This window comes from Lepisosteus oculatus, chromosome 4 (assembly GCF_040954835.1).
Source record: "Lepisosteus oculatus isolate fLepOcu1 chromosome 4, fLepOcu1.hap2, whole genome shotgun sequence".
Lineage (NCBI taxonomy): Eukaryota > Metazoa > Chordata > Actinopteri > Semionotiformes > Lepisosteidae > Lepisosteus > Lepisosteus oculatus.
Genome location: NC_090699.1, coordinates 19,152,397 through 19,287,535, shown reverse-complemented (window position 1 = coordinate 19,287,535; position 135,139 = coordinate 19,152,397). Strand labels below are relative to the sequence as shown.

At 38.5% G+C, this 135,139-nt stretch overlaps 5 protein-coding genes and 2 long non-coding RNA genes across 11 annotated transcripts in view; 2 read left to right on the top strand and 5 right to left on the bottom strand.

Annotated features, from left to right (window-relative positions):
- Positions 1–908, bottom strand: part of LOC138238165 (uncharacterized) — a 1,375-nt gene extending 467 nt beyond the window's left edge. The window contains exons 1-2 of the long non-coding RNA XR_011189305.1: positions 797–908; positions 1–144 (exon numbers count right to left, since the gene is read on the bottom strand). The exon at positions 1–144 is cut by the window's left edge and continues 27 nt beyond it. This is a non-coding gene — a long non-coding RNA (uncharacterized lncRNA). The remainder of the gene's footprint in view (positions 145–796) is intronic.
- A 3,063-nt stretch (positions 909–3,971) lies between these two features.
- LOC107077292 (uncharacterized) lies at positions 3,972–5,856 on the bottom strand. Its single transcript, XR_011189304.1, has 3 exons — positions 5,755–5,856; positions 4,406–4,615; positions 3,972–4,120 (listed from the first exon to the last, which is right to left on the bottom strand). It is a non-coding gene; the product is annotated as an uncharacterized lncRNA (long non-coding RNA).
- A 17,932-nt stretch (positions 5,857–23,788) lies between these two features.
- tbata (thymus, brain and testes associated) lies at positions 23,789–36,888 on the bottom strand. Of its 3 annotated transcripts, none has more exons than XM_015346246.2 (10): positions 36,790–36,888; positions 36,364–36,443; positions 35,301–35,545; positions 29,984–30,172; positions 29,485–29,576; positions 27,986–28,156; positions 26,868–26,949; positions 24,724–24,862; positions 24,221–24,270; positions 23,789–24,094 (listed from the first exon to the last, which is right to left on the bottom strand). In XM_015346246.2, exons 2-10 carry the CDS (start codon positions 36,408–36,410, stop codon positions 24,036–24,038), a joined length of 1,074 nt encoding a protein of 357 aa, XP_015201732.1. In that variant the 5' UTR covers positions 36,411–36,443; positions 36,790–36,888; the 3' UTR covers positions 23,789–24,035. The 3 variants fall into 3 exon arrangements, with proteins under 3 accessions (XP_015201732.1, XP_015201734.1, XP_015201733.1); XM_015346248.2 differs by having other exon boundaries at positions 24,742–24,862; XM_015346247.2 differs by having other exon boundaries at positions 27,986–28,153.
- A 4,849-nt stretch (positions 36,889–41,737) lies between these two features.
- Positions 41,738–44,640, bottom strand: LOC107077295 (protransforming growth factor alpha-like). Its single transcript, XM_015346270.2, has 6 exons — positions 44,483–44,640; positions 44,189–44,248; positions 43,325–43,445; positions 42,861–43,007; positions 42,318–42,388; positions 41,738–42,049 (listed from the first exon to the last, which is right to left on the bottom strand). The coding sequence occupies exons 1-6, from the start codon at positions 44,517–44,519 to the stop codon at positions 42,045–42,047; spliced, it is 441 nt and encodes a 146-aa protein (XP_015201756.1). The 5' UTR covers positions 44,520–44,640; the 3' UTR covers positions 41,738–42,044.
- Positions 44,641–45,166: 526 nt separating this feature from the next.
- On the top strand, positions 45,167–64,459 carry LOC102693946 (pyroglutamylated RF-amide peptide receptor). Its single transcript, XM_006630338.3, has 6 exons — positions 45,167–46,022; positions 54,367–54,525; positions 56,123–56,184; positions 58,070–58,305; positions 59,156–59,253; positions 60,585–64,459. The coding sequence occupies exons 1-6, from the start codon at positions 45,671–45,673 to the stop codon at positions 60,989–60,991; spliced, it is 1,314 nt and encodes a 437-aa protein (XP_006630401.1). The 5' UTR covers positions 45,167–45,670; the 3' UTR covers positions 60,992–64,459.
- A 1,091-nt stretch (positions 64,460–65,550) lies between these two features.
- On the bottom strand, positions 65,551–91,477 carry polr3a (polymerase (RNA) III (DNA directed) polypeptide A). 2 transcript variants are annotated; one of them, XM_069188902.1, is made up of 32 exons: positions 91,290–91,477; positions 90,023–90,158; positions 89,726–89,863; positions 87,786–87,957; positions 87,182–87,336; positions 86,279–86,518; positions 84,966–85,128; positions 83,933–84,069; positions 83,726–83,829; positions 83,075–83,216; positions 82,662–82,802; positions 82,453–82,522; positions 81,688–81,815; positions 81,431–81,569; positions 80,453–80,617; positions 79,971–80,143; positions 79,535–79,646; positions 79,022–79,140; positions 78,179–78,316; positions 77,913–78,083; positions 76,094–76,207; positions 74,222–74,257; positions 73,582–73,668; positions 73,419–73,501; positions 72,951–73,121; positions 72,511–72,604; positions 71,802–71,894; positions 70,899–71,063; positions 70,009–70,173; positions 69,036–69,167; positions 67,443–67,575; positions 65,551–66,829 (listed from the first exon to the last, which is right to left on the bottom strand). In XM_069188902.1, the coding sequence occupies exons 1-32, from the start codon at positions 91,331–91,333 to the stop codon at positions 66,681–66,683; spliced, it is 4,209 nt and encodes a 1,402-aa protein (XP_069045003.1). In that variant the 5' UTR covers positions 91,334–91,477; the 3' UTR covers positions 65,551–66,680. The 2 variants fall into 2 exon arrangements, with proteins under 2 accessions (XP_069045003.1, XP_006630330.1); XM_006630267.3 differs by lacking the exon at positions 74,222–74,257.
- Positions 91,478–92,080: 603 nt separating this feature from the next.
- Positions 92,081–96,614, top strand: rps24 (ribosomal protein S24). Of its 2 annotated transcripts, XM_015346210.2 has the most exons (6): positions 92,081–92,161; positions 93,037–93,102; positions 93,498–93,707; positions 94,446–94,559; positions 95,350–95,369; positions 96,532–96,614. In XM_015346210.2, the coding sequence occupies exons 1-5, from the start codon at positions 92,159–92,161 to the stop codon at positions 95,353–95,355; spliced, it is 399 nt and encodes a 132-aa protein (XP_015201696.1). In that variant the 5' UTR covers positions 92,081–92,158; the 3' UTR covers positions 95,356–95,369; positions 96,532–96,614. The 2 variants fall into 2 exon arrangements, with proteins under 2 accessions (XP_015201696.1, XP_015201697.1); XM_015346211.2 differs by lacking the exon at positions 95,350–95,369.
- The last annotated feature ends 38,525 nt before the right edge of the window (positions 96,615–135,139 follow it).

Genomic DNA, 135,139 nt, shown 5'->3' with positions numbered 1-135,139 from the left:
TGCAGGCAGTGAGAGATTGGAAGCTGCGAGAGGCTCACAGTGTTGACAACGGTGATCGGGGCATGGCTTTCTGAGTTGGTTTGGATCCCAGCTTGCCTGAAAGAGGTATCGATTTCTGTCCAGGCATAGACAGCCAAGACTCCTCTGTATGAAACAGTCAAACAAATTGAATTCAGAAAGGTAATTCAGTTGAACATATGAAGGTGTCATGCTTTTTGTTTTAACTTACGTACCTTTTATTTTTATCTTTTATTAAAGGTGCACACCCCAGTGCACCCAAAATGAAAAGTTTCCAGATACCCAGAGAGGACATGAGGCAGAGAGTTTTTCATTAACAAGGTTTTATAAATATATCAGGACCCAAAAGTCTGTTTTTTAAATCCATTTACAGAGGAATCAGAAAAATTTCAGTCCACTTTTCAATGTCTGCATAATTTTCACATACCATGCTGCACCACTGTAACGTTTTGTGTTTGGGTTTGAACAGATGAAATGAGACATGACAATTTCTATGAAATGGATTCCTATTTTTACTCATTCTCTGACCAGTAAAGATATACAGTATCTGTGCTGTATGCTGTACAGTAACACACTGGCCTTTTTCTTTGGGCTGTGTAATTGCACAGTGCACAATAGTAATAAAAGACTGCTGTTGATCTCTCAATAGCTCTCTTCTCTTGTCATTAAAATCAAAAGAATTTTAAGGTCAAATTCAAAACACACAGTAATTTTTTGTGTTATTATTAATGGAATCTGTCTTGTAATAAAGAGCAGATTTAGTGGTTCTTGATCTTACCTGCTTCTGATAGTGCTCTTTGACTGCTGACTCAACAAGCTGATCTCAATGCTACCTGTGACATCGAGATTGAGTCCTCCTTGAATGTGGATGAGGGCTTGTAAACCAGACTGAAGTGACAGAGCCTGAAAAAGCCTTGAGTTAATACATTTAAGGGAAATTTGCTTTTTTGTGTTAAGTAAAATGTGATGAGGCAAAATGAGTAATTAATAAAAATTCCTTGCACGCCTGTAGTGCCTTTCGTACAGCAAGATCCCAAAGCACTAAAATAATTGTAAATTGCATTTGTATTATAATTTACATTCAGGAGTGGACCCACTTCATGCACCATTGTAAAGTGCAGCCCCTACCTGGATGACCTATACTGTACTGGAGCAGCCATTCTGCACCAGCAGCTCCACCGCTCAGCTGAGCAAGTAGAGGATTGACAAACTGATTCAGCAGACCAGGGTAGAGTTCATCTAGAACACCAGAGTTAAAACCTCTACTCTTACAAACAGAAGATCGGAGGTTTTAGAAACCAACGAGAGAACATCTCAGTTTGAAGTCTTGTGTAAAGAATATCAGCTCCTACAACACAGTACACAGTACCCCCAGGGTACTGTGGGGGGTTTGTGTGGAAGTTCTGATCTGAAGGGAAGGGAGTCTCCTACTGGTCCACAATGAACACTATGTTGTGTTTGTTTCTGATGCATGTTTTCCTGGACAAATACTTTATATAAAGACAAATCACCAGGTCATTTGTTTAATCCAAATCCCCTTTCCACCTTTGCTTTGAAATATTACCTAATATTCTGACTCTGATAAAACATTTCTACTGTATATTGACTGACTTTTATACCTTTATGAACAATTTTTTATTGTTTTTATTGTTTTTATACTTTTATACATTATTTTTGAAGAAAAAAAAACAGTTCAGGGTGTAAACGTTTATTTTACCTGCAGATGGTCAATTATCAGAATATTTCCTCTCAGTATATTTTCAGGCTCCCCTGTGGCGGACCAATATTTCTCCATTAAATCGGAATATCCCTTGAAAATCATCACCGGGCGGAGCTGCACGTCGAGGACTATGGCCGACATTTCAGCTTCAATTTCTTCCTCCTCCTCTGCGCCTTCGTTTCCAAACAAAGAATCCAGACCTTTCGCCTCCATGGATACCTGCAAGCAAACTGGAGAGCTCTATTGCTGTTGTGATTAACCTTCACACTTACTGTCACCAGAAAGGTTCGCTCCTTTCAAAATATGAATTGCCCTTTAGAGAGAAGATGGTGAGGGAATCTCAGGCCTCCAAGAGGTTATTTTTAAATAGTTCCGCATCTTGAGATGAGCCAGGAAAAATGACTGATAGCTGTCATATGTCAAGGAAAGAGCTTTGTCATGATCGATTTGAAACCAGCAGTTGCACTGTGTGTGTCTGGCAGGATCAATAGGTTGCAATTGTGCTAACACTTAAACAGAGTTGAGCTGCAGCACGAACAGACATTAAAGAATTAATATACAATAGCACCACAATTTGAAGGTTAAAAATAGTGATTCATTATGACTTTAGTCCAGGGGCTTACTAAATTGTAAGTCATAGATAAATGTTAAGGGCACCTGCCCTTCATAACAATAATGTCAAAATGTTATGATTTACTCTTCTACACAGCTTCTATGTGAATTGCTAAGCTTCTTTGTTAATTAGGCTGATTGGTGTCTTGACATGAGAAATTACCTGTACAGAATGCATTGTACTTCCATTAATGTGGGTATAGAAATTAGTGTTACTTTGTCTTAAAAATCCATAGTCAGAAAAGAGGAAGTCAAAAGTGTAAGAGGACATCACATCCTTGTTTGCTAAACAAAGAAACAGAGAAAACAAATCATTGTTAGGGAGGTTTGAATTATATATGTCTTATAATATATGAAGTGCTTCTATACACATTTGATTTAAAATTTACTGATGAAAATAATGACAAAAAACCTGGCGCAGGTCAGCGATATATATTTGCTATGACTCATTTTTACAGGATGTTTAAGACGTCCCAGCTGAAAGGCACTGACCACACATTGTACCAGCACTCCCTTTTGAGGAAGGTTCTGGTGTAGTTAGTGAACACTACTGATCTGTGGATGTGCCACGGGAGTTTTTCAAAACAGGGAAAGGGTAATGGCACAGGACATTTTCCACAGGAAGGCAAGCCTGAGGTGAAGGAGCACTCCTGCACACACGGGTGTGTATGTGCAACCCAGAAAACTGTGACTGTTTACAGTCAGTGGCTCGAGCTTTTATGTCTCTCACTCAGATGTTATGCTTGGAAAAGCGCTGAAGGAAATGTTGCATAAACTCAGCTGCATTTAAGATTTCTGATGGTGCATTAAAAAATGATTTTTGGAAGTATGTGTCTTTTTGCGAAGGAAAAGGAAACAAAAAAGGCTGTAAGTACTTAGCATAATTCATCATCGCAGTTCATCCTATTTTATTATTATTCTTACCGGCCATGTAACCAGAATACACTGTGGAACTCCCACTTCTGGAAAGATGATTGTAGTTATTTAGCTTTAGATCCTTCAAGATGTCATGAATAATTTTCCTTGGAAGAAGTCAAAAACTGCATTAAATTAAACTGGTTAAAGAATCCATCTGCTACACTAGCTTTAAGGGCACAGAAAACAAGGTTTTATAATGCCTTTCTCAATTAGCATTCAAATGTGCCTTAGAATGCATTTGCTTTCACAGAGGTAAATACCAATACTTTTCCATAGACCTTCACTTGCTTAATACAGTTTATCATCAGAATGACGGACAGCAAAGCAAGTTTGCACAGTAAAATAAACATGACATTTGTAAATGTTTCAGACATTTGTGTCTGACAAAAAACATGAAATAAAAAGTGTTGCTTTGATATGATTTGGATCAAGAAAGGTACCAAGAGCTTAAACTTTGTAAAGAAATGTGCCATGCAAAGGACTAACTAGATAGCCCAGCACACGCTCTGCCCAGCTTCATTTGGCTGCAGAAGCTTGTGTGGCCATCTTTATTTATGTGGCTGATGCTTTGTATTGTCTGGTTTGACATTTAGCCTAGGGGAGCGACTGAGGCCAAGACAGAGGGCAGAAATTGGCTCACCTTGCTGCATGATCAGAATATCGAATGCTTTCAATTTTTGATGCCAAATATCTGGATACTTCTGGCCCTTCCTTTCCAATAGCCTCTATGATATTTCTTATGTCCATATGCAAAGGCTCATTGTTTAGCAGGACTTCCGCAGCAGCTAGTCGAACAGTTTCAGTGAAGTGCCGATTCCTGTGATTAAAAATTTGTCTCATGCGATCCTTAACCTGAGAAAGACATACAGTTCTTACAGTTATTCATGACATACAGAGAGAGAAAGGACTGTAAACAAATGCTCTTTGGAAATGTAACGCATTCAGGCGTTAAAACTCTTTTGCACCATCTGTATTTTCCAGTGAGTTACGGAAAACAAACTGCAGAAAACCCTAAATACAGTTCTCCCTGCTTGCACCACAATCTATTGGTACTGAAAAGTTATGCTTATTATTTTTCCTTTTCATTTCCTACAGCATGACTCTTGCATTCTATATTCCTACAGATCTGCTCATTACCTTGCTGTCAATATGCTCCATTGGAAGCCTCTGCAATGCTGACAGAGCAATAGAGGAGACAGCGCCTGACATCTCTGTGTACTGAAGTAGGATGGGAATTGTTTCTGGAAGCCGTGCACTTTTCAGGGCTAAAAGATATGGCATCATCTCAGAATCTTCAGTAGAGGATTTCAGTCCGTCCAGAATCAAGTTCTTTGCAAACAGTACTTCCTAGTGAAATGTGGTTAATAAAACAGAATAACAATAATCAAAATGTTAAAACCTGGATCTTAGTCCTCTGCTTACTAACACATTTCTATGTCAGCCTTAGTTCTATGATATATTTATGGTGAGGGACAGGAGGCAAGGAGAGAAATAAAAACCAAATGGAATTCAAACGTGGAACATCATGGACAGCCTAGGTAAAGTCTAATCAACTTCTGGGGTCCAATCTGCTTTGTTCCACATCAAACCAACTCCTTAATTGCAATATTAATCATGCTGGTTCTCTGTTACGTGATTATGGAGCTGGTTGCAAAATTCTGGAATGGAGCAGACTAGAAGGGCTGCAAGTTGAATAGTCTGTATTAATATAGTTCTATTTGCATAACATAAAATATTTAAGAGCATCCATAGATGTATTTATAACAATAACAATGAAAATGTCAACCTAAATCAAAGAACTACTCCTCACCTTTGAAACAAAAAAGAACAGTATTTGATATAGTTTTTTATAATTATCCCCGGATTTGGTCATTTTTGAAATCACACAATATGTCAAATATTTAAACATACATTTATATATATAAGTAATTCTGATCTATCCAAAACACTTAAAAGTTACAAATATCCATAAAGTAATTAAAATCGTTTTATCTTTATACTGGTATAATGGCCTTACATCAGGCTACAAAAACAGCAACCCTGAAGCTTAATACATTCCAGGCATATCACAGCAAATAGAAGGATTCCTATGGTCATCAAATGCTGAAACAGTGACTTTGCTGGCAAGGTCTGTCCCTCTTGTGGGTTGCAAGTGTGGCACTAAAGCAAAGCAATTTAAAAAATAAAGATAAGAAGGGGTCACTTATCATCAGAAAGATAAGGCTTACCTCAGAATACTTCTGTTATTTGTTCACAGCATTGCGACGTACAGTGTGCCTAGAAAGGGCTTTATTGGGCTCAAGTGTGCTATGACAGAGGTTCTGTATAGTTTTAAAGTTGATGTGTTAATGCCAACATGTGCTGATAATTTACAGCATCCCTGCTATTCCTCATCTCCTGCCTGACTGATTTATCCTTGTAATGTTGCCAAAAGAAGGGCGATATTCTAGTCTAAATGTGTAAATGGTTTAATGTCCTCGCCTTACCTGTGATTCACACATCTTGGCAGAGCACATCTTCCCAATCACAGACCCCAGGGTAATAATGGCAGTCTCTTGGACGTCTTTTTGAGGAATTTTGCTAGAAAGAATTCGCTGTGGCATCCAGGGGAAAAAAAGAAGCATTAAAAACATAATTGTACTTTATTTACAGAAATCCTAAATGAAATATTTTCACTATACAAATGTTTTAAGCAAAAATACAGCAGATGAGCCCTTTAGAATCTGGGTCATTCAAACTAAATGAACAGTTATTTTGAAGTGTTAGTTGATAATATAAATATAATAACCATGTGTCTATAAATACTCATTTTTGCATTTAAACATAACCATAATGATAACCTTTGCCCCATTTTAGTGGTAAATTAGAAGTGGTAATTGCAATCCTAACCTTAACTCAACACAAAATTTTGAAAACCTTTTCAGCTGCATGTTACAAAAAAAGAAAATTGGGTAAAATTCAAACAGCAGATAATGGAGTTCTAACAAACATTCAGCCAAGCAGGTTAAGTTAAGTTTCACAATAAACAATTCAACTTTCACACAAACTTCTGCTGCACTCATTCCATAAATAATTCTGGATTATTTACAGTACATTTCCGACTCAGAACTCAAGATTTTGGATCATTGTATTCCTATTTTATATTGAATTTTGAATGAAAGAAGAGATCAAGACAATGGGTGTGCATTCAATAATCTGACAATGAACTCAGGCAATGCAAAATATTAAAAAGTGCACTGAAAGTTTTCTGGAATATAGTGTATACTGTATATACTGTATACTGTATTATCTATAAAGTGGTTTGGAGTCTATAGAGTGACACAGAGTCATGTATAGACTGGAAACAAATTGGAAAATCTTTAACAAAAAGATTTTAGTTAAAGCTCAAGTAGCAATATGGCACCTCTCATACGTGATGTGCTGGCACTCACAGTGAGCATGTTTAGCAACCCCTTTGATGGCCGAGGAGAAAAAGCACAAGCGTGCAAAAATCTCTGCAGCAGAACCCCCTGGTATCTGTTGGTGAAATCCAAGAATGAGGAAAGGGCCTCCAAGGATTCTGGGGTCAAGGCTGCTGTAGCTGCATCTATGAGAAAAGAACTGGAGCACAAGAAAAAATACATTCAGCAGGGCTTCAAAAATACTGAGCACAAGAAAGTTAGCAAATGAGAGGTGGCCAATTAGCCCATCTAGCTAGTGTGGTTACTGGTAGCTAATTGAGCCATGATCTCATCCATCCACTTCTTGAAAGAAACCAGGGTATTGGATGTGACCACTTGTTACAAGAGCTGGTTCCAGACGTCAGTTGCAAAGAGATTCTTGCAGCATAAAGAGAACAGGTAGCTTAGTTGATTATCAACACAAGTGCTAAGCCTGATGATAGTTCTTTCATACTGGTTTACATCAACACCAAGTGAGATTCTGGTTACCAAACATACTTCTCACAGCACACTGCATTTCTTTTCACTGCCACAGGAATGTGATGTCTCAGTTGATTAATTGTCTTGTTTCGGAATGGAAATCATAGCTACTTATATGATCAGATGATTAAAAGCCACCATGAATCTGATAATGAAAAATGACAATTCGAAGGATCTTTATGGGGTTTAGTCATGAAAAACAGATGAGTAGCATTCTCATGTAAGATGTTTGGATTGGAAATAAAAAATCATCATTCTTTGCATAACTATCAAGATGACAGGCAAGCTGATGGAGTCCATGCCAGCAGATGTGAGTCCAATTCTGGTCCTTGAGAGTTGGTGCATCTGCAGGTTTTCATTCCATCACAGTTCTTAACAAGTTAAATGTAACTAGACTGATTTGCCAGTCCAATTTCACCCAGCCAGGCTGTTTCAAAGAGACTGAGAAAACCTGCAGACACAGAAGACTAGGGTTGTACAACCCCGATGTAAAATAAAAACATTTGGTCTCAAAGCCAAATTCAGCTTGTTCAAACTCCTACAAGGCCGATTAACTAGGTTTTTTCCATTTTTTCCCCCTTGCACATTAGTCACACGTAACGTTCAGAAACACGACTTCAGAAATGAACCCGATATATTTATTAACCCTGATGGAAAAACTTCATGGCTGGTGGCTATCACAGATGATTGCCTTGCCAAAGCATACATATTTTATGACACCCTAGGAATAAATAAAAAGCTAATTTTGTGTCACATCCTGAGTGATTTATCTCATCACACCACAGCCTTTCTTATGAATATGACATGTATTGTGAAACTGGACAACACTGGTGCTGTTTTAAACTTACATTACAGTATGGTCAGCGGTTCTGAGCAATTGGAAAAGGTTTTCTTTCTTCATTTGTCGTAGCAATCTAACCACTTTGAGAAATGTTTTGGTTGTTAATATTTTAGATACATCCACCTCTTTTGTTTTTAAAGTTGCCAGCTGTTCAGTAACCTGTGTGAAATCAGAATTATGTTAATCAGAGCATTACAGCAATTACAGTAATTTTTAAGAAATCAAACTTGCTGACTTGGAACCAATAAACAGCACATAAAAGCATCAATGTTAGAATAAATTAATTCTGGTTAGAACATATTACCACAAACATGGACATTTGCAAAAACAGTTTTGTGTTTTGTGATTTTTCACATTACTGTAGTCAACTTCAACAGCTCATTTTATGATGACATTTAAATGCAATAAACATGAATTTACAGATTTAACATTTTCAGAACTAAACATTGCGTGGGTAGCACGACAGGAGTCAGGGATCAATCGAAGAAAACATGCGAGGGAGTGATATTGAACACTTAAATGCTCTGCCACACACAATAAGGCTGACCACACATTTTCAGTTCAGAAATGTTAAATATGTACAGTTTCTTCATTGAATGGGCAGTGAAACATCAAATTTTCAAAGAATCGAGTCAGGGTTAGGAAGAAAAATAGTACAGATGTATCCTTTCTTCTCAGCAAATTACTCTTTATCTTAATTAAACAATCACTATTATGTCCACATTCTGAATAAATCTCACTCAGCCATCAAACCTTTCTTATCGGAGAATAATTTATTATCTAGTACAATATAGTTATACTTGGATGTAGGTATAATTTGAAAGAAATAATTGCTCTCTCTTATTTCTCTTAGTCATGCTGTATGCATGAATACTGTACCTTGAATGAAGTGTAAAGAATGCAACACTTTAGCCTTCGATTAACTGTTTTTTTTTCAGAAAATGTCCTTCATAAAGGACAGCGCTTAAAATAAATAATTTAGTTTGTATGGATTACGTATGAGCTAACATTTGCCTTATGTCTTTCAACGTCTAGAATGTAGCATCTTATTTGTCAATTGCTTTTTTTTAAATTGGTACATTTTTTATTTAAAACATTTAATCAACTTAAGACTTCCCCAGCACTGTGTGATTCTTGTGTTTAGACTATTTCATGCGATGGATTTCCAAAATACAGTGGGCTGCTTCATATATCTCATGAGGAGGCCATAGATATGCCAAACACAGAGCCCAGCAGGGCAATTGAAAGTCTGCTGCAAATCAGAGGACAGCAGACAGGGCCTGAATGGGAAATACATGTGCACTCAAAGATAATGAGAATAGGTTATGATATCTGGAGCTTTCAAAAAGGTTAAAATTCAGAATAATCTCATTCACTCTGTTACTTACATATAAAAATAGGTGAGAAAGAAAACTATACTGATGCAAAGAGGTGTCTATGTAATAAAAAGGTCTAATGACTAATGAGTAAAGTCCTAATGACTCCACACAATCATCAGGTCTTGTCATTGACACCTAGCCAAGAGGAGAGGATGGGCAAACAAAACCACTAAAGACAAAGATGCTGAAGTCCATTAAGGTGTCTCTAGGGAATGTTCCCGGAAGATGACTAGAGAGGTGTGATCAAATTGAAGCTGTTTTCCAGCTGGTCTGGTGTTCTAACAAAAGATAAAAAGCTCTCAAACACAAAAACATTTCCCCCTACAGTTAATATTGCAGACTCAAGGCCTCTTTTGTAACGATACAGACACTATCTAAAAAACCTCATTGTGGGATATTTTCTTTTTTTTTGTCTTACCAAATGGCAGCTGGTGCAAGTTTTTTTTTCAACGGGATCAGCGTGAATAGTTATTGGGATATAAAGTTCTTCGAAAGCTTTCAATACCTCCTGAAGGCCTGGCTGCGTAAACTCGGATTCTCCTGGATTTGTTGATAAGAGCAGCAGCCGCTGCCTTAGGGTGACAATACAGAAAATTCCAGTGTTACGAAATGAAAACCATTTTTGCTAAATGTAGTATCACTATAAGAATTGTTTTATCACAGTTAGGTACAATAATAGGAAAAAATAAGAATTCCTTTAATCCCAAATCACCTTGCGTAGAGGAGAAGACTAATGAAGAGCAACTGTTGTTGTCACAGTGCTGTGGGTTCTGTTTTATTATGAATGAAGAAATATACTGTACATGAAAGCAACAGTGTAGAACAAGAAGGACCTGTAACTTTTAATAAAATGTTCTATTGCAAATTTTGCATGTTCTGTTGTCAGTGAAATGCAAGCTTCACGGAACACAGTAGGACGATCTAGAATGGGCAGTCACATAGCAGAAAGCCAATCAAACTGGAGTTTCATTCTAGGGGCACACAGGACATGCTTAATAAAAATGTAAGTCTTTGGGAGGACAGTGTTTGTCCTAGCTGGAGTTTATTAGTAATTTGATTAGATGTTTTCAGGAAACTCAAAGCATAATACAATAGTACAGTGTAATGTTTCTACTTTTCATGTATATACTGTACAGTAATACAAATAAGTTGTTTTGCATTACTAATATTCCGGTTCAGAGAAGTTAATGGTGCACAGCTTCCTCTAGAAGTTCCATAATTCCACACAGATCCTCTGGGTCTAAAAACAAACACCCTGGTTATTAGAAGGACAGGAAGTCACATTCCCTTTGAGAGAGTCGTCCTTATCTTGTGAATATTTGAATCTACAGCGTTGTTGCTGAACCTCAGTAACTCAGCCAACTAAAGAGCAGTTTGACTTAAAAACTCCATGTAGAATTTTTTTCACAAGAATATTCATGTCCATTACAAAAATTTCATAAACTCCCATTTTCCCATGAATGCAAAAGCAAGCTTCACAACATAAGGAATCATTGTTTGAAATATACACATCTTTCTTGTATCTCTAGAAGTGTAGCAACTTTTGAAAGCAAGTCAAGATGTACGCCAGGAGGTACATGTCTTTTGGGGAACAAAATGACAAGGAGTGATACTCTTACCTAGAGTTAATTTTTGTACCAACTGTAGACTGCAAATTCAGTCTAATCTCATGGCTTTCCTCACATTCCATTGCTTGGATCAGGTGGCTTTCCAACGAATAGACACACTTACTAGAACCTCTCATGCTCGTGCCGAACACCTTAAAAGACAAGAAACAGATCATGCTTTCCATGGTGATATACAGCTCTGTAAATTAAACACAACGTGTTACTTGCTCTTCATGTAATCTTAAAGCAGATGAATAATGAATTTTGTAGAGTGGTTCTTCTGCTGCATGAGGAGAGTCACCTCCTTCACCGACAGCACAAAAAGCCTGCAAGTGCTTGGAAGGCCACAGGGGGCTCTGTGTCACTGACACCTGAGAAAGCCCTGTCTGACTAATGGAGCTCAACTTCTACTCCAAAAAGTACCTTTACTGGACCAGCCACTCAGGAGGACCAGTAATTAGCTAAAACAATTGGAGATGAGAAGGGATGATAGTTTTAATTTCATCAGGTTGACACTTAAACCAGGGTGAGGTGCTGAGGACTGTGGGTATCCTAAGGGATTCATCACATCCTCATGATCTACATAGGAAAACAAAGCACAGAGAACAATAGAGTTGCAAAAACGTGTTTCTATGGTCATACTGTATGTCCCTGTATGATCACGGTATTGCATTTGTTGTGCTGATCGACCAGCTGCGTTTCTACAGTAGGTACAGTATAGCCTTGCCCACACACCCTACAGAAATTTAATCTTGAGAAAATGTGAATTAGTTACATACTGTAGGCTACAAATGTGTGAAAAAATGAAAGTTTTTTTAAAAAACAACTACAGACAGGAACATCTCACTTTAAATCAAACCAATATCAATTTTCAGTGATCTATTTTTAATACCCCAAAAAAGCCCTAATGTTTAATGGTTGTTCCGTTGTTTATCTTCTCGTTGCCCAGCTGTTGCTATGGTAATATGAGGTTGGATTAATGACAGGAGTTAACTCTTTAGGGGAATTCTGAATTACTAACTTCAGCCCTAGAAAACCTTGGCAAAATTAAAAGCTCAAGAATTGTCATTTCTCACTTTAGTACGATGATTTGGGGGTGATTCACTGCAGAATTTTGGAGATATTATAAGCAGCCTACAGTATAATCTACCTGTTTACCGTTAAAACATTTTCTTTCTCCAAAAGCCTTTTTCAAGTTTCAACTTCAAATGAAAGTCCTAATAGTAAATCTTTTTGATTGACAATCATACAGTATATATGTAAATAGATAATCAGAAAAGATTTTAGCTTTGCAGTTGGAAACTGTTAAAAGCTTCTTAGTGCATCGATTGAAGGGCTGTTTTAGTCCTTCAGAATACTGTAGTGACCCTGCAACAACTGTTGTTTGTCACACTCTTTGTGTGCATGTGAGTATGGGTGTGCGCATACACATGTGACTTTTTGGTGTGTGTGTAGTAGTGTGTGCTGTAGTTTCTTGTGAGCCATTAAAAAGAGAGAAACTGTTAAACTTCACCTCTGTGCTATGCCTCCTTGTTTATGCTGCAAAGAAAAAGGCTGGCATGAAAGCAAAAAAGACTGTGTTCTTATTTCTTATACAGCTCTTTTATGAAAGAAGTTGTACACAGAAGGACATCGTGCAGCATGCCTTACTTGAACCACATTATTCAGTAGCATTTCTAATTCATAGAAGCTCCCCCAGACTCCGGGGAATGTTGGAATACATGCTTTTTGCCATCACATGGATCCCTACAAGCTTTTTCAGTGTTCTTTTGAAATTGCACTATAGATGGATGGCTGTGGAAAGCCTTTGTTGAATTGACCTCTGGTGAGGTCTTTCAGAAACTTTCATATTCAATATTCACTTACCTGTTATCTTTGTCATCCCAAATCAAGGGACCATATGTCTGGATTTTTATTTGGTTACTGTAAATAAGTATTCTTAATCAATGTATTGGTTATTTGTATTGTTTTATTACCAGTTATCGATCCACACTATTTTTCTTTGTGTGTTTGTTTGACCATTTAGTGTCAGGTTACTAACTTACCTCTGGTTTAAATGGAGGCTCACCTGCCTATCAAGAGGAGCCATGGGGCAGTTTACAATATTTAACCAGGCAATCATGGGGTGGCAGTGTAGAGTAGACTGTCTTAGTGATGAGCATTTCCTTGCCTGTGAGCAGTTATTGGACATAGTTTGGTTTATCTTAAGCCAGTACCTTTGAAAATCGTCAGTGGGGAATTTCTTTGGAGAAACCGCACTTTATCCTCTTTGTTGAGTGTGTTTTGTTTTTTTTCTTTGTAATTATTTGACTTGCTCAAGAGCACCAAGTAAACCCACACTTGTTGGACTATATTGTTTATGACTTCTGTGACCACTTGGAATGAACATGCTGCCAGGTGTTTAGTTGTATTACTGTGCAACTGTGAATTTTGCAGTTTCTGACAAAAATTCATATTTAGCAGCAAATGATTATGCGGGTTGAAATGAGGTGTAGCTGGCAGCATAGCTACAGTGTCTCTCAAAACAGATGGTTACCAGCCTTAAGAAAAATGGAATGAGTGCCAGCAATCTTTTTCCTTCATATCGCAAAGAGCCTACAGGTGTCCTTGAGCAAAAGCTGATGACGTTAATGTTGAACTTCACCTTCTAACCCCATTTCTTTCTAGCTTCACAAAAATACCAGTTTCAATAATTCCCCAGTGAATACATTTAACTTGCTAATTAGTACTAAACTAATGTATCACAGAAAAAAATGTGTAATATAAAATCCCTGTATTTGTATTTAATCAGTACAAAATGTCACCAAATTACTTGTTAAACATTAGCAAAAGCTAGCAATATTAATTAAAACCTACTGTATGTAAAAAACAGGCATAAATGTCAGGGAGAAACGTCATTTACATTTACATTTTTTAAGTGTGAGACAAATATCTGTGCAGAAAATAATATTCCTTTAAACCAGAAAATTTCAATCTTCATTCTCATAAGGAACTGCATTGCAAAACAAAAAAAACAAATGCACACCACATTTATAGTGTGTATCATAGGAGAAGCTACTCTTAACTGCAACTCATACATAATGTTACTGTCAGGAAAACTTGATAACTTATTCCTTTTTCATGGACTTAACGTCTACTTGCTCCTCTGCTGTGATGTAGTTCCTTGCTCTAACCTCTGTATACATATACTGTAAGTTGGCAACTGGTCCTTAAACAATCATAACATCGCTGACACAACCTCGAGCCTACAGAAACAGGCCTCATCTTCCATATTATAAAAACATATGGTTGGCTGAAGTTGTAAAACACATTTTAAAAACAGGCTCATAGAAGAGTGTGGTAACTTATTAAAAACCTGAATTTATTGTACTTTCACTAGGCTGAACAGTTGGCACTTGACACCATTCCAAAATTAATGAAGAAAATGCTTGATATAATAGTAATTCTTTTATTGTAATTAGTAATTGTGAACATCACTTTTTTATTCAAAACCTTTACAAATATTTATGTGAATTATGGTAGTACGATAATGCTATTAACTGCATCTTCCCAGACACGAAGCAGTATTCATGGACTCAAGCTCCATATAATCAAGACAATACTCACTCATTTCAGTGATTTAGCATACCTGATTTGTGGATGTATATCCAAAATCTTCCTTTTTGCAGCTTTGAAAGTCTTTTAGTTTAGTTATTTCCTTCCCCGAAACCTCATACAAAACATCACATCTACCGGTTACATCATTCTGCAGGAGCAAAACATCAAAAGTCATCGGTGTCTTCAACTTCATGTCTTGCCAGTTCTACACTTGCAATTCCAATAAACAGAAACAGAAAAACACCAGCTCCAGAGCTTAGTGAAGTCATTAAATTTAAATGATAGGCATGATACCTTAGTGCTCAATGAAGATCAAGACAGAACTTAAAATAAAAGCTGTCTATGTTTTAGAGATGTCTTTCAGAACCTCTTGGATTGTACCAATCAATACAATTTATCTAAAAGGAGAATTTTTTTAAAACTGTATTGAGTGGTTACTGTAGATAATGTATCCCTGGAATGATTGAAAACGACACACTTCTGTTTTTTCTATTGCACTTTCACTCCAGCTACATGAGGTTAAAAAAATGAGGTGGCCTTTTTTTCAGGGCTTCTAAATCTGCACATTGATGTTTTCCTGCACTGTAGGGGTCCTATTCAGAGAAGACTCTCTGTTTTCAAAGAATCTGTCAGAATACTGACATAATGTGAACTTATACATTAGGCATGCAACAAGAAAAAGATATTTCAAGAGCATTTTCAATTTCTGAGATGATTACTGACTTCAAAAATCTGAATCGTTGGAGAAAGTTAATAACTGCCATTTCATTTTCCTCACTCAGTCTTTTCAGCAGACTGCATCTAAGATTTATTCCAAATAAGGCTATTTGTTACAAATGATAACAGGTGCATGTCAGATTCCGAAATGCCTTTTTTAAATAAAACTGCATTTCTCTTTTATTCTTTAAATCAACAAACGTGTCAAAGTGATTGAATAGCTGGTTCCAGATTTTAAGGTATTAAAGCATTTCCTTTCTCTCTAACTTGTGTTCATCTCTCTTCTATTGTTCTGGTAATGTAAAACAGCTTAATGTGATGCAGTAATCTGTCATTCTCAAATTACATACTGGTAAACAAATTTAATTTCATTAGGTGGTCATAATGAATTCCCAATGCTCAAATGTTATGTGTGTATAGATCTGTGATGTTTTATTACTTTATTTGTGTCTATTTATTTATAGGGTACAAAAACTAAATTTCTCTTCCAAAATAGTGTATTAATTTAATAATATCTAACAGCAGGCTGTGAAATCTTTCTTGCTTTGTTCAGAGGCCAACATAAAAACCTCTTCTTTTCTTGTATGAAAGATATGAATACACCACTATTTAATAATATGATTTTAACAGACATATTAATATTGGTATTAAACTAAATGCACCAAAATCATTATCAACAATTTAATGCATACCAAAAACATTCCTCAAAAAATGGCCCTGATACAAAGTGGAGATGTTTTATGGGCTTACTCCTTAAATTCATGCATTCATGACACTTTAAACACATAAAGGAAAAATTCAATTACACGCCAGCTGCACCACTAATGAAAATAAATTCTGGAAACAAATACTGTTCGAAGTGCTTTGTCTGACTTCTTGGATTATTATGCCCTTCACAATTTTAATGAAACATTCTTAAGCAAAAAGCCAAGATAAGAAAAGGACCATTAATAACTACAACGAATTCACAAAGGCATTTTGCAAATCACATAAATATATCCTAATGAAAATGTATTGTGGACTGCAAAATGCATAGTGATTCAAAAGCATTGTAATATAATGAGAACATACTGTTTTTAACATTTTTTTCAGAAGTATTGAAGCGATATTTTCTAGCACTTGCCAAGATCCTACAATGCAAAGATCCTACAAAATGATGTGTCCTGAGCAACAACAGATTTGCATGTATTTTACTTAATGCAAATTACAACCGATTCACAAAATCATAATCAGGACAACAATCTTTTTGTAGCAGGAGAACTGACATTTAATTGAACAGACTTGACACAGGTAAATGCATTATGCTAATCAACATTTGTCATCAACAGCGCTGATCAACAGGAGCTCTACTGTGAAAGTCTCAGGCTAGCAGTGAGTATGGCCACTTCTAGAAGCAACACAGATATCAGATGCTGATTTGCAGGATTCTGCCCCACTCCTCCTATAATGCCTAGACAAGAATGTGCCTGGTCACTAGTCTCTAAGCTCTAGGTGCTCATCCACAGCATTGCTCATCTAGAGGAAACCTGTTGTTACATGAGCAGCAAGATGACAAGAGGTGTCCTGCTGGAAATGTTGTCACATCACTACAAACATGCAGGAAGGGCAGCGAGTGAAGGTGCCAGGGCTTGATCACTGAAGCGCTGTCAACCATTACAGGCAGAGTTCTGTAATGACTAGACACTGAGCAAAACCTGACACTTGGAGTTCCCTGTGACCTGTCAATCTCGTGGCTGGAGCTCGGGGTCTGCCAGATAGTATTGTCTATCATCAACAGACTGGATCTGGCTGTAATGTCTTGACAAGTTAGAAATTGCTGGCTGTAAGCACCCCAGAGGGAAAGTGGCAGCGTGCCAACTTGGCCCAGCCTCCAACTTAATGATGGCATAAAGGAGCCTCACAGAGGCATAATAGTTCCTTCTGGCTCTCTTCTTTCTTGACTTTCACCAAGATTGGCATTCAGCCTCACTCTCCCCATTACCTGTGTACACTCAACTCTCTCACCAATGAACTGAATTATTGATTATGCAACAGCCACTGGAGTGCACCACGGTCTGACGTAAATGATCAATTAATCAACATCGTGCTAAATACATTTAATCAATATCCCAAATCTATATAATTTATTTTTCAAAAACAGTCAGTATGAATAGACTGAAGAAAGCTTTTTTGATGCTCAGTACATAAACTTTGAGAAAAAGATAACATTAAGATTGCCCTTTATTGTAGAGTTGAGTCCATTCAATTTCTTTTGACAAATGTTAATGTTGTTTATGGCTAAAATTATACTCTACAGACTTACTCCTGAACAAGATGCTTCTTACACATTATAATTCCAGGATTTGAAGATGGTGAAAGGCTTTTATCAAATACCAGATAAAATTTTTAGTACAAATGTTTGACAGCCTGTTGCACAAAATATTTTCTTCATTTTTTTTTTGTGAATAGATCTCAGGGAACGATAAACTCACCTCTACTCGTGTTCCGGAATGAGGCCACATCTGGAACAAGCTGGCGAGACCTCTTTTCAGATTCATAATGGCCACATTGCCTTCTTCGGCAGCAAATAGTTTTTCTAGCTGGAGAAGGGGCAGCAGGGTCATGAAACCATTGTTTTAATAAAAATTACCCAATGGAAATATGCCTGATTATGTCATTTAAAAGTAATGTCTATATAGTAGTATGACATTCTAATACAAATATATGTGAATGTGTGTAAGTATACAGGCTTACAGTTCAGCAGGTTTGAATAAAATCTAAAACTCATACTTTATCAACAACGTATGCAAGGAAAAAGATGAAAAGATCAAACACCCGTATCTCACCATTGAATATAAACAGAGGACAACTGACCGTGTCCAGAATTAAACCTTGTGCAATTCAAAGTAGACATACAATTCATGATACAGTAGAAAAACTTTGATCATAATCTTCACAGAATTTGATTCTCTGTTATTTATGAATTAGAAGATGCAATCTTGGTTTTATGTGTGGGTGTTGAAATGAAGATCCCTTCTAAATTACAAATGTGTTTCTTTTAGATATTACTGAAATGTGCATATCTAGTACACAACTGGTTTTGTGAACAAAAGACAGAAAACTGGACATAATGGATATTAAAGTCATCCTCAGAATAGCATTTAGAAAATACATTTCTCTTCCTTTTTCTGTGCAGTCTAGTATATTAGTTCTGCAAATATACTAGAATGTACAATAACAGGTTTATGTCAAGTTCCTTTCATATTTCATTATTACACAAAAGAGTTAAGAAAATAATTTGTACATTACATTTCCTGATACATAGTGAAGCAGCAGAGGTTTTCTCAAATCAGTAAGGTGGGGATGTCCAAGTAAATCTTCTGCTAAAGAATCTTTGAAGAAGCTTTGACTCTCATTCCTTGTTACGTTGTTTATGACTTTGAGGTCTTGAAACTAAAAAAAACAATAACATAAGTCATATTTTTACAGGTGTGATCATTGAATTTACTTGCATTATTGAGCTTAAATTAATGTTATTCACAGTAGTGACCATATACCACTGAATAATGCATAGAATTCTCATACTGTATGCTCACCAAATCCACTTCTTCAAAACAAATAACCCTTTAAACCTTCGTACAATATACAGTATATCATATCCCTTGTACTATATGTGCATATCTCCACAAGCAATGCATTTTAAAAAGTGTTTTTTATGCAAGTTGGATGTTTATGAATCCGTCCATTCTCTGCTTTATCCAGTACAGGGTCACAAGGGAGCTGGAGCCTATCTCAGCATGTAACAGGCACAAGGGTACTGTATATCCCACTTTTCGCCCATTGCTTGCTGGGACAGGGTCCTGCTCCCACATGACCCTGTGCTGGATTTTTGGTAAGCCTGACTTAAAAATATGATGATAAACTTAACAGTGTGAAAAGTGCATTGCTGTAAAAGAATGTCGATATTTTCAAGATTCAAGATTCAATACTTTATTTCCAAGTCAACAAAATTGATTGGAATTTGCCTCAGTGTGGCCCAAATAAAAACAACACATTTCACACTTATACATCCACAGTACACATGAGTCAATCAGTCAATCTTAGTCTCAAAGTTTAAAATTGTCCCACTTATATTTATATCTACTCCCATATGACGTTTGCAACAACCAAGATCTCATATTGAGGTTCCTATTAGCCTCTAGAAAGGTGCTATTTCAGAGCCAAGCTGTACTACATTTAATATCTTGAAACATTCCACCTGGAAGGAAAATTTAAACAATTCTGAATGAGAATGAAGGATACTGACTTTGATTTCCACAAGCTGTTCCTGCTCGTTGTTGGGATTAGTCCATAGGGAACGAAGCTGGACGACTGCTTCCATTCCAAATCCAGCAGTTGTCCGATGGTTAGCTTCAGCTGGCTCCAGCCCGACACTCACAGTGTAGAGGTATGTGTACAGAACTCCAGAGTCAAACTTTGCTGCAGTAGAGAATATTACAAGTAAAAGCTTGCATTTCCTTTCCATATATTACTACTACTAATTCTTCACACTTATATAGCACTTTTCTGGACACTCTTCTCAGAGTGCTTTACAGCCCCTGCCTGGATGATGTGACAGCAGCCGTAGGGCTCCAGTATGCTCCCCACACATCAGCTCTCAGTGGGGAGGGGAACAGAGTGATGAAGCCCGTTCAGAAGCCCTAATAATGGGGATTATTAGGAGGCCATGATTGGTACAGGCCAAGAGTATATTTGTCCAGGTCACCTTCTTACTGTATTTACAATACAGCCTTTCAAATATACAGTAACATTTCCACAGACTATGTTCCTATCACATTTTGTGGGCTTCTAATACGACAAAAACAGATTTAAAAGATCACAACTTATCTGAATTTTAATTAATATGGAAAATCAGATTCTCAGGCCTCATGCAATTCACATTTACAGCTGTGTAACAAAGTTACAGAGTCTTCATTTAGTCAAAAAAATAAATTGAAATGGAACATTTACAATGACAAAGTACGTAACATATGCATCAAGAGTAATAGTAAGTGACACTGTTTGCAATATGGAAAAAACACTGGCTGTATAATGTCATCCAATGAGTTCAAGGAAGTCCAGCCCTGGTTCTGCAGTCCAGCAAGTCTTCTCTCTCTTTTTTACACTGTCTTCTTCTAAATGTTGAAAAAAAGAAGAAAAAAGAAGGCTCCACGGCTGAAACGTTGTTTTCTTTTTTCTTTTTTTCAGCATGGAATAAACCTATTACTTGTTCCTTTGCAGCCTACACATGCTGACGCAGCTACCCACCTGAACTACTACAGCCTTCTTCTAAATGCTTCTATAATCTAAATTTTTTAAGTTTAAACATTATTTAATTCAATTAAGTAATAGATTATCTGAATAAGAAAGCATTAGTACCCTGCAGATGGACTTCCTGAATGTAGCAGAACAAATTATCTAAACTTGTCCAACTTGTCCAATTTATCTAAAATGTTCCAATTCTTTATGAGCACATGATTAAAGGATGAGCCATTAGACATCATAATAGTAATATTATTTAATAATAACAGTTTTATTCATAAAGTGCCTTTCCAAAACCCAAGGACGTGCCCATAGTGATAAAGTAGAAAAAGAGATCTCTGGGGTCAGGGTTGGCCATCCTATATAACTGGATATGCATCTCTGGCTCAAAAAAGTAGCAGTTTTAAATCTCAAACTTCAGTGTAGACCAAATTGAAGAAATCAAATCATTTGCATTTAGAATATGAATATATAGATATACATTACCATTTGCAGCAACCCACACAAAAGAGAGAAGAGGAAGTTGAAAACATCTGAACGAGCAAGGTATCTTCATGACGAAGAGCACAGAGCAGTGGGAAAGGTAGGAGAAATTAAATACAGCAGCCTCTATCTGTTCTTTTGGCTTTCAGATAAGAAACCCGGAGTCAACAGAGCCCTGAAAGATCTGGAGAGAGAAATTAGGCAAACATTCAGAAGTGGGAGGACTTCCAAAATGCAGCATAAAGCTCAGTTTTGGAAAAGCAAATAATTTAGTTTTAGATACTTAGAAAACCTTTGCTGGAAAATTTCAAACCAAAATTGAAACCAATATTTTGTTAACATACCACTTCAATAGGTTCAATACAAAGAGAAAATGCTGTAATACTCCCTAGCAAAGTTGTGAGCTAGGCTGTAGCTTTTATGGTCTCGTGCAAACCCATTTTTTCTAGGCATTTATTAATACAGTGTGCTCACTACGAATTAATAGAAACACCATTTTTATCTCTGTATTGCTACAGTACATACTACGGGATTGATTTAATGAAATTGTGTTTTTCAAATAAAATGATTTGAACTTGACCTTAAATTAGAGTGCACCTGGTAAACTCCAAGACCTACCCAGAAAGTCTCACTCTTAATGACTCATACTGTAATTAATATGTTTGCGGCTCATTAATATTCACAGAAGGTGAAGTTTCTACTGAAATTCATTTAGTTCAAAAAGAATTTGAGGCTTTATTAAAACTTTAGGAAGTATAGGCACATTCGATCCGTAACGGCAGTTTATGACTCTTACAACTTAATTATGATCATAGTGTGCATATAATTTTAATAATGAACTGAGGCCTAGGGAACAATATATTTTCCCTCATGGGAGGGCACAGACATTTCAGAGGCAGATGGAAATGGTTAGCATCACACAGTACAACATGTGGTGAAATAACTGAGGGAGTGTACTGCATTCTCCATGATCAGCAAGCTGCATACCGATATCTAGAGCCTGCCCAGGAAAAGTAAAGGTGCAAAAACACACGTGAGAGCACACTTTAGCTCCTTACAGGGTAGGGCACCAGTCCATTGAGGGGCTAAAGTAAAGGGGACAATTTAGATTGTTCAAAGTTAACTGGCAAATCTGTGGGACATAGGAGGAAAATGACCCAAAGAGGGAGAACCTGCAAACTCCAGACAAACTGACACCAGAAAATTGACTTAAGCCATGTACTAGATCCTGGAGGGAGATAGTAGATACATCCTCAGTGCTACACTGCACTACCGTGGAGCCCAGAGCATGCAGTGTTTGTATAAACTATAACAAATAAATATTAAATATCCCGTCAAAGGAAGAGCTTTGAAGTCCGTCTTGACTTCAATAATGTACGAAGGTCTTAAATTTATGTCAAGTGCTGTGTATACTTTAAATGAAAAGACACCTGCTACATGAGCAAAATGCTATGTTGTCAAGTGACTTCATAGACAGTCTGGTGTACATAGTGATTAATCATTGTGTGATCCTGAGGTCATTAGCATTCAGCTACTGGTTTGCAATTACTGTCAATCACATTTTGTTACACGCAGTATAAAATAAGCTCTCCCTGGGATGTAAGCTCTCTACGTATCCTCTCAAAGCAGCCATTGACCTTGCGACACTTTTTCCAAGACTTTAGACATGTGTATGTCTAACTTATGTAGTATAGTAATGTAATAACTAATAATCAGTATAATTGTCACATCTTTTAATTAGGAGAGTTGCTTTGTCAATGGTGGAATTAACAAAATACTTTGTTAGGGTTTAAACATTTCTGAAGGCAGAAATAAAAACTGCCAAATTGCCAAGTAATTGATTAGTTATGCAAGCATAATTAATGCATAGGTGGAACATTTTGACAAACTGAAAAGTTTAGGATTTGAAGTGAATCTAACGGTTTAGAGATTAAAATTGAAATGAATCATATCATCAGTTTAACTGGGTGGTGGGCTACTGTATGTAACAGAAGTGTTATTATGGTTTCTGTGCCAAGAACAGGGACCCCCATTCTCCTCTGATTCTGGTCTTTTTCTGGTTTCGGGTCTGAAACAGTTGAATATTTCGAGTATATTTATCTAGTAAGTAGTCACTTTATAATGAAGAAATACAAATTAAGTTTTAACAAAGCTCGTTTGCAGCAAAACCTGGCAGCATGGAAATGCAGTGGTTAGCATTGCTACCTCGCAGCTCTGGAGCCCTGCATTCAATTCTGGACCTGGGGAGCCCTCCATGTGGAGTTTGTACTGTATGTTCTACCTGCATTTGTGGGGGTTTCCTCCAGGTGCTGTTTTCCTCCCACAGTCCAAACACATACTGTACTGATGGGTTAACTGGCTCCTGGGAACATTGGCCCTGGTGTGAGTGAATGTCTGTCTGTCTGCCCCGCAATGGACTGGTGTCCCGTCTAGAGTGTATGCTGCCTTGCTCCCTTTGCTTGCCGAAACAGGCTTGGGGTCCCCCTGAATTGGATAAAGCGCTTAGAAAATGGAAGACCGAACAAAACCTAGAAGAGACAGGTGTCTTTGAGGTTCACATTGGGACACCAGCTTCATCTAATCAATGCAATTCAAATGCACAGCTATCTAAATTTCCAGTTAAAACCAAGAATCACGAACACTCATCACTTTCTTAAGCAATGAAGCATAAATTAGCACACAGATGTACATCAGGCTCAGTTAAGGACAGTTTATTGCTTCTTTTTACACATTTTATATCATTGTCTTTGATATTCAGTATTACAACATGGGTATATGAATTTTTCTTGCGTCTTACAAATTTTCTTTGTCTTACAAATCACAATCAGGAACTAAAATGACAGTTTCTAATACTGTTAACACAACAGGCAATCTGAAGGAGCAACATTTTGCGTATCTAAATAAAACCAAAGTTTTGTTATGATCTGCAGTAATTTCACTTTTTTACGAAACGTCAGCCTTGTCTGTGTGAATTTGAAGGACCTCCGCAGTTCCAATACGGTCTACAAAACATTAAAAAAAAAACTAGATTACTTTTAGAGCTAAGTGATTTTCAAAAACATTCACTGTGCGAGAAAACTGAAATACATTTTTAGATTTGTCAGCATACATATAGATTATTGTATTACCTGGCCTCTCGTCTTCTTTGATTGATTCTTGATTCTGCCCTTGGTTGGATCTAAGCAGAAACACAATGACTGAATCAATTTGCTGATAATGGCTTCATGCCACATTACTAGCCATATGCAGTGCAGTATTACCGGTAAGGACACTACAGTATGTAATTAAAACTCATGCATCTGAGGCTAAAACCTGAGAGATAGAATCACAGCTAATCTAGGTTTGTGGGTAAGATACAACATTTCCCGTCAACATGAATAAAATCCTTAAACCTACATGCTGAATACATGCTAGCCCAACACTGCAAGCCATGTGCTGAATTGGTCAAGGGCTGCTCGTCAAGGATGTGTCATTTTGCACGACTTTGATGTGGTCTAGAGTTGGTCACAAACGCACACTGACAAAAGGACCGGCACTGCCAGAGCCATGCTTTGTGTGCCAGCGCGCTGGCGTCCTGTGAGCCGACTCCTCGTGCTCTGAGACTCAACGAGTGGGGCCACGTTTGTTTAACCTGCGTCCGGTGAAAGACCTTCTCATCAGCGGAGACCCCTGAGTGTGGAACCGCTCTCCCCGGCTTCCACTTGTGTGTCGGCTGTCAAGGCTGCTGACGTCTACTGCCTGCTGGATCATCTGCATCACCAGGTCTTTCTCTTCCGAGACGACCCAGGAAGGAAAGTTCAGTTACTCTTAAACTCAGCCTTCGTGCTAATTGTATAAACGGTGCCAAACATGCCTTTTGAAAACTGTGATATTTAACAGCAGTTCACATTATGTGGTTATGCGTTTTATAACCCTAAACATGCCAAAAACATTTCAGTGGCTTTAGATATAAAATATCAATTGCACAAGAGTAGCCTTTGGTTTAACGATATAGTATTTTTTAGCTTTCAATGACTACATTAATGAAACTTAAGTCTAAGATGCCTTAATGTTTTTCACAAAATGCCTGTACCGTGTCTGTACAGCACATCCTTTCAGTACTGCACATTTCATGTAGTTTAATGGCAAAAACCTTCAATTAACAGCAATTTGTTCTAATAAGAATAATAATATCAAAACTGTTATATACCTCTTGCTGTAACAGTCAAATAAAGGCTAAGGTTTTTTTTATAAGAAAAGAAAAACAGAGCCATTTAATATAAATAGATATGGCAATGGCTTGGCCTGGCAATATGAAAATATAGAGGAACATATCTTTCTTGACAGATTATTTAAACTGAAGAGACTGGTGTGAGTCTAGGTGTGAGAGAGTAAGTGATGTACGAAGGAATATGTACTGTAGCTTCTTCACCATTTCTCTTAAGCATCCACACCCTGGTTTGCTAAATAAGAAGGGGCTGAAAACATGAGCTACAGAAGCCATGAATCTCAATAGTGTCAGAGATTGTAAGCAAAAGGTGGAGGCTGAACCTGAGGTTCAGGGTGTAAGAGGTGTGGCCGTCTGTGAAATCACAATACTTCTTCAGCAGCTTCCGCTCCTGGTCTTGGGGAAACCTGCGTCCCCGTGTTTTTTCTTTCCAACCAAGTTCTTAACAGCAGAAAATTTAAAACAAATTGCCTATTTCAGAGCTATTTTAAAACATGTTTTCAGCTCTTACAGTATTGAATGGAATTTGTCATCAGTACTCAGGTGTGGCAGCTGAATTGTGACCAATTTGACAAAAGCTGAAGTACTGTGGGTATGTCTGATACTGTGACATTCCCACCTTTGCCTGTTGATTACTGGCCACCTGTTAAGAGCTTTTAGTCAGAAATAAGGAAAGAAAGTCTCAATTAGCAAGATGAAGAAAGAGTGTACAAAGGTCTGTACAGTGAAGCTGATGGAAATGCAATTTAGCGGGGCTATTTTAAAATCAGTACAGAAGCAAAGAAAAAAAGTCTTAACAAGCAAACAGATCCAACACCAAATAGCTCTGGTGACTGATGGCCCAGCTGGAATGGAAACCAGCAGACAGAGGTCCCTTTGGACCAGTACTGAGAACCTCTGCTCTTTATGGAGTTTTGGTTCATTTATGCCAGTTGTCTCCAACCATGGTCCTGGAAAGATACCATCCAGAAAATCTCCAATATCACCACAGATCATTGGATTCTGAAGGTTAGGAGCACTTATAATTAACTCAAATAAAATAACTTGTCCCTCAAGGCTGTCAGTTTCTGTTCCAAATGATTTCTGAATTACTTAAATCAACTAAATGACCTGCAATCTTTCACAACTGTTCCAAGTCTTCAGAGTTGACACTTTAATGGTTACTTATAAAACCTGCTGGGTTGTGGCTCTCCAGGAGCAGAGCAGGAACTGCTTAATTTTATAGACTAATTGAAGTTCACTAAATATATGTTGCTGATCCGATCTCTCAAATTCAAAAGAGGCTGTTTTAGGTATGAAATAAATGATTGATGATTTTCCTAGTGGTGTAGTGAATGGAATTAATGTATAAAAACACTATCTATAATTTATTTTCAGGATAGCAGAAGGGTTAAGGATTGGAAAGTACTATGATGAATGTAAGAAAGCTTGTAGTTCCAAAAAACAGATAACTGTAATTGTAGAATTGCATTTTTTAAAATGCACACCTGTGACAGAAAGGAATCTCTTCCAAAATTAACAAAACCATTCTTGAAGCATCAGCTCTATCAGGGGATTATGCCTCTTACCTCTCTGGCCCGCTAACAGTAGCCACTGCTGGACCTGTGACAGGGAGTCTGTTTGCAGAATCTGACACAGAAGCTCCAGAACCTGGTCAGGGACAAAGGGATTGAGGACGGGTCAGAGTGACACATATCAGAATCAGAGTTAGTCAATCCGTATCTGACCTGCCAATACTTACAACCTCCAGCAGCGAGAATGGATTTTGGCAGCTGTATAGCATTGCACACCGCTGTTGCAAAACAAAATGTTCGACTGAGGATAATTTCAGTGACTAAAGCATGTGCAAGCCATCAGTGCAATTTTAGAACCTAACACTGAAATAAAAATCAAGTTGCACCTTGACCAGATGTGATTGAACAGTCACTTGGGATAAAATCTGTAAAATGAATAAATGTTAATGTACTTTTACTAAAAACCCAGCAATGGTGTTTGGGTTTGCAACATATCTGATCTATATAAAACCTTATCCCTGGATTCTAGTTTTTTTAATGTAAGTGCAATGAGAGGGGAACATTCAGCTCCTCTAGACTGTTTGGATACTAGTAGCTAATCCAAGGACCTCATCCAGGCTCTTCTTGAACGAAGCCAGGGTATGGTCTTCAACATCATGGCTGGACAAGCTTGTTCCAGTCTCACACATTACCCATTGGGGTAAAGAAATGTCTCCTGTTCTCCGTAATAAATGTGCTTCCTGTCAAAGTCATCAGTCTGCATTTGTACAGACTACGGTCTTTGTGCTGGTGTATAATGGCCATATGTCACCCAGGTGGGGGCAGCACTTAAGTGGTGGATGATGGACTATTATTTTGTTCTAAACTGCAATAACAAAAAAAAAAGAAGAATCCAGATATTTAAGACATGACAGATTCTGAGTGCTGAGGTTCTGGAGATAAGTGCAGTGTGGGTGGATCCACCTGGCATTGCTGTCACTGAGATCAAGGTCGCTACTGCAGCACCAACACACCCAGGCCATCAGGCAATGTGGCAATCATCTCTTACTGCACTGTAGGCGTATCACTGGAACTGCGTCAGAGGGCAGGCACGTCTGAATATATCACGAGTCTGTGAGCACCAGAAGGAACAAACAGTTGCCATTACTACAGTCAGAGCTGTGTGGTGTTACCATGAGTTCCTGGTCATGGAACGCTGGTGAGGGCACTTGACCTCTGGCCCTGGAGTGTCTCCTGGAGGCTGGGGTTGAACGCCGGCTGGGGGGCAGCGAGGAGGCAGGGATTATGCGACCAGTCTGTGCAGAATATTGTGTAGCTCTGCGAACTGGGCCTTCCTCTACCTGCTGACACAAAACACAACACTTAGAGTCTGCTATAACTACAACTACAATTACAGTGTCCACAAACAACCTGAAATGAACTTTACATTGAGCTTATGTTTTTTTTTTCTTTTGGTAATGCCTTTTTAGACCTCCTATATAAACACAGAAAAATAATTCAAACATATCAGATAATTAGATTAATAAGTATAATGTGTTTTATTTGCACAGCTTACTGTGTCATTTCATTAGCTGCATATCATATGATAGGAGCAGAAGTCTAATTAGTTTAATCTATAGCAGACTGAGTAAGGAGCTGTATCACCATATTAGTTGGAACACATTGAGATTAATTCCACACTCAAATGTGGAAAGAAAGATAGGGTTGACTGTGTGCAAAGTGCACAAAAAAGATTTTATAGCCAAAACTAATTAATCTCTTATTGTTCCACAGAAATAGTAGCTAAACTTTGCATTTGAAGTAAAAACTGTAGTTAAATTCAATTCCTACATTAGGTTCGTTTAAGAGTTATTTTATTGTTATTGTAAGTGAAAGATTTTATCTTTTGAATGGCAGAACTGACACATCTCTGGACATAGCTTCAGCCCTCAAATTTCAAATTTGAGAAGAAGCAAAATTCTCAGGTTATTATACTGTACAGTACATGCCACTGACAGCACAGCAAAACAGAATTTTACTGGGTTAACTAGAAAGAACTATTACTGTTTCAATGGTTAACTCTTTGATGTGCAGGCATTAAAGAGTCTGTCCTTGAAGAATCATTTTTTAAAGAACAGGCTTTTGATGTATTTAAATATTGTTGCTCTCTGTAAATCCTTAGGGCCATTACCCCAAAGACAAGGCTTGACATCTCAATTAAGCATGACAAATGAATTGTTTCGATACAATATGACAGTGTTACTCGCTGCTGTTTCACACATTAATTGTCAGCTATAAAAATGAAGTCAACATACTGTATGAGTAAATTAGCTCTTGGTAAGAGAAAACTCTACATAAATTCTTCACTGTGCTGACCTACAGAGTGTCCAGACTTTTGTTCAGCACTCACTTAGAAATGATAAATTGTTTTTTCCAGTAAGCAAAGACTTTTATTGCTATTCTTGGCTTGCTTGTCATACAGATAAAGATTTATACAGTATCGTCCAAATCTCTTGGTAAAACACATACATAACCTCCAATACAGAACCTCAACAGCCTTGAGGCCTTACACCTGAGAAGTTAAACTATGACTCTTCTTCTTGTCATATGTTCATACAATGATATACATTACCTAACGGGTGAGAATGCGATTTGGCACAAACAGGAGACGTGTGCGCGTGCGTGTGCTTACGGCTTTTTTGCCATCCGTCCCAGGTGAAGCTGCGAGAGAGAGTTGGGCTGCGAGATCTTTAAGTTCCTCCCTCCAGGCTTCGGAGATCAGACCTGTGGTCAGAAGCACATTTCATTTGCAGTTCAGTGTTTCTCACCATTGCTCACCTGGCACACACGCCGATTCTGCTTTGGATGCTACTGTTTACCGGTATTTCAGAACGAGACAAATTATCTTACACGTTCTTTCCTCCTATATACCATAACCTACTATATGAATACAGGAAGGTGAACTTGACCACTAGATGGCTTCCCTGTCTGTAGATAACTGAGGGGCTATGGTTAATGAGCCTTAACTATATGTTACTGCAAATGACAACATCATGCAGACGGAAATAAATAATTTGTGTTATTTCAGCCCTGCGCCACTCTACTTTCCCAGTGTATCCCATTCATAAACCTGCAACAGGTATTAGCTGCTCAAAAGGCAGAGGTGTTGAACCACTGAAGACGCACCATACCTGTTCCTTGCTTCTGGGTGTTATTTCCATACAGATCGTTATTTCCATAAAGATCCCCAAAGGGTATTTTGATTCCAGGGGCCCCCAACACGGTCATAGGAAGCTGGCTTCTAATGAGGGGGTGAGGAGATAATGGTGTTGAAGCATACCAGTCGTCGTTTACTGTGCACACGGGTCTCCCATTTAGACCTTCGGAAAAAAAAAAACAGGTGCATTAAAGGTATTTGGTAGGAGAAGTGAAAAAAGCCAAAATTCACATAGCTCACAATACTGAGCAAAGGAAACTTCCTTAAAAAGTTTGGTTACATGTATTTAGTAGTTTCAATGTATTCCCTATTCACAGTTCCCTCTAGGTTTACTTTGTCATGGTCTTTCTACTGTACATCTCTCTGTGCTTTGCAATGACTACACTTTCCTTATGCTTTTCTTATGGCATACAGCAGTAAACAATAAGAGTTGTTAATGAAAATTCTTTCCTTTACACTGTACAAACCTTGAGAATGTTTAAACTCCCTAATATCAATTGTTTTGGCCACTAAAGAACAAAGAAATGACCAATAGCTCATCTTGGGATTTGATTCAAAGTATTTAGCAGAATGTGTTATATATTTATGACCCTCCCCCTGAGCAAATCATTCTCTTTCTACTTCAGAGCTAGCAGAGCACATTCGAGTTTAACTGTGTCTGGAGGAAGATCTTCAGCATAGAAGATAGCAAAGAGCGCATATTCATGAGAACGCCTGCTGGGATCTGAGGGGGACTTCAATAATTGGAAATGGGGGCGCATGAAGGAGGGGGACAAGGCATGGGGGATGTGGGGGGCGGAGCACTGTATGTGCCCAAAGTTGTGAATGTGTTATTTACCGAGATAAAATTAGAAAATATCACAGCTAACCTCATTAAAAGGTGTGAGGTGATATTTCTGTAAACCAAAGAGTAAGGAGAGTTTTCAGGACTGTATGCTCAGTTATTGTGGCTAATAAAAAAGGACCCATTTCTATGTCCAACACGACTAGGCTAAGTGATAATTGCTGGCACTTAAAATTACAGGTAATATTCTTCTCAAATCATACACAATATTCGCATCCATCCTCCCACCCATCAGCTCTGTTAGTTCCTATCTACAGACATTACTTTTAACACCACCAATACACTGCATCCAAACAGGTTTATAAGACATTAATCTTGTGAGTGATATTTCAGAAGAGAACAATATTAGAAAGAAGGTCAATAAAACCAGGATTTATAGGCAAACAGGAAGTGGTATGTGTTCCAAAAGCAGTCCAACCTCAAGACTTGCATTCCAGTCCCGTCTCATTTTAATCAGGATTACCTCCACTGCAGGTTGTGGTAAGGGAAGTGATGTGTGGTATTATATCCAATAAATTATATTCTGTGTTAATCCGTATTCTGTGATGGGACATAAATGTACTGTTTCAATTATTTATTCATGCCAGGTCAAAAATCAACTGAAAATCCTTTCTTGCATATAAAGGAAATCAAGCCGATACCATGTTAGAAAATACTGAGGGTATTGTGGGAACCTGTAGGGCTTCTATTTAGGACAGATCATTTGTTGAAAGAAAAAAAGCAGAACCGTAACCAGACTGCTGAAACTAAATTTCCAACGTTGCAGTAGTTGAAGAATCCCAGTACACTGCCAAATTTTCCCTAAACCAGATTGTTCCAATATATCCATCCATCCTGTTTTCTAACTGTCTGATCAACTTCAGAGTCGCAGGGGAGCCAGAGCCTATCCCAGCAAGCAATGGCTGCGAAGCAGGATACACCCTGGGTTGGATATTCCAAAATTAATCTGTCAGAAAAATCTGGAATTTCCATTTTTTCTAATGTAGCACTCAATTTTGATTTTTTATTTGTGTTAAAACTTGGGTTCCTTCCCACAGAGGATAAAAGACTGTTGGCATCCCTTCAAGGAGAAATAGAAAATAATTAAAAAGCAGTGATATCACTTTAAGTCTGAAGGCACCCTGCAAGTTGTAGCTTTTTTAACAGCATATTTTAAATTTAGTGCTATAGGAGAAGAAACAAGCAATTACAGAGCAAAACAAACCACATACACACAATTACAGTTGCTTAGCCAAAAATCAACCTCACATCTGAGCTCCTTTATCAACGGCAGCATCCCAAACAACCAACAAAGCGATAGAGGCTGAGTGCAGCTGATTCACAAACCTTACTGGAGACAAAACACCACATAAATAACCTATCCACACATAAGAAAAAAGCAGGAGTCTATCAAACTACTCAGAATAGTCTTCTTCACTCCAGTCTGCTGAGAAACTCTCAAGCATAGCTAGTGTTAACAGATACAGAATGTAACAGGACCTCTGGGAACAGGGCGAGAACAGCACCAAATGTATAACCCAGCACAGACTCAATGTATTTCCAAAACCCATTAATTTGGGAACACTCCCAAAACATAGAAACGTCCATTACACTGGAGATACAAAGTTGACAACAGGTAGTATTTGCTGATAACCTCATCTGAACTCTAAGTCGAGTAGCACAGAACCTGGTAAGAAGCTTGAACTGGATAAGACACAGCTTTGATGAAAGCTGGAATAACCTTGGACAATGAACTCCTAACCTACCCTGACCAAGCACTTGGTCACTTACTGTACTGTATGTACCATTTGTCTGGGAAATCCCGGTTAGCTAGTGATACAGCCCAGGCTTGAACCTGTAAACTCAGGAGCCCACATTGGACTTTACTTCAGACTCTATATCATTTTCATTTTGTCAGGAATAGCAAGCAAACCACTAAAACTGTGATGAGATACTAAATCACCTCTGGGCACCGACTCCTGAATGAAGACAGTATTGGCTATTTATTTTAAACAAGTGTGAATATAAAATAGCAAATAGATCATTTCCAGATTATGTGACCAGTCCTGCTGTCAATCAATAGATCAATTAGTGTCACTTTCATAAAACCTCAAGGCCATCTGAAAACTGTGGAAAATAATAACGGACAGGAAGACACTACGCTGGAATCATTCTACTTTATTTGTGGACTTTGTTAACTCCACTCTGCAAAGTTCACACAAGCAGTAATGGAGTGCTGTCCTAAAGAAGGTTCCCGTTTGTCACCTCAGCTGAATGACACCACTTCATTACTGGTTAATACCTTCCGCACATTGCAGGAACCACATTGTCAAACAGATTTCAGAAGCAAGCACATTCTTTTTAAAAATAAAAATGTGTAGAACTCTTAACATTTCAGCACCGACTGGAATATTGTTTTGTGATTTTAATTGCACAGATTAACTGTATTATTCTGGTGACTCATTTGGAACACTTGAAGCATAAAAGACAGCCACTCCTTTGTAGCAGCTTTTGCAAGTCAGTCAGGCTGAATTCACATTATGTTTGGCTCCCAAGAAATAAGAAATCTTTATGTGCACTTGGAGAGCCCTTTATATTTACTGGATAAGATAAAACCAAAACACTTTAGACGGGTACTCATTTTAAAACTAGAACAAAATCTAAAACTGTAACAAGAATGAGAAACTTATTTTACCTGTTCGAATACTTGCTCAGAATAAAAGAGGTGTTATTCATTTATCACCCAAAGACAAAGAGTCTTAGGCTACTGTGCACCACTAAACATCTGAAAATCAAAACACTAGGAATCACATCCAAGTTTTACTGACTGGGTAGCATCAGAGCTGGTGGCTATAAACCAAATTATTATACTCATTTCTGGCAGAATTATCTACAATTAATGACTCATGCAGATGACTTGGCTTTGCACAATTTTGGCTTTGTTTTTAGACTGAAGCACTGAGTCCAATTTCAAAGGTATAAAATGGCAGCAGGAGTCTGAAATAACTAGAGCCATGCAGAACAAAAGAAAAGTTTTTTCCAAACCAGGTTACTTGGCCCTTCTAGCCAGGCTCAGATTTTGATGTTTCTAGGCCCTAGGCACTTACAGTACACTCTGAAATGTGCAAAAAGAGGGGTAAATGCCAATTGAATTACATTGCTTGACATGATGCACTTTAAACTATTCCAATGCTAAACCACGTGATTGATGGAGCAAGTTGAGCGACCATCACTTCATTTCTTCTACTTTCTAGAAGAGCCGCTAGATAGCGTTTGATTATTGATTTGGAACACCTACAGTCGATCGCAAGCATGTTGTTTCAGCTCGTTTTTCGTTAGTCACTAGTCACTAGTGTTTCCCTCCTTCGTAGGCCCTAGGTACTGTGCCTATAGTGCATAATGGGAAATGCGGCACTGCTTCGAGCCCATTTGGAGATACTAGCTAACTGATCCCATGATTGCATCCAGCTGTTTCTTGAAAGATAGCTTGCTCCGGACTCCCACAACTCCTTGGGTAAAAAAAAAGTGCCTTCTGTTCTTGGTTTTAAATGCTCTTTCATATACAGCAGTTGATTTGTATAATCCTCTGGTTTCACTGTTCATGACAAGTAAATCCACTTGACTGACTTGGAGGATTTGAAATACTTGGGTCAGTAAAGCTATTCACCATCTTCCTTGTATGGAACAGGATGTCGAGTGGTCAGAGCAGTGAAGCTGTCTTAACCAATGAATGTGCTAGATGAACACAAAAACACAGAGGTTCTGTAGATTTAAGCGTTATGGGAGTATGGAACAAGCTACCAAACCATGAGGTTGAAGCCATTACTCTGGTTTCTTTCACTGGATGAGATCCTGGGATCAACTAACTACTAACCACCAAACAGGCTAGATGGGCCAAATGGAGGAGGCAAATAAAGGTTATTTAAATACTTTGTGAAATGACCTGCAGAGGTAATCGTATCAAAAGCAATACAGTATCTCATTCTATTAACACTTACAGTTATGTGCTCAGCAAGAGCAAAGCCCTTTGAAGCTCCAGTGGTAACAAGTCTGGACAAGAGATTAAGCCTTGAGAGAGGAAGAAGCTTATTTAAACTGATAAGGCTCTTTTCCCCCCTTGTAACTTTCAAACAACGCTCAAATCAATGTCAGTTTTGTATAAGGCCAAAGGAAAGATGAGCTGAAGATATTTATACTTTTCTCACACACAAGCTGGTGAGTGTATAAATATTTTAAGCAGTCATTAAAAGATTTGCACCAAGAGGAATTCTGTACATCTGTGGTGGATTTCTTCTTCTTTTATCTGCACATAAAGACAAGAATGACTCTTAAGTTAATATTCATTTAATTATTTGATTCCGATTTTAAGCTATAGCTATCCTGAAAGGAAAGAGACAACCCCGAAATCCCTTAAAAAAGGGCCATGGAAGAGGTGTCATTCTCACCGTGCTGTATTTCTTTGGCTCACCTTGAATGTGTGTTACTCTGTTGGGATGTGGGTTGTGTCTGGAAAAGAAGGAATGGTGACTCAGCATCCCAAAGCGTGGACTGCCTTTGGCTGGTCCTTTCGAAGCCCCAGTCAGTCTCAGAGGATTGTTAAAAGACACTTCTTCTGCTTTTTTCATGTTCCCAAGAGCAACCTTACGGTTAAAAGTGCCAGACACAGGATCCCCCAGTGTCCCCATTCGTTGCCTTACTGACAGCTCCATGGCCCTGGAAGACAATATTTAGCAGCATGAATGAGGCTGAACCAGTCATTTCTTCTCACTGGATTGTGGGTAATGATGATTCCTTTGCTCTGTTACCATGGCACTGAATAAAGAAACAACTGGTCTCTCAATCAGCACATGGAAATAATGACAGATACAGTTGCATTCAATTAATAGTTGTATTCACTTTCTTTTAAAAATATGGACTGAAAAAAAACCAAAGTTTTTTGATGAGGTAGCCTGATTCAGTCTTTTACTTTTCTTTTTGCTGGTGTTGTCAAAATAGGTAAAGGAAGACCGGGGAAAATAAATCATTTTGATTAACTTTCTATATTAAATACAAAACTTTATTTTTATCTCCTATCAGTGCTGTGGAATTTGACAGAATGGCCTTTTCTTTAAGACTTTAAATTGACAATGGTAATTTTACACGTTTCCTTTTACCACAGACCATAATAGTAAAGCTGCTTAAAATACTGTTGTGCCAAGACTACATACACTCCTTTTATGTTTTAAAAAAGAGAATTTTGTGATGTGAAATAATTTTAGGAATTAGTTCTATTGTCTACATATCTTGTCTATTTTTTCTTGTAATAATCAGTATCTGTATGGAAAAGATTATTTTGAATCACTTGTTGCCTTCAGTTGTCAGGTCTATAGTGGTACTTTTATTCCAGTAATGGGGACACCTGGGAGAATAACTTCTTAATCCAGATAATACTGCTCAATTTTACAGACTGTACATTAGATCCATCTTAACCTTTTATGAACTGCACATTGTATGTGTGACGACTACTACTACTACTGTCAATCTGTACTTACTCAGTTTTTTTATCCATTTTGGAGTCATTACTTTCTTCTGCTGCCATTTTTTCCCCCCAAATCACAGCAAAGCACAGGCCCTAAAGAAATGCAAATGTTTGTTCAATTCCCAAAAGGAGTATGAAACAAAGTTCTAAAAAATTCCCCAAAAAGAATTTGTCTCCAATATCAGATAGAAATAAATACTTAAAACATTTTAGATCACGGAATGCAAAATAAGTAAAATTCTTCCTTAAAACTGGGCATATTTATTTGCTTTTTTGTAATGTTATGCCAACAACTCATGCAGAAAGAATTAATGTAAACACTTGTAACAAATGTACCAATGTATGGAAAACTTTAAAACTAAACTCTGCTTCTTGAAATCATTCCAATTTGTACAGTTAAAGGTACCAACTTACAACTGGTATATTAAAAGGACCTTACCGTTGATCTTTTCAGTAACGCAGGCCTCTCTCAACTCTACCGAGGTCCACACAGCACTCAGTAATCCTCAGTCCTCTGCTGGCACTGTTTGCAGAGTTGCTAGGAAACTAACTCTCAACACATACAGAAAATCTGGATACAATGGACTGGTTGGGCACCATACACTTAAAACATTAATTAAATTTACTCACAATGCGAGTAGAATTGCAGTTTGACATTTGAATTATATTCTTCACTGTTGCCTATGTTATGCTGTGAAAACCATTCTAAGACCCCAAAACGCTTAAAGGACTTTGCATCTCAAAAATAAGTGCATTTTTCTTTAAAACAAAAATTTAGAAATTACAATGGACATTGTGTACCTATGACACGCAATAATAATAAAATAATACATTTTATTTAAAGAGGATCTTTCATTCAAATAGCAGCTCAACATGCTTTACAAACCAAGCATAAAAATAAAATATTAAAATTTAGAGAAATACTTTCAGTTGTAAAGGAAAACACAGTAAAGCAACAGAAATGTCAATTTATACTTGACAAATAAATAAAAATAGGAAAGTCCTAATAATACAATACGTAAAATGTCGATGCTTGAAAGCACTTCAAAATATAGACTACATTACAAGGTTAATAAAGTTATATTATGTAGTAAATGCTAGACCTTAGAGTAAAACTTGCACCCTATAGAACAAGAACATGAAACTTACTATCACAACAAAGGAGATGTATTGTATATAAAAACTGCTGAGGAATTTTTGCTTTGTTTTTCCCCCAATGGACGTGGTAATGGCCGCTTTTTTTTATGTGTTCTTAACCGCCTGATCCTCCATGTTGTTTACACTAAAGTAAGTGATACATCATGCTGACAAAAAACATGCTTCTGCACAATTCATTTCAGTCCATTTGATGAATTATTTATGTTTGTTCCTCAGACACATCATACTAACTCCCTTACCCACGTAGTGTATGACTGCTGAAACATGAATGCAGATGAAGCTGCAATGCCCAGTCTTGGAACTTCTTCCTGGAGAGGATATCCTGTTGTTTTGACTGCCTTTCACCATCCTCCCACAAACCTCCCACTGAGAAGGATGTATTTGAAGGAGAAACTGTGGTGAACAAGAAAACTGGAAATTTGAAGAAGCCTGTTCAATTGAAGCAATATTTCATCATTACTGCACATTTAAACATAACAGAACTTTCATTTTATTTCCCTGGACCTATTCCAAACTATACAGCCTCAGATAACATTCTGAGCGTAATGATCAGAATGATACAGACATTTTGAAGCTTTGTCTAAAAGACATATGCACTACACAGAATGCAAGGTTGTATGATGCAGATGGAAATTGTCTGACCATACTGAAGTAAAGCAATGGAAAGAAACCCATTTTTCTTCCCCTAAAGATAAGGATAATGGCATTTCCTGTCCTGTCCTTGAAGGCGGTGAATAATTTTCTAGAATGCAACACATTTTGAAACCTAATTCCAGGACCATCCAATTAACCTGTTAATGAATGGCATGAGACAGAGGGACATCCATCCATTTCATAACAGCTTCTTCCAATTCAGCATCACAGGGAAGCCTGAAATAATTATAATTTCTTACACATACTGTACAGAGCACTTTTCTGGACACTTCACTCAGTGCTTTACAGGTAGGACTCCCCTCCATCACCACCAATGTACAGCCCCACATGAATGATGAGACAGCAGCCATAGATGCACCAGCCTGCTCACCACACTCCAGCTATCAGTGGGGAGGAGAACAGAGTGATGAAGCCAGTTAATAGATGGGGATTATTAGGAGTCTGTGATTGGTGTTGGGAAATTTGGCCGGGACACCAGGGTAACACCCCTAACTCTTTTCAAGAAACACCCTGGGATTTTTAATGACCACAGAGTCTGGATCTTGGTTTTAGGCCTAATCTAAAGGAGGGCACTTTTTAACAGTATAGTGTCCCCATCATTATATTGGGACATTAGGACACAGACTGCAGGGTGAGCACCTACTGGCCTCTCTAATGCATCTCCAGCAGCAACCTTAGTTTTTTCCCCCAGGTCTCCCATCCAGGTACTGGCTAGGCTCACTTGTTTAGCTTTAGTGAGCTACCCAGTTGCGAGTTGCAGGGTGATAAGGCTGCTGGCAAGCAATGGACTCTAGACAAGGGACACCAGCTTGGGACACCAATCCATGGCAGGGAAGACACTTGCTGCAAGGGCCAATTTTCCCAGAAGCCAATCAGCCTACCACTATGTTTTTGGGCTGGAGGAATCCCACCTGATCACAGGGAGAAAAAAACTCCCCAACCTGGGGCTCTGTGTGTGAACTGAGATCAGGGCCTCACTGCTGCACAGCAGTAATGCTAACCACAGCGCCACCTAAGGGACATGCACGTAGAGACATTTCCTAAAAAAAATATACCTTTGCTTCGTGGACCTTTTTTTTCCCCGACCAAGCAAGAAACAGTTGCACAACGCACACATAATGAAATGTAGTGTACTTTTGTACTCACAAACCCCCATACATGAACAAGGTTTTCCAGTTCCAAGTTCATTGCAGCAAAGCCACTGCTCAAAATGAAGAGGAAGGTCGAGCACATGCTGTAAGAACATTTCCAGGGTAGAATGCAACACGAAGCCAACAGGACATTCAGAGCCCAGCCAAGAAATGGTAACAAAGCTATTACTATTAGTGCTGCAGTCCAGGTCTCAATAAGGTAAACTTTCTGTAGTGGTTCAAGTCTGCCATAATTAAAGATCATGAAAAGGTTGGTTTTGTACTCTTAAGCCCAAGTCATGATACGGCAGAAACGGAGGACACATTCCACTACATTAAGATTTATGCATCTCTACTGAACCAAAATCAGAATGTTCTTTTAAAAAAAAAGAAACATGGAACCTTCATTAAAACCATTTCAGAAGAAGATTCCTGTGAATTGAAGTGTAATATATTGCTTGTCTCCCCACCAAATTGAGTGCTATTGCTCAAATAAACCAAGAAACAGCATTCGTGTTTTTGTCTGCAGTGTATAGGCTACCTTTTATCTTTATTTCCAATATAACTTGACAGGGAGCGTCTATCAACAACCAAGATGCAGTATGATATGATCTTCAGAATGTCTAGAATTTTAAATTAAAAAATATGCATGCTGTCTTTCTTAAAAAGGGCATTTGATCATGCATTATACACACTGACTTTTAGAATATAAATTTAAAAGGCAGCAATTCAGCCCATCTTGCCCATTTGTGATTTAACAGTGAAATGATCCAAGTATCTCATTCAGCTGTTTCTTAAAAGAAAGCAAGGTATCAAATTCAACTGAATACCTGTATAGCTTTTGCCATTATCCTACACCCCTTGGTAAATACTAGTATTATTGTAAGTCTCTTGGACTCTTGTCTGTTCAAGACAAAGAAGATTCAGTTTTTAGCCTCCGAGCGTAGGATGTTCCATTTCAGGACTTCCAGTTGCTGTTCTCTGGAAGTAATGAGTTATGAAGGCCTCAGTTACAAGCAACAGCATAAAGCAGAAGTTATCTGTATACATTGGACTTGTAAATGAACATTAAAGCATTTTAGGAACCCTTGGAGAGTTCCTAAAGGTTACAGTTTAAAAGAAAAAAAGGAATGAGCCTACAGGGAATCTTGCAAAAAAAAAAAAAAAAAAAAACAGACCTCTTGGCCTTTCCTCCAGGCATTCAATTTTTATCTTCACTGAGCAATGACCCTGAAAAACACATTACTGTACATCTGCTCATCCAACACAGGATGGTGACAAGCAAAATTGGATTGCTGAAATTCCCCATCTGATTAAAGTTTTGAGCAGTGAAAGCAGAAACTGATGAAACTTCATGAAACATCTAGAATTTTACCCTAACAGTAACCCTGCTTTTCAAGTTCAAACTGGCTGCATCACATACCAATTATTCAAAAGGAAATGGACTAACATTTAAGATAACCAGCGTCATTAATTCTAGAGGAGACTGCTACCACTCTTATTCATACAATAAATGATAAGTACATAGACAGCAGTCACCAAGTGTCAAAATTAAAAACCTTAAATTAGATACTTGAAATACAAAATTCTTTAGTAAACTTAATTCACATCCCATATTTCAACAGATGCCACATGTGGGAAAAAGTCACCTCATGTAGACATTTACAGTACGCAAATACCAAAAGCCTTCATGAATACTAGCCAATAAATATTTTGAGGAGGCTTTTCCTCTTTTAATAAGCAGGATCTGTCTCGAGACTAAAGAGACCTTTTTAAACCTTGATTTTTCCAGTCTCAGCTACTTTCCCCCTTGCCAAGAGGGTCCTTAATCTACAGTGCTTGTTGCCTGTAACGTATCAGCTTGTTGGTTTAGACTTCTCTATATTCAGTCCTTATTTCATTAAATACATTATTTCCCACTATCTGATCGCACAACTTTACTTGCCAAGTCCCCTCCTTACTCCTAAAGGCCTCTTAAGTGATCAATTGATTACCAGACAGCTGACTGACACTAATCAGCCAACTCCTAAAGTCTCTTAAGCCCATTTTTATATTCTTACAGTACATTTTAGCTCACACACCCAAGTGAGGGCAGTCCAGAAACTCCAATTAGCACAGGGTTCATGCCAATAACAAGTATCCTTCATCTTTTTAAGAGCCAAAACCATTTTAAAAACAGTCCTTGCATAGAAATAGGTTAACGGGCAACCAAGTCAATATTCAGAGCAATTGGCGCCACTGATTTCCCAACCCAGCTGGAACATAAACCAACAGACATCTTCATATTCCTAGATCAGGGTTAAGAACTGCTCTAGAATCCAAGGCAGCACTTATCTTTACCTGAGCAGAAGGCCAGGTTAAAAGATCCAAAAATCTGCAAACTGAATCCAGTTCTGTTTTTGGGAGGAGGGCTGTCCTTAATTCATGAGTCTGAGGTAGCACTCATTTTAAAAAGCAGTGGTATCATACAAAGTTTATTTAAAATGAACATAAAATTCAACAGTACAACATTGAAAACATTCCACCCAAAGAATAACATGAACATGTGCTTTCAATTCATTCACCTTTTGCACCACAACACTACAATCTCATACAGCAAATGAAATCTTGGCTACTGGGGTCCAGCTTCAGCATGTTCAGGTTCTGCAAATTGGACAAAGCTTCAACTCCATTCACAAATTCCAGAATACCCCAAAAAAGTTAACCAGTGTTTTTTTTACATGCAGTTGCCAGTCTTTAGATGCATCCATTTTTAAACTGCAGGGGTGGAAAAAAAAAAAGTTAAAATGTCATCAACAATTAGCTTTCACTAAGATGGTAAAAACGAATTACTCAAAGAAAAAACAAAACAAAGATACCCAATAACATTTCTATACATCTTCTTTCTGGCTCATAAATGAAGGGCTTGCGTGATTAAATAAAGGCTCCAGTCTGCAGGGGCTCGGCTTAAAGATTTTAATTCCAGGTGGTACTAGTCATTTAATGAAAAATGGGGAGAAGGGGGCATTAAAACATTAGCTGTTACCTTGAGTATGATCCAGCATATGACACTTGATTTCAGTCTCAGTCTTGGACTGCATGCTCCTTCTGCAGATGCTGTTTGGGGAAAAAGCAAGAAACACTGGTGAGCTGGGAAAAGTTCCTGGAATAGGCGTTCCTATTCCTGGTCCTGTATGCATTTGGTGCACACATTTTCCAGGTCTCTTGAAAGCCCTTATGCCATTTAAACGGATTCAATTAAACTTGTTTAAAAACCCAGCTGGACTGAAAACCTGTCACCAGCCCTCCAGGACCAGAACTAGGGATTCCAGGTTTATATACCGATAGATGACATTCAAGAGTGGCTCAAACCGATTTTTACTTAAACCCTTTGTGGTCTATTCAGACTTTAAAATAGCACCAGCAGAAAGAGTCAACTATCTGGGCTTCAAACAGGAACAAGGGAAGATTCAGTAGCAGTAACCGATTACAGAATTGAATGAATAATGGCCTGGGATATGAACACTTACTCCAAATATCAAATCATAAAGGGGGTTAAAGGATTTTTAAACTGATCAGCAGAACTTACTATACAGCAAGACATGAGGCAAGGATCAAAACCACAGCCACAAAAAGAAGTATTGCCACCGCATGGGGAAGGAAGTCCACATCCACAGACAACACAGACAGGAGGTTGACATATTGGCACTGGTCCCCATCAAAACCACCAGGGCAGCTTGAGAGGAAAAACATTGCAAATTCATTTAGATTAATACAAGGTGTTACAGACACTAGTTAAGCCATTCTCCGGAGGACTTTGAGAATGATACAAGTTCAGAGCTCTAAAGTCAAACTTCACAGGATAAGATGTAGACCACCCTAGGAGGAAACTTTCAGATTTAACCATAAATGCAATGAATTACAAAGCCACTAGTCACTGTTCAGTGTCTCTCTCCCCCCCCTTCCCAGAGCAGGAAACCCCCATGTAAAAAGTTCATGCACGTACAGAGCAATGGCTAGAAAACAGGGAACTGGGCGCATACAGTAGCTTACATGCAAGACGCAGTTGATTCAGAGACTAAATATCTACATGACCCTTCGTGGCAAAAAGCAGTGTAGGATTCTGGGCAGTCGGTAAAGAGGCTCTTCTGCATCTTCGTGGAGTTGCTTTGCGCTAGAAGACAAGACCACAAGAATAAGCTTGGAACAAAGGCTGCACACTGGGGCTACCCAACATAATGTACTGTGACACCCTGAGCCACCAGTCTTGAAAGAAGCAAGATTAGGTGATGCTTGGCTCTAATAGCTACTGACTAAATCAGGTACTATGGCCCATTAGTCTCCTCTTATCAAGAACAGTACTTAAGGTAATGGTGATTTTGATCCAATTTGTTATTAATCAATGTAAAGACTAACAAAATTCTGCAGTGGAGCAAAGCCACAGGCTGACTAGTCCAGTTGTGCATTGATAATGACCTGTTCATAACCCACCTGAATATTGAGATAAGAGACTTTTTCAGATCTAATTTAGGATACGGAGCATAAAATTATGCTCCTTAAGATTCTTGGCAAACCTTCCTTAATCATATTAATTAAATACTTCAAAAACCCATATAGTTAGGTTTCTAATCAAGTGATTTAAGACTCTCATCCATTTTTTTTCATGAAAAGCCACTTATGACAACAGCTGCTAACTCAATTTGAATTTTTGCCAGTAAATCTTAGCAGGTTAATACAGTACCTTTTCACCATATACACTTTTCTGTTCTAGATATACAGTACTCAGCCACCTACAAACGCCAGAAAAAGCATAAGCTACAGAGGGCATGGCCACTAGCGACTTACTGTACATGAACCTGCTTAAGTGCATTAGGAATGGTCATCATACCTCCTCAACTGTTACATAAAATACCTCACCTTCAGAAGCCGGCAACCCATCACCCTCTGTAGCACTTGTTCCAAAAGAGGTAGCAGCCGCTGTTCAGATGGGAAATGAAAGATTGATAGATATCTGGAAGCTTTCGACATTCAATTAAAAGCTCCATTCCTCATTGACCTGAAAGGCAGCACTTAAAGTAAAACGGTAAGTCCCAGATAAAGATGAGCTTTAATTTAAAGAACACCCTCAAATTTAATTGTAGGCTTACTACTTCCAAACAAAGTGCCACCTTTGAGCCACAGACCTTTCAATAGAATTATAATACTGCCAACCTGAGAACAAGAGAATCCCTTGGAAGAAATGGTACATTATTAAAACAGACTGCTAATATTACGACAAGGTATTGCTACGCCTGTTAAAGAGTTTTTTTACAGCCCTTGAAAAAAAAAATAAAACTGAATAAAAAACAGCAGTAACAAGAAGCAGGGACACCCGAAGCTACTGTTTTTAAAGCTTGATCACCTTGAGTTTAATTATTAGTTCGTAATCAAGTTGATCTTAAACACGTGCGTTTCACCTGAGTCTTGAGAAACGCCAGTGTGTAGATGTTTTTTTTTTCAAACTCCAAATTCTAGGTAAGGTATCGAAACGACTAAGGCTGTTTTAAAGACGGGGGTGTTAGTGAATGATGCAGTAACCTTACACACAGCAAAGTATGAATTTACATTAATTTGACTAAAAAGCTGGTTTTATTGAATAATAATAATAATAATAATAATAATAATAATAATAATAATAATAATTGCTTACACTTATATAGCGCTTTTCTGGACACTCCACTCAAAGCGCTTTACAGGTAATAGGGATCCCCTCCACCACCACCAATGTGCAGCATCCACCTGGATAGCATTGAAATGATAACCGCCGGGACATTTATGATAGGGGAACTTCCTAATCACTGTTATATAACTACAGTATGAGTTCCAAGACATTTTACCTTCTCCCCCTATCAATGGTCAGACTGAGAAGGAACAATTTGCCAACAATCCGTAGCGCATCTTTCCAAATCATTCCTCCTCCCCATTATGATAAGAGCCGTTCCCCCAAAAGAGACACTGTAGCTAAGATCGCTTGTAGCCTGTTCCGTCTGTAAATTGTGTATGGCAGGGCGTGCATGACTGACAGTCTTTATTAGCGGCGAACCTGTCAGAAAATTACAGACTCATCGATCTCTTTAAAAAAAAAGCTGCTGCGGTTTGTTCCGGGTTGATCAAAGCAAGAACAGGTATGTCACAGCCAACCAGCCGGCTGGAGAGGCGCTTTTGCGGTAGAATGACGGACGTCTCCAGCAGTCTGCCACAGGAGACCCAGCGACCGCGCAACTTTACTTCTGTAGTCCACATACTGATATTACAGCGCTTCTAAATAAAGTTCCTTTTTTTGTTCCCAAAGCCTTTTCCCTCCAGTTTAAATAGTCGTATTCCACGTACCGCAGCACTTCGCCAGGTTTAAGGAACAAGATGACAGACTCGAGCGAAATGAGGAAAATAACTCCCGATGCCTTGAAGCAGCTGCTTCAATTTTATAACCTAACAAGACAAGATTTCATCCAAACCTATAATCTGCAACCTCTTGTTTACATTCCCGAACTGCCCTCCGGTGCTAAAACAACTTTTGTGGTTATGTATGCCATCATATTCGTGTTGGCGCTTGTGGGAAACAGCCTGGTGGTGTACATTATCGTGAAAAAGCGAGCAATGCGGACCGCTACCAGTATTTTCATCTGTTCTTTGGCTGTGAGCGACCTCCTTATAACTTTCTTCTGCATCCCATTCACTCTGCTGCAGAACATTTCCTCCGAGTGGCTGGGAGGTAAGTTTGTTAGGATGTCTTGCTTCTCGGACACTCGTGGTGGGGGAAAAAAAAAAGTTGTTATACATTTTACTGTTTTTTTTCTGGATGTGTTGCTTTTGTTGTTCTAAAGACAAATGTTCATGATTTTGGATAATCATTAACATCAGCACATGAAAAAACTGTTCTAAACCCCCAAAATCAGAACTTGAATATCGCTTTCATATTGGCGCTATTAAGACGCGATACAGCATGGTTTTAAGGGGCAAGAAGGATTGGTCGTATTTAATAAATGTCTATTAAATTCAATGAATATGTGGATTCCAAAGAGGGAAATGTGCATGTAACTACATTCCATACTACAATTTAACTACAAGTGAATTGTTCAGCTAAAATTATTTTTACAAAAAAAATGTGCGGCTCAGTTCCTTTATTTTGTAATTTTATTTTGCTTAAAATGCGATTTCTCTTCAGAAATCAGAAAGAACGACGAAGATTGTGCGCGGCAGCACTGCAGATATACAGTAGTTTTCCCTCTGCTTCCCTACAGTTGATGATCTGGTGTTAGGGCTATTAACTGCGTTATAAAATTCCTGTTAGCATACTTCGTGAAGGTTTGTCAGAAATGACTAGTTGCTTGTCTGATTCCATGGCAATCTTTAATATTATGATCAATTTTTACAGGTAAATTCACATCATTTGACCTATGGAAACTATGTTGATTCCCCCTGACCTCTCTGAGTTTAACAGATTTCCATTTAGGAAGGGGTCTTAAACTCAATTCCTGGAGGACCTGTTGTCTTTTTTAAGTTCCATTACTGTCTTGTTATTTAATCTAATTATTTAACTGTAACAAATGTTCAATACTTTTAACCAAGCTCCAATTTGTTTTATAAATCTGAAGCTTAAGCTACAGTTCTCACATTAATGAGTTGTGAGTAGTCAGCTGACATTTGTTCAAATGACTTTAAACAAAATCCCAAATACATGTACATCAAATTAAGAAAATAATCAGGCTTCTGAGTGTGACTGCTGAGGTTGGAACAAAACCCAATAAATACCAGTCAACCTAGGAACTGAGTTTGAGAACCCTGATTTAGGGAAAAAAGAAAGAGGCTCCTCAAGTCATTCTAGAAATGTCCATCTTTGCTGGCTAATTTAGCCATGCCCACAGAGTTGACATGATTGTGTATTTGTAAATACCAACTACTTAATCCACTTGTATTGCTTAGTAACACCTTTAGATGAGTTGATTCCAGTAATACTACAGCTTTCTGCTCTGTTAGTACTCAGATAGAACTCAGAAGCTCTTTTCATACTTTGTATTTAATTTGTAAGTGAATGGGTAAAGCTTTATCTTGTTCTACAGTCAAATTAAACAACTTCAAGTCTCAAAACACAGTGGTGACACAACAATGGCCTGGAAACAATGTGTGTTCACTGCTCTTCTTCTACCTGCAAATAATAGACCTGTTTTCATTATATAACCGAAGAAGCTCAGATGCATGTTTAAAACAGTTGTTTCAATTTCAAGGAATGTATAATGATTTTCTGATATGACATGAATGTAAGTACATGGTGTGAAATTGGATTTTTCAAACAAATGCATTGTTACACAGGAGAATTGATAGACACCAAGTAACAATTTATCAAAAATCCTTTTTGGATAGAAGAAAAGAAAGAATATACAGTACTCTGGATTTGTTTCTATTTTTGTACATTAATAAAATGTCATTAAGAATGACAGTGCAGTAAGCCTATTTGTCTTAATTGGTAATTCTGCAATCTGAATTGGATTATATACTTTGTTATCTTAATTTGCATTAATAGAAAGTCTCATCACAGAATGTTTCTAGCCTTATGAACTGTTATACTGTGATTTTAATTACTTACCAAAGTGTAAAATGTATCAAAGCTGAGCTCTGAACTAAATTGTCTAGTGCAGTGATATGTGGTAATGTGCAGCTCATCAAGGGGATTTAATTGGGGCAGAAGAAACATACCTTCACATTTCAGTTTGATCCATTCCAGTACCTTGCCTTCAAATACAACAACAGCAACAGAAAATTCTTCCAGATGTGTCAGTGTTTTGTGAAGGAATGTTTTAGGTAGTGTGTCTTGAGTACATTCAGTCATTAGTAGTGGTTGTACATTTATAGCAGTTGGATTTTAAACTATATTGTGTAGCTTTTGATTTCTGCCTACAGTAAATTACTGTGCTTAGAAATAAATGTCGGGGTTCTTATGAGATTTGTATGTCTTTGTAGTCTTGTAATTTGTAGCTGTGATATACCACTTTATGCACAGGTTTGTGTGTAATGTGGAACTATTAACTCTCCAGACATATTTCCAAAATTCACCTTGAGGTATTGGGCATTCTAATTGTATAAAGGTTATCTGAAGACTTTCTCTTTTAACTTTAAAAAGCAATTTAAGTGATCTGTGATCCTTGCTGCATGTAATTTTTTTCCTTGTGATAAAGCCTATCTTACCTACAGGTCCATACGTGATTGTATAATACTAATAATGTTAATAATAACAACAACAACAACAACAACTTTTATTTATTAAGTTGGAGAAGTGTTGGAGGAAGGGCATCAATGGAGCAACAACAGAAAAGACACAGTCAGCAAAAGTGGTGGGAAGGAGTTTAGTGTAAATATGATGGAGATCAGAGATTTATGATGGGGTCAGATTGTTTAAAACCTGAAAAGTCAGTAATAAGGCCTTAGTTTGAATATGTGACTTTATAGGCAACCAATGTAGAGATTTAAGCCTGACAATGATGCTTCTGTTAACACCAGTTTTTGCTTTGATACCTAAATATTCAAGCAAGAATCATTTGAATAGCCTCCTACTAGCAGAATGAGTACAAACCATATAGGAGGGTGTTGCTGTGCTGCAGCCCTGTGCTTCGTAAGTAAAAGAAAAGGTACATTTTTCTCTATACACCTGCAGCAAAAAGCTTTCAGCCATTTATTCACAAGGACAAAATAACTCAGAACTTCAAGTGAGATAAATTGTTAAATTAAATTGTTAAATTGTTCTTTCACAACCACATAATTTTTGTCATATTGAAGACCACCTTCAAGAAAGACAGAGCCTGCATAAGAGGGATGTCTTACCCTGGCCATAGAGACCCACCACCTGAACAGTCGTTTTTAGAGCCACCCTTAACGTATCTTTTTCTAAGCCCCTGGGACAATTTCATTTTGACCACTGAGCAGGTGATTTGTTCAACTAAGTTTAGAGATGATTTAAAATGATACTGCCCACACCATGTAGTCCTCAAGGACAACACTCAGTCGTTTCTAGGTGAAATGAACCAATTGTAGAATTCAATTTGACTTCATTCCTTTTTGCTTCATGTTTGAAAGGCAGACCACCTGTTGGAACTTGGGGTTTTTATTTATCCTGGTAAGCCCAGAAGAATGTGTGATGTTTGTGAGCATGCATAGTAGAGTTTAAATGTTAGTGCTAGTGTCAGTAAATACTTGTTTCAAATATACGGTATAGTTTTTCTTGTTCACACACATTCTAGTCTTTATATGCTGACACAAAGAGTTGTTTGTTTTACAGCTACTGTATAGGCTCTCAGAAATGTCTGTGCATTTAGATTTGAGTAATTAGAGTGTGATGGTATCTTTCTACTCAACTCTCCAGGGGCCTCTGTACTAAACATATCAAAACTACACTGAACTGTGCTGTAATTTCTTCCATGCCTACATAATTAACTTACCAAGCTCATCTAAAGTCATGTGTATTCAGGGCTTTATAAAGATTATGATTTTAACGGTAACCATCAACACAGTGGTGGCAGGGTGGCATAGTTAAAGAGTTTTGGACACATAACTAGTGGATTGCGAGTTTGAGTCCCCACTGTGGATGTTGTACATTTACCCAAGTTGTTCCAGTCCACCCAGCTGTGTGAATGGGGATAATCGCCGTGCTGAGCTGGTGTCCCATCTGGGGTGGCAGTCTGATCTCTCTCCGCTCTTTGATTTCTTCACACCTAGAAACCAGGATGAGCTCTGGTCCGATGAGCCTTTGTGTGTGGCTACTATGGAATCATCTACTTAGAAGACTGGCTTCACAACACCAGAGCTGGTGGCCAGCCCTGCTGAATTGACTGCATCTGCTTATTCTCAGGAAACACAATGACCAGGGATCCCTGGTTCTTGATCTACTGCTCAGATACACAGATGGTTTAATTGCTTCATTAACTGCATAATTGTTATATTTCTATACAGACTCAGAGGTTTTTTACAGGTAATCATATCATTTTTTATAAGTGAATGTTTCTCATAATTGTAAAAGACCTTGAGTAAAATTATATGTATGTCTGATTAGGTTAATTGTTTGACTCCTTAGGTTTGAGACCCTTGACAAAAAGACTAAGAAACAATGTATTTGTAAGTGCAAAAAAGAACCTCAAGTGTCCCAATAAAACTTTTTCTCTGTTGTTGGACCGTCATTAGTAGCATGGATGAGCTGCACAAGAGACTGCATCAGATTTTTACATAATGTTTACGGTGATTTTAACGTAAGTAGCTATCTGGTTAATAAAGCAAAAAAAAACACTTTAAATGCAATGAATATACTTTAATAATTGTATGTAGCACCTAACATGTTAGGGTATCTCAAAGCACTTAATTAAAAGAACAAAAACAATATAACACATTCAATAGACATTTGTTACTTTATGTTAAACATAAATAAGACATTCTAAATATGTGGTTATTAATTAAGCAAAATAAATAATAAACATCTTTTTTGCATGAATATACCAATGCTTTCATCCTGAAGGATCTTGAAGCACTTTTTGCATAGGAGAAGACCCGCTTCATGTAACCCACCGGAATTGAATGGCTTCAGCCATTGTGCATCAGCAGCCCCACTACACAGCAGATGAGCTAGGGGAAGTAAGAAACTGAAGAGGAAAGAGCACCAACATCACTTACAGCAGAAGTAGCCCAGGTTGTCCTTGGCAGTCTTCCATCCCAGGAATGACCAGGCCCAGCCTTAGTTTCAGAGATCCGACACGATCGGGCCAGGATGTTGTAACACTCTTAGAACAGTGGATCCTAGCCCTGGTCACAGGGAAACTTAGTGTCTCAAGTATATACTGTAAGACCATTAAGAAAGGTCCCAAACAAGAGGAGGCTATTAGGCACATCTTGCCCATGTGGTAGTTAGTAGTTATTTGATCCAAGGATCTTATCCACTATTTCTTTAAAGAAACCAGGATATCAGCTTCAACAACATAGCTGAGTAGTTTGTTCCCACTTATTCTTCTGTTTTTTCCCAGCTGAGGTCTTAATCAAAGGCTAATTGATGTCATTTTTCTTTTTGAGGCATACTGTATTTTGTAAATCTGCTTTAAGCTCTCAAACAATTGAATAGGAGTTCTGATTGGTGGGAACTCTTCACCACGTTCCGAGTCCCAGAACTCCCCTCACACACATGTTCTCCAGGACAGGGCTGACATCCTCTGAGCTAGAAGGTGGGAATGGCACTGTTGGTGACAATAAAATACCACATGGTGACACAAGCTTAAAAAAGTAGATAATGTGTGTGCTGCAAGCTTCGGTCTCTTGTCATCTCCCGAATTCAATGTTTAGCATTATCCACTGATGTTATTTTCAAATCTAGATTTTGCTATTGTGAAGCCACAAGAGGATGAATTGCAGTAATGAGTGAAAGGTGCTGAATTGTATCTCACCAAGGAAGCTAACTCAATTGTTAAGCTGACAGGAATGTGCCGTGTTTGTCTAAATGAATTCTTCAGTTCCACTGGAGATGTAGAACAACTTAGAAAGTACGTTGTTGTCTGTTCTGCTAGAAAGTGTTACTGTACCTTTTATTTGAAGTTATGGTTATCATGTGTGCCTACCATCCTGAATTTAAGATTCAGAATTTTCGGTTACTTCTTCTATTAGTGTTTTCTTCTTGTGTGTACTTCCTTTGTTTTTAAAGAAATCCTGCATCCTGTTTTCACATTTATTACAGATTTTGTTATGACATGTCTCACATGATTTTGTTTTGTGGTTTTAATTCAAAAGGATGGCATCTGAATTTTGGAGCTACTTCCTTTTGCTACATACAGATATGTATGCATTGTAAACAAATCACAAATAGATCTCCTTAGTAACTCATGGTGACTCATTCGAAAACATTCATCTCTCATCAACACATTTTAGTCACTGATTATGGTTAAATACATTCCAGTGAGTTTTTAATTAATTTTAATTTTCAATTCACGATATGAGAACTGTCAGATTGATTAAGTTGTTGAAATATGTCAATATAATGTTTTAACTCATTTATAAACAAGGGGCAGAAAATAATAGAAAATATAATAAAAGAACTAAACTTAAACTGTCTTCAGCAATAGCCGGAAGTCACAAAGGTGAAAGGCTTACAGAGTGTTCTGTTGTCTGACATCTTAAATGCAGCATGAGATAGAAATTGCAATTCCAGTATGGGAAATACTCCAGCACTTGTGACTGTGAACGTCAAACTTAGAATCATAACCATAATGAGGTCAAATCAATCTATTGGAGTTATACACATGCCCTTGAAGGACCGTGATACTATCTTAAGATTGCATGTGGAGCTGTCTCTCTGGAGAGGGAGAAGGAACTACATCTAGTGAGAAAAACATTTTCCCTGAAAACGGAGGGAAAATGACAGTATATCTGATGGGAAGGGGGATGCAGGAAGCTGTATTAGGTCTTTGACCTCATTATCAGAAGACTGTGAGTTCAAGCTCCTAATACAGACACCGTTGTTGATTTCGTGGATGAGGTTCGTTTCCCCAGATTGCTCCAGTACCCTCAGGTGTACAGTACATAAAAGTGCCTGCACTGCTGGGAGGTGAATCTGTGATGGACTCACAGCCCAGCGCAGGAACAGTCCTGCACTCTCAATTTGCTTAAGGTTAAGAAATCAGGATGAGCTTCGGAAAGCCACACAAGGCTCATGAAGGAATTTAATCTTTGTACTGTTTTTCAAATACTACATCTAGAGCTGTAGGAAATTGACTGTGAGCAGGCCTGATCTCGAAGCTGAAACCAAACAGATGATTTTATAGACTTGTCAGGTGCTATATTCTTGGACGCAGAAGATGTGATATGATTTGAAACATCTTCATTTTGGAAGTATAACAGGAAATGCTTCGTGTCCCGATCGTTTTTCCCTGACTTGTCATTCCACATACTTATCAGTGGCTCAGCACCTGTCTGAGGGAGGAAAGAGGTTCTTAGAGACATTCTGGGGATACACTACTCCATTTGGAGGACGTATAAGATGATTTATTCTAAGCATTGCTTCACTGTGCAAAATGCCTTAAATGTCAGGGTGTTCCTTAAATGATCCGAGATGCATGAAACAGATATTGTCTTGGAGGTGGTATTTATTGTGTGATTGTTGTGGGGTAGGCCTTACCTGTTTATGTTAAAACAAGATTTAGGCTTTTAGTACTTATCAGGATTTATCAGTCACAGCAGATCCTTGATGCAAATCACAAGGCATGTGTTCTGATTTACATTAATTGCTCAATTTGTATAATTTGCTGGCAGCTTCAAAGCCTTGAAGCAACTGTTTTGTAATGAAAGCCACAGCAGGGGGGTCAACAAAGAGTAGATGTGGGTTGTCATGTTGGAGCATTTTTTATCACGCACTGTTTTTTTTTTTGCTCTAGATCACTATAAAACCAAACAAAATGTATGGACAAAAGGAGTCTCTGATTATTGTCTTTTCATTTACAAAGTGTTCAATTGTGCAAATCCTTGACGTAAAATGGCATCCATGGGATTTCAGTTTTCCTTAAAAAATTGCCAGCACTTAAACTTTTAATTTTTGAAAACAGTTGTCTTTGCAGCAAAAAGCTTTCTTGTCATTTCTTTCATATTCTCTAAAATTGACATTGTATTGATTTGACATATGTACCGATCCTTCTGTTCACACGACCAAGTGCTTTATACAATTTTTTTATCCTTCCCTAATCGGCACTTTTGCCTAAAGCTGCATTTCATCATCTTTAAATTTTTAGCCTTTGCACGGTGGTAAGGAAGGCTCAGTGCACAGAAGACTGCTAAGCAACAAATTCATTTTTATTCACTAGATGAACTAGAGCATAAAAATGAATTTACTATCAGTCGTCTGTGCCTTCAGTTTTTTTTTTTCCTTTGAAGGTTAAACTTTTATTTCCAGCACAGGGATGGTGTGAGTTGAAGTTTTGTCTCTTTACCAGACTTTTAACAGAATTCACTAAGCCGATTTGGTTAATTATTAAAGTCAACTTTGAAGAGAAGAATAAGATGTGGGTAAACGCTTATCTGTCTTGTTTTGTTTCATTTTTTAGGTGTTTTTGTGTGCAAGACTGTTCCTTTTGTACAGAGCACAGCCATAGTGACTGGTATTCTGACAATGACGTGCATTGCTATAGAGAGATACCAGGGCATTGTCTACCCACTGAAAATGAAGCGGCAGTATACCCCAAAAAGAGCTTACAAAATGCTAGGTATGTGTTTCCTTTCCAGTACATCTCTTGTGTTAAAACAGGTGAACAAAGCTCAAGTGGAAAATGGTTTTCTTTCAGGAAATATTTCAGAGAATGACTGATCTGAGGATTAGAATTGTTTATGTGTGATAGTTAATCTGAATGATTGATGGCATTTTATTGCAGCTCTTAAATTCTACAGCATGTACAGCATGTCAGGTATATAAGAAGAGAACATTTTACAGCCCATTTAGTTTCAGATTTACCACATACTTCTTACTGAGTACTTTGGAACTTTTAATATATCTTTTGTAACACTGGCTGTGCCATCACTAAATGTATTTGGTTGCACTGTTTGAGGGAAGCTGTGATGTTTTGTTAATAAAAGGAAGTGTCATTAAATATTGGTATATTTTTATTTGGTGACTGTGTTGTGCAAGAGCACATTTAGTCTTGAAGTATTGATGTTTTGAGTCTACCTTGACAGCACCCCTCTATAGTGAGGTAACTTGTTTATAGATGTGTTGTGAATGCTTTAAACCTACTCTGATCCTGTACAACAATGCCTGAAAGCCCAACTTTCAGATTGGACGAACAGAATGTGCCATGTGGATTGTTAAATGTTAAATGTGCAAGAACACACGTTTTCACACTTACACACATTCCCATATTTGCAGGAACATCCAAATGGCTTTTGTTGCATTTTAATTTACTCCACTCAAATGGAAGTCCAAAAAGCGTGATAATAAACCCTAAACAAATACATACACAGAACAACAACAGAGGAATGTGTCCCTGATCACAATTCATTTGAAAAAGGGAACATGATTTTAACTGCTCGCAGCTCTTACTGCATCTCAAAGCACATTCTGTGTCAATTGACTTATATGACCCTGTTATGGTTTACCTCATTATAATTTGCACGTGCCCCGCCCACCATTTGTGAAATAGGCATTTAACTTCACGACAAAATCATAGTGTTTTCCTGGATAGAAATATCTTTTACCAGAACCCTCTCTATGATGAGACAGAGTTAGCACCCTTTAGTGAATACTGTTTGCATCTTACACAACTCCTTGGGAGGTATTTGGAGATATCATTAACATACATTTTGGGAAAGACACAACTCCTGTCACATGCACAAGATATTGTCACTGCACAGTGGATCAATTCCATACAGTGGGAGATACTTCTCTTACTGAGAAAATCATTACTGCCGTTACCAGCCATTCATTCTTGATTCAGGTCATGGCAAACTGGAAGGTGTTTCAGAAGCACTGGGTATAAAGGGGGACAAAGCACAGGATAAGACACCGATCCCTCAGAGGGCATACACAATCACACACACAAGCGCAGTTTAGAGACACCAATAAACCTATTCAGCATGTCCGTGGGAAGTCGGAGGAAACTGAAGCACTGGGAGAAAATTCAATTCAGTGAGAGAGAAAGAACATACAGACTCCACACAGAAGGCCCCCAAAGCCAGAATCAGCTCCAGGGCCCAAGAGCTGGGAGGCAGCAACACTAATTACCATGGCATTGTGAAATCCTTTTAAAGTGAAATGTCTGTCCAACCTCACAACATTCAGGATGTTATCTTTTCTTCTCCAAACAACAGGAGCTGTATGGACTGTAGCTGTGATAGTGGGGTCCCCAATGTTATATGTGCAGCAGCTAGAGGTAAGGTTTTTGGGATCTTTATTTTTTTTCCTTTTCTTTGTACTAAACAGAAACTAAACACTAAACAAGGTTTTGGACTTCCAAGTATAAACAATCAGTCAGTTAATCCCAAATGTTTCCACCTTCACTCTTTCTAAGGCTTTTGATAGTAATGCTTGTGTTTAACAAGCTAATCTTTAGCATTTTGGTTGTTGTGTTCACCAGTGTTTTTAGAAGTTAAAACATAAAGAAGGAAGGGAGCACTCCCTTAATTAGACAGATGGCTGTAATTCTGTACTAATTAATGTGATGAGATTAAGACCAGCACAATTATAATTCTCTGCAAATGCAGCATTGAATTAATGGTGATTCAGTCCCGGCACACTGCTATCGCTCTTTAGAGAGTGTGCTGGCGATTTGCAAATCAATCAATAGGTGACCGCAAAGAGGGAGTATGCTTTACCTTTTTTGTAAGGAACACACAGTATGACGTGAATATATGGTAGTTAAATATCTAAAATAAAATGCAATACTGTAGTGTCTCCAAATGATCCAATATACCAGAACTGCAGCTTAATGATAAAAATTTACTGTGTTACTTACTTATGGACATGTTGCTGTATGAGATAGAAAGACATCAAAGCTTCTAGTTTCTAGCTGAGTGTCCTTTTCTTATATTTGTCTTTCCCGTTATTTGTTATGCTTTGTTATTTTTCACAAAAGATGTATACACAGCTCTGTCATTTATTTATTTTTCAGATTTTAATTAAAGAAAGCATGTATTGTGTGAAGAGACAGATCTTAATAGCACCGTTATTCAGAATGATACTCATTAATTTTGTAACAAATTAATTTCCTCAGGATCATCAATAGAAAAGACCTTTTGCTCTCCACGTCTTTGTTAAACATACACTGTATCAGATCTCTTTGTCTCAAAGAAGTAGGTATTTTTTTCTGAAATGCTCTTGAGATTAAGTTAACAGAAAGCACTGGAAAAGGCTACAGCCCTGCGCAATGTATAATGATTACAAAGACGTGGCTTGCTGAAAAAGTAATTAATCACAACTCAATCCTCATGTTTGTGTATGATCAGTCCAATTTATAATTAAGTCTATAATCTCATTAGTAATTACATGCTCCTTTTGGTTTGTACTTCATAATTACTGTGTAACTTACACTATTGTCACATTTATCACACATACCTGGTTTGCTGAGATGTGCAACACTTTTTTTTTCTCTCAGTAAAAGAATAGAATAAATTGACAACATGAATACTTCTGGCTTTTAAGAGTAATAATGTCAGAATTAACATGTACCTCATTCAGAATTGTTTGACTTTGATCTGTTGTTAGGACCTCATATGAATACTGAGCCACTGTGTACCTCTCAGCTGACAGCCTTTAACTTTAGCCTGTGAGATTTTCCCTGTTCTTCACATTTAAAGATACTTTGCTCACTGTCCCACAATTTTTGGTGAATAAACACACCTTTATTAGGAGTACCTATCTGTACGCAGGTCCACAGCCATTGTCTATGTGTTACAGTTCATAAATGTAATATGATACAATATAGGGTATAAGTCCTCTGATATTTACAAGACCAATTTCAGAAACGTGTTTCTCACAACTGTGAAATATTAAAATCAATACATTGACGACCCTGGGAAAAAAAGCTAAAGTTACCCAACAAATTTTCATAAGCTATTAAACAAAAGCAATAAGCTGTTTGTAATGTGCTCTGTTTTATGTTATAATATTTTACTTTTCATGTGTGCAAATCTTTAACATTTGTTTTTAAAAAATTGTAAAGCACTAATGGGTTATCCCCTTGAAGCACGCCCTTTGTAGCAGCACTTTGCAATCCGGGCAGCTGTGCTCGTAAAGCACGCGTGTTTGTGCTCGCGCAGGTGAAATACGACTTCCTGTACGACCACCACCACGTGTGCTGCCAGGAGCGCTGGCGTTCCTCGGCTCACCGCCAGGTCTACGCCACCTTCATCCTGGTGGCCCTCTTCATCCTGCCCCTGACGGCCATGCTCATCCTCTACAGCAGGATCGCTTTCGAGCTCTGGGTGCGGAAGCGGGTGGGCGACTCTTCGGTTTTGAACACCATGAACCACAGCGAAATCAACAAGATTGCAAGGTACAAACCCCGCGCAAGGGGAGCTGTGGTGAAGGCCCTGCACTTGTAACTGGAAGGCTGGGGGTTCTGATCCCGGGTGGGACAATGGTGTTGTACTATGGCAAACATAAGTTACTCTGGACTACAATTAGTGGCCAAATAAAATATGAAATAAAAACCTAGAATGGCGGGGTATTCAATAGCAACACAGCCCAATCATTTCTAGAATTAGTTACACCTGTCTTCAAGTTTTCCATCACTTGGGAGATTGATTTTCCCCACTATGTGGTATGAGGCTCTGCTGGACCTGATTCACTGCTGTTGGATGATGTGTTGATGAAACTATTACATAAAATGCTGAGAAAAAACTTTGTAACTTTATCTCATTTTTATTTAACTTTATTTTCAAGTAAGTCCTTTATTATTTTGCCCTTTTCACTAGTAGTTACACTAAGACACCTTATTAGGTTGAGCAATACAAACTCCCACACTCTTCACAGTTGGCGACAGGTCCTAAGCTCAGCACAATTGAGTGCAGATGATAGTTTGAGCTGTTCATCTTCTGTCCAGCCTTTCCAACATACGAGCTCAGCAGTGTAGCACAGAATTACCAGCTACAAGCAATTGCTTATTTTTGTCACCTACAGTAACAGGCACACACTCACTACAGGTCAACAACAGAAATTCATTTCAGGATTTTTTTTCAGTGATTTCCACTCAGATGTGTGTTCCCCTTTGTTTAGCATTTCACATTTAAAAAACAGCTGGAAAAACCTGGGATGCAGAGTACTTAAGCAGACATTTATGACATACCACCCACAAGAAGAACCTGTTTAACTTTGACACCTTTCTCTGGTTTTGATTGCCGTAGGAAGAAGAAACGTGCTGTTAAAATGATGATAACCGTTGTTTTGCTGTTTACAATATGCTGGGCTCCTTTCCATGTGGTACACATGCTGTTTGAATACAGTAAGTTTCTTTGTTATGATGACTCAATAGGCCTCAGATCTGGTGCTATTTTTTATGTAGTACTGAAACCTCAAGTAATGATTTTTAAGATATTTTTTTCTTCCTCTTTCTTCCTTCGGTGTGTTTAAATAGGACAGTTGCTGTCAGCCCTGCTATTGGAGGACCTCTGTATCTGCTGGTTTATTTCCAACTGAGTCCTTAATCACCAGTTTTAACTGTTGCCACTAATTGATCTGCTTGCTGATTTGGGTTTTTATTTTGCACTCAGACCTTTGGATTAAAAAATACCCAAGTGGTTCTCAATGCTGGACCTGGGTAACCCCCTGGGTCTTCTGGTTTTAGCTGAGTTCTTAATCAGTTCTTAAACTAATCTATTTCAATTTTCTGTTTAAGACGTGTTTTAAATTTGCTTTCAGCGCTTGAAATGCTGAATGAGATGTGTAATTGGTGTGAACCCGGTATAATTTTGTGAGTTTCAGGACTGCCCTTGTTCAGATGTGTCAGGTAGAATAGAACCAATTGAATTTAAGCAGATGGAAAAACACTGACTCACTGTGGGAGCTGTCTGATATAGTGTGATTCTCACCTGTACCTGTGCATCACGAACTGATCACTTATTAAAAGCTGTTTAGTCAGAAATATGGGAGCAAATAATAATAATAATAATTCTTGATGTTATTAGAATGTACTTTTTAATCCAAGGTGTAAGTGAAGAAAAAAGATAAATAAACAAGCAGGATTATTTCTGGCAGCAATAAACAATGGTGAATGAGGGTTCTGCTGTACAGGGGTATTCCAGAACCAAGACAGCGAACTGTTGTCATGGTAGATCACTTGAAAAATGGCTCTTAAACTATGCCTCTAGCATTTAACCCAAAACTAATCCCAACAGTAAATTGGAACTAGTTCTGACCATACAATATCTCAAACTCTATTACAGGAAAAATAGGTGTCAGAACTCTAATCCAAACCTAATAACAGTTATTCTATACCAAATTCACACATCAACTCCTTTCCCAAATCATACCTTGAAACTATGCAAATTCTAACCATATCGCATATCACAAAGGTTAAAGGCATACACTTCCTTTGAACTGCAAGAATTTGAAAATTTTTAGTATTTTCTTTCAGATAGTTACATATATGTTTTGTGCTCTTAGATATAATGTCCTAGAGATGATGAGTGAGCTGCCAGAATTGCCCCACAGTTTCACCACTCCTAAAGGGCACAAAACAGAAGGTGTTTCGAAGCAGACGTTTAGCTCAAGGGAGCGAAGCCGTTTACTTTGGTTTCCTTTCTTGGGAACCGATCTTGCGTTCTTTACTTGCAGACGACTTCGAGAAAGAGTACGATGACGTCACTGTCAGCATGATCATCGCTATCGTGCAGGCGGTGGGGTTTTTCAACTCCTTCAACAACCCCATCGTGTACGCCTTCATGAACGAGAATTTCAAGAAGAACTGCCTGTCCACGCTGTCCCGCTGCGTCCGGAGACGGAACCCGAGTCGACAGCGGGCAGTCTCCGCGGAGAGGCCCAAGCCAAACGTGCTCTTCACAAACGCCACGAGGAGGGGACGATTTCAGGGTGGTACACCCACGCAGGGCATCCAGTTCAATCTGTCTGAGGAAGCCGTTTCCGCCTCTTCCCATGCAGTCCAATCCACAGCCTTTGCGGAAGAGAAAATTTCAACCGTCCATTGTGAGCTTCCAACAAGCAGCTGCTCTTATTCACACTGAACACGCTCTATGGGACCCAACGGGACTCATTCCTTCACATTCATTTTCACATCCCAAGTTTTCATACTCTTCAACATGAAACCTGCGGCTCCAAGCAATGTGCAGAACTTTGTCAGTGGTTTCTATGTGTAGTGAAATGAAATCAGTTGTTTCAGAAATTCTGAATTTGACTGTTTACATACTTCTTGTGCTGTGAGCGATCAATGAAAAAGGTTTCCACTGCTAGCAACAAACGTTATTCTTCATGGAATGTCAATGTATACATAACTGGAGCTTATGACAAGAGAGATTCTTTGAGCTGTTTGAATTTTTATGGTTAGAAGATGCTGATATTTAACTAAATGGTACACTGGTTTTAGTTGCAGAGATCATGTCACATGAATGAATGATCTTAGATTAATTTTCCTTTAGCTCTAAGCCTTTTAGGATCTACTGTAAATAATATCAAAACTTTCATCTTGAAAACTGGATTGACAATGGGTCAAAAACAATCTCAAATGCACTACATGATAACACATAGAAGAAATACAATGTTGAAATTACTTTTCTGTACAGTATATCTCTAGTTTCTAATTTACTTTGATGTCAATTATATAAACGTCTAAGGATGTCAGTTTAATTCTGACTTAAATAACATTGTTTAAATTTCACTCACTCCTAGGAGTCACCCTATCAGTTGTGTCGCATTTATTATACAACTGCATTTCTTTAAAATGTAATTAGCAACTACTGCTACTTCACTAGATCACAATCAAAACAAATCAATTTCCCTCTCTATGGGATGATTTTTATCATTATTAACACAATTATTTGAAATATCTTAGTTATTTTCGTACGCTACACACATCTCTATTCAGTTACAAAGCATGGTGTTGTTACATCTCATCCAACAACTGAAACCATTTAAACATCCATCAGTTAGTGTACCGTAGGACTGAAATGCTACTTAAAACAAGATCTGGGCTTAATGATTAGTAAACCAATTAACTGCACCCATGGGTGTTGATTAGGCAAAACATTCAGTGGTTGGGATGTTAAGAGAAAAGCCGGTCAAGTCTTGCCTGCTTATTAGCAGAGGTCCAAACTGCCAATAGCAGTTATAAAAGAATGTCACATGAAAAGGAATAAACTTTGAGAACATGGAACATTACTTATGAAGTAATACTGCTGTTAATGCTTTTTGCTTAACTTACAACGGAGAGTGAAATCCCATTTAAACCTTTACCTGGAATGGCTGAACTCTGATCATCAGGAAGTCTCGTGCACCACTATCTCTCCATACCTTCAGGACAGCCCACGGCACTGGATTTTTTTTTTTAAATGTAAGACTAATGCACATTCTCATACAGAAACTTACTAAGGTAACGCTGCACTGTGTAACATTTACCAGGTTTAATCCGCTGTTTTTCTGTATTTCTCAGTTTACAATGCTTTTACCAAGGAAACATTTTATTTAAAGTCTAAAAGGGCTGTGTGCAACACAAAGGAATGTATCTTCTTGAATGTTTTAAAGTTAAATAGGGATTACTTATAAAAATAGTTTTGAATTAATTTGAAAAGAACTGCAGGTGTTGCATTGTTGATCATATATTCAGAAGTCTAGGTAAATGGTCATTGAAGTTTAAATAAACAAGACCAAGAAAACACTACCAGTCACATGTTTCAATGCTGTAAGTACAGCAGCCTTAAAAACTGGATAGTAGATTGAGAATAATGAAAATGCAAATCATTGGAGAATCGGTCCCTGACACCCACTTAATGATAGGATACTATTTAGTGTTTCAGTCGATTTCCAAATACAGTCATTATGTAAATCTGGATGCTAGCTTTACAGTTTCACAACAAACACAGGTGAACTTCCTGGTTACAAGGAAGCAATCAGTACACTATCTTTTACTATCTTCCCGTCATGCCTTCTTTTAGTGTTACACACTTCTGAGTTTTTTTCATGTGACACCCTTCTAGATTTACTATAGACTGCTACCTATGTATTTCCGATAAGACACTAAAAATCTACTAATTCTGAAACAAGACCTCAGGTGCTTTTATATGATCTTAGAAAATAAATGCCAAAGTAATGAAAAAATACAATTGCATTTCAGGGGTATATTAGAGGTATATACCACAGAAGTGACTTATGCTTATTGAATCCTCCATTCAGCACTCAGTCCAGTTAGAGGTCTGTTTTTAGTTGGGCCTAGGTAAAGAAAACTGGAGGTGACAGTCCAGTTTATCCACATACAGTGAGCTTCTTCTCTCCGAGTAAAAAGTGTCAGAGACGTGCAAAAGGTGCTCAGATACAGTATACTATAATAATTTCACAAGCTAAGATGTGAATGTGCCTTCAGAAGGCTCTTTATTGAAAGGCACTACATAACAATAAAAATGATTGTTTAATTGACTGATTGGCCAGTGTAGAAGCACAGCTCAGTATATTTAAGGTTTGGTCATTGTGATTTTCTCTTATCTTCCATAACTGAAGAAGCAGAGTGTCACAAGTGAGCTGCACCTTCCTACTGGCCCAAGTTATAAAAATCTGGGTCTGCTCTTTGAAGAACAAAACCCAACAGGTTATTTACAGTATGAGCACTGAAAAGACCAGCAATAAATTCAGGGAATAAGGCGTTTGTATAGTTGAAGGACAGTATATTTCCTTTTAGCACCCAGCAGGCAGAGCTTGTATCTGTAGGATGCACTAAAACATTTCTTACAGTTTAGCAGCAGTTTTAGAAAGCAGACTATCCTGTGGAAGGCCTTCTGCTCTGTAGAAGCCAGCATTACCCTCTAAATAATTTCAATGAATGAGTAAGGGCAGGTTTGGACTGTAGAAGACCTGGCCTGATAGATTTGTAGCATGTGTGCTCAGTGTGCATTTACTGTAAATACAATTTTGTTTCGTTTGGTCTCCTGGTTATTTATTTGGTATCACAGTTAGACATGATTCCAGACACCAAAACTCTAGACTTGAATCTTTACTCAATGGACATATTAAATCAACGTAAAACGATTTCAATTAAAATTAATGAGTCATTATCTTGAATTTATTAGCAACCAGAAGTTGATATATACTGTATGGATCACATATGTATAGTAGTGGCAGAATGCTATTAGTTCTAAATTGAATGTGTTACTATTTGGAGGTTCTCTGTAAAAATTCAATCAGCTGGCTGCATTTTCAAGTTTCTGCTGAACTTGGCTCAATTCAGTAGACTGTTCCAAAAGTGTTTTCAAAGCATAAACTACCACACTGTGGTCCAACGAACAAATTATATTAAAAACACCCATAATAGAACTGCTGTCTATGCATTTCAAGAAGAATAATTTTGCTGTCCACTGGTTAGTTGTTTTTCTATTATTCAAAACCTGGCCCGTGTTGAAATACAGGACGTCAGGCTATTAACTCTGCATACTTTAAAAACCCACTATTTTGCAAATCACAGCACAATAATGATTTTCTGTATTCTATATGGTTTCTGTATATTATCAGAACACTGTGCATATCAATGACTAGCAAAGGCTTTGGCATTCTATTATCTTGCTCTGTGTAAGGGGCTGAAGAGTATTAACCCCTGTGGAGATAGCAGGCTTACTCCCTACATACTAAGAGAACATGTTAAAATATTAAATATGCAGCATTAGCTTTAATTTTTTTATTTAAATGCTTGAATTGGAAGTTTTAAAATTATGCCACTTAGGAGATCTACCTTAAGATGAAAAATTAATACATTGATGCTACTTCAGATGAAATAAGATATTATATAAAAGGATTTTCAGAAAGCTTGAGACTATCAGATTCTTAAAGGTTTAGTATAGTGCTTCCATTGCCAAATAATTCAAGGGGCCTAAAGAAGTTGGAAATCACAAATGTTGGATAATTTCATTATATAGGCCCATTCATTTTAATATAATTTATGCAATGCACACATTCCAATAAATGCTTTAACAAAAATACGAATTGAAAACCCATAAGCAGCTACTTCTATTTAAAAAACACATTTCACAATTGGAAGATGATTCATAACACATCCGATGCACAAGTTTGGAGGGGCTTCATTTAAAATAAGGGTTTTAGACCCCCAGCTGTTAGGTACCACTAAATTGCACAAAAAATGGCAAAATGACAACATTTGAAAGGGTTCTCGTTCTGCTCTTAAAAGAACAAGGCAAATTGCTCTTCTGGGGGGCAGTGAGTAACCAGTGTACATCCACTGTGAGGTATAAACATCAGTAGCCAATCTTTACAGGTCAAATAGACAAGAAATACACGACTTAACATGTACTACTACTCATCACAACTAAAGAAAAAATGATTTCTCTCAACATCAAACCAAAAATCTAAGTTACTGTTTGTTACTGTATTTTGATGTATTGTTTTCTCTTATTTCATAAGGAAAATTGCAAATTAAATGGTATGGTTATAAAGATGAAGTACCCAATTATTCATCTTAGAACGTTCACACTGAAATGCTTTTGAACCTTATGTGATACCACATTTCCAAAATATGTGTCCAGCCAGGTATAACATAAGCATTTATATATCACTTCACAGACTTCATTAATTAAAGGCACACACTTTAGATAATTTTATTCACAACCAATACACTGGAAAATATATACAGTAAACTACAGGTATTTGGCAGACTCAGCGGGTTGCCTAGCATTATTTTTGTCATCTTAGTTTGTGACATAAAGAAACAAAAATTCTTGATTTCATTAAAGCTCGTCAACTGCACACAGAGTGCCAATATTTCACATCTTCGTACTTCATTATATTCATTTGTTCTAACATTGTGAAAACAAGAGCAAACTAAAAGAACCGAGCACAGCAAATCCAATGTGTTTAGGATGTTGTAGATGAGATGGACACAGATAACTCTTATCCAGAAAAGAGTAGTGAATGTCCAAGATGGGAAAGAGAAGAAAAGAATGAAGAGAGCGGATTCTATCCGGGAACCATAGGAAGACATGTCTGTGTCTTGGCAGATCAAGCTAATACTAAGTAACCTGGACAGTGGGAATCAAAACAGACACTGAAGTCCTGATTATACAACCAGCTGACTTCTTCAATTGTCTTGTTACTTTCTGAAAAGAAAGTGTGCAAAAAAAAAAACAGTTACATCATTACACAGGCTTTTACCAAATGTGAACACCTGCTCGTTCAGACATTGGTAGAATTCTCATAAACGAAATCTAACGTAAATGAATTTTTATTCATTAAACTTAATCCAAAAATTATTTTAAACTCTTCTGTCTACCAGGATTTCTGTGTTCTTTATTTTAAAGAAACAATTATATTTACTTAACTCCTAATTTGAATTGTTGCCAATGGTTCATTCTTTACGAGACAGTGACAGACCTGAGAAAGCTGATGTTTTTTCTTGAAGAAAAACAACCTACTGTAAACAATTCATTTTCCTTATGTGGTAGACAGAAACAGCCACTGATATATGAAACGAAAAGCAGTATTTAGTGACAGCTCAATCACTATGGTTAAATCCTAGCAACATAAAATTGGCACTCATGAGGTTCTCATGAAAAGTGATCTTCTTTCAAAGATAATCCGCTCCCACCCACATTTTTCAAGTATGAAGGTTTGGCATTATTTCTGGATATTGTTCTCACTGCCAGGATTGAGGAACAGTTTCAGGCCATCAGCAAGACAGATCTGACACAATCCATGTCAGTGCTGCTACGTTATGATGGGAATGTGGAATTCACTGTTATCGAAAAGCAGGGGTCTCCTAGGTGGACTTGAGTCCTTCTCAGCTTTGTGCAGAAGTTTGAAAAGTCCTGTTCCAATGTTCATTGGGATTCCCATGATAATACATTCTGATACACCTGTGGTACAAGTAAACGGGTATTTAATTTAGTTCAGCCATTAAGCAATCAAGACCATCACACAACTGACTACTACGAGTGCAGACTGAAGTACATAGGAAAATGCTGTTTTTATTATCAGATTATGACTAAGTTACAGACACCAATGATTCTGAATTTTGTAAACTTTCAATTTCACTTTATGTGAATGAAACTGCTATTACCAATGCTTAAGAAAAATACATGATTATTAACCACAAAAGTCTGTTATGTCAATAGAAAAGAACAGCAATTTAATCACACTGTATACTGAATGGCTACAGTGTAAATACTGCCAATGCTACACCTTAAGCTAAAGGCTCTCAGTAAAATAAAAACATAAAAGATAGTCTTAAAATAAAAAGTATGATGCAGCTAACAATTTTTAGGACTTTTTTAGGAACTTTTAGGTGACAGTTTTTTTCCTATATAAAGTCTTCAGTTTTCCTAAATTACACTTCTTTGGAAAGGATCTATTTAAGACTTCCATACTGCAATATGTTCGGAGTTTATTTCTCACTAGTTAAATCACAAAGTTAGAGAAAAGTACTAAAAGATTGGACACATTGTGTTACAGAAAGATGAAAATACTCACCACATACGGAGTCCTTTTGTCCAAAGTATGCAGCATCAAAAAGGTGATCTGCAGTCTTTTCAAAGGATGCCAACATCAAAACACTCTCCTTCATTTTGGCCAGACCAAAGCGCGTGATTCCTAAGATTTCACCCTAGAGGTTATTTAAAGAAATTGATCAAAGTCCAAGACCTACAACTCTGGGAAATTATAAGAATAACGTACTGAGCTCTTGACCTCTGACAACAACAAAGTGCTTTTCCGGAAAAACAATCATTGATCATGAATATACGCACTAATGAGCAAAATAAAATACTTGGGTACAATGGGTCTAAACAAATGTTGATTAAAATCACAGAAAATGTTAACAAAAATGCAGGCAAAATTTCAGAATGAATTGTGACAGTATCAAAACTGAAACACTATAAAGTCAGAGATCAGTGTGACCTCCCTGACATTTACACAATCCTGTCAGCAGACACACAGTGGATCTGTCAAGTGGGGTCCACAAGTGTCCTAATGCCCACCTTCCTTTTCGAGGGTTCAAGTCAGGAGAAACATCTGCCCATGGCAAGAATGGGAAAACAAATCTGTCCATGTGCCACAGTCAGCTTAAAGCTCTCTATGACACCTCCACACACCGTCTTCCTTCACGGCTGTCAAGAGCGAAACAGCCCTTAAACACATCTACTGCTCTCTCTGCTCCTCCACTGTGGGTCTCTGGCCTGCAGAAGATGGCAGACTACAGCCATTCTTCTAAACTGCAGTTACACCTTACATGGGATGAACCTGTCAGGTCAGCTGTCCCTCTTTCCTGGTTTCTCTGGACTCGTCTGCCGATTGTTAAAACAGATCATCTTATTCTCCAAGCACAATTCGCTACACTAAGATGTACAGCGATCTTTACTCCTTTATTGTGCCATTGTTCAATCTTTTTTCTTCTTCTGTTAAATAAAACCATGTCTTTGGAATGGCTAAACATGATTCAATTTCTAATCCACCCATTTCAGTTTTAACAACTCAAACATCAAACACCGAGCACCTAGAAATTTATGGAAATCACACGATTCAGTATCCCTTGTCATCCCAAGGAACAGTACAACTCAAACAATCAACAAACCAATCTGCTCCGTATTTAAGATATAATTAACTTTTCATGTTCCCCAATGAGTTCTTAATATAAAACAGACAGCTGCATTTTTGTTTTAGAGCAGTCTTACAGCAAAGAGAGATGATTATAATTGCTTATAATTTGAGTTGGATGTTTACCATGGGGTGGAGCGGTGGCTCTGTGGCTAAGGATCTGCGCCTGTGGCTGGAAGGTTATCGGGTCAAATCGTGCAGCTGGCAGAGGAATCCTACTCAACAGTTGGGCCCCTGAGCAAGGCCCTTAACCCCAACTGCTCTAGGGGTGCTGTATAAATGGCTGACCCTGTGCTCTGACCCCAAGCTTCTCTCCCTGTCTGTGTGTCTCATGGAGAGCAAGCTGGGGTATGTGAAAAGAAATTCCTAATACAAGAAATTATATATGGCCAATAAAGAGATCTTATTTTATCTCATCTCAAAAGCTCTGCTGATCCAAGACAAGAGCAGCAGCCTCCTGCAGACACAAACCTTGTAAGACATGAGGTCTGCAAGCAGCATCACATGTCTCCTGTCGATGCTCATCCCATGGTTCACCATGGTGTACTGAATCTCATTGATGATTGTTGACCTTGCTGCTTCAATGCCCAATGTTTTCTCAACCTTCAACAAACAAGATTACAAGATCAAAAACTATGACTCAGAGTAGATTACTTGTGTTTCTATCAATGGTGGTACAATGTCATCACTTTTTAATATCTGGACAAGGAAAAACATAAGGGAATTTCTTTGTCCAAGCCAAAACTGAATATCTAAGAAGCATTTCATGCTACAGACTTGTCTCTGAAGACTTCTGTCTAGCATTAAATCATCAGTTTCTAAAGACTTGGAGCAATTTAACAGCAAGTGGCGATATTTTAAAAGACATTAAGAAAGATTTCAGAATGAAAAAAAAGTAATTACATTTTCAAAGGACTGAATTCCTTTAATTCAACAAAATACCTGCTAAACAGGTGAGTCAGAGTGACATATATATGCAACGCAGACTGGGGCTCTCCAGGACCAGGGTTAGAAACCCCCACCCTACTGAATATTGTTTTATAAGAATAAAATCCAAAACTAAGGGAAAAATATTCAAATAAAACAAAATTGAGTACTTTTCATATCAGACTAAAACCCTTTTAGAAAAGTACAAAATACTTAGAGCTTGAGTACCAGAAAACCACAAAGGTTACGTTTTAAATGCAGACAAAATGCACTCGAGTTATTGCAAAAGGAGCCCAAATTTCTGTAGTCCAACTTCATCCTATTCTTCTGCCCAGATCCCCTTCATTGAGGTTATGTTAGGAACTGAGCTGCAAGTTCAGCCAGTTCTCCCAGTTCTGAGGATTTCTCTGACCAGGAAAGGCTTTAGAGGTCTGTGTCCTGTGTGCTCCTGATGTGACTGAGTCAGAACCCCACCAAAATCGAGGAAAGCGCCAAGTGTGACGCCCAAATGTCCTACCTCATAGGTGTTGTTAGAAGTTGTTCTAGTCCCTTTAACGCCATGTGTTGCCATGACAGCACGCAGGTTGTCACCTTCCACCAGAAGCTTGTACTTCTCCTTCCCACTCTGCTCGTCAATATGAATGACTGCCCTGGAGACCTCAGGAATACCCTGGACCACAATCTGCCAGCAGAAAGCACAAGAGAGACCTCTCCTGAGAACTGGACATTGCGTTAGATCATAAAAATGAGACAACTGGCAAGAACACATTAATGAGCACCCGACATCACTGACTGATGCATACAGAGAGCATTCTAGCGTGTGCTATTAACAAAATCTCTGGGTCTCCAGAATTTTCAGAGGAAATGTCCAGCACTTCCACCAGAACACCGTGTTGCAACACTGCAGAAAAAATCCACCAGTAATAGACCTTTTACCATTTCTACTGGAAATACCCGTATCGGATTTTTTTTAAAGCACTTGCAAAATGCTTGGATGTGCAATGAACTGAACATGTCATTTCTGTTTGTAACACAATGGTGGCTTTTTCTCCCAGGATGCATAACATTAAAGCTTTTAAGTGCTTTTAGTTTTCAAAAGCTTTAGTAAACCAGTAACTGAAAAGGACTTTAATTCAATGGAAGGCATTGGAAGTGACATTTACAAAAAAATCTTACGCGATAGGTGCCTCCTATCCAATAATGAGTTTATAGATGAAATATACCTTTTTAAATGTGAATAAGGACCTTAGGTCTTAACATATTTATAGAGTTCGGTACGGAGCATTTGTATTTCTCTAAACAAAAAAACAAATGCATAGACAAGAAGACGGATCCACTATAAATGAAAACAATATGATATAACGTAAAAAGAAACATACTTTCATTTTACTTTATTTTTATAATTACCTTTGGTAACTCTTCTTTCAAGGACTGCAAAACATAATACATGGAGCTCTTGCTGTTTTCCCTAGGTGACACACAGACAACAGCCTCTCCATGGACAGCAATGTCTCCAGGCTTCACTCTCAGCTTGGACATGCAGATAGAGTATCTCACGGTTTCAGCATTGACCTGTGAAGAACACAGACACAGATGAAGCTGGCAGAAGAGTTGTCCCTCACCTCAAAGATGTCTAACACTCTCTCTGCCTGTAGGGTTTCCAGCTACTAAAATGTTTTGACACACTTTGTTGGCAGAAGGTTGTGTATTTGGTTAACACACAGCGAGTGTTCAAGTGTGGGAGCACTTTGGTAAACACTCTCTTGATGGGTTCTTCTGCACCAAAACCATATTCCATTCCAGGTTTGAGAAAAGCAAAAGAAAAATGTGGAGAACCACCTCTATTGATATTGATTGCTCAGGGGACATTTATGAACTCCAGATTCAATGGCTACAGACTAGCAGAAAGCATCACAGGAGTTGCATTGTTAAAGCACAGTAGCTTCCATTAGAAGTACTTCTCAAATCTATTGACAGTTTTTTCTTCTCAATGAACCTGTACCAATACATAGATTTCCCCTCTTTACACCAGTCAATGCTGCTCATTGTCTGTTTCAATGCCTGGACTTCTAATTTATTAAACAATTAAAGAAAGATTAAAGGTTTTTATCTAAGGTATGCTCATGAAGGTTTACCCTTAACTTTACACTCAAAGCAATACATCAACGCCTGAACTCTGAACAAACATACCAAGGACACGATTCTGATGACAGCAGGTGGGAAAATGCCTTCAACATAAACTAACTGAGCAGAGTGTTTCACTGTTTAGCATTCAGGTGAACAAAGATGTCTTAAATCATTCCCACCCACCTCTAATCTAAGAAGCCTGATTCTTTCCAGAGAGAGCTTAACAAGAATAAAGCAGTCATCAGGAAGAAAGACTTCTTCAATGTATTCTGAAATCTGTGAAGAAAATAAGAAATACCTGTTTAATTGTTTTAAAAGAATACAAGATAACAGAGATTCAGAGCATCTGGTCCAAAATGTATAAAAACATCACACTTCAACCCAAAGAAAGTAAAGACAGAAATGAAGTATTCAGAAAGCAAAACTGAAAGAAATGTAGACTTTCAAACTAAATATCAATTTCAGCAAACAACAATCTATTAAATATCGCATATATAAAAATTCTACAACAGTACAACAGTTCTCAAACTCAGTCCCTACAGGGCTTAGTGTCTTCTAGTTTTTGTTCCAACGTGAGTAATCAAACCTAATTATTTTCTTTGATCAAGATAGACGTCTTAAGGCTTTTTACTACAGATAACTCATAAAATGTATGTTAAAGAGCAGCTACATATACACCACCTTCGAACCTAGCTAGATTTATTACAGCTATGCAGTTAATTAAATAATTGGACCAAATACATAACTGAGAACTGGGATGGAACAAAACCCAGAAGACACTGGGCTTCAGGAACCGACTTTGAGATCTCTCACGTCAGTAGATTCTGAATTTCCGAGAATCAAAATAAGATTTTCCTTGCCAACTGAACAAATCCAAGAATTTTTAAACTACCTCTCCAAGAAGGGTTTTCTCAATCCTTCCCTTCACGAGGCGTGCAAAGTCAGCATCGTCATCAATGTCCAAGTGCGCCGTTATAATGGGGGTACTGTAAATACATCCCCCCAAAGAAGTCAGCTTTCCTTTTATCCAACACATTATTGACCAAACCATGTATTTAAATTTTTTTTTTTTACAAAGAGTTGCCAAATTAACAAAGTTAGCCATTCAGCTTTTCTATTATGTTCCAACGTTAGTTTTAACGTTTAAAGAGAAATGGCAAGCCCTCGTCATTGTCACGGCAGATCTGTGGACTACACCAGGGTTACTTTCTGCACTGCACTGCAGGTATTAAGAAGCAGACAGACACTGAGGTCAACATCTCCATCATGAGGTCACATCACCTCACTGCTCTTTTTGAGATGAAAAATCCTCTGCAGCTTCCGTCGGTTCACCTGATGTTTTTGGAGGCGTTGATGATCTCCTTGATCCGGGGAACCCCCAGAGTGATGTTCATGGAGGCAACCCCGGCGAAGTGGAAGGTCTTCAGGGTCATCTGCGTGCCGGGCTCTCCGATGCTCTGGGCACACAGTGCTCCCACTGCTGATCCTGGCTCCATCTGGGCCCTGGACAGGGAGACAAGGCGCCGTCAGTCCCTCCTGCCCTGCAAGCTCTCCATCGGGATCAGTTTTCAGATAATGCCCCCAGACACCCACTTACAAACTACAAAATGCCATTTCAAGCAAAACATCTGTGACATTTTTCCACTTTGCATTAATTACTCATTCAGGGGTGCCCCTCAATGTAATATCTGTAGAAACATTTGGTACCTTAATATACTTTGTTTTTGCTCCAGTTCTTCTGAAGGTAACATTTTTTTGATAAGTTAAGCTGGAAAGGCAGACATCACTGCCGTACATCACCTCATGTACTTGTCTCTGCATGTCTCCAAGAACTTCTCCAGTTGGGTTGGTGTGATCCGGTCTAGCTGGTACAGAACTTTTGGCTTTGAGAAAATCAGAATGGTAAGAAGCATGACAGGTGATGGATACAACATTCACATGATTCAGCGCAGTGAAAAATTACCTCCGTTGTACCGTTGTCGTTGATGCCATACTTGTCCCTGGTTTTCTTGATTTTTTCTGACATGTTCTTGATGAACTTTTTGATTTCCTTAAATTGGACAAAAGTAAAAAGATGACTATTTAATTCAACTTTTCTTTTAAAAAAACAACATCAACTCTTTTTCAACCAATTTCAAGGTATGCATCTTTGCAAAATTCAGAACATTAGTTTACATTAATGTAACTAATGTGCAAAAACGTAACAAACTACAAAGTCTAATGTTAATGTAAAATGTGTGCAAAAAATATTCAGTTGATCAAAACAATTCCTTGTACAACTGCAGGACACACACATTAATCTTATTAATACCTAGGTAGCTCCAAATTCTGAAATCTTTCGATGTAACAATAAGTTACATGGCCTTCAGTTTTCAGCAAAAGAAAGCAACATTTTCACACTGTGTTTCAGTGTTTAAATGATTAGTCTGCTAGAATAAAAGGTCAAAGCCTGCAAGGCAAAGACTCATCCACATGTAAGTAATCAGTAACTTTTTCAAGCATGTAGTGGATAAAATTGATCAGCTGTGCACACAAAACAGCTGTTGGGAAGATGTGATGACAAACAAGCTTGTAGCACACTCAAGGCATGCTCGAAACAGTACCTCAAAATACTTTGCAAAACCTGTTTCAGTTAAATCCTTCAAATAAAAAATGGGAAAAGGCCATTAAAAAAGAAGGTTCTTGTGTGGACAAACATGTCTTCAATAATTCTCATTTCAGCTGCCAGTTTTGATCATTTATTTATGATCAGCTTAATTGGACTCATATGAATACAGTTTTTTTAAATCGCTAAAGTAGGTTTTAAACAAAGGGGTAAGTTTAATGTTTAATATAGACAATGTATAGAAAGACTGCAGTAATGCATCCGAAGAAGGGCTTCAAACTCCTGGTGTCTTTTGGTTTTTGGTACACCCTGAGATCTCAGTTATACATTTGATCTAATTATTTAATTGACTGCAAAATCGCAATGCTTATAACCAGGTTCCAAGGTGATTTATAGGTAACTTTATCTTTATCAAAATTAATGTTTTACAAAATAAAGGGCAGAAAACCAAAAACGTTAAAATGACAACCCAGGCTGCAACAAAACCTAAAAGACACTAAGCCCTCAAACACTAAGAAGACGCTGTGTTTGAGACCCCTGCATCAGCTGATCCGGTGCTGATGTTATTGAGTAACAACCCCTCTCGGGACCGATCCCTCACAATTCCCCACTGGTTAGCATTGCCCACAAGAGGTCTCTTCAGGCAGACATCTTGGGCTTTCCTTAAAACAGGCAATAAGATCATCTGTACACAAAAGCCAGGTTATTCTCAAGTTTTATGTAAATAACAAAAATCCTTGAACATGATTAAGAGCTGCTGATTACAGATCAACACTGTAATCAACAGGCACACATGTTTAAAACAAACTGCTGAAAAACTAGCTTCCCCAGTGAACACGGCTGAACATAAGAAAAGTCACAGGTAGGATATCACTGTTCTGTTTGATAAGGCTTGTAGTTATGCATAACTGTCTTCCATCATAATATCTACACAAAATATGTATATATACATTCATAAAAACATACTGATTTCATAAGATCCAACGAGTCTATACAAAGATGTCTCAAAAACAGTCAGATTCCTTAACATGATAAGCTCATCTACTCCTGAAATCAAGTTTGTGATTTCATTATTAATTCAATGTGGTTAAACTTCAAGGCCGCTCCTTGCAGCATTTGCCATACATGAATACAGATATTCTAACGACCATAATCAACCACCTGTAGGCGTGGGTAATTAATTCAGATCTTCTGCAGCACTGGTACACTCGTACAGCAATGAACACTGGTATGAACTGAAGTAGCTTATTTGTTATGGGAGTAAACTGACAGATTAATCTGCCATGCATACTATACATGTACCCAACTATAGCAGGCTGAATATATACATATGTGGAAATATATATATAACATTGCTACTGTCTGACATTAATGCTTCAGTACCAGCCACACTTCCTCATTTCTTTTTCCTATATGTGCTCAGGCAAGCATTTAATTTCTGGTTAGTTCTTACAGTTCGTAGTTCTTATTTCAAAATAATCAGATAAATCACCTTGGAGCCAAGAGGGATGTACACTATGCTAGTGTTTTCCTGCAACATCTAATAAACTTCAAATGCAGGAGAAAAAAAAATACCGACTGAGCAGCAGAAGTCTATAAGGAAGACTAACCGATTATTTCAACAGAAGATAGAGAAAATACAGCACCATCACCGAAGGAAGTTGCGACTGTAGTTTTAGGAACTACCGTAGGTGTGCACTTAAAATTAGTGAGATGATTAAACTTGACAAATTTAATCGGATGTCTAAAGAGCACACAGGAAAAATTATATATACCCTTGAGCGGCTAGAGGTGTTCCAAGGTTTCTTATTTACCTGATGGCTGAGTACAGTCCATTGCGCTGCGCACAAGAAACTCAGAGCACACTCACCTCCAGGTAGCTGTCCTGACAGCATGCAAAATCACTCCTCTTCATAATAGACTCTGCAGTTAAAACCAGTTCATTCTTGCTGAGGGCTGGTTGATCTGGACAGTTATATACAGCCTGGGGAAATAAACCGGAGTCACAAGCAATAAACTATGCTTCTCAAAAAGCTACAGAGTCCACAGTTGTTATTCAAGTCTTGAGGCTTGCAAATGAAATTATTGTCCCACAGACCAAAAATGAAATCAACTGTAACATGGAACTCTCCGTTTGTTTTGGTTTTTGATGATGTGAATTTTAAAATACATTCTTAGACCTCACAAATAATGGTTAAATTCTGGAGAACATGAAACAAGGATATGTGTATATGGATAGAAATGAGTCCATTGTATTACCAAAACTAAATACTCATTGCTTTTGGCATTGAATAAAACTGACATAGTCAGGGAGCATTTATATTATGTGTGGTAATAAAACTGTATTTGATGTAAAAATTGTGTTTCTTTGTTAACATTTTCAGGAAATATTATTTTACGTAATAACACTTTCCATTTTTCAAGTTTAAAGTTTATAAGTGACTAGAAATAATAGCTAATCAAATTTATTCACTTCTAGGCAACTAATTGAAGGATCTTGAACAGCCTTTTCTGGAAAGAAGTCAGGGTTTTGTCTTCGGCCATATCCGGGCAGCATGTTCCACACTCCCATGACCATTTAATTGCCTCCTGTCCTTCCAACAGTTTCACATCAGTTTCCACTTATGTTCTCTGGTTCAAGTGTCACTGATGATCTCAGTGCCTTTAAAGATTTTGCACATGTATATCAGGTTCCCTTTTTAATATTTGTTACAGGGTGACCAGAATTGAACACAATATTTTTAAATGAGGTCCACTGTAAAATTCCAACATCACACTTTTAAACACATATCCTTATAATGTCTTTTAACTGCTCCCCCACATTGCCTAGAAGACGTTTTAATATAAATGCCTAACTCTTTCATAAGTAGCCTCTTCTAGCTTAGTACAGTGATTTGCTATCTGCCTGTAAAAATCTCTTTAAGTCAGGTGTTTGCCCAGGTGTTTGCCCAGTCATGAATCAGAAGGTAATGAAAACCCATTTATTTCAATGGGGAAACAGAGAATCTGGCCATGCAGGCTGAACAAAACAGAAAGGAGGAATGTTGGAATCTAGGCTACAGCACCATTTATCAGCAAAGAGGTGAATTACACTTGACTAGATTAAGATTAAGATCAATTTATTGGCCATGTACAATTTCTTGTATTGGGAAGTCTTTTCGCATACCCCAACTTGCTCTCCATGAGACACACAGACAGGGAGAGAAGCTTGGGATCAGCCATTTATACGGCACTCCTGGAGCAGTTTGGGTTAAGGGCCTTGCTCGGGGGCTCAACTGGCAGCCTACCAGACACAGGAGCAGATCCTTAGCCACCTTAGATCCTTAGCCACCGCACCACCCTCGATATTTAATACTGAGGACTATTAAAAACTTATTTTAATAATGAACACAAAGTTCTTCACTCTAAAGTTAAATTTCCATGTGTTGTTTCATCTCATCTGCCAAGTTGCTCTTTATTACTATTAGAGCCAAAATAACAATATGCAACAACAGTGATATAATATACGGCATTACAGAGTGTAGCTGCACATGGCCTGGCTGTCTCTTCCATTTTCCGTTCTCTGTATGATCTATAGTCATGAACATTGTCCTTATGATTGCTGGCAACAAGTGACAGAGATGCAGGGGGGTCGCGTGGATACAGAAACAGGCTAAGGTTTCGTTTTACCTGAAACAGTATTGACTTACTCTGATGTTATCCAGCACCCTCTTGAACTCCAAAGGCTCGTCTTTGCCCTCCATTGCAGCCGGATCCAGTCCGTCACCCCCGTAAATAAACTGAATGATGTCGCCTGTGGAGCTCCGCACGGTGAGGTCATACTGAGAACAGAGATCCTCCAGCGATTTCACTAGACGCCTCTGCGAGGACACCAAACGGAAAGGGTTACCCCGACGTCACTGCGGGTGCGCGGCTCCAAAAAATGGCTCTTGGGCGGCGGCCCGCTGCTACCTACCTGCATGTACCCGGTCTCGGCAGTCTTGACAGCGGTGTCCACCAGGCCCTCGCGGCCAGCCATGGTGTGGAAGAAGAACTCGGTCGGCGTCAGGCCCGAGTAGAAACTGTCGGCCACAAAACCCTTCGCAGCCGGGAGCTATGAAACAGGGAAAAACGTCAATGAGATCACGATACATCAAAACTGTGAAACCAAACCTCTTTGGTTGTGAACTGTGAACTGACAAACACCTCCTGCACCAATTCACTGATGCTAAGAGTGAAACAAAGAATAAACCCTTTCTTTCTAGCCTTAATTCACATCTCACCACATTAGTGCACCACTAATGCACTGTCATGTAATTCATGAACTGGAATCGTTTTTGCTTTCGCATCCTTGTCCCCCTACCAGCAGTCTGTTAACGCCAGCCTTTTAACTTACTCCGAGGGGTTCAAACGGATTTCATTTCTTTTTTCACAAATTAACTTTCAACCAGCTTGCGCTTCATGTCAGATCACAATCTGCAAGCTCATTATTTTCAAATTCAGAATCAGAATCTGAGACCAAAGCACTCATTCAGTCCAACTCGCCGTATTCATCACAAAAAAAGGTCAGGTTAGCCTTTGCTGACAGCCCACAGAACATTACCAAAAACTCTTCAAGATGAAAAACCTGTAGGGAAAGATGCCCATGGCATGCTCATAACTCACAAACTAAATTAAATGACGGTTCCCAGCATATCTGTGCGCTAGAGGAGGCAACTCGTCACGACTCTTGACAAAGGTTTTTGCTTTGTTCTTGCTGGCACAGATACTCCACAGAAGAGACAAAACTATCATCGCACAGACTGTTGCTGGGACTTACTTTGGAGTGCTTTTCAAAGTGAGGCAGGGACCTGTTCTCAAATCCATCTGGGACCCGGGACCCACTGATGGCCTGCTGCCCCACACAGGCAATCATCTGGGAGATGTTGATGAAAGACCCTTTGGGGGGAAAAAAAATAACAAAACCCACACTTAACATTTATATGTGAAAAAAAACTTTTTTTCCCTTTCATCCACCCGGCTCAACAGACTGAACAAATGTTGAATTATGCCCAAGCCCTTAAGCCGGTAAATTACACTGTTCATCTACTCATTCCGACTCAAACAGATGCTGTATTGGTAAATGGCTATCTTTAAAAGGCACTGAAAGTATTTGATGTAAATATCAGACTGCATTTTCATGTGAAATCGATATTTCTGAAACTGATTTGGGTCAATTCTGGCATCAAAATTCCAAACGCTCAATGAAATGTTAAGAAGATTGATATACTGATTCTGACTCATCAGTTACCTGCTTTAACCTGTAAAAAAATCTCTAAATTGTGAAATTCACCTTTTGATCCACACAGAGCCATAATAAGAGGGCTGTTGCTTTTGTCCAGTTCCCTCAGGCAGGCACTGCCAGCGTGGTCTCTGATCACTGACAGCTCCTTCAGGATAAGGGCCTGCAACAGGACGGGCCAACAATTCATTCCAAGGCTTTGATGAAACCGTCTGAATACCTGGTCTGCATTAATGAGTAAATGCACAAAAGGAAACAAACTACCAAGATACCTTTCATCCATTTTATCATAGACTGACATAAACAGACTGACAAACGCCCAGGTCTAAGTTGCTCCAAGTAATGCTGGTGATGTCTCATGGAAAGAAGGAGAGCAATTTTTTTTTTAATGGCTCAAACCACAAGGACCCCATGAGACAGGCAGGGCCTTCAGCAATAGACAATCCACCCCTGAGGAAAACTGGTCACTGTGCTCTCTGGTGCTCACCTCCAGCGTCTCCTCGGCTGTGCAGCCAGGCTGCTGCTGCAGCTTGCCCGTGTTGAGAGCTTCGATGTACTCATCGCACTTCTTGTAACCCGCTTCCAGGAGTTCGTGCTTAGCTTTGAGAAGGCCCTGGCCAGGGGTCACATCGCCAATACCAATAGAGAACCCACGGTTTGCTAAACAAAAAATTGAAACTTTTTCTTGTGTGTGAACACATGATAGATGAACACATGATACTCAGAGAGGGGCCTTTTTGCTTAAACTTGGAAAAAATTTAAAAGCTGTATTATACTGCAGAAACCATCAACCTCTTCAAAACAGTGTCTGGTCCAGCTTTATGTCAATCCAACAACACACTTCATGTACAGTTGTGCTTGTCTCGTTAAACAGATACTGTAATTTAATGTGTGCACAGCACTGTCAGGGAAGAGGTCACGATATTTTAAACAAAAGGTAATAAAAAGCTTTAACTGGCCTTAACGTACACAGATAGACAGGAGCGAGTCTGGCCAGCCGGGACATGGCGTTGGCTGCTTCCATCTGTCCCCAGTCCCTCAGAAGGATGTAAAAGATATTGTTCTTCGATCCCGAGCCCAGAGTGCCCTTGTCCATGCTGCCACACATCAGCTCGCTGTTCTGAATCACCACAACTGCCAGAGAAATAAATCAGATTTGAGAGGGCTGATTGCATGCTTGACCACCCATGCGATTAAATGAGAACTTAAGCTTATTAGAAAAGTTACAAATGAGATGTTCAGTGGCTTGCTAGAAGATTAAATGTCTAAGACATCTACTAAGTGGCTCTTGATGGGATCTCACAGAGTCAAAGCTTGGGCAGCCTGGTTACTGAGGCTGTCCTGACTCCTCCACCTCTCTCTGTGCAAAAGATTTGTTTTCCCCTGAAATGCTCCTTAACTAAATTTGTTTCTCTGGATCCTTATATTGTTACCAAAACAAAACTAACAACGTCTTTCTTAACCAAGAAATGAAACCAATAGTCCAGCACATGAAATCCACATTCATTAGAGATTGTTCTTACATTTCTACTTATTTATCTGGCAGATGGAAGGTGACTTATAATCAGATCTGGTCAACATGCAAAGAGTGCATAGAAGAGTAGCATAAAACAACAACAAATCCATAGAAAACAGTAAGTGCAGCGTTCAGTGGATATTGTACAGTGTTTCTCTGACGTTTCTACCCAGTGCATGCTGGCAATCAGGCTTGTTAATTGTGGGTGGGTTAAACTCAGGGTTTAATCCAGGTTAGGAAAAGGCATAGTAAGCTTGTCGTGGGCACTCCAGCTGCAGCACTGCAGAGCAAGCTTGTACTGACATGGCAGCTGGCTATACTACTTTTCTCTTCTCATCTTACGACCCATTGAGCCACAGCTTAGCTTCACCTTAAGCAGCAGATATTACAAAACTCTTTTAACATTTTCATGTGTATTCTGTTGCACGTACAGGAGTCATTGGGACAGAGATCCTCCCCTCGGCCACAGTATTGCTTGCCCTTGGTCCGCAGATTAGCCTTCACAGGACAGCTCTTCCCAGGCTTCAGAATAAGGCTGAAGATCTGCTTCCCAGTCCAGAGAGTTATGGGCTAGAATTGACAGCAAGCTAGTTAATGGCAAAGGGCTCTTAAAAGAAATACACCTTGATAACACAAAGACTAACAGCACCAAAATAAATCTAGAATGTGTTGCTATTCATTCATTTACCTTTAAGATTGCAGGGGGGGGTAGGCAAACCTTTATCTTTTCATCCTTCCCAACAAGGACAGAAGCAACTATCTGGCAGGCTTTTGATCTATCAAAGAAAGTGTCTTTCAGGGTGAGGAGGTAAGCGCCTGGTAAAGGAAAAAGGGGAAAGGTGTTAGTCACGGTTAAATCTCTGGCAGTAAAAACACTTGAGACAGTTATATTTATCAATGTCACTGAGAACACAGCTCATGGCAGCCCCCTGGTGGAGACATGCTGGAAATAGAAACTTCAGTGCCTAGTGCGGTGTTTCTCAACCTCTTTCATCTTACAACAGCCTTGCATACATCTAAAACACAAGACACGCCCTCACCCTCCCACCCCATACACACATCACTGTCCCAAGCAAATATTACAAACAAGATAGATTTCAATCTTAAATCAGAATTTGCCTCAAAGAATTTGAGAGATTAGTCAATTAACCTATCTATATTCCTAAACATGTACAGGATTTGTCTTAGTCATTTCCAATTGATAACTCTCAACTTTCACTTAAGGTTAGTCATCTACAGAACTTTTATAAGAACTGTCCAAAGAATAACAATCATGCAGTTAATTGAATGCTTGGTTCAAACCAGACGACACAGGGCCCTAAAAAGGTGGAAAGGAAGGAGTTTGAGACCTCGATCCCAGAGTTTATTAAAAATACTTTATCGCATAAACATTAAAAGTAGCATTTAGTGTATGATTACACTTTAGTGATCCAACACTGCCAAAAAAACTGACCTGTCAGAAAGTCCTGGATAGCAGCAATGAGAGGTTCTCCATTTCTTGGAGTCACAAGGTTGGCTTTTGTCTGCAAAAACACAAGTTTAGCAAGTGAAAATCTCTCTGTGAAACATAATGGCATATGACGCCATCATCCAGAAAACACATTGCTTAACATTCCTTGTGTATCATGGTTTATGTTCCACTTTTCCTGTAATGACACCTACCCCCATGAGGACAAGAGCTTCTGCCTTGGCTTCCTCAGTCTGAGGAAGATGAAGATTCATCTCATCTCCATCAAAGTCGGCGTTGTAGGGCGTGCACACACACTCGTTAAACCGGAACGTTCTGTGAGGCTTCACTCTTGCCTATGGAAGAGAGATGGGACAATTTTCCAAATGCCATTCCAAGTTTCGGGCGTTTGTCTTTAACCAACTATGAAGTTCCTGCAGACTCGACAAGACCTAGAGTTGACTTCTGCCTGTAAAGGGACAGTTGTGTGGAAGAAAAGCCAATGAAATAAAGACTGAAACATGACCAGAGCTAAACACAGAACTGACAGTGGCTCCTAGGTTTTGAGAATTGTCTTGGACGGTCCCTACCAGAAAAAAAAAAGATGGAAACAATTCTACAAACTAACAATATGGGCCATGATGCTGAGCTTGTGCAGGGAAGGCTGCCTGTTGAATAGCACAATGTCTCCGTCTATCATGTGTCGCTCCACAGTGTCTCCATACTTGAGCTCCTGGGCTATCTTCTCACGGTTACCATACTTCAGAAACCTGGCAAAGAGAGGAATCGCTATTAACTAAACAAGTCCAAAAAAGGGACTTCTTCACCTTTTCAGCACACAAAAGCTTGAATATTTGAATGAACATTTTTGTAGATGTATCAGTACATAAAAAAGTAAAGAGCTCAACCTATAAAAGTTGACCAGAAGGCAATACACCTCTTACAAAGAGGACTGAATGGATAGTTAGAGTTGATCTGAAAACAGGGGTCAGAACTGACACGAGGGACATGATGGTACAAATCCCATCCCCTTTCTTCTTCACATTGTACAGTCATTGGGAGACAGACAACAACCTGATTCAGCTGCTTTTCACAAACTACGGAAGATACATTTCACCTGAGAAAAAAAAGCTGCACATAAATATATTGCACATAAAATTAATGTAATAAAAGTATGAGTCCTTTGCATGAATTTTTCAAGGAGTCTACATTTTACAACGCCTCCCCCCAAAAAAATAAAATATAGCTTGAGCTTGTTGATATTCTCACAGACGCACACCTTTTCATGTTGGTGTGGCGCTGTTGAATAAAGTTAGCTCCTGGATGAACATCAGGCCCATTTCGAACAAGTTTTCTCAGCATGTCAATGTTGGCTTTGTTCACCTGGACCAGAACACAAACAGTTTATTTATTGAGTTTCCTCGAGTCTGACAGTCCAAACCTCTGCAGACACAAATCCCATGCCAAAGGAAGTCAAAGGGTTTACCTTCTCTGGGTAAGTGAGTATCTTGGCAACATGAACAGGCACAGCAACTTCGTCAATACGAAGATTTGGATCGGGAGAAATGACCGTTCGTCCAGAGAAATCCACTCTCTTACCAGACAAATTTCCTCTAAATCGCCCTGCAAACGTTGACACACAAAGAACACAAATTTAATATTGAGATTTTTCATCTCAGGATATATAACTGGGGCCAATGTCCCAGGATGACCAAGTTAAATATGAGGTTTATTTGATAGGTCCACAATTAACAGACAAAAATTCAGCTAGACCTTGAAAATCTTTAAATGCTCTAAAATGTCAAAATCCTCTTTATTCTTTGTGCATTTTAAAGCAATTTAGGACAGCGCTCTAACAGAAAAGCAAAACACACTTTGATATATTTTACTTCTAAATGCTTTTTACTAGAACATTTTCACCACCAGCATGAGAAGACCTTTTAATCAAATTCTGAAAACAAGGGTCAGACGTGATGCAAGTGACATGATTGTACAAACACCACCATTTTGACAGTATCCATGCTGTAGTGTTGACAAGAAATAAATAGCAGAGAAGCGGAGGAGCTTGTGTTATTGAAAAAGGCCATGCTTCAGAGACAGAGTCAGTGTGGCTCACCAGCGGTGCATTAGACATACGCATAAGAAAGAAGTCTATTCTATCTACATAAACTGGAACGATATTAATAGAAATTATATGAAAGTTTACAAAGGAATGGAGGCCATTCAGCCCATCTAGCCTGTTTTCTCCAATTGATCCAAGGATCTCAACCAGTCATTTCGTGAAAGAAAAATATATTCCAAAACTGCCATTTGTGGAAAGAAGCGCATTCTCAATTTAAATTTTTCCACTTAGTTTCCACCTCTGCCCTCTGGTTTATCCGGAGGGCTGACTTTGAGGACTTTGAACCGTTGTCTCATTATCTTAAAAAACACTTCAAATACATACATACCGTAAGAATATTATGTGACTCAATGCCATTCTATACTGTCAAAAAAAGATCTCAAATGAATTTCCAGACCTTGCTTTCCCTTGAGCCTCTGCACAAAGCCTCTAGTCCATTTTTTGGGCGCCATGTTGAGCGGGATGCCCGACAGCTCGCTGTTGATGTACAGAGCACACTGCAGCTGCAGGAAGTCCCAGTCCTCCATGATCATCTGAGTCTTCGCTCCTGACATGCGATGCTGTTTGGGACAGAAAGAAGAGCACCAGATTTTCTTAAGGAAGTTAGACAGATTATACGTCACTCGCGGTCATACTACTATGCCACTTACTTATAGCAAATTAATCCTTTATTCAACACTAAGACACTTAAATCCAAACATAGAAGATTTAAGAACCTCAAATGTTTTAGACATGTCCCATTGGATCCTTGTCTTTTAGCAAGAATTTGTTACAGAGCATCTAAATGTCCTAAATCAGCTCAAGTATTTAAGTACAAGACACTAAACAGCTACTGTGCTTGCTGGGCTCACTCAAACACTATGTTTATGTGGTACAGGTGGTCCCCGTTAGGAGGTTAGAGACCAGAATGTTGTGACATATAGCAAAATGACATATAAATGTGACTCACCCCCCCAACAACAGTGTAAATGTGGATGATTTGGGAGTGTAAGAGTGTAAACCTTGCCCACATGCCTTAAAGCAGGATCTTTGTACCATAAGAATTAATGGAAAAGACTCAGGTAAGAGACCATAAAATAGATTGTGTTTTACTTGCAGCAACCAACTGTACAAAGCTTAGTTATAAGTCCAGATTAAGTTCCTAAATAAGTAACTTATAGCAAAATGACTCAAAGGAATAAATATTATACATTATAAGGAAAAATGTAACTAGGTTGAGATGTGTTCTAAACACACAGTTCAGACATGGGTATGTATACGTTTAATGTACCTATAACCCGTTATAACCCGTAAGAAACAGATATAGAAATCGCCATCAAATTCTTTCGAACTTTGGTCGTGTCGAAATCAATAGTCAATTACTTCTTCAGGTTAGATTTCCACCACACTGTTCATGCAATTTAAAGTCTGCGAACACACTTTAGTCTCTTGGTTGGATCTGTGACATGTTGGTAAGAACCCAACTTTAATGTTACGCCCAAACAATTCAGAACCTGAGTTGTGTGCAACAGCACTGTCGACAAATTTCTGGAGCAGAATAATCCACAAACCACCAAAAAAACATAAGTACGGGGATCTGTTTAGTTGATTTCCTCAATTAATCGACCCCATGAGCGTGAAACAACTTAGAGCGAGGTGACCTATAATGGGGACCCCCTGTACTGCCCGAAATGTGGATCAAAACGCCGTTACCAGTCTTTAAGTCTCCACCTTTTTAATGACGTCGTTGAGAAAAATTATCTCCGTCAGCTTCATGGTCAGGTCGTCCTCGTTGGTGCCCGACTTCAGGTCGCTGACGACTGAGGGCCTGATGCACAGAGGCGGGACAAGGAGGCGGGTCAGGATCATGTCCGCAGGCTTCCCGGCCTCCGGGTTCATCAGCAGCAGAGGGACGTCTTCCGAGGGGATTCTCTTTAAAAGGTTTAGCACCACCAGAGGATTCAGGTTTTCCTACGCAATGAACACATCAGAGATATTATTAATCAGATACACAATCCAATTATTGAACACATACAGCACGCTGTGAAGTGACAGGTTCTACGTGGCCTAGAAAAGTCAAACGCAATAAGGCTTTATGAGAGAAAAGGCTAGCAGTTCTTGCAGTACAAAGTTCATTTTGAATCCAGTGATCACAGGCTTAAATTATGCCCAAGACACTACTCAAAGGGAACGATGAAAGAGAATTTTTTGGTGTGAGAAGCTGTATTTGGCAGGCAGCTGTATTTAGCATCCTTAATACCAATTAGATGGATAACTTATTCATAAGAACTGAATAGTATGAAAAAAATTAAAAGCACATAGTAAAATTATTTTGGGAAGGTATACAATCATGGGTACAACTGGACTTGCAGCTGGCAGGCTGTGGGTTTGAGTCCATTCTATGGCCACTGCTGTCATACTGTACCTTGAATGAGGTGCTTTACCCCAGTAAGTGAGGACCAGCATTGCTGGTGGGTAATTTTTGCACTGGACTAGCATCCTATCCAGGTGGATATCACATGATCTCTAGCTCTCTTAATGATACAGAAAGCAGGATGAGCTCTGCCCCAACGAGCTACTGTGGCTATAGACACTGCCAGCCTACTAAATGTATTCTTTAGCCTTACCACTTACCTGGGCCCTAGCCAGCAGAGCCTCTACTTCTTTATTATGTTCTATTGCAATGTCAAATGACTGGAGAAATTCCGAGACGACTGGATCCACCACTTTCTTAGTAGTCTTGTACTTTTCATGGATAATCTTCAGCAAGCCACACTTTTTTACTGGCCCTGCAAATAACACAAATCTAGATGTTACCACACTGAAAAAGACAACATGTAAGTTAACTGGCTGTTAAAACTCTTAGAGAACAAATTGACATGGATCTAAGAAAAAATACATGAATGATCCAGAGCGACTGTTGTACTGCAAGAGAAGAAATCTTCTTAAAATAACAGTTCACACACCACAATGTGGTTAGTGTAACAGTCTACCTCTTATAATGCTGACGACTGGCATTCAGTCTGGAATAATAGTCAGCACAAAGAAGATAAGGAATACAAAGCACTGTGCATGAGTAAAGAAAGTACATGGTGATTTGCTCAAGTATATAATGTGATCTTAAATTAAGTTTGATTTTTCCTATGATGCTCTAACCATGTATTTCACAAGCTGTTTTTGGCAAAGGGAAAGACTAGATCCAAGAAGCAAAAATAAAATCTGACATTTTGATTCTCACCATTAAAAGCTGAACAGTTCAAACAGACTGATCTTTTGCGGCATTTCTCTGAAATCTTCTTTTTTAGTCCTCTTTTCTGTAGGTAGGGCAGACCAGGTCTTTTCAGGACGTCCAGAAACTGCTTCCGTTCCTCTTTAGAAAGCATGATATGGGAACATGTTTTGCAGATCATCTGTTAGGAAGTCACAACCATAAGTAAACAGCAAGAGCAGAAAATAATAAAATATGATACATTTAAAATAGTCAAGCAGATCATGAAATGTCACTGTAAATAGGTATTCACAGGAACATTTAACTTTATTACTAGGTGCAACCTTAGAAATCTAGTAAAAAGTAAAATTATTTAAATTACTCTTTTTTAACTACTTCAGATTCCAAAATGTCTAAGATACTTTTAAATATCTACAGAAGTTTAAATGATGACTGTTGGATAATTTAAGAGAAGTCAGTAACTAAAAGTGGATTTGGCATGAAAATCCAAGTGTATATTCTGTATTTTATGACAGTAATAACATTTTCTAACTACACATACAGTTTTAATGTATGATGGCCAAACTCATTTATAACTACACCAATCAGGATACTGTAGATCCGTAGATAAGTCTGGCTTCAATAACCTTGGGCAAGCACTTCCTGTACACTTTTAGTAGGTTTGCAATCCCGTCATGAGTGATACTTGAGCACTCCTCCTTACAGAATCTCTCTGGGTCCTCCTGGCTCCTGCATAGCCTATGAGAGTGACCTGCAATCTATGCTCATATCACAAACATTCTAATACCTACCATGATGAACACTGAAGCACAAACACTGATCTTTAACCATTAGGTCACTGAGTATAACGCAGACTTTATATGGTTATCCTACTGGTAAGTCCATTTGTGAGCAGCCCGACAAAGGGCATCAATGTTTGCTAAGATATTTGCTGATCTTTGTAATCATTCTGTAGTCCCACCCTAGGACACCAGGACCAGAGGATACAAATTAACCCGTAAGCTGAACCATTTCTATTATTCAGAGAAAGAATGCCATCCTTTTTTTCCCTAACCTGAGCTTCATCTTCCTGTGCTCAATATAATTCCAGTGAAAATGCCTAGAAACTCTATTTGTGTTCCATCCAACCACATCATATAGCCATGGTATTCTGTCTTTCTGATACTATATCCCAACGTTACCAAAGAAACTGAAGATTCCTTGTTGTTGCCCTAGTGTGCGAATTATCCACCCAAGACAAATTTCTCACTGCACATTTGGGTATATTTTTCCTACATCCTCTTCCTGGTGGAGTGACGACCATCTCAGTAGACTCAAAAGTCTTCACAATGGCCATTACAGTTCAATCCGGGTTCCATTTGTATTTTTTAGCCATCAGGAGAGTTGCAGGAGTGAATATCGGACCTCAGCTCTTCAGACAATTCTCCAACATTCCCCATGATAATATGCTTCTATTAGCAGATTCCTTTAATATTCTGTAGCAATTAGGATGGCTTCTATAAGTGATGGCATACTTTCTGAGGCTCTGCGATACTACCAGAAAACTGAGAACAACAGAATTACACTTACAGCACATCTTCAACATATGTCTGAGGTATGAATAAATGTGAACATTGTATATTGAGAAACTTAATTATTTTTACACTTATGGAACTGATATATTCATAAGTCATTTTGACACACTATTTTACATTTCTTAAATACTGAACACTCTTCACATACAATTACATAAACTTTGCTAAATAAATATTTAGTCACAACTTTTTGCCACCAAACGGAACTTCTGCATTCCTGTACACAGGGGAAACTGCAATGTTCATAACTCTGTCATTTTTGCTAGATTAAGGGAAATGCATTACACGGGAATACATTTCAAGAGCCGTAAACATCGATCGGTCACAACCCTTTACAAACTGAGATATCCCACAAAAGAAATGAATTAATCGCACCTGAAGGACCCCAATAATTGCTTTAAAATATCCAATATGGAAGCAGGGCAGCTCGAGGTCAATGTATCCATAATGTCCTAAGCAGTCAGCAAGATTCTTCCCACAGGTTTCACAAGGCCGATCTTTTTCACTCGTGCCCTTAAAATGAAAAGAAAAAACATTGTGGAACTGGGCACTGATTGGCACGAAGAAAGAAGTCCAAAGCCCAAAACATGCAGCTTTTACTGATGTCTGTCCCTTCGAGCCGTGCAAGCTGGTCTGTACTGCGAGCTGCAGAGGGGTCCCGCCCAGCCTTACCATGCGGTGATCCAGCACACCGTACAGCAGCGGCGTGTGGCTGGTGTCCTGGCTGTACAGGTTCTTACTGACCACCTGGATGTGCGCCTGCTGCCGCATCTCCTCTGCGGACTTCATCCCGAAACAGATGTGGCTTCTAGACAGGAGCGTGCCAAACAACAGACACAGGTGAGCACGACACAGGCACGCAACCAACCATACACTCGCTTGTTTCGGTAAGGCTTTTCTGAGGGCAGGAGGGCACGTACACAAGCACTGAAACAGCCCCGGTAGGAACAACACACATCCACTCGGGGGGAAGAGGGCAACCTCGTGGCTGCAGGGTACCACTTAAGGGTCATTCTGAGTCTGAGGCGTTCTGTCATCTTCCCCACCGATGGGGGCTTCGCACCACTGACTCCTCAGCCAAGCACAGACAACCAAATGTCTGAACCTGTGGTGTCTCTAGTACTGAGCAGGACTACAATTGCAGCAGCATCAGTAGGGTAAGACTAACCTGTCTCATGTTCCCCAGTAGTGGGTGAACAATCCAGCTTCGCACCTTCTGCTTGGTGAAGGAGTGAAACACTCACCTGGGGCCAGGCTTGAGAGCAACAGAGCACGTCCAGCTGACGTTTTAGGGTTTTCTAAATGATCAGCCCTCAGGGGAGCAGGTATGCAATACCGCTGGATGTTACCACAGACAAAATGTGCACATGCATGCCAAAGGAGAGGATTAATGATATCTGTTACAATAGCCATCACAACAAATGGCAATGCAGAGAGAGCACATGAATAAATAAACTCTTAAATAAGACTTCCTAGTCCATGCAGAAAACTTAAGTAATGATTCCGAAGCACTAGAAAATAAGCTATGTTCTCTAACGTCTCTTAAAAACATAAAAAACTGTATTTTTTCCCTACATGAAGATTTCTATAATATTTTCAGCTTAGATTCTGCGGGCTAGTGTTGTAAAGTTGTAGTCAATCAACAAATGGAGGTACAATACACAGATTAGTGCCACGGAACAGGTTCTTGCATGTTAATATTTTTGTACCTCTTCATTTGTACACCTATATTGTAGTAGAAGTAATTTATTAACATTAGAACACTTTTATGTTGTAGTCACGTTTGCTGCTCCAGACAGAACCGTTGAACCGAAAAGTTCACACCCTAATAAACCACACAGGAGTACAAAATACTACTCATACGACTTTTATCAATAGCTGAAGATTTCTGATGCGTGCTACTTCAATTGCAGACGGTTAGTTTGCGGTTCGCACTTACATTTTTTTAGCCACATCTGTTTCCCTAAACTGCTCCTTCACCATGGTTTGAGTTTTGCCGAGCAGTTTATAATTAATAAAACATATAAACTACATCTATATACACGCCCAATCCCTGTTTTTTTCTACGCTTTCTCAGTTCACTACACATCACATGCCGTAACTATACTACACTATGCAATATGTATAGTTTAACCTATAACCCCTTCGCCAACGAGCTTCCTCTAGAGCAAGACTTCTCTGCAACTGCAAAACACAGCAACCGCGAACACCGCCCTCTAGTGGCAACAGCGGACATTGTTATTGGCTGTTCGCACTACTGTATTATACTACAGTTAAACCCTAAAATTAGTACAGTATACAATACAGTATATTATACTGTATTACACTGTATTCCTTGTTGAACCGAAATTGCTTCATCTTGTTTTGTATTTTTATAAATGCACTTACAAATTTTAGTTGTTCTGTAAATATCTGCAGAAAGATTCCTTTTTTTCAGTCTTGTGGGAGAAAAGATTAAGAAATATTTTAACATAATAAAAAAACATAAACTTCTCCAGCTTTATGTAGAATTTTAAAAATTATCAGATACTTTATAGGTTTTCATTTCTAATTTGTTCAATACATAATGTTGTAGAGATGTTTAATGCTTTAGCTTTTATTTAATAAATCTGTTTGGGATACCGTGTTATTATAAAGGAAATGTATTAACCTCAAGTTAAAAGATTTCCAATCAAAACAATACAAGATGTGTGAGTTTTACTCAGGCAGTTTTTTGGCCTACCATTTAGATGTTCCCTGTTGGCATATTGTTGGCCGACTAAGGGTCCTTCTTTCTTTTTTACATCCCTGAGAGAGGCAGCTGCCAAAATGGTGAGTTTAGCGCCCCTAAAATCCGATCAAAATCCATCTATTATTTTAGCCATCGTTGTAAAGTTTTAGGATTCATGTGTTTTAAAAGCAGTTTTTTAATGGACCACCGAAATATTGCATAAGACTGACTCATGGATCATTTTAAACACTTAATTTCTTGAAAGTACCCCCCAGATACAGCCTGTGGCCTGGTCTCACTTAACACCTGAGTTAATTTTGCAAAGACAGACTAAAGCGATATTGTTAGCTGAAAAGTAAATACTAGTATAACCAGTATATTCATAAGTAGAGCAGTAGGCTGCAGACTCACGTTTGTGGTATTTATTTTCCTTTCTTTTATAATGTGATGTAAATGTATCGATCTTCATACTGTTGCTGATTTGAATTGCCCGAAGTGTTAAATGCTTGTCAGTGTAATTTTCTGGGCCCTGATATTGAAACTGTCCCTCGGATAAACTATTGTGTCTAGTTTTAAAAAGTATTTACGTAAATTTACGTAAAAAGTCGAATTGATAAAATTAAAAGCTTTAGCAGTGCCAACAAATTTGTCACATTGTCTATCCTAGGCTTACAGTATCCAGAACATTTTGGATAATTTTGTGTCGATTAAATTAAGACGTTTTAGAACACTTATCCCGCGTAGTTCAAATGAAAATGTCACGTTTCATTTCGTGAAGTTTAAGACTGACTGTTGTGTTTTATCTTGAGATTACAAAACAACAAAAGCCATCTTAAAGTTCTGATGTTATATGTAGGTAAACTATTTCGAATTTAGACGTAGAGCACCTGAGCTAGCGGACTTGTCTGTATTTAATTGAGCGTGTCTGGAAAGTCACTGCGAGACTGATGCGCTGTATCACTGTCCTGTCTTCCAGAACGACACCGTGACCATCAGAACCAGGAAGTTCATGACAAACCGCTTGCTTCAGAGGAAGCAGATGGTAAGTTCGGATGTGTGGAATATCCAGGATTTGGCTGTGGGAATTATTTGGTGACCACTGGGGAGAGTTGTGGGTTCGAGTCCCTGCTGGAGCGCTGCTGTTGTACTGTTCAGCAAGATTCTGCACTCGGGATACGCTGGTAAAATCTAGTGCTGTATGAAGGGCTTCTTCAGGCTGTCATTGCAGATGGAAATTTGTTCTCAGTTACAAAGGTTTTAAGAAGAGGGAAAGTGATGTTTGTGGCCTGGCCTGCGTCCTTCAGGTTGGGTTTTCTTTTCAGGTCTTTTCACAGTTTTTCTTTTAAACTTGAGTCTGAACAAGTGGTGGAGAAGACCCGGCCGTCGGCCCGGATGGGTCCGCTTGTCAGGTAACTGCTGGCCGGTTGTTATTCACAGGTTGTCGATGTCCTGCACCCCGGCAAGGCAACTGTTCCCAAGACCGAGATCAGGGAGAAGCTCGCCAAGATGTACAAGACCACCCCCGACGTGGTGTTCGTATTCGGCTTCAGGACTCAGTTTGGTGGCGGCAAGACAACGGGTTTCGCCATGGTCTACGACTCTCTCGACTACGCCAAGAAGAACGAGCCCAAGCACAGACTGGCCAGAGTAAGTGAGGGGTCTTGAGTGCTGAGCGGCACTGCGGTTCCCGGAGCAGTGTACCCGCTCCTGGGTGGCGCATGGCCTTGTGTGCAGACAGTGTACTAGTCCTACTCATCGGGAGGCCACTGAGAGAAATGAGCGTATACTGTGGGCTGATTCATTCGGGTCTTCAGTAACTCTGCAAATGCTCTGGCACTCTCCCCATTTCAAACGTTGAAATGAATCTGGAAGTTGGCCTTCCAAATCGGTTCCATTTACAGGTTTGTGCCTTAATTGTTTGGATTGTGAATTGTTTGGATTGTCGCAATACCTTTGCTTGTAGAAGGCAGCTTGAGCAGTGGAATTAAAAGATTGTGTAGCACGCAGAAGCATGTTTCCTGTAGTCAAAATGCATTTGTACTGTAGCTGCGTGCTTTTATGTGCTTTGACCTGTGTATTGCCGTCATAACAATGCAGATGATGGCAAAAGTTGTAAACTTAAGGTAAATTGTTTATTTTTATGAACTTAGGAAAAAGTCTATTTTTGGCCATAACCTTGGTTTATTGGTAATGGAGTTCTTAGAAATGCAACCCAAACATCTAGAGTTCAAACTTTTCTGAAATGTGGAGGGCAGAATGTGTGCTGGTGAGACGAAATGACCTTACAGCAAATCAGTTACCCAGCTGGTGACTTGGGCAGTTCCTGAAAGTTTCTGAGTGCCTCCAGTAATTGCTCTCTGTCTCTCTCCCTGATTTTCTTCATAGCATGGTCTTTACGAGAAGAAGAAGACTTCAAGGAAACAGCGCAAAGAACGCAAGAACAGAATGAAGAAAGTCCGGGGAACAGCCAAGGCTAACGTTGGTGCTGCTGGCAAGAAGGTAATGCCTACGGTCCAGCTCTCCACAGAACCCCATGACACTGATCCGTTTAATACCATTCCTTCTGGACAGTTTAGGTTAAAAAAGGAAGCTGATAAACAAAGATGTTTTTCAGCAGTTGCAGATCTTTCACATTTCTTTATTCATGTTTTCCACTGTACACATAATTTAGTATTTTACCCTTTTTATTTATTATAAAACATGATGAGAGTACCCTTTAATCTCTTGGGGAAATTCTAATCGCTTTCCTGTCTCCCATTGTTCTGCTGTTACTTTAACCATCTTTGTCATCTTCCCTCTTTTTGTTTTCTTCTGGAATATAGAAGGTAAATGCCGTTTTCATGTGTAGGTCTGTGGCTTCAGTAGTGGCTTGTAGTGTAGATGTGCTTTTCTTGCAATGGCGAAGAGGGTGGGGGCAGCTTAAGCTAATTCCTAGCACAAGATGCATCCCTCACTGCTTTATAAGACTGGTGGAATCTCTCTGGAGTGAAGTTTCTGCTTAAACTAATGCTTTTACATCTGCCATAGATCTTTTAGACATCAGAAAATGCTGTTTTGTCTTTAGCTTTACTAATCTAATGTGCTGGAAAGAACATTGATTGTCTTGCTCTGGGGTTTCTAATTTTTGCAGTGTTAAAGAGCCATTAAGTAGGTGAAACTCAGTGGGGTACGTTTTAGTAAGTCCAGGATCTTTGTAACATTGCATGCATCAAAAAAATCAAACCATATCGTAACATCTCATCATTTTTTTCTTTGCCTTTTTGTTTTGCTCTCCATGGATTTTTCTCAGAAATGAAGGTTCTTTTGCAGGTATTAAAGAATGAGCATGGTGTGCTGTTCGAGTTGCACATCACGTTTTGAGTTTGCTAGTTTGACATGTTGGTCAATGTTTGCAAGTCCCACACGCCAACCTTAAATCACCCAGTTTTTTGTGTCTCTGTTCTAATCCCTTTTGTTTTCCTTAATGAAGTCAGTAGATCTTCTAAGGGAATGGGCTTGTGTTCTAACTATCTTTTGCAGATTTTGGTCTTGGTTTTAAACCAGGTGTCTAATTTAAGTAGACATTCCGGTTTGTTGAATTGAAGATCAACATTAAAAATAATGTTTTACCTAATTATTCAGTTGGATTGAATATAGACTTGATAATTATTCAGGTTCTGGAATTAACCGATGCTTGTATAGGAACAGTTGAGAAATGTATTTTATCTCACTAGAGTGAAGTTGTTGGGTTGTTTTTTGCATGAAGTGTTAACAATATTGACCTACTCATTTTAAATTTCAAGAAGACAGCTGTCTTTAATAGCTGATTTTTATTGCTCGATTGCATGTTTGTAATGCTTGAAAACCTGTCAACCGTGTGTTAACTAATACACATAAGAACCAGGTTCTTTGGATTAGATGTGTGAAAAAATGATCAGTGTAAAGAACATTGCTCACTGTTTGCGTCTGAATTAAGCACAGAACCAAATTTGCAGTTTTCGTTGTAGCAAAATAAAACCTTTTCTTATTTGAAGCAAAGCAAATGACTTCCTCAATTTACATGCATTCTCTTTTTACAGAGGTTAGGAACCCGCATGTCTATATCGTTCTGCCTTGTTTGAAATGCAATTACATGTTTTAGGGTCACATCTTCACTGGAATATGAGTCGTAGACAAACACGAAATTATGTACTTCTTAATCCAGAAAGAGACATTTCCTGGTAAAGTTTTATTCCCTCAAATTTAGTATTTGGAATCCTGTACTCAACACAGATTAATACCTGCAGCCAAGATTTAACAGGACAGGTGTTTTAAATCCTAGAAATGGTGGGCATGTTTATGACAAGAGTAGAATGTATGCAGTTGAACTGCATGGAGGTTTTTCTTATCATGGGTGTATGTCTTTGGTTTACTTCCTCTGAAATGTGCATATGTATAGTTGCTTTGTTTTTTTAGGCTTGTAATATTTGTTTTTTCCTTTTTTTTCTTGCAGTGATCCTGGATTTTCAGGGAATGCCTTAGCGCTGAAGATGTTCTTGTATATTGTCATCAAATAAATTGTAAAAAAATTGTAAAGCGTGTGACTTGTTATTCAGTTTATGAATGACTTGGGGAGGGTGCCAGGATGTAAGTGATATGGATTCAGTGCCAATATGGTCTTATTTCCCAAAGTACTACCACTTCTGTACTACACTAATAATGCAAAGGAACAAGTAATAGGTTTATTCCATGCTGAAAAGAGAAGAGAGAAACGCAACGTTTCGGCTGTGAAGCCTTCTTCAGGTGAAACGTTGTTTTGCAGACTATGCATGCTGACGCGGCTACTCACCTGAACTACTACACTAATAATACTTAATATTTTTCAGAGGTGTTTTGAGGGCCAGTATGAGTAGTCCATAAGAATAAGAAGTAAATAGTGTGTTTAGATGTGTAGCAGCATGTGCCTCCTTTTTTACCCATTTGAAATGAAGTGTCCTGCTAATGGAAGCACTAGGCAGCAGAGAAATGTTGCCTTACATCATTTACACAATTGGTAGGCTGTTGTCCTCAACAGTCATAGCTGGACCAACCTGAGGGAAAAAGAATGACAACATAGAAGGTTCTTGCAAGCAAATGTCGTATTTTAATGAAAAGCTGTTTCATCTGAAAATGGCTTGAGCTTAAGACTGTCACAACAGATGGTGGCAAACAGGCATGGTACTGTGTACATTGCTGGTTTTGAACAGTTTTGAGCTATCTGTTGTGCTCTTGAGCTATTGGAAGCAAACAATGACAATATTTCAATACAATAGGTATTATTTCTAATGTTTTTAAATATTTACTGAACCTGAACTGTGTGGTTTGCAAAATCTATGCTTCTATGTTACCACTAGATGTCGCTACAAGTCCATAAAACACTCGGTTTCTAATGGTAACGGATGTGTTGTAGGGTGCTTGATTTGGATTTGTCTGTGTAACCTTCAGGTATTGAGCTCTATTTGGCTTTATTTGGACTGGACACTGCTTTGGGCTGGATTCCTACTCCTTTAAGTGATTTGCAGCAAAAAAAATGCTGCTTTTACATGTTTAGCTGTATGTGGAACATCATAGCTATTTTTTGCTGAGCTTTTGTTTTTGCCGCCAAAACCACTGCTGAACATCCACGGAGCAACGTGCTGTACAGCGGTTCTCAGTGCTGTGTCCACCCTTCCCTGATCAAGAACATGTGTCTCAGGAAGTGTCATGTTCACCTGCAGCTTATCCCTGAAGCACACGGAGTTCCCAGGGTGGGAGGGCAACCTGGGACAATTTAGAAATGTGAACATGAAAGCAGCACCCTAAAGGTCCTCAGGTCTAACCGAACCTAGGAACTGAGAATTAGGAGGCGGCAACAGTTACTGTTACCCCTGAGTGGTGTTATTCTCAGTAAATATCAAGTTAAGTCTATGAAACCAGCTGTTTTCGGTAAAGATTTCTTGGTGTTTGGTTCATGAAAGCCTAGTGAATTGTTGCGTGCTGGCTAGTTGATGATGTAGAAAACATTTTCTTAATCTATATCCAGTCCTCTGGAATTTATCTGGAAAGTCACAAACAAGGCCATATCTTTCCCCCTGCTATCTGTATTCTGTATAGGCAATCTTCAGGTTAAGTTCTAATTGTTTCCCTAACTTCACTTGTAAAAGGAGTCGAATTTATTGGTCTATGAGGATAACGAAACATGGTTCTATTTTGTCACCATTACTATGGATGGAGACTAAATCCCAATTTTCAAAATGCAGACATGGCTACTTCCCCTTAAGCAGCTGTTAAGAGTTTTATCAATGGCTTCAGAATAACTCTTCTTTTACCGAGTGCAATGTGTAAGAGATTATCAGGCACTGGAAATGTACAGATTGTGAGTGCTTATTGTACCCGAAACATGTCTCGACTATGCTATTGCTGCTTAACACAAAACTTCTGTTACCTGAGGCAGCTTCTGAACACCTGAGTATTTAGTAATCAAACATTTAAATTTAATTGTTTAGAAGTTCAGCAGAAGACTTTTCTGCCACCAGAATCCATGCATTTTCTAACTGCTCTTCCAATTCAGGAATGAGGGGGAGTTGAAGCCTATCCTGGCAACAACAGCGCGCAGGGCAGGGTACACAAACACAGACGGACACGCCGAGGCAGAAATCTTTTTGTTGAGCAGACAATAATGAAAGCAGGCCAATTGTAATTGAATATAAGTTCTTTAAATGAAAGTAGCTAAGGTTCTGTTGGTGGTTTCCCTTTTTCAAGAGGGTGCATAGGAGACTCTTATAGCGCTTATGGAAATGTTGAGACATTTTACTAAGAGTTACTTCTGTTAAGCGAGTTTTTAAGCTGTAAAACCACCCACGATGAGAGGGCAGGCTTTAGGGTTAAATGCTTTAGCGCTAGATTTGTAATGCAGTGGGTCCTCCTGCAGTCAGCATCATTGTGCAAGGAAAAGGAATGCACCTTCTCGGCTGCTTTTACAGTAAACATTGTAATTAGTCCCACTGGGCTATCGGACAAGAGCTGAAGCCGAATGCCCTGTAAGTGCTCAAATCTCAGGACCTGGAGCAAGCACTGTATCAGCAAGTTTACTTCATTACTGATCAGCTCTTGCAATTTATTTCCAAACCTGTCCTGAGGTTAACTTGAGGAACAACAGGACTGCACTGCTGCCAGATACCTCTTAGGGGTGTTTCTTTGCACCTATTTGGTTGTTACTTTTGCAGGCTGGGACATTTTTATGAGAAAGATCCATCATGCAACCTCATTTCTTGTCAACAGTTAAAACCGATGTCTGTAAAGGTGATGTATTTGGGAAACATGCCTGTTGGCTTCTTTTGTCAAATCGGTGATAAAACTATAGAGCAGTTTTCTGTTTAAGAACCTGAGAGTTTACAAACGAGGGGGGTCCATTCAGCCTGTCGTGCCAATTAGTTTGCTTAATGTTCTTCAGTAAACTACATCAAAAGACACGCTATCAACCGAGTTACTTCTTTATGCAGTATCGAGCAGCTTCTAGGGGTGACTGTTTTAGGTAACGTAAGAGATGTACCAAACATTTCCGAGGTTTAATCTTGAATTGTAAAAACATCTGTTCATTTTTAATCTTCAGATTTATAATGATCTAAATAATGTAAGGCAATAAGAAATCTGACAAACGTTTGAAAAAACAGCTGGTAAAGGTTATAGTTGTGTGTTAAAAAAGATATAATGCTACAAGGTTTGGGCGTTGGTGCTACACTACACTTCCAAAGGAAGCAGAGAAGAAAGGGACTCCTCAGATATTCAAATATCCAATATTTACAAATATTTAAATAAAAGTTAGCTTTACTTGCAAATAGATGCTGCAACTGTTGCTTGAAACAATCGCCAGAACGTTGCCTTGTGTTACATTGGCTTAAAAACGCTCTACCTGGTCTTTTTTTTATAGAATGTCAGAGAGTCACTTTCACCCATACAGTATTTCCTAGAAGTCAGTGCCAGACTCCCACAGTCCTCATTATAACAAAGTATCTCCTGTTTTCATAAGTGGCTGTAAACTTAATTTTCACTTATGTCTTCATGTATTACAAAGAGATCCTGATTTGTTATTTCCTCAATTTGAATTTAATTCATATTCCAGCTCATGCTGTTTGTATGGATGACAATGGGTAATCTAGATCATTTAATCAGGAGTCTTTTGCTATTTTCTTCTAGCGTGCTTGGTAAGAGATCTAAATCTGATCAGAAAGAGGGGACCTTATTTTAGGAGTATTTCATAGGGAGCTACAACACCCAAGAATTAGGTTAGTGTGAGGATGCTCACCTGCTTGGCTGAGTAAATCCAAGATGGTGGAGAAATGCTTTTGTTTTACACCACCCAAACTCACGGTTAGAAGCTGAATCAGTGTCACGAAGCGTCCTTTCAGGACCCTATGCAGACAACACAATCCAGGGGGGAGTGAAGAAAACACGGGGAAAGAGGCATGCAAGGGGCTGGAAGGAAAACAGGGGGCGTGTCCATGGTGCGCTGGTGGCCGAGGCAAACAGTCCAAGGGAGTCCGAGGCAGAGCCGAGAGTGTAGCAAATGTCCAAAACCGGGTGATCCATCCTGACAGAAACAGAGTTAAAAACTGGAGCGGGATCCGGCGGAGGGTCGGGGGAATAAAAAGGGGGTCACGGGACCAGACGGTCCCTGATCCCGGACCAAGATCAGGACCCGCGGAAGACTCGCGGCTAGGCAGGCTTCCGGGCGTCCATCTTCCAAAGTTGAGCCCCGATAGGCAGGAACGTCTGGCTTATATAGCACAGGGGGCTGGAACCTGAGGCAGGCGCGGTAGATGAGTAGAAAACATGGAAGGGCTGGAGCGTCCTTAAGAGGAGGGATTTATGATCGTGACAATCAGCTGGCAACTAACTCAACTGTGTGGGGCTCAACAGGAGCCCTGAGGGACTCCGCTCCCCACAGAAGATCAACAGCACGTTCTGCAGCCACACTCTGACATCCAGCTGGCAATTAGGCAGCCGTCCAGCAGAGAGAAGAGGTAAAAGCAATGTGTCTGTTTACCAAATGATGTCTTTATAAAGACCTCAGGTGTTTGCCTGTAACAACTGTCTTTTTCTTTCAGGAAGGTTTTATAGATGACATTTCATAAACCAAGCTACACGACGCTTTAAAAGATTCTTTTAAGGTCTTCCAAACGTCCTAATTGCTCATGGAAGCAAACTTGAAAGCGCTATCCATTTTGAATACCGGCTCTTCATATTAAAATGTCAGAGGACAATGCATTTTTATTCTGCATTTTAATGTAAAGGTCACTTTTATAGGTGGTTTTATAGCAAGCTGTAGTTTACCACCATCTATTTTCCAACTGCTTTATTCAATATAGGGTTGCGGGGGAGCCGGAGCCTATCTCAGCAAGCAATGGGAGCAAGGCAGGATACACTCTGGACAGAACGCCAGTCCATCGCAAGGAAGACAAACACAAGCACTCACAGACTCACATCAGGACCGATTCTCCCAGAAGTCAATTGACCTTCCTCTTTGGACTGTGGGAAGAAACCAAAGCTCCTGAAGGAAACCCATACAAACACAGGGTGAAGATGCAAACACCATACATATGATACCCCAGGAGTTAAACCCCGGTGGTGCAAGGCAGCAATGCTAACCACTGCACTACTGTACTGCCCAGCTATAGTTTACCTGTATCTTTTATTGTCATTTTCAGTTTTATTTTAATGGTTGTGAAATTGAGGTACAATGTAGCGAGCCAAACAATGAAGGTGAATCATATTCGTATTAATAATGATTTATTTATGTGTTCTCTTCAAGAAGCACAAAGCATGGAAAAAATGTGTTTTAAGCGTATGAAACCAGAAAAACTGCTCTACACTTCACATCCTAAAATTACAAAATGAAGGTTTTTATAGAAAGTGTTTTTTTGTTGTATAGTGTAAAATTGCTTTAGAAGTAAGAGCTTATACATGTCCAAACCTTACATAAATGACCCTGAAGCTAGAGAATTTTTAACACTGAAATAAAGAATCCTTATTTTAATGAGTTGTGAATTGAAGCAGTGGGAAGAGGCACTCTGCTCTCTGCCTTCAGGTTAAAAACAAAGGCTGCTCTGGAGACACTATGTTCAGACCTGTTATTTGGCTTCAGGCTACGGAACCCACAAGGCTAATATATATTAGAATACACTCTAGCAGTATTGAATACAGTCTAGAGATACAGTATAAAGACTAACAACACCCCGATGTTTGTGTTCAGTAATTCTTTAGTTTTCGATTGTAATGACCATTATTGCTGCTTTGGTACAAAGCCATGATCTGTTTTTGGGGAGCAGAGATTTTGAAATAAGCAAAAATCTGCACGATTCTATCCATTAACACCATTAACTGAATGAACTGAACCAATTTAATGATGTGTTAGCAAGAAGCTATGTGTGGAAGCGAGGTGTGTTTGTCTCTCATGGCTCACAGAGTAGCCATGATCAGAAAGATACCAGCAGAATGAAGGTGTAAGGTATGTGGTCAGGTCAGTCACACTGAGCACATTTCAGATTTCACTGCCTTTTGCATTTACAAAATGTTTCTAAAATCCTAAAATCTGATTCACTGAGACCAAAGTGCATGTTTTATTTCCCTTAAAAACCCCCACCATTAATGATGAACTGTAATGATAAACCATGGCAATATTAAAATGTGATATTTTATTTTAAACCCCGGAGTCCTGGCCAAATTCCCCATGCCTCCTAATAATCTTCCTCTATGAACTGGCTACATTACTTTGTTCTCCTCCCCCCGCTGATGGCAGGCGGAGCGACACGCCGGTTGGAGTATTCTTGGTCGCATTTAATGGCAACGTCAGCTCAAAGATTTGGTTCAAACCACCAAATGGAGATGGGCGTGCCGACAAGCAGACCCTGCTGATGCGGGATTAACGCTAGGATGAGAGAGAGAGGGGAGAGGTTTAAGACCACATTACATTACATATTATATTCTTTAGAAACCTTTGATACTTTGGCATTATCTCATAACAGCACATCTCCAGAATATCCAGAGAACAAGGGCTGTCATTAGGTAACTAATGGAAATACTGATCTGAAGTTCAGGAGGAATAACCCACTTTCACCCAGTTGTGCTAAATCATATTACTGTAATTTCAGGTGTCATTTCTCAAAAGGTATATAGTATATATAAATAAAACCCAAGACGCTCTCTTTTCTCATTTTGTCTCATACATCCTCCTCCACCCCATCTCCACCTGGGCAGCTGCCCCCCGGTTCACTCCTCTCTCTGCAGGGGCCCCAGACTCCTTGTGCTCTGGCCAGGGAGCCAGGCCTCAGCCTAGCGGGTCGAGCCTAAACACTCATTAAACACCCTCAGGCACATTTATTGGATCCTGGGTGTTGTTATTCCTCATGAAGTGCCCTTAAAATAAGATGCCATTTTCTCTGATCAGATTTAGATCTGTTACCCAGCCTAAAGAAAATAACAAAAAAACCTTATTAGTTGGTTTAGGTCACCAAATCTCACTCTTCCTAAATACTCTATAACAATCCTCAAAAACATCTAATTCTTGGGTATCGTTATTCCTCATAAACTCAAAGTGGAGTTTTACATCAGTGGTTGCTTAATCTTCAGGGGGTTTATAATCTCTGTACCAAGCTTGTCAACCTAAAAACCTTACTAACGAAGCAGGTTGTTTAAGCCACACTTCATCTACATTTGATTCCTTTTGATCTAAACATGTCTGCAAGTGCCTGCTCAGCAAAATTCGACATAAATATTTTTTTGAAATAATAGTTAATATGCTTGAACAGTTGCATTACAGTGATTTTATTTTATATAGAGGAACGCTTTTCTCATGAGCAAGGCATTCCAGATGCCAATCAAAGTAAGATGCAAGTCTTCGCTTTCTTCTCAGCGTCCGACAGACTGATCTCGGTCTCCGAGATGTAAGTCTTGAAGCTGAACAACTTCCCAGGTTAGCCAGTCAGCATGCTGGTCTTCTGACCCCTTGTGGATGAAAGGTAAGACATGAGTAAAAGGCCATTACCGCAGGGGTCAGGTTTTAGTGATGTACAGTAGAGCTCTTTCACTATGATCTCCAAGCTCTGCAGTCCAGCAGGAATTTTTTAGATGTCTTTCAGTGAGATATACTGTAGGGAGCAGCTCATGATTCGCTCTGGCATCTACAGGCCAGGAGCCCAGAAATCCTGTCATAATGTACATGAGGATATTTCATTTGGTTTAAGTCTCACTCGTGGTTTCAACAATTATCTTAATATCAGTATTCAATTAATGTAACAGAAACCCGTTCTTACTGAAGTTAATGACACTTACAAAAGTATTCACCCCCTCCCAGTGATGTTTCTTTGTGATGGACCACAATTGACAGACATATTTTTTCCAGTGAATATTTTTAATCAACATTTGAATGAACTTATTAACTAAAATGTGAGATGTCAGCAAGAACTGCCAAGAAAAATCAAGAACTAAAATGTGTGGATTGCATAATGATTAACTCCCTTTGCTATAGCAAACTTAAATTAGTCCAGAAGCAACAATTATGAGTGTAAACTGGCCTTCTTTTATCTGTGCTGGCAACCCAAGAATAGGCTTTGAAAATATACAACAAATATTAAAATATTTCAAAAGTTAAAATATGTTCATTTTTTAGACAAATGTACACAGTGCAGGTGATTGACAAAGGTTAACAGGTAATCACTGTTCCAATGACCTTATCTGCACAAACAGTCTCTATCAAAAACTCAGGTGTTCAGATTCCCTTCAAAGACACAAGGAAAGGGTTTTAACTGTGTTTTCACTCTGGCCCCGTGTTCCCATATGAGAAAAAGGCAGAGTTCTTGATACTGATGGAATGGGATAGTTAATCTGTTCTGGATAATCTGTTCTGGACCTATTCTGGATAATCTCACATCAGCTAAAATATAGAAGTCTAATATACTGTATACTTGAATAATGGGTGGTTTTAAGAGCTGCCAATAGATGGAAGAGATTATATAATAAGGCATGTATTTAGTCACAGTTGTCAGTCCTGATACCCTCATGAATACTTTTTAAAATTTGAATAATAACACACACCCACTAGTCAGGGAATTCTGAGCAAAGTTTCATGGCCTCTTTAATTTTCAGTGAACAAATTAGAATATGTTTTCAGTGTAGAATGTAACTTTACAACTTTACAAATATTCTTTACAAGAATATTTAAACATATTAGGGACTGACCAATTATACCCAACCTTCCCCAGTAGATCACTAATACCCCCTTAATGTATTTATAAGTGGACAAAAATATTTAAAAGGGAAAAGAAGACTATGTTCACTAATATTAGTTTAATTCTTCACTAAACATGATGAGCTAAACATCTAAACTAATGCTAAAAAAGACAACCTTTGTCCATAACAAAACTGCACGAAATAAGCTCTTCCTTGGAGCTTTTAAAAAACTTCAATATTTCCACAGATATTGAAAATACAACATATTTCCCCTAATGACTTCCTTTAGTGCTCAATACCTGACAGGTTTCAATTCACCCAATGCTGAAGTAGATCAGTAAAGCTGTAACTAAAACCTTCTTATCTTTTTCCTTTCCCTTATCCTGCTTCCTTCTATATATTCTGTTCCTTGCTGTCTTCTTTCGAGGACAGAGTTGGTAACATGGGCTGGCTGGGGAATTTCCAGGAACATTCCAGCAAGTCGTTGGGCCAACTGGTTTCCTCAAACAACTGCAGCTGCTGTTTAGTTTGATATCCCTGGGTCTGTGGGATACTTACCTACAGTAGGCAAATGGCTCTGCTTTCCAAACACACAACAACAGATACCGTACATTTCCCATCAGCAGCCAGAGTCTCACAAACAACCACACTGCATATCTATACCAGGCTCCAAACACACATATATAATACATACTGTATTTGTGTGGGAATGTGTATGGTTATCTGAATTTCTTTAGGTCTTGGCTTTAGATTCTCAAACAAAGCAGAGATCTTTTTCATTTCATCCTGCTGTAGTGCCTGTATTCACTGAGAGGCTCCTTCTCTTTATCACTGTTCTCTTCTCAGTAATCAGGCACATAGGCTCCCGGTGGGGGTACTGATTAAATATTCCGCAGGGTAATTTATGCAAAACTAATTCTCTACAGGAATAGAAGGACTAGGAAAAAAAAAGACTAAAAAAAGAAAAAAAATCTGCAGCGAAATAATTATCCTTGGTGTCATTGTAGCAACAATCTGTGAGGCTGCTGTCAATAAAATATTGAACAACACAATCCGTTTCAATTTAACCTCAGCAGAGAATGTGGTGGATTAGATGCCACTACAGGAATAAAGAGCAGCACACAGAATCTACGTGTGCTGCCTGCAGACTGGCAGCCTAGTTCTGCCCGCAGTCATTTAACTTGTCAAAACAGCCAGGCTCCTTGTCTTCTTGAATTTGGATTTAGTGTGTTTTATTACTTCAAATAAGTCAGAAGGGATGGAAGGAAAAATATAATGAGGATGCCTTCCCTTGCGAGACATCCTTGCTTATAGATTATGGGTATTTCTGACAGGCCTGCCAGTAATGAGAGGTTTTTGTACATCTGTGTGTTATGTGTTTGTGTGTAAGAGCATAGCTCTTTGCAGCTACAGGACTCATTTTCAGTGGCGGAGGTCACTCGTTATGTGGTGTACGGACAACAACACTTTGATACCTGCTGGGGTTTTATGTTCTTTCATTGTTGTCTATAGGAAGGCCCTCAGTTTTCAAACATTCAACCACACATAAATTAACAGGTTCATGTAATATATTTTACTTCTAATTTGTTCACGTGTATCACATTTCCATTTTAATTATAATAACAATTTTAATAGTAAAGCTGTTTTAATTAGGCTTTTAGGTTTTATATCACGCTTAATATTTCTACAAAAATCCAGTATTAGCACTGAATTACACTGTTTACTGATAACGTGCTCTTAATAGAGCTCAGTTTGCCAGTCTTTTAAATTTCATTTTAGTTCATAGAGACTTTGTAAATGTAGTAGTAGCTGAAAAACAACAGCAATGATAATAATGAATATTCTTGGTAACAAGTAAATATTTTGCACAAGCTAAAGTCACCTATTTCTCTGTTTTACTCTACCACTCAGATGCGTGCAAATAGGCAAATGTACAGAAATATTTTTGGCACCAAGGTAATTTGAGCAATTAGCCTCATACATGATAATGCATTTGATACTAACATTGAGAATAGGCAGATTATAATGAGCCACATGAACTTTCTGCTGAGATTTGTAATAATATATATCAAATGCACACCAGCTAAATTGGATATTTTCATTTCCTTTGCTTTTTTATTTATTTTCTGAAGACCATGCATTGCAGTACGATATACAATATTTTAATAAATGACTTTGAATCAGTTTTCTAATAACAGCTCCCCACAATAAACCTTTAGTGTTTCAAATCTGCTCTGCTTAGAAAACAATGATTTGCATATATATTTCTAAATATATTCCTTTTTCTTTAGCAAATAGATTTGCATAGAAATTCCCTAAAACACAATAAAAACAGAGCAATTAAAATGCATGGATTTGTCTTCCCTGAGGATTGTGCAGTCTGTATGAAATGTTGTCAGGTTATTGCAATGGTGGAGTGTGACCCTGACCAGGAGCCTCTGTCTCTCTGTCTCACACAGGCTGACTCCCCACCAAGCACAGGAGAAGAACAGCCTCAGGTAGAATTCCCATTAATTCACATTTGCTTTCTGAGTCTCTTTCACTGCTTTATTTAGCTCAGCACTGTTCTTAGATTAACCTATTAATACTGAGCAAGAACACAATATGTCATTTTTGTGTGTTCTATATTCACATTATGAAAATTATTTAGCTTGTTTACTTAGACTTCATGAAGAGACCTTACCATCATATCTTAAAGGGACATGATATTTGCATGATACACTAGAGCACATATCAAAAGAAATTGGGATGTATGAATGTTATTTTCTTTATGCTGTCCTCCAATTAAAAGTCTCTGTATTTTGCCTAGTATTAGAAATGGGATATGTTCATTCGAAAAGAAACATTTTATTTCACACTTGGAAAAAACATATTTTTAAAAAGAAATAAAAAGTAATTGTGTGTGGAATGGTGCGGCCGATGGTCAGCATTGTTTCCTCGTAGTGCTGGGGCTCTGAGGTCAGCTCCTGGGGTGTTATCTGCATGGACTTGGTCTTTTCTCCCCATTTGTCCTCGTGTGGCAATGTATGTGTGAGAGTATGTATTTGTCTGTCTGTCAGCTCTGCGATGAACTGGGATCCCCTCTAGGGTGTAGCCTGCCTTTTGCCTTTTGCTTGCCAGGTTAGGCTCCAGTGTCCCTCTTGATCCTGTACTGGGTAAAGAGGTTAGAAAATGATTGTATTAATAAAATGTAGTTCACTTTAACACAGTTTTCCTGTACAAGATAGTACAGGTCCAATTCAGGTCTTGGAGTACCTCTCTGTGTGCAGGTTTTCGTTCGAATCTTAATTGCCCAAATCCACTAGTTTCTCACTTTATTTAAATGGTTTAAGCATTTCCCCCAGTTGTTAAGCATTGAAGAGACCTATAATAAAAAAATCCTGCAGGTTAGTGGCCCTCCGGCACCAGGATTGGACATTCAGAAACTTTTTTACTAAATGACCTTTTAGGAAAAACATTGTGTAAATGAACCTGGCATCCCGAAATCTCCTAAATAAACATAGTCCTTCCAATCTGGTCCCTCACTAAATAGTGAACACCCCAGCAGCACGCTTCCATACAGTCTGGGTTAATTATGAAGTACCGTTAGCAGTTGTCCCACAGTGTGGAGCTCCAAATAATAGGAAGAAAATCAAATTGTCAAACAAGCATATAAGTAAATACCACATTTCCCAAACATGTATTGAACTGTCTATTTAGAGTATAAACTATAAAATCATAGTGCTCTTTTTCAATATGGAATACAAATATGTTAATGTACATTACAAACCATTTTCTTGCCCACTTTCCATCAATATGTATTTTTACATCATCCGCAAAAGTACTTTCTTACTCATAAAGCATCGGGTTTTCTCTCATCGCAGTATACGTTAGCATTTTCTAGTCCTTTTCATACTGAAACTCACATCTTGTGGAAGATGAAAGTAGGTGCCTGAAAAAATCCAAGAGAAGGGAAAATGGTCTGCACCTTAAAAATCTTGTATTGATTTTTTTAGGTTGACAACAGGAGAGTTCTTTTCTTTTCATTAGGAACACTACCCTAAAAGGGGCTTCAACGTGAAATATCTTTTAAGGAACATGTAACAGTGATGATCCTAAAGACATATGGATTTTTCTAAAAGGAAGAGAGCACAGATGTTATGATGACTTTTCAGTCTGTTTCTGAATCTGTGTGTATACAGTAAGCCTTCTACTTAAGAACATAAGAAGACAAGGAATGTTATAAACAAGAGGAGGCCGTTCTGCCCATTAAACACATTTCATTGCTAGTTGCTAATTGAGCAGAGATTCTGATCCAGTCTCTTCTGGAAAAAAAGTTAGGATTTTTGCTTACCTTTGTGTGAAGATGTGTATTCTGTTCTCAGGTTTAAATGCACATCAGTAGAGTTTGCCGTTGTGCCCTCTGGTTCATGGTTCACTGTTGATTCTCAAGACATCCATTGGGTTGACTTTGTCAGTGCCTTCCAAGATTTCAGAAACACAGGGTCACTTTGTAGTCTGCTCTGTTCAGGACTGAAAATGTTTCATCTATCAATCTGTCAGAGTCTGAAATATTCTTTAAACCCAGAAATATACAGTATGTGCCTTCTCTTACCTGGACTGATTCCAGAGCAGCAGTTTATTTTTGGGAACATGATAACCAAAATTGCACACAGTGTCCAAAGGCCATACTAATTGTATAGTTCTGTTTACCTTATGTATTCCTTCTCAAAATATTGTCTAGACAATGAAAATGATGTCAACATACAGTACATTCAACATTCTTTTTCAAAAATAGTATTTTTGAGCTCAGTGTTTTCCATATTATACAGAATTGTTTTGTTTCTAATGTTTTTATTCATTATGTAACGTAAATCAGAAAGTGTAATATCACACAAGTCTAAGGTACTGTATGCAAACACAATTATACTGTTAATTAGAGGACAAATGATGTACAGTAAATATCTGTGCTCTTTACCACATTTTCTGTTTTGTGATCGGGAGATACTGGAGTAAGGATAAAAGAATAATAATAATAATTGCTTACATTTATATAGTGCTTTTCTGGACACTCCACTCAAAGCGCTTTACAGGCAATGGGGACTCCCCTCCACCACCACCAGTGTGCAGCATCCACCTGGATGAAGACTGGGAACAGCTGGCCAGGAGCAAAGGGAGTAACATTACAATTGGAGTAACTGGTGTTCTTCTAACCTGTACTAGATATTATACAATTTATTATTTAATCAATTGTAGCCATTAAATACCAAAAGAAGTTTTGCTTGGAGGTCACATTTCATTTTATTAAAAGTTTTAACTGCCCAAAGGTTTAGATTTCTAACCCTTTTCATTTTTTTCCTGGTTACGTTTCTGAATATGTCCTTTATCATTTCATATCATTAACGGTCTACCCAATCAGTAACTAAGTCCTTTCTTGCATCCACATTATGTGACCAGTCATGAGTACAGGAAGAACAATTTGGAACAGCCTCTCTGGTGTTAGTTATATTAAAATGAAGATCTCTAGGTTTTTGGATAGATTTCTATAATGTCGTTGTTTGTGACAGTGCCCCAGGAAAATAGCTGCACCAATCAATATTTCTTATTCTGAAGGCGAGACCATGTGAACTCTTGGGGGTTTAAGTCTGTCTGATTGGGGCCCTACAGCTGTACCTTTTCTTATCAGGTGAAGCAGCCAAAATGGCTGGAGGTCAGGAGGTCAGACAGGTCTGGATACAGCTAGAAAATGACCAGATTACTCTTGGCCGTCAGCCCCTCAGAATCAGTCAACCCATTTTTGAGGGACAGCAAGCAGAAAAGTGGACTCCCAATACACTATGGATATGACTCTACAGAATTTCCCTCTTTCTCTGATCCTCCAACCTGCCTTTACAAGCCAGACTATAGAAATCCATCTGGTAATCTAAGCACCAGAGAGATCAATCCTGGGATTTAGGGAAGAAACTGTTATCTAATTGTTGTGGAAATATTTATTTTCTTTTTGTGGTCAATATTGTATTTGTGGCTCGGCTTGAAACTTTTCTTTCAGCTCTTTTAAACACCAAACTTGGAATTTGACATACTTTTGAAGCGCTGGAATGTAGGTCATACTGGTTGAAGTATCCTTAGTTTCTTTTCTGCTAGGGGGAACCAGAACAGCAAGGAACTCTGAAGCACAGCCATTTCCACAGCTATCCTCTCTCTAAACAGAACATTGCCTTTATCCCAGCAGGTAACCTGCAATCCCAAGTGCTACTTTGCTCATGCCTGCTTCTGCAACGCCAGCATAAGACAAACCGGCACTGCTTACTGACAAAACAAGACAGGACAGAGGGTTTAACTTAACTTAACAGGTGGGAGTGGAACTGTATCTTTTTCTCTCACTGTTTCTGAGTTTTTGAAATCACTCATAATTTCAAATATGTACTGTACTGTATATGAGAAGTTCTCATGGCCTTATTCCTGTGAAGAAAATAAAATGACCTGATCCTTTGCTACAATGTCCAGCAGCTGTGTATAAACACATAACAAGGTAAAAATAGAAAATGATAACATCGCTATTCTAACGCTACCTAATGGAACTGGGTAAGTAGGCCATCTTTTGGATTTATTAAATTAATTCAATCACTTATTGATACAATTAGTCTAAATAGACACTTTTTTCAGATCTTTAGCCTTTGGGAAGCAGAAGATAATTATAATAATAAAAATAATAATAATAAAACTTTATTTTGTATAGCACCTTTAAAGGTGGCTTCTCAAAGCACTTTACAGAATGACGACAACAACAATAAAAAAATGCTACACATCCACAATGAGAATACACAAGGAGAGAAGACAGCAGATGGGCGTGCTGAATAAAGAAGGAGCAGAGGGGTAAAGAACAGAACCAGTTAAGTAAAGTCTCTTCTAAAGAGGAAGGTTTTGAGTCTGGATTTGAAGGAGTTTAGAGAAGGTGACTCTCTGATATCCTTTGAGGAGAGAGTTCCAGAATTCTGGGGCATAACAGGAGAAGGCCCTGTCACCCATAGAGTGTAGATGGGCTCGGGGGACATATAGGCGACCAGAATTAGAAGAGAGAAGGTTGCAAGGTGGGGAGTAGGGTGATTGTAGCTCAGACAGGTACTGAGGTGCCAAGCCATGCAGAGCCTTATGGGTGAACATGAGGATTTTGAAGTCGAGAAGATCCCTTTTAAGTCTTGATGGGCTGTGGTTCTACAGAGCCAGCACTCTGGATCACTGATGTACTGTAGATATGTGTCATAGTAAGAACGTTAAGACCTACAAGTTAAAAAGTTAAATTCTGCTCTAATTGGCACAAACTAATTCTATAGTTCCCAACTCTTGTTATAGATTTTGCATGTTCATATTAGTTTGACCACCATGTCAGATAGCAATTGTTTTCAGTTAAGCAAGAAAAAAATCTAGAACAAAAAAAACCTTTTCAAACACAATTTGATAAATGACATTATATTGTTAATGTTTGCCAGAAGCTTTATTTTTAAATTGTATGGAACCCTTTTTATTTAAGACATTTGTTATTAGGAAGTAGAAGTCTATATTTTTCAACTTAATGATGGCCCTGGGGATTTGTGGTCTATGATCGGTGCAAAATTACTTACTCTTACAATTTTCTGAAAAGATTTAGTGGCAAGCTCACGTTTTTTGCTCTGACAGCAAAACCATTAGAGGTTGAATTCCACTCAGTAAATACAGTTCACAGTAGGAAAGCTGTAACACTGGAAAAGTCAGAGTACTATTGTTCTGTTTCGATGGAGGGAGTTAGGGAGATTATTTATATAATGAAAGAAAACACTTGTCCATCCTCATGTATTTGAAAAGATGCACAGATGCACTGGGATATCACAAATATGGGGTGTTCTGGGATGGAAGTAAGGAAAATTTGTGTCTAGATATTTGTTCAAAATCTCTTCACTAACGTTTTGAACAAATTCATAGTGTTCTTTACAATATGTGTGTTTAACTGTTTCGTTATGCAAATGGACCACAACAATGTAGTAGATTGCTAGTAAAATGTGGCTAAATGGCACTGAATTTATACAACAACATGGAGTTGTGGTCTGACTGCTATTTAAATGTTCCATAGGCGGGATATAGCAGTGAGCTCACGTTGCCTACCAGCAATAGATACAACTCTCACTTGTGCTGGGAATGATTAAAAATGAACCCGGAATATGTATCTTTTGGGTAGCTGAGAATAAATCTCAAAGCAGCGGAGTACTTTATATGCAAGGAGACAATATTTTGTTTGGAAGCAGGCTTGTAATCGTTGAGGAAATCTGAGTCTAGAGAAGAGACTTCAAAACTTGCACCTTGGCTCTGACTCGACATGTGAAGAGGGACCTTAAATACTAACTGAGCAGATGGGAATATGATTTCATGTGTCATCTGAAGCAAACATTGTTTCAGTACAGTGCACCCACATGTCATATGCGGTATCAGTAGATGAAGTATATCCAGGTTATTCTCAAAGCAGACTGCCTGAGTACATTGCCAAAAACTGCACTGTGCATTAGTCTCATCTCAAATGTTCTTAATGTGGTTTGCAGCTTGAAGGACATAATCAGTGATCAGTGAAAGGTTCTTTTCTAGGTTAATCTTATGAAATTAGAAGTCTTTCACAGTTTCAGTTTGTGCTATGGTGTATTTAAACCTCTCTTTCAGTTCAGAAAGGATCAAGTCATTCCCAGTGTATGCACAGACCACAAACAGAATAGGCATTGATTTAAAACCTGCTCTGTAATGCAGGGTTTGAATTTTTAGTGCCCAGTACCCGACTGGGAACATGATGCTAGAAATCAATAAAATGTTCCTCAGGAAAATCATTAAAAAACTGGCAAAATAGCTTAATTTTTGTGTCTTTTGTATAACAAGGATGCAATTTATTAGCAAATCATAATTACAATAAATATAATTTCTACGACACTAATATTAAAACCTGTAAATAGCATAATTGCCTGCACTGTGTTAATGGAGTACGTTTAAGAGTTGTTTTATTTAAACTCATGAAATGTTAATTGCTAAGGCTAATTGTCATTCAGAAAGATTATGGTATTGTCTATTCAGACATAACTGCATGATTACATTTTAAAAACATCCCTCTTAAGCAGTGGATCTGAATCCACCTGGGGGTGCCTGATACCTTTTATGGGGGTGAGAGACATGCCAGATTTTTAAGAAAGCAAATCATTGAAAACACCACATGGAGTTTGTAATGAAAGTTCAGGAGGGATGACAACAACCATGTTCAATCAGACTCGGCTGTCAGTAATTAGCAAGCACCCCGATGTCATTTCCTCTCCTAAAACACTACACATACTGTATGTGATCCCCTTCTCTCTGTCACGTATATCTCTCCACCTCTGCAGCTGCCCCTTGGTCACCCCTCACTCGCTTGGGGGTCCCAGCCCCCTCGTCCTGTGGACAGGAGGTTAGCCCTCAGCATAGTGGTTCAACCAAATTTTCACTAAACACCCTATAATCCTCTCAGGACACTTAATTCTTGGGTGTTATTACTAGTCAAAAAATCAGAGACATGTTAAATAAAATGACTTTGTTTCATCAGACCTACGTACTGTATGTTAAGGTTATGTCATGGGTATGTTAAGATTTCAAAATGTGTAATTCTTTGTGCATTTTTCATTTACTGCGCAATTAAAATATATAACTTGATCTCTTTCTTTCTATAGTCATGGTATACCTTAGGTTTAAAGAACTGACTTACTCCAGTGATTTTTGGCAAGGGGTGCAAGAACATACAGTATTTTGAGAACCAAAGGGATACAGGCTGCAGTAAAACTTGGGAACCACTGTTCTTCAGGGTTCGTACAGACGTTACCCTGCTTAGTTGGAAGGACTGAAAAAAAATGTAAAAGAATTGTATTTTGCTATGTCCGAAAGTGGAAATTAGCTAAAATCTTTAAAACGAGGTGAAGAGAAAAGTTCACTGGCTAATTATATTGAAACAAATATCAGGACACAGCTGAGAAACTTCCAGTCTTCAGAGGCTTGTCAGGCAACAGAAGAACAGGAACTGCTTCAGGCACCATCTGCCATGGAGCACCACTGCTGACCCTCCTGCTGCACTGCTTCTGAATTTGACAATTAGGGGACTGCAGACTAGTTTCTCTCTCCGAATTCCAGCAGCACAATGGCCATTCTGCACGTACTGTAAATGCTCTGCCTCCAGGTTGGCATTTCTGGAGGAGTGGTTTCCAGAAACCAGTTCGCTTCTACTTTTCGTGCATCATCTAGATGTAACCTGAAGATGCGAAGGGATCAGTTTGTTTCCCAGGGCTGTACAACGCATGCAGACAGGGGAGGCTGTGCTGGAGGAGGTGCTGTCTTTGGATCAGCCATTACCAAGAGAGCCTGGCCTCCAGTCACTGGAGATCCTATGACCCCCCGTGAAAAAGAGTTGTGGGGACAGTCTAAGTGGGGACATCTAAGTGACATCCTGCTTATATCTCATCTTACATGTCCTTCAGCATGTCCCATTGTGCCCTGACAGCTGCAGTCAGTTTACACATCTCTAGCTGTTCTGCTGTGGTGGTGCAGATTGGTGGATACACTCGTTTTCCTCCTACATGTAAAAATCTTCAAATTCTTGAGTATAAAAAGTTTGTACACAATTCAAAGCAATTATTATAATACATAATAATATATAATAACATTTCCTATACATTATATATTATATTATATACACCTGATATACAGTATATGTCAATATTATAATATTGACACCTGAAGAAGGCTCTACAGCATTAACATGGTGTCTCTTTTCTTTTTAGCATGTAATAAACCTTACCTGTTACTTTGTACCCGCGCATGCTGAAGCAGCTACTTACTTCAATATATTATAATAAATAATAATATGATTATAGGAATAGTATAATTATTTTCATAACTTTGATGTATAGTCCTGCACAAACAATGTACAAAACCTATTCAGGAGGGTGAAAACTGATTGAAGTTCTGAATTGGAATTCAGGATAGATGATGACAGCCAAGCCACTTTCTCCCGGGTGGTCTAAATCATGATCATTCCAGACATCATTCCTCAAAGCTATATACTGTAAATCACGCGCAAAAACCCGTCCCTTTTCACATTTCGTTTCACACATCCCTACTCCACCCATTCACCACCTGTGCAGCACCTCCTGGGTTCACTCCTCTCTCTGCAGGGGGTCCCAGACTCCTCTTCCTGTGTCATCAATAAATATAAATACACATCCTCAAACCGATCTAATTCTCGCGTGTCACTACTCCCCGTGAACTGTCTTTGACTTTAAAAGTTGCATGTTCAGCACATTATTGACATTATTGACTATTGCTTTGATCTTTGCTTTTGTTAGTCCCTACAGATAACAACAGGAAGAATAAACATTTCATCACCCTCAAATTCCAAATACACGCATCTTCACGCTTGATGACAGATGTTAAGAAATTCATGTAGATATTCAAATAGATGTCTGTAATAGTACTGCCCACTTCTAAAGGAATAAAGTTATTGGATATACAAATTAGTAGTGATGTTTCTGAACTTATCAAGCGTGTTCCAAAAATATGAAGATAGTTTTACTTGAAAATAGAAAAAATCCAACAGTGTAGTTGTTCTCTGAAAAGGAGGTCACAGAAGCTCGGGCTCTGCAGTTCAGTTTATATTACGTACAGTCTGTCATGTGTGCCTCAGTGTGTGGCTCAGACACAAGATCTCTCTAGTAGACTCTCCTCAGGGACTTCAGGGTCACAGCACAGTGTCCTTTTGATCGATCGAACACCATTCAGCTCCTTCCCACACATGTACAAACATGTTCACTCACACTGGAAAATGGCAATGGCAGATCACAGGATAGCCACTCTTGCCCTTGTACATGGTTTTCTTCACATTTACTGTATACTATTTTCAGAACACGGTACATCTCCCTTCTAGTAAGCACTTTTGAAACAGAGGTCGCATGTTGACTTGAGTTTTTACCATGCCAGCAAATTGTATTTGTAAACCCCACAGTATACACAAAAATGTATTGGAACCATGAAAATGTACAGTAGGAATAGACAGGAGGCCATCGGGCCCATCTAGCCTTTATGGTTGGTTGTAGTTAATTGATTGGAAATGTGACCCAGCCGTTTCTTGAAAGAGGTCAGGCTTCAGCGATGTGGCTTGGTGGCTTCTTCCAGACTCCCTCAACCCATTGTGTAAGGAAGTGCCTCCATTTCTCAGTTTTAAATGTTCTTCCCACAGTTTCTACTTGTGTCCTCTGGTTTGTGTTTACCGTTCATTCTGAAGAAATCTGAGGGGTTGACTTTGTCAGTGCCTTTGAGGATTCTGAGTACTTATATCAGTACCCCTGTAGTCTTTTTCTTGTAGCTTCTTCCAGACTTCACCTATCCAAATGCAGTTCTTGTAAACAAAGATTAAAATATATGTGTCTGGGTGACAGTACACATCTTATCCTGAAATTAGTTTCAGACGGCAATAAATCATTTTGTGACACATCCAATGAAAATAAGGACTGTAGGGTAAAAAGATTTTAAACTGCTGTAAGTTACTGTATGTCTTAACTGTCCATTTCTGTGTTCCTCTCATTTTCCAGTACTTATAACATCACTTCATTAACCCTTTACAATTTCTTGCATTAGGAACTTGTCTTTTCACATACCTCAGCTTGCTCTCCATGAGACACACAGACAGAGAGAGAAGCTTGGGATCAGAGTGCAGGGTGTGCTATTGTAGAGCACCCCTGGAGCAGTTGGGGTTAAGGGCCTTGCTCAGGGGCCCAATGGAGTAGGATTCTTCTGCCAGCTGCAGAATTTGAACTGGCAGCCTTTCAGCCACAGGCACAGATCCTTAGCCACAGAGCCACCACTCCACCCCATTTTTTGCTCCATTCAAAATAATTGTCAGGTTCTGAAAATTACACATCTGTTTCTGAAATAACAATGACCAATGTAAACTACCTATAAAAGTGCAGGACCTTTATTCATGAGGACAAGCAGTGAGGGCTAGGAGTTACTACAAGCAGGAAGTAGTGAAGCACAAAACATTACACAAGGTTATAGCATCAATTTGACTTTATTACAGGCTTTAAGCTGGGATCAATGCCTTAAGGGAAAGGTGAGTGCAATACTTTGTTTTTTTACTCCAAGGGATCAGCTTTCTCTGCAGCTTTACAGATAATCTCACTGGGGTAAACTCCAGTACATTCTTCAGTGTGTGGAGGAAGTCAAGGGATAGGGGGGGCTATTTCTGCAGAGATGTATGCTTACCGAGATCATACACCAGTATGTCTTTCTTCTATGAAAGAAAACCATTCTTTTTATAATTTTAGCATTCCAATTATAATGACCATTAGAATTGGTCCTCAAAATATCTGTAGCAAAATATTTATCCGGACATTGCAAACTACCTTGACTTTAACAGTTGCATTTGGACTAATATCAGAACTAATGGTACTGAGCCCATAGTGGCCTCCAAATTAAAGCAAAATCATTTATCACAATGGTGATTTCTAGTTGGCTGATTGATGCTTGTGTTTTCTTTTAATCCCGTACAATGGCACAAAGAAGAAAAAGTAATAAAAACATGACACAAAAGAATCCCAGCAATCTGAACTTCAGCAGTTAGATACAAATTTCCCTGCAATATGCAAGACTCGCTCGCCTTTAGTGTTTTCCTTTTGTGGCAGTGGGAGGATTGACATAAATGGAGCTTTCAACTCAGGGACTGGTAACAGATGGTGTTCGAAAATTAGGCTCTTCTCAGCAGCATAGAAACTCTCTCCCAGGAGGTCCTCTCTCCTTCTCTCACTTACTTTCATTTCAAGTAATTTGAAGGCGATAAGCTTATTGGACAAGTCATATATTAAACACTGCATCCCTGCTTCAGAACGGGTTTTAATATGCAGGATCAGGGAACTGTGGACAAGACGGCCTGGCGGGTGGTGTTGAACTGCCATCACCTGGGTGCTCTCCCCCATTCAGCAGCGGGGACCCTGCATTTCCTGAGACAAAATAACAGATGGCAGTTCAGTGCCTGGCGATCTCTGGGGGCAATGGAGTAACAAAGTTTTCTGGTGTTTTTTTAATAAAAGGGCTTGTTTCAGTGTGGTTTTCCTTCTTGCTTTTGAAGGAGGCATGCTGACAGAAAGCAATAATTAGTCACCGTTTCATTTTTTTCTAAACCTATTTCAAAAGGAGATTAGAAGAAATTCAGGTGCTTAAAAAAGCCCTGGTTTGGCTCGGCATTGAGTTGGCTTCCTCTTCTTGTACAGGTGGCAGAGAGTGATTAACTCAACCTCTTGCCAATATAAATAAATTGCTATCCCTCCGGAAAATTACCCACAGTGCTTTTAAACACAATGTGAGTGAAAGCAGCCAATGCAGCCATCGGAGCACAAGGACATGTTTGTACAATGTTTTGTAAACACGAGATACTACTAGAGGTTTCTCAGAAGATTTCTTTGATACAAAATGGTTCTAACAAGCTGCAATTGGACAGTTCTTCCACACTGCCAGGCAGACAGATAAATAAATAGGTCAGTGTTTCTCAGCCTTTTCCATCCCACAGCACGCTTACGGAAATATAAAATTTTCACCACCCGCCTCCATCTAGGTCCTTTCCACTTGTGCCCGTCACTAGGCCGGCATCGTACCCGACCCTCACCCATCGTTTTGCAGGTGGTGAGCCCACAAGATGGCCCCACATTGAGCCCAGCCGGGCTGCCCGGCCACCATTAGGATCTCATTAGGATGACCCCTGGTCAGTTTCCGCTGGAGCTGTTCCGGGCACGTCCCCCTGGGCGGAGACCCAGTGGCAGACCCAGGACACGCTGGAGGGATTATATGTCTCGGATGGTTTGGGAGCGCCTGGAGATCCTGGAATCTGTTGCTGGGGACGGCGAACTCTGGGTTGATCTCCTCGGCTTGCTGCAACTGCAACCCTCACAGGAAAAGCAGAGTGAAAATGGACGGATGGATGGACTGCCCCCATACACATTTAAACTTCACTGGCTAAGCATTTTATTGTTAATTTTAGACACAAAACCGAATCTGATGTTTAACTTGAGTTTGTTTCAAATCTCAATCATTTTCAGCTGGAATTGATTATGGTGCAACACTTTTGCTCAGATGTTCTCAGACTTTATCTGTTTTTGTTTTATCTTCATCGGACTTAACTTGCACCATAAGCGTATTTGATAATGTTGATACTGTTGGCTTCTTAGATGAAACTCTCCTTGGATCTCTGGACCAAGTAACTAGTAACTAACAAATGGGCTCGATAGGCTGAATGGACTCCCTTTCATTTGTAGCCTTTCTATGGTAAAGCATTTCAAGAGAACATTTAGGAGATGTCTCCCTGCATGTGGCTATTTATGCCTAATGCATTTTGAAGATTTCACATGGCCACTAGAAAATATGTATATGTAATGCAATCCTTTATTGTACTGTTTTTCAACATTTGTTTCAATATTTTGGTCAAACATGAATTAAGGTGGTTAAGAGGTATGATGTGCATAAAGGGTTTTATTGGGGTAACTCACCTGACTGAGGACAATGAGAATTTTCAGAACCTCCAGAAGAAACAAGTGAGACCCCATAATGCTGATGCTGCAAAAACAAAATATACCGTATGAACAAGGGTGTGGTTAGCAGATCAAACTCAATAGAGAGAAATGAAAGAAGCTTTGAAGGAGGGTTGGGTAACATTTTGAAATCGACCAAACTGTGAAGGTTCAGGACAAGCTGCTCTGGAGAATAGTGTTTGGGTGAGTGTGAAGAAGAGGAAAGAATGAGAACGCTGAGCGGTGAGTGAGCATTCTTGATAGACTAGATTTGAATTTAATGTAAACTCCTTAACTCCAGAGGAGCAGGACCCAAGGGATTAAATGTGGCTATTGGAATTCCTCGATGAGCAGTGAGGAACGCTGCACCAGTCCAGGAAATGGCCAGAGTTCAGCAGAGTTAGCACGTCGAAGAAGTCGTGGTGTAGTGTAGGGACCTGGAACTGTTTGCGGAGAATGATGTGAAGCAACGCATGAGTGGAAAGTTAGAGTTGAGATGCTCTAGAAAGGGCGATGCAGTGTGCAGAGGAAGAGATATTGGAATATGATTTCTGAACAAGTGGGAAGCTACAAGCGGTGTGTATTAAGAATTGGTTTGATAAAGAAACCCAGGTGACATGTCTGGGAAGGTTCATGATGCATACAGATATAAAGCAATTTCATTTATAATGTGAATGACAGACATGCTAACGAGGGGAAGAGGACAGATTTTGGCTCCAAGTTGAACCCCCAGAGAGGAGTAGTAATATTGACTGTGTAGTTTGTGAAATCTGAATGTGATTGAGATGTGTTGGGTGTTGTTGACAACTCCTACTGGAACTCTTTTGTGGCCAGAAATGTTGATGGCCACGTAGAGAAAAATATGGTGGATCCTAACATCAATTACTGGAAGTTACTGGAAGAAATCAAAGTTCATTTAAATTTAAATTGTAGTGCTTAATGTAGAACCGTGCAAGGTATTACACAATCATATACACAAATAATTTCTCAAATAAGACAGTTATGATACAAATAATTTCAGCACACTAAGATGTTTTTTTGTGAAGACCTCTGCTGCTTTCTGGTTTGTTTTCTAAACTATAGTTAACGTCTCATATCAATGTCTCCCAATTTAAATGCACATAACAATTAACCTTTTCAAATTTCTGAAATAACCTTTGAATTACATCTTTATGATTAGATTAAAATCTTGTTTTAATACAGCAGAATTGAGAATCTGATCTGTTTTTTAAGGTTAATTGAAAAAAATGATTGATTGATCTTGAAATCGAGCATTACAATGCATATTCAATTTAATCATGGACACTCAGATAGCTTTAAGAATGTACCTACTCACTTCACCCTGATATAGGGTGTGTGATAAACAATGAAATTCGTATTCTCGGTGTTCTGTACATTTATTGGTTGCTAGGTGCCGCTATGCAAAATGCACTTTCTTTACGGCACTGAGAACCTGAAATGTGATTAGATTTAGCTGGGAGACTGGGTTTGTTGAATTTTAATCATGCTTACTGCACTTTCAAATTTATGTTTGCCATGCGTGGCTCCAGCCTTAAAATCAAGCATAATAGAAAATGAAAACAACCTGCAGTCTTTGAAAAATAGCTCTAAAGTTTACTTTTCTTTTCCCTGTTTCATAACAGCCAGATACAACAGAGGTCGAGTACAGAGGGGCCATGTTTATAAAATACTTCTGCCTGGCTTCAGTAATATCCAGTGACTGTTTTCAAATTTTGCCCATATAAACAATGAAAATAATGAAGTTCGTTGGTATAATAATGTCATATCTTATTCCAATGCTTTCTTATCGTATTGGTACTACAGGCCTTTCGTATTGAGTTATCTCTGGAAGAGGATTTTAACCATGTCTAAATAATCTCTTCTTAGTAAGTCTTACTGTAAATATACCACATTAGACCAGCTTTATCCTGCACTCTGCTGGTCTTTCCACTTCATGAAAGCTGTTCTGAACTTCTTTGCCAGTCAGTTATTGCACTAAATCAAAGATGTCTAGTTGTGATTCTGCTGTTTTGAAATTGCACGGCTCCTCTGGAGGGCTGGGTTCATCCTTGGCTCATGTCACCACTGCAAATGAGCTTAATTGTTTCTACTCAGCCAAGAGTTCACAACAGTTTGAAACTGACACATAACTCAACACAATTTGACACCTTCAGCAGCACTCTGGAGATGGGACACCAAGGACGAATGGGCTCAGATAAAAGAACCGCTCACTGACCCCACAGAAGCACTCCTCCGAAGAGGCAGTACTGAAGCTCAGCAGGAAAGAAAGAGAAATGGAGCAGTCTGAGATAACCCTAGAGAGACAGAACGCTTCAGTTTCTAGTCATGTGTTCTGTATCTAATTATTATTTACATTTTTTACCTAAGGAAACAATTTCAATTACCTTTGTACAACTTTTCAAGTAGATATGGGGCTTTTTGTGCAAATATAATTTTACTGTATGCTATCCCAAAGCATGAGAGAAAGCACACTTTAAGGGCCATTGCATACCCTCCCAGTTCTGTATTTGAAACTTTTAAATGTCATTTGCTGTGCAGAAAATGTTTTTGGAATTTCAGATTTAAATTGTTACATTTTTAAAAAATGAATTGTTTCATCAAATAAAATGACACTAAAAATTACATTTCGTACCTCTGAAAAGGTAGAAACTTTAATATTGGCAGCAATCCCCAATGAAACCTAACAATTAAAATGCATCGATCTTTTACAGTAGTGTAGTGTATCTTACATGTATGAAATAAAAGGGGAAGAAAAAAACAGCTCAGGGCTCATATCTGCATTGTAAAACAAGCACCCCATCTTCCATCTCAGATGTCCTTGTTATTTGCATCAGAGCGCCAGCATGATTCGAGTAACTGCAGCAGTAGTCCAGCAGATGTGACTGGCATTATTATTAAGAGCCTGATTGCAGTCCCAGGATGGGTGAAGGCCTGGATGTGACTGGCATACGAGATCCTTACACAGTACAGGAAGCACAGGATCTGCGGTGGGGAAAGAGAAGGGTTTCTAAGCCCTGATTAAAGATGGGATTTCTGTCTGGAGACAACTGTTCCCTTGTCCCGCTGGAAGCGGATTCTCTGGGCAAGAGCTTAAAAACACAGTGGTACCTACTGCAGAGGCTCACATGCGCTTCAGGCTAGACTGCAGCTTCCTGGGATTGTCTCTGAGAGCTTCAAGGTGCAATGTGGATGTCGTATCATTCTTCTGATAGAACAAGTCTGTCTCCTGACCACTACTCACTTTGCTCTTTTCATATTTCAGTATTGTTGTTTTTATCCTTATTTTAAAACTGAGCATTTCTGTCTATTTTCATGTTAAAGTACTGTATGCACTACAATCATAGTTATAATGAATTTCTATAATGTTTTATTTTAGACTTCAACACATTTATTTACAAATTTAATTATTCTGCCACCAGAAAGTAAAAATATCTATATTTTGGAAGAATGTAATTGTATTATTAACCCAAATTTACTAATAGTAGTGGCTACCATTTGATGATATTTGTCTAACAACAGACTAAAGTGAAATGTGAAACTTGAATAAAATGCAACCCTAAGCAATTTAGTATCTCATTTTAGGTGAATTGATAATGATATAGGGAAACTACAAGTAGGACACAGCTAAACGTTTATCAAAGACCTAGCAAACACATGGTTTATCCAATGCTACTATATGTACAGTAGATTATGATTTATTTTGCACAATCTGGGTTATCAATATGTCTATGATTCCAGATTATGTATTAAAATACTGAATTAAGATTATCCTTCACAAAAAAGCCAAATTGTTCCAATTAAATATAGAGTACCATCAGAATGAGAAAATGCCAATATCTCTCTTTAAGGGTGACTTCAGTTTCGGAGATGAATTAATGCAGAGAAATTCCATTGATACATGGTAGAAGGAATGAGACATGCAGTCAGACAATGTGTTAAGATCTCCCATCTCAGGCACACTGAACAAGTGTCAACCCACTATGCTGAAAGATCTGTCTTCTGACGCAGGGCTCGTCGTGCTTTGTAAGTCCAGTCATACTCTAGCTGCAGGACAGACATGAACATCCTGTCCTTATTCCTTCAGCCAGTTCCTGACTTGCTGGTTTTCCCATGTATTTTCCAGTGCCTTTCATGAAGCCCTGACACAGCTCCACCGCGACTACTCAACACCACCTCAACACTGTCTCAACACCACAGCAAGCATGTGTTGGCCATCTGCTGTCATCCTTATTTTTGGGAAAGCTTGTCTTCCAGACTGTCAGCCTCTTGGAAGTATTCCTAAAGTGTCTGGATCAGTATGTGGCTGGCTCCAGGTCTCTGTGGAGCAGATCAGTGAGAACAGTCTTCCCATCATACTGTTTGCCACCACTGAAAAAAGTGGGGTGTTGTCCGCTCATTGGGTATTTCAAATTCCAAATTCAATTTATTTGTCACCAAAATCTGTATTAGTGCATATATAGTTTTTCTGCTTCACTACACAATTCATTGTGTTTCTCTGTCTAATTATTCTTCAATGATTCAGTTAAACATTTTCTATAAAAGCGCAACTAAAAGGGAAAAAAAGGTTAAAATGTTTAACAATTCAAAAGAAAACAGGTGAGGCGTATCCACTTATAGTCTGAATTTTCTGGTCCCGGTTGAAGAAAGGGCAGTAAAGATTAGAACATCTGTACTTGTAGAGCTTAAATGCAAAGAATGTGATTCAAGAAGGTTGTATTAATATTTCGATTTCTCAGATATGTTTCTGTCGATATTAGAATGAGATTGAATTTTCAACCGGTAGCTCCTAAGCCTTCAGCTCTTGGATACATGGTTATTAATAAGGTGTCATGGGCCACCAGGAAATGTATTCTTAGAGAGGCAATGTTTTCTCTTGGTGTTGGGAAAAGGCATGATGGCAAGCCAGGAAGGGAAGGTAAATGGTGTTTGTTCTGAGTAGATTAATGCAGGCAGTATCTCCGCAATGTGCTCTCAAGGAGTAAACAGATATCTTTCTCCTTTTCCCTCATTGCTCTTAAGGAAATTCAGGTGGAAAAAAACTGTAAATCTAACAAATAACTCATGCCCCATTCTGTCAAGGCTAACTGATCATCTGCAACAACTGCTTCACAGGTGCTTATAAATGATTTGTGTAGTATTTCCACCAGATAGCAAATGCACTATGTAATCACAAAGGTACTGCATACATGGAAATTTCATAACAACAATGCAAAAATAAAGACATCTTTCTGATTAAAATTAAGTAAAAGCTTAGCTTACAAAAATGTGTTTTATTTGAAAATTATATGAACATTTAACTGTTCTAATTCTACACACCGAGGCTGTGATGCTTGAGAAATGATTATTAGTATCTCTTCTCCTTCAAGATATATTCTCTAAATAATGACTGCTGTGGGACAGCAATCCATGTTAAGACAATACAATACATCTTGATCATTTTTCTCTGCATAGAAACTCTTGCCAGTACTCTCATTTCATGCTTTTGAGCAAAAATAAGCATGGCAGAAGAGCAATTCAAAATGTGCTGTACACAAAGAGTTGTCATTTAAATATATTTAAATTTTAAACTGTTCACATCTGGAAACACAATCAACGGCTCTTCATATCGATAGCCCAATTATGTTCAAAGCGTGAGATGAACTTTGAAACTTGTGCAGTGTCTTGAAATGGTTCAGCTTTGTTATCCAGTCTTTTTGAGGAAGGATTCTCCGCCTGAGAAGTTAAAGAGCTCAGTCATAGCAGGAAACTGAGACATTTCAGCACAAGAAGTTTAATCAGGCCAAAGACGTCAACGTTGGTCAAATTTCTCAGGTGTGCTCTTCAGGGTATACAGTGAGAAAACGGTCCCCTAGTAGGCCACACTAATTTCTCATGGTCTTTCACCTGTCTTCACCTTGTCACATTTTTGTGAGTGATTTATAGTTGTCGTTATTTATATAATTACTTTATAGCATTAGAACAGAAACACTTTTCTGCTGAATGCTGTCTTTTGAATAACAGCATACGTATTGGTTATTGCAGGCAATTCATTCCTGGTAAGAAAACTAGTTTCGTTTATGAATAATACATACATAAATATTTACAGTTGCAAAGTGCAGACACTTTATTACCTTCATACTTTGTCGATGTAAATACGCTGTAGTCACGGTGTTACGGTAAATCATTTAGAGGGTGATTACATTTTTATATGACAAAAATCAACTTTTTTAAAAGGAGGCTTGCTTTCCTTGTGATCGTGCGTTATTTTTTCAAACCTTCGCCCGCAGAATCAGATTTACCAACTGTGCTTTTCAATCACAAGAGGTAGATTTCTGAGAATTGGAAGTGATGTGAATGGAGTCACTTTTTACACATTCATGTCATAAACAATGAAGCAATTGGAATTTTCTTGGTTCACAGCTTCGATAATATTTCCCCTCTGCGGTAGAATATATAATCCATATTGTTAAGAGGACTCTATCTGCACACTAATAATGCCACCCAGCTTCTTGCTTGCAAGGAAAAACTTACATCATATATCATTCTATTAATTTATTACAGCAGTAATTGATGAACACTTGCTAAATATATTTAAGTGTTCTTTTTGTTCTTGACTATTATATTAGTACACATAATTCTCCTATGATACATGTCATTATATTATCATTGCTTTTATGCAATGAGTGATAACCTCATCTATGATTTATGTAAAGCAACTTGATATATCTACAATTTGAAGTGTCATCTTGTTTTTGGATGTACTTGGCTGAAAACAGCAGGTGGAGCCATTTAGTTAGGCAGCAAATCCCTTAAGACATACAGTAGTTCATGAGATAGAAATGAAATATAATAATTTCATTAAAACAGAATTTTACTTTGTATAGTCAAATAACTATGAAACTTCAATGGATTGCTAAAGACTTGGAATACCTCCCCCTATAAAACAAATACAAATTAACCAATGCATTAGTCCCCTGCTTTTAATAGCATATTTATACCAGGTACTGTAAATCTGAGTAGTCACTTAAGACATTAAATGAAAATGGACTTTTCCCAAGATTATCAGATACTACAGGTTTGGGGTTAGGGTTTGTCATCCATTACTTTTTTTGGACACAGTTAAATATGGAAATGTCCACTGAAAATATACTGTGTGTTATTGTGCATTATGAGCAGCAAAAGACAAACAAGAGAAAAACAGGTAAGCATTGATTATCATATGCCAAACATTTCTAACACAGGTAGGCTTTCCGGCTTCACAATTAGACCCCTGTAGCAATTGTTTACTATATTTATCTTCAAATAATAGTGTGTGCCAACTGTCATGCATTGACTTGAATTTTGATCAATTATAACTGTCTCTTTCTTCTTCCGCTCATTATCTAACCACTTTATCCAATTCAGTGTGGACGGGGGCAAGAGACTGTCCCGGCAAACAACAGGCGTAAGGCAGGATACAACCTGCAAGGAACATCACTCCATCACAGGGCAGCTGTCTCTTCCATTTTATTAGCTGTTTCCTGCTACAGCTGTCTCTCTTGGCAACCACTGTGTCTTTTGCTGTTTCCAGATACAGTCACGGCCAGTGATGGTCCAGCCTACGAGCAGAACAAACCTTGTTTCTGTGGCTCCTGCCCACACCATACTGGCAGTTACACACCACTTCAGTAGAAACTCCTGCCTTTCCCATATCAGCAAGAGTACTGCAGGCAAAACTTCTTGTCATGTTGCTTTTTTCACAAACTGCACACCACATAACATAAATAATCTATCCTGCATCTCTACCTGAGGGTGATGCATAATCTAATAGGTTAGACAGGGCTAAAATACAATAATTCTTCAAATCAATTCATTTTTGCAATATTATCATTTATCTGGAATTACCTTTTTTTTTACCACATTTTCTACCTATTCTCTTTGAATTGCGAAATGACATAGAACATGAATTGCTATTGTATTTCCAAATAAACATGGAAAAAAGAAAACATGTAAAGACATCTTAAAAGATACTTTATGTACTGTACTTGCTGGGCTAATAGTCTTTTTATACATTGCATTCTGGAATCGCCTCCATGGAGCTGGAGTGCTATCCTGAGGACACACATGGGACTCATTAATATGGCACTGTAATGCAGAAGTGCCTTCAACAAAGTCCTGCTGGAGCCCATGAGCACAGGACTTGTCTGCTGGAGCCCCTGAACATAATAATGTCCTACTTAAGCCCCTGCACATACTGTACTGTAGTAATGTCCTGCTGTCGCCCCTGTACTGAGTATAGTACTGTTCTAGTGGAGCCAAGGCGATGCTCCGCAGGTGATCCTGAGCATAGTTCTGAAGGGGAGAACCCTGAACACAGTACTTTCCTGCTGGAACCCCTGAAAAAGGCACATTCCTGCAGGTGAACCTGAACACAGCACTGTCTGGTGGGAGCCCAAGGACAGACAGTCACTTTATTGCACGGTGAGCCCATGATCTCAGACGTGCCCCTGTCCTCGGTAAGCTTCAAGGCTTTTGTAAGAGATTTGTCAAGAGCACTCTCTTTTCCTAGATGCTTATGTCGATTTAGACACATTTTTAAACTAGGCATCTATATTAATGAAACATGTATAAAATAAAACATGAAGGAAATTTAATTAAAGGAATAATATGAACTAAGAGTACTCTATCTACACAACCATTTTATTCCCCTGAAGAAATACAAAATAGCTGTTGTAATGTCTAAAAAGTTTGACCTTGGATTCTTGGTAGCATGCAGTCTTCTCTAGTACAAACTAGGTTTGTACTGTCTTGTACTTTCTTCTGCTTCAATTCATTTCCATTTTCAGAGACTAATCTGAAAACCTTTTGCTCTAAGTGTTTTTTAAAAGGTGCATGAAATAAAAGGATCTGTCATTCTGGAGAACGCACAAAATTGTCCTGACGTTGTGTGTGAGAGATTTAGGGACAGCCCTTTCAGCACTTACAAGTCATACAGTGTCAGCTCAGCAATAAGTAAATTTATCGGTTTTCATTTCTTTTTGTTAGACAGAATTCAATTTTGAAAAATTAATCTTACCTTTTTTGGAAAATAGATTTATTATCAGTATTTGTGTTATTGATCTACAATGCCATTTTTAACACTGTTTACAGCATGAGACCAACTTAGACAAGAAGTGCCAAAGCCAACATATCCATTTCAGAGGAGACAAGCAGGGAAGTGCTGTGTCTGAGTATTTTTTTTATTGTGACACTGTTTTCTTACTCCAGGTGCTATCATCAATATTGGCATATAGCCTTTTCTCAGCACTGATGTGTCTCAGCTCAACGTGGCCAATGATAGTATTATCTTAGCACTTCCTCTGGTAATAACTGTTTCAGTCTGTGAATGAACACTTCTTATGCACCTAGGTACCTATTACAGTACCTATGAGTATGATCAAAACTTAGTGAAATATAAAATCATAAGTGCTTTTAGTTCCTGTCACACATTTAACAATACAGTTTTCAGATTAAAGTGATATCCGTGACGTATACAGTATGTAAAATTAATTAACTGATTGATAAGGGTGGTTACATAGTAAAAAGGTACAAATGAGAAGATGCTATTTGACCCATCTTTGCTAGTAAGTACATGGTCCTATAATCTAACCCAGTCAAAATATTGAAAGAAGCCAGTATAAGCCTCTGGTTAGCTTATTTCAGGTGTCTACAATCCTTATTAAAACGTTAATGAATTTACTGTTCACAAAATACAGTGGCTGACAGAAAAAAAACTCTAAAGGATGCGGTACCTGAATCCCAGAATCCAGTTCTATGTAATCTATTGAAAACTTCAGAGGTCTAAATCAACAGCTTAACATTTTACTGTAGGATAATTCAAAACATAAATCCAATATATTGAGCAGCTTAGGAAGTAGTGTCTCAAGGTAGGGGTCTAAGTAAAAATAATCAGGCAGTTGTCCTGTGCCTACCCACTAAACCGCTTTCATCCTGTTGCTGTTGCAATAATAACCTAGCTTGAAACATTTCTCGGTCACCCTGAGCAGAGGATAATTGTAGCTCTCAATACACTTCATGAACTATTACATGTTATTATTTTTCTTTCCCTCACAATTCTGCTAATTCTCAGACAATAAGATAAAAAGGCTAAGATTTGGATATTAAGCCACATTTATCATTTAAAACTTCTATTTTAAGACAAAATATCTTAAATCTATATCAATCACAGTGCCTTATAATAAAATTTATTATTATAATATCACATTTTATATTTTTTCTATTTAATGGTGTTAAATCCATGAATATTTTTTGGGGAACTATTAAGATTATTTTCAAGACAGATATATGAAATGCCATTGACAGGGACCCTGACACTTATTAAAAATATGCTATTATTGCCTCAAAACTGATTCTTGTTCTGTTTTACAGTACCTGCACGTGCTACTGTTAACCATGATGTTCTTGGGAACTGAGAGAGCAATGTGGTTATTTTCAGGAACCGTGCTCTGCTGGGTTAGATCTTAGTTAATTATTTAAAATCTGACAAGACATCTTATTCTATGTTTTTGCACCATCTTACTAATGTCAAATTGCAGATGGAATCAATTTTGTGGAGACTGCACAGTGACAAAGAGTTATTTCTGTGGTCATTTTCAGCTTGTATTCAAAACCGAGATTTTTTGTGTGGTTATTGATGGATGGGATGTGGCTATTGATGGACTAGGGATCTAAATACTGCTGCTATGTGTGGCTATAGATTGACTTGCATATCTCAGGTTGGAAATGCCATTAGGGCTTTTGTTGCTGTACCATGTCCTTCTCTGTGATTGATGCTGAGAAGCTGGCTCATGCTTTGTGTCTTCCTGCGTTGATTATTGCAATCCTTTAACTGTTTCTGCTTTTAGAAATGTACTTAGACTGTAATATGAACAGAATGAGGATGTCTTGGTGTTAAGGAAAATGAAATTTCCCAAACACGTAACATCTTGTCGTTCAGTTGCACTGTAGGTAAACACTTTTGAAATGCAACCTATAATCTGTACAGACTCTGGACTCCTCTGTATTCCTATATCAAGTCCTTGCTGGAAGGGATATAGAGCATCCTGCTGTCACACTCCAATTATCACTAGATTGCTGCTAAATCCAGAGTCTGCACGTTGTGCTCAGTATCTGATATATTTTGACCATGCTATATTCTTATTTGTCATGTATTTTATCATTAGATGTATTGATGGCATGTTTTGCAGATATAGTGTAAAAGATTAACACAATATTGTATTTCTCACAGTCCTGCGAATGATATAATGATATATACCTTGAGAAGCATTTAAAATGTAAACATTGCTATTGGTTCCAGTACTTTTTTGTAGCATTTAACTTCCTCTCAATATATTTATACAGTGATTTGTTTTACTCAGTTAAAGCTCTGTTTATATGTCATATGAGTTAAAAGTTGAGAAACGTTAAGAAATCTTGTTTTTTATTTTACAAACAGATGTTTAAATTTTGCCAAGATATATTTGTTGTTGTTTTTTTACTTTATATCCTTCAGTGAACACTATTCTTTGTTATCATCATTTACAGCCAATAACATGTAAGAAAAAAATATAGGCCTTTTTTTGCTCATTTTTCAACCTGTTTATTCAAAGAGTAAATATCTGCTAAAGAGCCCTATCCATGTTTAATGGATTAGAATAAAGAAAATATATTTCTCATGCTGGGAAAGTAAATACTTGAGCTCCCAAAGCAGGGTCTTGAAGAACGCTTTGGTGAGACTTCGCTGGAGAAAACTGGCACACTGAGATCTGATAAGAATAGTATTTTCCTGGGGCTTTATCATGACATTTTATATAATGTGTCATTTGCTTATTTAAATAATATGTCTGGCAGGCAAAACTCCATTTTCTCTGTACCATATTACATATTTCAAGTATTGCAATTCAGAAACTTCACCACAAGACAGCGATTGAAGGGTCACCAGAACTTTGAAATTATCGCTCCTTGGTGGACAGGATCGCTGCCCACGAGTTCCGCCCCACACTGCTTTTAGAGAGAATTGGGAAAACACCACATTTGCTAGGTTTATAACAACAGACAACGATCTAATCTTACCAACTGCTAAACTCATCTTGTGTGTGTAGTAACTCTTATATATCTGCTACTGCTTGTTAGGAGGTTAACGACACTATTCAGTCCTTTTTCACCACTGTAGTGTAAGTAAGAAAGATATGAACAACAAATCTTGTAGAAAAAAAAGTTACATTCAGCATCTGCTACCACAAGTCAGTCTGGGTCACTGTTGTGGATGAAGTAGCACTGTAATATAATGTTCTATAAAGTTCTGGTTTAGTGTCCTTCACTGAACTCAGTACTGCATGGTATATTGTGATTTTGTTTCCCTGCATTGTGTTTAGTAACATATTTGTGGAGATAACATGACTATTGTTGATTTGCTCTCCTCGGTGGAGGACTTTTAAAATTAGAACAATTTAAAAAAATTAAATTAAATTGAAAAACTTCTATCATTTAGGATTCTTATGATTAACTAGTCACTTCAACTTTGACTTCCTGTTGAACAACTGTGAGACAAACACAGCTGATTGAAAATGTAAGAATGCTTACAAACAAGCAAAGTTTTGTTGATGGTACCTACTGTAACTGATCCAGTGATCTCATCCGGGAATCTAAGAAATCTCATCTAGTTCTACAAAAAATGTTTAGTACTTATGCTTCAGATAACTCAAACCGAATATCACCATATTCCTGTAGAAGTTTAATTTGAAGCATGTTAACTGGATGTTGCCTGTTTTCAGACTTTACAGCATAGTTATCCTGTGATGCACACAAATGGCTTGTCCTTCCTCGATGACTCATGCTCATTTGTGGCACATGCACAGATCTTGAGAGTAGTAAATGTGAGCTATGTACCTGGGGCCTTTTGACATATGGCTTTAGAATTTCCTAAATGAAACCTAATGCCTTCAAGAACCCCATCTTAAGAAATCAGTTCAGGGGAAAGGGGCTGGGGATGATTAAAAGAAAACAGAGTGAGGTGAAACAGAGACAATTTAGAAAAAAAAAATCCATCCCAAGAAACCAATAACACGTTTGGCCCGTTTCTTCCCCAGAATTGTTCCCCAACTACTCACTGTAAGTGTACATCAACAGAAACCTCCCAGCCCAGCAGGCAGGTGCCATTATAGCGGTTCGTTTGCAAGGTAAGTAGCGATGAGATGTGACAGGACTAGAATTAGTAATGCAGTTTTGCTGTCATTTTTATCAGCACACCCTGCAGGGAGGATGTGATTAAATGGATATTCAACTCTCTGCATTAATGTTGTGTGCCCTGTTTTAATTTGCATTTAGTTAGCGGTGCAAAGAAAGTGTAATTTTATTATTGACTGTAAAGAAACAAGTTTTAATCGAGGAGTATGCGTGCGTCTGCAAAAGGATATTGCATGGGATCGGATGTGGATAATTGTCATTGTTTCTCTCTCCCTCCTGAAAAGACAGTAAGTTGGTGTACACAAAAAACATCCTGCACATTGAGAGGAAAGATCGGGAGACCATCACCAGATCTCTCCAACTGTGGGCACAAGAAGGGCTTGCAGAACATATTACCATATTATGTTTAATTAGTCAATTTTATTCCCATCTGTACAAATGTGCAGGAATTGGATTATACGGTGCCTTGTAAAAGTAAGCATATCTGTTCAAGCTCTCTCAAGTTACTTGGGGATCACTTATGGACAGCTGTTTTAAAGTCTTTCCAAAAATTCTCAATAGAATTCAAGTCAGGACTTTGACTGGCCACTCAAGGATACTCACTTTCTTACTGTGAGTAAGAAGTGCCCAAAGCCTTTGATACCACAGCACTAGTTTCCGTTTAAAAATTTTACACATACCTTCAGATTGTACAGGGAGAGTTCCTGACAAGTAAACTTATTTAGCATTATATTGAGAGGTTTATAGAAGCCCTATTTAGATGATGATAATGATTATGGTGTTAACATGCATTCTTATTATTATTACACAGGAACTGAGCCGAGCCAAGCTGGACCATTGTACAGCATGCCTCACACTGGTGCACTGGAATCAAGCTGTGTGATACTGACCTCACAGGCTCTGTGGTTCTGACTTGGGACAGGGTGTGTGTGTCAGTCGTTAATAGCGTACTTGTATGACAGTTTCACTTACCTGCTTTCAGGTTAAATTAATGAGAGAGGACTCATGGTTGATTGAAGAACTAGAGTTATTGCCCACAATGAAGCCAGGGATCTCGTACAGTGCAGTAACAAGTTATCACTCAGCACCTTTGTGCATTCGAGGATTCTC

What these genes read in the sequence shown, in the direction of transcription:
- tbata (XM_015346246.2), bottom strand. Translation starts at nt 36,410, where the DNA reads ATGGCAGCAGAAGAAAGTAATGACTCCAAAATGGATAAAAAAACTGA. An exon ending in GGACGGATGGCAAAAAAGCC is followed by an intron (nt 28,157 to 29,484) that starts GTAAGCACACGC and finishes GTTTTGTGTCAG; the next exon opens with CAGGTAGAGGAAGGCCCAGT. An exon ending in CAAAGAAGACGAGAGGCCAG is followed by an intron (nt 24,095 to 24,220) that starts GTAATACAATAA and finishes AATGTTTTGTAG; the next exon opens with ACCGTATTGGAACTGCGGAG.
- LOC107077295 (XM_015346270.2), bottom strand. Translation starts at nt 44,519, where the DNA reads ATGTACCATTTCTTCCAAGGGATTCTCTTGTTCTCAG. An exon ending in AGGGATTCTCTTGTTCTCAG is followed by an intron (nt 44,249 to 44,482) that starts GTTGGCAGTATT and finishes CCATCTGAACAG; the next exon opens with CGGCTGCTACCTCTTTTGGA. An exon ending in GCCTCATGTCTTGCTGTATA is followed by an intron (nt 42,389 to 42,860) that starts GTAAGTTCTGCT and finishes TTCCCCAAACAG; the next exon opens with CATCTGCAGAAGGAGCATGC.
- LOC102693946 (XM_006630338.3), top strand. Translation starts at nt 45,671, where the DNA reads ATGACAGACTCGAGCGAAATGAGGAAAATAACTCCCGATGCCTTGAAG. An exon ending in TTCCTCCGAGTGGCTGGGAG is followed by an intron (nt 46,023 to 54,366) that starts GTAAGTTTGTTA and finishes TTCATTTTTTAG; the next exon opens with GTGTTTTTGTGTGCAAGACT. An exon ending in ACACATGCTGTTTGAATACA is followed by an intron (nt 59,254 to 60,584) that starts GTAAGTTTCTTT and finishes CTTTACTTGCAG; the next exon opens with ACGACTTCGAGAAAGAGTAC.
- polr3a (XM_069188902.1), bottom strand. Translation starts at nt 91,333, where the DNA reads ATGGTGAAGGAGCAGTTTAGGGAAACAGATGTGGCTAAAAAAAT. An exon ending in CCCCCCCTGCAATCTTAAAG is followed by an intron (nt 81,570 to 81,687) that starts GTAAATGAATGA and finishes TGTCAATTCTAG; the next exon opens with CCCATAACTCTCTGGACTGG. An exon ending in GTCAGGACAGCTACCTGGAG is followed by an intron (nt 74,258 to 76,093) that starts GTGAGTGTGCTC and finishes TTTTATTTGAAG; the next exon opens with GATTTAACTGAAACAGGTTT.
- rps24 (XM_015346210.2), top strand. An exon ending in TGCTTCAGAGGAAGCAGATG is followed by an intron (nt 93,103 to 93,497) that starts GTAAGTTCGGAT and finishes TGTTATTCACAG; the next exon opens with GTTGTCGATGTCCTGCACCC. An exon ending in CCAAGCACAGACTGGCCAGA is followed by an intron (nt 93,708 to 94,445) that starts GTAAGTGAGGGG and finishes TTTTCTTCATAG; the next exon opens with CATGGTCTTTACGAGAAGAA.